The sequence below is a fragment of the Rhinopithecus roxellana genome, chromosome 8 (genome assembly GCF_007565055.1).
Source record: "Rhinopithecus roxellana isolate Shanxi Qingling chromosome 8, ASM756505v1, whole genome shotgun sequence".
Lineage (NCBI taxonomy): Eukaryota > Metazoa > Chordata > Mammalia > Primates > Cercopithecidae > Rhinopithecus > Rhinopithecus roxellana.
The window spans coordinates 51,008,481-51,152,659 of NC_044556.1; the positions used below are offsets into that span (position 1 = coordinate 51,008,481).

At 43.1% G+C, this 144,179-nt stretch overlaps 2 protein-coding genes, 1 long non-coding RNA gene and 4 pseudogenes across 4 annotated transcripts; 4 read left to right on the forward strand and 3 right to left on the reverse strand.

Annotated features, from left to right (window-relative positions):
- Positions 1–8,297: 8,297 nt before the first annotated feature.
- On the forward strand, positions 8,298–38,020 carry ZNF697 (zinc finger protein 697). Its single transcript, XM_010353816.2, has 3 exons — positions 8,298–8,630; positions 31,286–31,548; positions 33,289–38,020. The coding sequence occupies exons 1-3, from the start codon at positions 8,323–8,325 to the stop codon at positions 34,695–34,697; spliced, it is 1,980 nt and encodes a 659-aa protein (XP_010352118.2). The 5' UTR covers positions 8,298–8,322; the 3' UTR covers positions 34,698–38,020.
- A 10,208-nt stretch (positions 38,021–48,228) lies between these two features.
- On the reverse strand, positions 48,229–63,790 carry LOC104654609 (annotated as a pseudogene). Its single transcript, XR_746867.2, has 4 exons — positions 63,631–63,790; positions 56,839–57,059; positions 52,987–53,151; positions 48,229–49,298 (listed from the first exon to the last, which is right to left on the reverse strand). The product of XR_746867.2 is annotated as a 3 beta-hydroxysteroid dehydrogenase/Delta 5-->4-isomerase type 1-like (transcript).
- On the forward strand, positions 50,190–55,474 carry LOC115899022. Its single transcript, XR_004058620.1, has 3 exons — positions 50,190–50,519; positions 52,977–53,170; positions 55,447–55,474. It is a non-coding gene; the product is annotated as an uncharacterized LOC115899022 (long non-coding RNA).
- Positions 63,791–81,503: 17,713 nt separating the features above from the next.
- On the reverse strand, positions 81,504–106,904 carry LOC104654607 (annotated as a pseudogene).
- Positions 90,567–91,151, forward strand: LOC104654606 (annotated as a pseudogene).
- Positions 106,905–110,447: 3,543 nt separating the features above from the next.
- Positions 110,448–111,652, forward strand: LOC104654615 (annotated as a pseudogene).
- A 22,325-nt stretch (positions 111,653–133,977) lies between these two features.
- LOC104654605 (3 beta-hydroxysteroid dehydrogenase/Delta 5-->4-isomerase type 1) lies at positions 133,978–142,009 on the reverse strand. Its single transcript, XM_010353814.2, has 4 exons — positions 141,963–142,009; positions 141,602–141,832; positions 137,562–137,726; positions 133,978–135,199 (listed from the first exon to the last, which is right to left on the reverse strand). Exons 2-4 carry the CDS (start codon positions 141,744–141,746, stop codon positions 134,388–134,390), a joined length of 1,122 nt encoding a protein of 373 aa, XP_010352116.2. The 5' UTR covers positions 141,747–141,832; positions 141,963–142,009; the 3' UTR covers positions 133,978–134,387.
- Positions 142,010–144,179: the final 2,170 nt, after the last annotated feature.

A 144,179-nucleotide genomic window follows, 5' to 3' on the forward strand; every position in this document is an offset into this window, starting at 1 on the left:
TTCACGCTCTCACTCTGAATGTTTCCATTTTTTCTTCTTGTCACATAGACTTAAACTCAGCCTCTGAATCTGACTGCTGAACGATCTTGGGCAAATGCAGCCTCTCAGAGCCCTATTTTCCTTATTTGTGAAATAGAGATTATGTGAATATTAAACAAATTAGATGGCTCCTGGTTTATAATAAATTTCATGTAAATGATCAGACCACCTGCAAATAACAGTTTTGTTTCTTCATTTCTAATCTTTATACATTTAACTGTCTTTTCTTATTGGGATGGAATAGATTTCCAGTGCTAAGTGGAAGAGTAGCAGTGATACTGGGCATCCTTTTCCTGTATTTAATCTGAGAGAGAGAGAGCATCAAAAACTCCATTAAATCAGATACAGATGTGTTTTAAAAACTTCGTGAACGAAATATCTTTCTAGTTTTTGGAGTGTAGAGATGAGTAAAATCTGCACCTTGATCTGTGTTACCTACTTTTCCTGTAATGCACAATTGATTTTCCTTCTCTTCCCAACCTTGAGGGATTAGAGGTTCCAGGCTATGTGAAGCCCAGCAAGGAAACAGTGTCTTGGCTTTTAGCTAGGAGAAACATTTGTAGAAGGCAGGCTGTTTTAGAGCCAGTCTTCAGCCCAGCTAATCTCAGTGATAACATCCCTTCCTCCTCCTTCCACTTCCTTTGGGAAATACTTTCACTTTCCCCTTCCCTAAATTCTCCTCTGGGGAATAAGATATACTTCAAAATCTGAACGTATTAATGAAATATGCACTTTTATACATTACATTTCAATAAAAATTGACTTTGAAAAAGTATATCCAAGAGCAGTAGTCCACAAATGAACAAGGATGTTCCTCACAACTGCTTTAAAAATATTCATTGTCTTCAGCAAATTTCTTATGAGCTCCTACCGTAAAAGCTCAGCTTTTACGAGTTGGACTCTTGAGACAAATGTAGGAAGGATACAGACATAGAGATCCCTACTCCTGTGGAGTTTCCAGCTAGTTTCAAGAGAGAAAACAAACTAGGTAAACAAAATTGAAATCATTTTGAATAGAAGAAAATAAAGGACTGGAAGAAAATAAAGGAGGTTACTTTGGATAGAGTGGCCAGAGAAAATTGCTATAAGGAGGTGACATTTAGGTTTAAGATGAGAAGGAGCTACCCACAGAAAGGCTGGGGCTGGAGGTGGAGTGTTGACTCTAGGTAGAAACGGGGGAGAGGCCCTGATCTGGGTGGGAGTAGAATACAAGTCTTAGGACTTAAGGTGAAGCAGCTAAATGCCACCAGGACACAAAACAAAACATAAGATTGGAAAGCCAAGCTGTATGCTACCTACTAATAAACCAACCAGGCTAAATAATCACTTCAAGGATTGAATTTGTTTGCTTGCTTGTTTTTGATAGAGACCAAGTCTCACTTTGTCACCCAGGTTATAGTGTGGTGGTATGATTAGAGCTCCCTGTAGCCTTAACCTCCTGGCTAAAGCAAATCCTTCTGCCCCAGCCTCCCAAGTAGCTGGGACTACAAGAATGCACTACCATGTCCAGCTAAATTCTTTTTTTTATTATTTTTTGCAGAGATGGGGTCTCACTATGTTGCCTAGGCTGGTCTCAAACTCCTAGGGATCATGGGATCCTCCTACCTTGGCTTCCCAAAGTGCTGGGATTATAGGTATGAGCCACCATGCCCAGCCTTTTTTTTTTTTTTTTTTTTTGAAAGAACCGATACAAGAATGAAAACATGGCTGGATTCTCCTAATAGGCACTGACTGATCCATGTGTCCCCATCATTTATGTCCTAGAAATTGGTCAATCTACCACACATAGTCCTAATTCTCCAGCCTGGATTATGGAGTTAGAGAGTAGGCGGTGGGAACAACAGTGTCTCTACTAAGGAAAAGAACATTTCATTGAAAGCTGTTTTTCATGTGAACCTACCCCTTTTCCCCTGGCTTGTTCTCATATCCCTCTTTCCTGAGTAATCTCACCATGAAAAATTCCAAAAAAACATTAAAATTCTGAGTTTGCTCAGAACTATTTCTGTTGTACTAGGCAAAAATCCAATTCAAATCAGATAAATAAAATGGTGGGGGAGGAGAATTTAATGGTTCCCAGAACTAAAAAGTGCAAGGATAGATTTTGGAATGCTTGGAATGAAGAGCTCAAGTCAATTTCTCTTTTTCTGTGTCTCCCTCTCTCAGCCCTTCCACTCTCTGTATTGACTCACATTCAGTCTATACATTCCAGCATGTTCAACTTAATGGGTTACTTTTTTCAACTAGCAATTCCAACAGAGAAAGAGGGTTTCTTTGATTTTTATCTTCTGGGTCATATCTGTCTCTGACACAATTACTGATCTGTAAGCTATGGGAGGCACTGATTGGCCAGGCCTGGGTTACAGATCCAGCCCCAGAACTGGGCAATGAAGTGGTAGAGGTAGGGAAAGATAGACCCTCTTCCAGACAAGACTAAAGTTGAAGGAGGGGTGGTTCCTCAGAAGGAAAATTAGAGTGCTGTTACAAGAAAGTGGGAAGGAATGCTGAGCCGTCAAAAAACAGTAGCCGCACTCTATAGTCCATCTCTTGGCTTCCCTTCTTCCATACGGTTTTCAAAATGCCCCCGTTTAACAGCATGCAATTATTCTACATATGCATGAAAATGCATTCACCCACTCTCCAAAAGGCAAATTCATTTTCACATGTCTAACTCGTTTCATTTGTCTTGTTTTTTCTTTGTGTCTAGCTCCTAGTCCATGACCTTTAAGTGATTTTCATGCTCTCTTTCTGACATCCTATGACTAAACTACAAATCTGATCACTCCCCACATAGTCAATATAAAACAGTAGAGGGGAAAATGGAGTAACTCCTACAGAAAAGCAAGGAAAGAGTAAATAATCAGTATGGAGACTGTACCATAGGATGTATTACGTTCTGCTAATTAGAAATAGCAAGAATCACCTGCCTCACAGGGAATTGCGTTCTTTGGCCAATTTAGCTACCTTCAGCTTTACTCTCAGAAAGGATTCCTGTTGACTGTTTTCCTCCATGATCACAACTGTAAAGGGAATTGAGGAGGATTCCTTTTCTTGGGACTGAGTTGTTTTAGCCACCCACTGCCTTCTCTTGTATTTCAGAGGTATGAAGTCTTTCTACGCTCTAGACCCTGTCCTGGGAGTTTCTGTCTTTTAAGGAAAAGCCTTAAGAGCTGATTCATTTTAACAGTCTTCAGTTTAACAGCCACCATCTTGGCCTCTGCCTAGGGCAATTTGAAATGACTATCTGCAGGTGAGGAGGACTAATGGCGTGGCCTTTTGATGCAAGGTGGTGTCCTAGTGGATAGCTCTTTTAATTAGGGTGACCTGCTTTAGAGCTGTCATCTAGGTATAATTATTATTATTATTATTATTATTATTATTATTTTTTTTTTTGAGACGGAGTCTTGCTCTGTCACCCGGGCTGGAGTGCAGTGGCCAGATCTCAGCTCACTGCAAGCTCCGCCTCCCAGGTTCACGCCATTCTCCTGCCTCAGCCTCCCGAGTAGCTGGGACTACAGGCGCCCGCCACCTCGCCCGGCTAGTTTTTTGTATTTTTAGTAGAGACGGGGTTTCACTGTGTTAGCCAGGATGGTCTCGATCTCCTGACCTTGTGATCCGCCCGTCTCGGCCTCCCAAAGTGCTGGGATTACAGGCTTGAGCCACCGCGCCCGGCCTAGGTATAATTATTAATAGCACCCATACTTACACTCAGAATTGTCCCATTTTGTTAAGAAATTATATGGTCACCCAATTAAAATGGGGTTAATTCTTCCCTTCCTCTGACAGGAACAGCACAGCAGGAGGAGTTTGATGTAGACTCAGGAGATAGTCTTTCTATTATGAGTTTTTTACCTTATGCCTTTGCTGTCACTGTGCAAGAGGCAGAGGATTTCAGTTTTCCAACATGGCATGGCTCAGTATATCTGACTCTGGACCATTTGAGTTTGCTAGCTACTGGTAGAAAGGGAATCTTTTAATCACACTGTAATTTTTTCCTCTCTGCTACCACATAGACCAGTTTCAACATTAGCATGCCTTTTTCTTTGGAACATTTACAAAAACTATAAGCAGACCAAACTCTCTAAAACCCTGACATTTGTCAATCAAGACCTCTCAAACTCCACCCTGGAAATGTTGGGGTCTGAGACCTCTCACTCAGTTTCTCGACTATCATATCACAAGAATTTCCAGTTCTCTAGCTTGGCAGAGAGGGATCTTTCCTACTTTCACCACTCCTCAACTCAGCCAATCTTACATTTAAGGATCTGCACTACAGCATCCCACTTCCAGCTGTATAGAACTCTTTTGGCTGCAAGAGATAGAACTTAACTCAAAATAGCTTAAACCCAAAAGGGAATGTTTTGGCTCATGTAACTAAAAAGTCTAAGGGTAACTTGGCTTCAGGCATGATCAAACAAGTCATAATTTGCTTATGCATACATCCCTTCCCACACCCCTTTTCTCAGTTTTGCTTCCTTTAATAGCTTATCCCTCATACAACACTGAGTTGGCTAATTGGCGGGTCTTGATCACTACCTGCCAATGAAGTGGAGGTGAAGATGGGCTCTGCCCTTCTCTAAACCACAAGACCGAAGGGTGGAAATGGGGGTATTTCCCAAAGGTGATGTTACCGAAAAAAAGGGAAACGGATGCTTGCTAGGTTAAGAAAAACAACAGAGGTCCATCCATTTTATACTTGAAAGCTTAAAAAATGTAAGCAAATCTGTCCAGGCTCAACTATCTGTTTGACAGATGAGGATGAGAATCATTATTTACTTTGCCTCAAAGTGGTGAAGAAGAAGAAGAAAAGGACAAGGGTAAATTTTTTTTTTTTAGTTTAAAAATGAAATAAAAATCCACAGGCTTGAAAGTTTAGACTTTCCTGAAGTTGCGGTGTGCCTTTCCAACCTATTGTCAACTTGGAAAAGACTTAATCTTCAACAGTGGAGGAAGCCTCTATTCTCTCCTTTCATTTACTTGTCTGTCACCTTCCCCTGAGGGCCTCAAGGGCAGGAGAGAGCATATGACAAGGAGGAAAGAAATGCCATTTCCTTCTGTTCTCAGACTCTATGTATCTTAGCTGGGAATGTGCAGTTTGTTCATTTCAGTCTTAACATTTTCAACACTAAGTTGCAGGAATTAGTTAATTCAACAAGTATTTGTTGAATAAGAATCCCTTATCCGGCCGGGCGCGGTGGCTCAAGCCTGTAATCCCAGCACTTTGGGAGGCCGAGACGGGCGGATCACGAGGTCAGGAGATCGAGACCATCCTGGCTAACACGGTGAAACCCCGTCTCTACTAAAAAAATACAAAAAACTAGCCGGGCGAGGTGGCGGGCGCCTGTAGTCCCAGCTACTCGGGAGGCTGAGGCAGGAGAATGGCGTAAACCCGGGAGGCGGAGCTTGCAGTGAGCTGAGATCCGGCCACTGCACTCCAGCCTGGGCGACAGAGCGAGACTCCGTCTCAAAAAAAAAAAAAAAAAAAAGAATCCCTTATCCTCTCTCCTCTTTGTTACCCTTTGCTTCTCTCCAAGACTTTTCTCATCAGCATTTAAACATCCCCAAGCTCTCTCATCTTAAAAACCAAATGCGTAAAACTCCCACAAACAGAAAAATGTCCTTTGATCCCACTTCCTTCTCAGCTACTACCCCATTCACAACCAAATTTCACACACTACGCGTCTTCTTTACCGTCTGTATTTCCTCCCTCCCAAGCCTGCCTCCGGCCACTCCTGTCCACTCCTGTCACTCACTGGAACAGAAGGCTTATGGAAAGAGCCCCACTTTTAGAGAACACGAACCCCAGTATAAGGCAACGTTATAGCCCTTAAACACCGTGAAGTAATTGTGTGACATCTGTCTTTTCAACTGGAGTGTGGGCTTCTCGGGGGTAAGACATAGCTGGTAGTTACTCAGTAAAATATCTTACTGATGAATGTTACATGTCTACTCAAGGCATGGAGACTAGCATGAATAAGTGTTAAATAAAACTTTGTTGAAGGAACGAAATAACTGGAATTGGAAACAAAAGGAAGGGACAGGTTTGGAACGGGGTGGAATAATGAGGGAAATAATGAAATAATGAAAGTTTAACTATCCTGAGCTTAAGTTAGAAGTGTAGGAGAAGGGGGAGAGTGTGTTGTATTAAAAGCAAGGCAAAAAATAGCTTCAATGGGCAATGTTACATGTTAAGTGCTACAAGCAAGTATATCATGTTTTTCAAATTGAACACTATTAGAGGCTACTTGATTTGCGAAACCAATAATCAATTCTTTGGGGTGGACATGGGGGAATTAGTTTCACTGGAACGTTACCAGGTTGAGAATGTGAAGGAGCAGTAATTTGTACGGTCCAGAAAATGCAAGGATCACAGCACAATTAATTTAGGCGGACAGTCAACAGAGTGGGCATACAACAGGAACTTTTGGGAGATGGACAGTCCTATCTGCATGCTTCTCATTAATTCTACATTTTAATCCAGCCCATCTTATTCCTGTGGTTAAGGATCTCTAGAGAAAGAGAACTCTAGCATTCTACTAGTGGATAAACTTTACTTACATGTAAGCTAAACCCTTTGCCCAAATGTTTTAATCATATGGATTTAAAATGTGAAACGACAAGTGGAGGTGACAGGTAATTATGACTTTATTTTTTGAAACAGAGTCTCAATCTGTCACCCAGGCTGGAGTGCAATCACGGCTCACTGCAGCCTCAAACTTCCAGTCTCAAATGACCCTTTCACTTAAATGACTCAGTAGCTGGGACTACAAGTATGCGCCACCACACCCACATTTCATTTCTATTTTATTATTTTATTTTATTTTATTTTTGGTAGAAACAGGGTCTCACTATGTTGCCCAGGCTGGTCTTGAACTCCTGGGCTCAACTGATCCTCCCACCTCGGCCTCCAAAAGTGCCGTGATTACAGGCATGAGCCACCAAGCCCAGACTTTTCTTTCTTTTCTTTTTTTTTGAGACGGAGTCTCACTTTGTCGCCCAGGCTGGAGTGCAGTGGCATGATCTCAGCTCACTGTAAGCTCTGCCTCCCGGGTTCACGCCATTCTCCTGCCTCAGTCTCCTGAGTAGCTGGGACTACAGGTGCCCGCCACCACGCCCAGCTAATTTTTGAATTTTTTTTTTTTTTTTTTTTTAGTAGAGACGGGGTTTCACCGTGTTAGCCAGTATGGTCTCAATCTCTTGACCTCGTGATCCGCCCGCCTCAGCCTCCCAAAGTGCTGGGATTACAGGCATGAGCCACGGCACCCGGCCTCCCATAGACTTTTCTATCTGATTACTTTTCAAACACATTCTAGAACATCCTAGAACTTGTCCTTTCCTAGTTCAGTTTATTACATTCTGCTCATGCTCCTGGAGAGAATACAGCTTTTACTCATTTAGTCTCTATGTGGTCCTTCCTTGATTTTCTAAGGGTCCTGAGTCTGTGGTCCCAGAAATAGACAAAAACGTGTGCAGGGCATCATAGACTCTTGCTAGGCTACCCCTCTTGTAGCCAATGTCTTCTTCTCCTCACCCTTCCACTTCCCGAAATACACACACTCAATATACAGTGGCCATCACATGTTTTATAGGACCAACTAAGCTGAATCCTAAAGGTTAATGAAAGAAAGATATGTAGAAAGTCCAGCACTTTCTTAATTCAGAAGCACACAGGTTTTCACATGTCTAATATTTATTTTACGTAATTTATTTTCAATTTCAATTTAATTGCTTTTCTTGAAAAGATGTTTGGGACAAGGCCAACAGTGGAGGGAGGAATGTCACCGGGTCGGGATCTGGAAACAATCAGCTCTGTATGGTTTTAAAGATGAAGCTCCAAGATCTTAAGGAACTTGAATTCCTGGTGAGCAATCAAGTTCTTTAATCGGCCCCCAGCAGGATGTCAACGGCTTAAAAGACAAAAAGAAAATCTATTTTAAAAGATAGATTTTATATTTTTTGATTAATTTTAAAAAAGCGAACCCATCACAAACTTCCCGGTGTTTTAAAGAAAGGGCCTCTCCCACCGCAGAGCCCTCCCGCACCATGGGACAGCTCAGTGGCAGCGTCCTCCGGCCGCCCGTAACCGGTGCCGCTAGCTCGGAGTGCTGGGCTGGGATCTCGCGCCCTCCGGGGCAGCCGGCTCCATGAGCGCCGCGGGGCGGGGCGTGGGGCAGGACCTGCCGGCCGCTCCCCTCCCCACGGCGCTTAGGGAAACAGCGAGCGCCTTTCATCCTGTCCCGGAGTCCTAGCCTGGCCGGAGCTACCTCCAGGGCACCCGCTGCTGCGATGGCAGGAAGTCCCCGGGAACTACAAATCGAGGCATGCTGGGAGCATTCTCCCGCTCCTCCCAGGAAATGTCCTTTGTCCAGCCCTACAGGAAGCCCCAGTGAGGAGTCAGCCGGGCAGCCAGCCAGCGAGCCAGCCAGCCAGCCAGCCAGCCAGCCAACCAACCAACCAACCATACAGCGGGCCAGCCAGCGGCCGCTGCAGCCGCCGCCGCCGCCGCCGCCGCACAAGGGCAGACGCGCTGCGGTGCGGGGCTCGGGCCGGGGCGCTCGGTGCCCTAGCTCTTCGCCGCGCCAGCCGCCGCGCAGGTAGGAGCTTGGCTGTGGCTGGGCTCAACCGCCTCTCGGGGATGGGGCTGATCGGGACCAGACTCGACCGCTGCGGGGATGGGGTGTGTGTTCGAGTGCGGTGGCGGAACGGCTGGGCGAAGTTGTGCCTCGTAAAGTGGACCGTTGTCCGCTCCCCTGGGGCGCAGGCCCCCGGGCTTATGGGGTGCTCTCGCGCCCGCAAATCCGGGGCTGAGCTCCCTCAGGGGTATGTGGCGAGGGGCGGGAAGGAGGAGGCTGAGACATGAGGGAGGAGACAGCGATGCAAGAGGGAATAGGACCGTCCCGCCGACCACCGAAGGGGGCATCAGAGACCCTCGGAGAAACCAAGCCCAGGGAGGAGCTTGGAAGGCAAGGAGAAGGTGAAGGGCTTTGTGTGCAGCTGTGGACCTTGACGGACTGCGCTCTCCTTGCCTTGTCTGTCCGTGTCCCCAGCCCCACTGGGGCTAAGGGAGGGTGGGGGGCTCCGAGAAGGGGCAGAAGAGAAGCGGCAGGTCATCTTGGGTACTAGTGAATGAAATGTGTGCCTCCCTTTTCCTCTCTTCTCCATTCTAGCCCACTCAGATGAGCGGCTTTGGGGCTGCCATCAGACCGGGCAAATGACACAATAAGGACGAGTGGGTGGAGAGATGGACAGCAGCTCGCAGCCCAAGAGGGGTCGCCGTCTAGCCCCGGGAGGCATTCCAACCACAAATGTCCATGTCGGCAGGTGGTGGGGTGGTGGGCAAAGCTGGAACCTGCACACCTCACGGGGATGCCGAGGCTCAGGATTGTGCATGGAGACACGGGTGAGGCGCGTGTTGGGAGGAGTGGGTGAGTAAAAGGTTGAGGGGGAGCAGCGACACAGAGGCGCTGAGAGTACCTTATGACCATGCATCGGAAATCGACTACCACTTCCTCTGGGACTTGCCACGGTTTTCCTTTTTCCTAACCGCACCCCCACCGCCCTGCCTCCCCTACAGGAGTGAATCACCCACCCCTTACTACATGAACCCTAGGCTGAATTGAAGTTGGTGATGTATCCCTGTCCTTGTAGCGGGCATGTTTGTCCTTAACCTGTAGGATGACACCAATACTCCGCATCCCCTACTGCCTTACCCTCCTCCCTCAAGACTGAGCGTCTGGTAAATGCGGTCGGATAATGGCTAGCAAGTTAAATGTCTTTGAGGAGCTGCGGTGGATGAGTGGGCAACTTTGAACACAGTCCAAGTGTGACTGTTGTAACTGAACTCAGCATGCCTAAGGGGCCACACTCACTATCTCTCCTTTCTCCCCTTCCCTGAGTTTTTGTTGATGTTCCCAACTGTTTACCTTCTTCTCTCAACAAGCCAACATGTGGATATTATTTAATGTGGAATACATTTGAGGAGCCAAATGGACCTTTAAGAATGCCACTTATGTGGCCAGGCAGGAGTATGCAAGGCTCATGGTTGGAAGAATGATGCTGTAGGGCATGGAGAGAGCCCTGAGCCTGATATAAATGGCTTTCGAGGAGAAACAAAACATTTCTTCCCTGGCTTCTTTAGGAGAGATGAGGCATTTGAACTGAGATAAAGAATGGGATTGAGAAAAAAAAACAAACAAAAAACCCAGCTCTTTAGGATGAGGGCATGAGGATAATGAAGTGAAGGGAAGAGGCTCTGTGAATTCAGATGATTTCTAGTTAGAACATATTGGCTGTGTGTGTGTGTGTGTGTGTGTGTGTGTGTGTGTGAAGTGGGGGTTGTTGTTAAGGGAAAGTTGATGTCAAAAGTTCAGCCATGCCCAACAGAGAATAAGATGGCATCCGATTGAACAAGATCATAAATGTGAAGTCAGGCTGCCCTTTACATTACACAAAGGAACACATAGATGGCCTTTCAGAACTACTGGGATAGAGGGGTAAATGGATGCTAGTCAGACAGAAGAACCAGCTGATGTGGCTGGATTGAAGTGGTAAATGATGACCTCACATCAGAGCATGACTAAGGCTCATGGAGTTGCATCACATTTCCTCTCCCTCCCCCAACAAAAACTCTTTGAATTTCCTCAGAATCTACATTTTTTTTTTTTTTTTTTTTTTTTTTTTTGCCTAATTACTAGTGTCCTGTGAAGGGAAGGAGAAAGGGTAAAGGTTGGTTGCAAGGATGATAAACTAAGGCAAGAAGGAGCTTGTCTGTTATGTAGAAAGAAAAAAATAGCTGCAGTGTCAATTATTTTTGGAGTTATTTTGGAGCTTGAACCTATGTCAGTACCATATGGGCTTTTCTTTGTATCTAAGATCCTAGTTCTTCTTTCTTTTCTTTCACCTGCCCCTTAACAGGTTTCTCAGTACCACACACTATGTAGAGTTAATATAATCAACAAAAGTAACTCCTTACTTTGGGATTTAAAATTCTTCACAATTCAGTGCCTACCTACCTCTGTCTTTCAGTGGACCTGCCCACCCCAATTTACCTCCCCATCCTTGGAGCAAATAACTCCCCAATCCTTGAAGATGCAACAGACATTCTTGTACCTCTGTGACTGCCAGGTTGAACCCCATGCTTGCTGGACATCCCTGCACCTGTCGCTAATTATTTTTGGTACATATCCTGGCCCAGTTGATTAGCTCCCTTATAGAACTCTTGCCAACCTTTGCAGTCAAAATTAATCTTACCCCTTGGTAATTTGTATTATTTCAATGACACCTGCTTTAGAAGTTAATACCTAACAAGTGCTCAAAGGATGTTTGACTTGAAAACACGAATAAATCAAAGAATGAGTGAAAGGATGAAAATATCTGAATTCTCTTGCCTTTCCTTAGAAAAGGGGATGGAGCCTTTCTCATAGACCTGTGAGGATTCATTGCAATTGTGAAAATAAAGTGTCTAGGACATGTCAGACTGAGGCTTTTCCTTTTGCTCCTGGATTGAGAGACCCTAAAAGTACCTATCATAATGTCTAGTACAAGGACACTGACAAAAAGTTTGTTGAATAAGTTCTTTGCCAGCCTACATTTTAAACTCTCAGGCAGAATATGGAGTGGATTAATCCCAAGCAAATAATCAACAATGCTTGTCATTATCCTAGACTGAAGAAGGTAACTGTTTCCATTCAATTATGAAGGTGCAAAGTGCTCATTAGAAAAGCAGCACTACGAAGACTGTCCTGCTATTGGCAAGTAAGCCAGACATTTACCATGTCATTTTTATTTGTATAGCCCAAGCAATGTACCAGGATTAAAATGTAGCATATAGAAATAGAAAACAAATCAGACTTTCAAACTTTCCCCAAAGACACTACAATTTAGTAGTCCCTCAGTTATCTTGAACTGGGCAATTTTTCATGCTTCTTTTTATGTGATTACAATAATAGTTGCCACTTATTGAACATCTGTTTATCAGCTACTAAACTAGGTGATTTACATGTTTATTCTGATGACTTATTTAATCTGATGACTTACATATTGTTAGCCCCATTCTTTTTTTTTTTTTTTTTTTTTTTTTTTTTTTTTTTTTTTTGAGACGGAGTCTCGCTCTGTCGCCCGGGCTGGAGTGCAGTGGCCGGATCTCAGCTCACTGCAAGCTCCGCCTCCCGGGTTCCCGCCATTCTCCTGCCTCAGCCTCCCCAGTAGCTGGGACTACAGGCGCCCGCCACCTCGTCCGGCTAGTTTTTGTATTTTTAGTAGAGACGGGGTTTCACCGTGTTAGCCAGGATGGTCTCGATCTCCTGACCTCGTGATCCGCCCGTCTCGGCCTCCCAAAGTGCTGGGATTACAGGCTTGAGCCACCGCGCCCGGCCGTTAGCCCCATTCTAAAAATGAGGAAACTAGGGCTTGGAGAGAAGGTAAGAAACTTGCCTGGAGTCCCAGATTCTGAACTGAGTGTAGATTGGAATTTAGGTCTCCTGACTGCCAAGCCTGTTCAGAATTTGCTTTCCATGGGAGAAAATGGACAGTTCTTTATTCCTTCTTCTCCTGAAGTCCTTCACTTCCCAGATTTCCTACTAGTAACGTTGTGCTTCTGAAATCATCCTAATGGATCTTATTCTGAGAAGTACTGTTTTTTTCATAGATTTTGTATTTTTATGTCCTCAAACTCTCGTGACCATCAGTTGGAAAGGCCAGGTTCAGAACCCCTAATAAGACCTTTGGGTACAGAACTGTGTGTGTTTGGAATTCTTTTCTTTTTTCTCCCAGCCTGTCTGAATTCCTCTTGCCAGGCCAAGTCTCACTTCTTTTGGGTAGCCTTTTTCAACTACACCAGGCCACCCTCAGCCTCTCCCCTAATCTCTTGCATCGTTTAAAATTCTGCAGTTCAGTGTTTTCTTAATGAAAGTAGACTTGAGTGGGTTCCCACACGTGACAGGGACTTTATGTCCAGAACACGATCTGGCATATGGTAGACTTTCAGAAACTGAGTTAATGATGAATTGGTAATGACTAAAATGCAGAAATGGAGGCATGAAATATTATTTGCATGTTGATAGTTTGCTTATATTGTAGAAGAGGGAGAGAGGATAATTATTTTCTTAGTTAATTTTCACCCTTTTCATGTAACTTCCAAAAGAGGAAAGTACCTTCTGGAAATATGCCAGAGCAAACCACTGTAAGCTGAGTTTTCTTAGCTTGACTAACATGGGCACTGAATGATTTATAGTCTTTAATGATTTTGGGTAATGGGGTGGGGCATTGTTTAGTACCTTTCCCTTTGCTGTCATGCCAAATCTCTCAGATGTCATGCACATCTGAGAAAATCAGAGGGGTTTCACTGGCTGCACTTACTGGGGGAAAAGAAGGCTGGTGAGAGGAAGGAAGATAATTCATTCTGTTTTCATCAGAGCAGCAAGATTTGTGTGGGGCACAGATTTGGCATTCATTTCATCATGTATTGATAAGGGATGGTTAAAAGATCAGTAGCATCTCCTCTTTGGGTGGAAGAGGGTTTCACCTATCACAAGATTGAACCCATTTCTTTAGGTTGACTAAACGTTCTTTTTCTCTGACCTCAAGGGTGCACACAATTTTGAAAGCCCTGGTATAAACACAGCGTGCTGTGGGTTGTTATAAGCACATTAGTCATGTTAAAGGAGAATAGGACAGTTCTTGGGATCACTGATTCTATTCAGCAAGTCATGTTTTGTGCATCCCCAGGCCAGCAACAGTGTTCCAGCAGGTGTGTGGGAGGGTCACATGCGATACTTCAGGTTTCTCCTTCCTGTGGAGGCTAAATTTGCTATGGGTAGTTAAAGGGAAAGGGCCTACTTTTATTCAGAGAGCTACTTCAGATATACATGGTCTTCTGAGAAGTTTATCAGGATCTTACCATAATTATAAAAGAAGAATAAAGTTTCTGGGTTTTATTTGCTAAGAAATGTTTTGCTTTGGCTCATCACCTCAGAGCTATTTCATGTGCTTAGCACATCTTTGATGCTTGATGAAGTTTAGCAGGGCACTATTGGAAGACTTTTCCAGTTGTTGAACTTTTTTGTCCCCCATACCTGGGAACTTTTGTGAATTTCAAAGAATCACTTTATTTTTGTTTTGCTAGTTTTGAAAATAATCCTTCAGGCAGGTACTGACAATGATTTCTGATAATAGAAGGTGGTTTAGAAAGTAGAGGTGGTTTAGAAGGTGGTTTAGAAATAGAAGATAGGATAGAAAGTTCATTAGAATGTAATTTCTACAACAGAGAATCTAGAATAATGGGTAGTACATGGTAAGGGTTTGATAAATATTTGTTGAATGAATGTGTTATGTATTTTTAAAATTTCATTTAAATTTGTTCCTAAAATGATGGCACAAACCATTTTTTACAATGAGGTATGGATAAGGTTGTATGCTTATAAATTATATAAGCTGGGGAAGATATCTTACATATATGTACATTATGTGTGTGTGTATATATATAAAATTTCAAAAATATTTTAGAGCAGTTTTAGGTTCACAGCAAAAATGAGAAAGTAGAGTTCCTGTCTGCCTCCTGCCCTCACACATGTACAGCCTCCCCCACTCTCAGCATCCTGCTCCAGCGTGATACATTTGGTACAACTTATGAACCTATATTGGTAATCATTATCACCCAAAATCCATAATTTACTTCAGGGTTCACTCTTGGTGTATATTCTATGGTTCTGATAAATGTATAATGACAGGTATCTACCATTATAGAGTAGTACAGAATAATTTCACTGTCCTAGACACCTTCTGTCCTTCACTTATTTATCCCTCCCTTCCCCTAACCTTTGGCAACCACTGATCTTTTTACTGTCTCCGTAGTTTGCCTTTTACAGAATGTCATATGGTTGGAATCATACAGTATGTGACCTTTTCATGTTGGCTTCTATCATTCAGTAGTATACGTTTTAAGGTTTCTCCATGTTTTTTCACAGCTTGATAACTCTATGGTGGTGTTGTGTTTTGGATTTTGGCCATTCTAATAAGCGAGTAGTGGCATCTTGTTTTAACTTGAAATTCTCAAATGACATTGATGTTTGTATTAGTTTGTTCTCATGCTCCTATGAAGAAATACCCCAAACAGGGTAATTTATAAGGAAAAAAGGTTTAATTGACTCACAGTTCTGCATGGCTGGGGAGGCCTCGGGAAACTTATAATCATGGCAGAAGGTGAAGCAAACATGTCCTTCTTCACGTGGCAGCAGAAGAGAGAAGTGCTGAGCAAAGGGGGACAAGCTCCTTATAAAACCATCAGATCTTCTGAGAACTCTCACTATCGTGAGAACAGCCTGAGGGCAACCGCCCCCATGATTCAATTACCTCTCACTGGTCCCTTCCATGACACATGGGGATTATGGGAACTACAATTCAAGATGAGATTTGGGTGGGGATACAGCCAAACCATATCAATGTTAAAAATCTTTTCATGTGCCTGTTTGCCATCTGTATATTTTCTTTGGTGAGGTGTCTATTCAGATCTTTTGCCCATTTTTTAATTCGGTTGTTTCTCATTGAGTTTTAAGAGTTCTTTCTATATCTTGGTTAACAGTCTTTTATCATATATATATTTTTTGCAAATATTTTCTCCCCACCTGTGACTCGTTTTCTTGGTTTTTATTTATTTATTTATTTTTTGTATACGAGGTTTCTCCATCGTTTCTTTTTTTGGGGGGGGGGGCGGGGTAGGTGGGTGTGTGTGTGCCAGATTTAATTTAATATAAAACTAGTTTACTCCAGAACTGAGAAACCAAAATGTGGAGTTAACTTGAAGACACACTCCCCTTTTACCACCCCCCCTTATAACAATAAGTGTTAGTTGAATTTAACCAGACTGCAGCCACAGCATACACTAGTCTGGGGGGCAGTTGTCACAGGACATCCTTTGTTTCTGTTTCTCCACTTCCTAATACATGCTTGTGTTTATTGATTGAATTGGTGGTGTGGTGAGTATTCCTGGTCAACACTTCCTATATGGCATGTGATCTTTACTAACTTTCTTAAGGGCCTTCATTTGTTTCCCAGCCAAATTCTGGGCCTTTAGGAAAAGGGTTTTCTAGGCTGATGATTCTATGTAGGTGAGAAGAGAAATCGAGAAATCCATGCCTTTCTTGTTGTAGTAAGATTAAACAAAACAAAACGTGAAACCCTTGAAAACTGCCAGAGAATAAAACTTTAGTCTGAATAGCCACTCTTAATGTTTTTTTTTTTTATTTTTTTTTATTTTTTTTATTTTTTATTTTTTATTTTTTATTATACTTTAAGTTCTAGGGTACATGTGCATAACGTGCAGGTTTGTTACATATGTATACTTATGCCATGTTGGTGTGCTGCACCCATCAACTCGTCAGCACCCATCAATTCATCATTTATATCATGTATAACTCCCCAATGCAACCCCTCCCTCCTCCCCCCTCCCCCCTCCCCATGATAGGCCCCAGTGCGTGATGTTCCCCTTCCCGAGTCCAAGTGATCTCATTGTTCAGTTCCCACCTATGAGTGAGAACATGCGGTGTTTGGTTTTCTCTTCTTGTGATAATGTTAAATGCAAATCTCCTGGGTATTTGAATGTACTCCCTGCCCTGCCTCACCCAGCAACTTCTTTAGTCTCGAAATTACTTTGAAGGTTAAATGTTGGTCTTTCTTCATTCTTCATTTAATTTCTGTGACTGCTAGTCCTAGCTTTCCTTGGGTGGGACAGAAGCAGTTGTCCTGTCATGGGGGGGCAGTCTAGTAGCATTCCCCACAGTGAACATAAACAGCCCCGTGCCATCTCTGTTTGCACAGCTGAATCAAGGGTTAAACTCTTGGAGTGGAGGGAGGACCCACACAGGGCCATTTGATACAAACAAAGCATGCTGGCATTTGGGCCAAGAGATGCAGAATTCTTTTTTGAGAATGGTCTGCCTAACTTTTGAGGTTAATTGCCATTTCCTGTCATGGCTACCTGTTTATCAGGGTAATGAAGCATGCTTGGCTCCTGGTGCTAACAGGTTATTAGATCCAGTTAGGAGAGTTAGGTTGTCTCTATGACTCTACCTTACCTGATGTGATTTTGCCGAATCACTAGATTTCCTAGTCTTTTTAGGTCTTCCTTTTGAGACTGAGGGGAAGAAATAATTACTCCTGATTTTATCCATTTCAAGAACTATTTGAAGGTCCATGGTGTGAGGGAATTATCAAAGTGAATAAAATGTTTGTTCCCATGAGGAACTTACAGTTGGGAGGTGGTAGGAGAAAAAGGAGAGCCAAAAATAAGATATGAATTATTGTGAGTATGATTCTATTTTAAAAACTAATACTAGGCAGAATAAGATAAGAAAAAGTATCTTAAGTCATACAAAGTGAAAAAATAATGATAATTCTATCTGAGCACTTAATATCCCTATAAGGTAGGTTCAGTTGTTCTCTCCATTTTATAGATGAAGAAAACTAAGGCTGAAAGAGGTTGAATAATTTACTTAAGGCTAACAGCTAGACACAGGTCTATGGCTCCAGAATCTCGTTTGGTTTTTGGTTTTTTTGAGACAGGATCTCGCTCTGTCATCCAGGCTGAAGTTCAGTGGTGTGAATACCTTCTGGGCACAAGCAATCCTCCTACCTCAGCCCTCCAAGTAGCTGGGATCACACGTGTATGCCACCAATTCTGGCTAATTTTTTTTTTGTAGAGACGGGGTTTTGCCCTGTCGCCCAGGCTGATCTTGTACTCCGGAGCTTAAGCGATCCACTGGCTACGGCCCCCAAAAGTGCTGGGATTACAGGCGTGAGCCACCCCGCCTGGCAAGAATCTGAACTTTTAACCATTACAGGTGCCGCTCCCTCCAGGAAAGGACAGACTGTAACCCATGCTTTGAGGAGGAAAAGCATCTGAGGAAGGGAAAACCGGGTTCCTTCTGGGGGATTTATAGCAACCCTTTTGGGCTGGGGTTAGGGGACAGAGGTTAAGATGAGGTAAGAGAGCCTTGGGCTACATTGTTAACGACTTGAGTCTGTGCTTATATGACAAAGTCACTTAGGGGTTTCTGAGCAGAATAGTAAAGTGACAATTAGGTTTTAAGATTGATGCAGTACTGACACGTAGGTGCATGTAACTAGTAAAAGTATGTACTGCAGTGATAGTGGCAACTGAAAAAAGAGAAAAGTAAAAAGAACATGGCAACTGATTTGATTGAAAGGGGTGAGGGACAGGTCAAAGTTGAGTCCAGGGTTTTGAGCTTCTGAGTAAGAACAAAGACGGCTTTAACAGAAATGGACACTGCCAGGAGGAGCTGATTTGTAGCAAAGATTCAAGAAAAGAACTAATACTTGTTTTTAAAACTGACTTGGGCCAGATACATTACAAATGGAAATTCATTGAGTCTTTATAGCATCCTTTCAAGGTAGCTTGTTTTCCCCTATTGTGTAGATGATTAAACTAAGACTCAAAGAGGTGAAATAACTGTCCTGGGCACACCATGTGTCAGTGACAGACTTCTACTTGAATCCGTGCTGTTGACTTCTTTGCATGTGATTTTCCTGTTTCTGCTGCCTCCTGTCCCTTATCACATGGGACATGCGGGACAGCACCTCAGGACTGGAAGGGACATTCAGGCTCCTCAGCTGTAATGCTTGGGGCATCACGAGAAATGTGGATCTGGAGTGCAGGTCAGGGGTTGGGTGAGAGATTCAAATTTGTGAGGTCTTTGGATAGAAGAGCTGTATAAAGCTACAGGAAGAGGCAAAACAGTTGAGGGAGAGGGAGAAGAAAATGTAAAAAAACCCTTGAAGGCTGACCTATTTTAGGAGTTAAGAGGAGACGGCGGTCAGCGAAGTATGAGGAGGACTAGGACAGTGCAATACTGTGGGTGCTAAGCAAAGAGAATTTCCAAGGAGAGTGTCTCAGCAAGATTTCCGCAGCCATTTATTGAACTCCTATTAAATGCCAAGCACTTTACAGTGTTGATGGTGAGATCAAAGGAGAAGAGACCACTGAATTTGGAAGGTAGAAATAATATAGCTGATAATTGCTAACTAAATGTTAGCAATTAACATTGTCTGCTGAGGTTGTCCCATCTGGAAGCCCAAGTTCACTGGGAAACTGTGAGAGTGTCGTGGTGACGTTAAGTTTTTAACTGGGGCTCACTAATACTTATTCGTCCTTTTCCCAATAGCCTGTAAGATTTATTTGGCCAAAAAATGGCATTGCAGGAGAAAATATAATATAGGTTGATAATTGGTTTTAGTAATTTAAAAATGATACTGCAGAATGAAGCAGTCTCCCCTTTTAATAAGTTTCATAGTTTGAATAGAAAAATGTCTTCAAAGAGTTTTTTAAACGGTATAACCAGTACTTTTGAGGCTTCATGGTCTTCCCCTCTCCTTTCTCTCTCTTTCCTCTCTCTCTCTGTCTCTCTTTCTCTCTCTCACACATACACACACACAGATGATGATTTTTTTTTTCAAATACTGTACAAAGGACTCCGTATTATTCAGTGTTTACTCTAACATTCCATTAAGTCAATGTTAATTCAAACAACTGCTTTTTTTTCAAGCCAACAAGATGTTCTGTTTTCCTCTAGTAAAAACAGCAGAGAATCCAAAACCTGTTAAGTCAGAGATCATTTCTGAGGATCACATGAAGTTAAGTTTGAAGAACATTTTCTATGTTTTTTCTAGAGAAAAAATAATTGAAACTACAATAGGAAAAAAATTATCAGGAGTCTGGAATAAAACAGGAAAAATGAAGTCAGTGAAATGCTGTCACTAAAGCCAGAGCACTAAACTCATGAATATGACAGAGCGGGTTGGGAGAATCTGGTGCAAGGGAGATTGTACCTAAAAGGAATCCAGTAATCTGAAGGGTGGCCCCATCCTCTACCAACTTGACACCTTTGTGAATTCAAGTTGTGAGATTTGCTCATTATCTGTGGATACATTCTCTACAGCAAAATGTACTTGGAGTGGTGCTTTCCCTGCCACCAGGCACACATCTATATAACTTCCCATATGGGGACTACAAAGCTGTTAAAGCACAGGGTGGAGCTGAGAAACTGTATTTGTAGTAATGGGTCACATTGGATGAACTGAGTCCTTGATCCCATGGTGCAGTTAAATGTGAATTAGGCCTCCTTATGTTGCAGTTTTGTGTAACTCCCAGAATGCCCTTCTTTATCCGGGTATTTGCATGTTATTCTTTGCAGGCAAGATGACTTTGCTAACATTTTGAAGATTTGTTAGGAATGAGTTGTGACTTTGTCCAGATTTTAATTCTTTTTCCTTTGAGAGGAGAAGGATTAACTAACAAAGCATTTTGTGTACTGGCTAGGTTATGGCTTGATTAATGTGATTTTACTCACTGCCCAAGTAAGCAGCTGACAGGAGCCATGAACCTGGGGTCAAGATTATAAATTAGATACATCCAAGAGAGGCAGGGTGTTACAGTCTTGAGGAACAACTTCCCTCCCTCTTAGTGCACCTATCACATAACCTGAGTGACTAGGAAGTGAAAAGCAGGTGAACTAATGATGCTGGGAGACCTAAATTGCAAGTGTGAATTAGCCAAGCACCGTAGGTTATGTTGGATTGAGTAGCAAGGGGGGATTGGAACAAAGGTTAATATGCCAGTGATTTAGGCTCCTGTCTGCCCTTAACTGGTGTGTTCATGGGGAATTTACTTAACCTTTCTTGGTTTCCATTGCCTGACTTATCTGTAAAATAGGGTGTTAGGTGAGGTCACCAAACTGGATCAGGCAGGTTACATTTGCTGGGTCCCTCACCCTCCATATGTGTTTGAAATTTACTGATATTTTTGTCTGCGCTACTGCCTGCTTTTGGACATACTGCCGTTATCTTCTCTTCTCCACCAGCACACCAAAAGATCTTGTGGCATACAGTGGTGAAATTGCTCTTCTCCCCCTTACCCAAAACCACTCTGGATGATTTTTGAATTGTTATGATAAGGAAATATATCATGAGTCCTTTGTAATAGTGGTTTATAACAGGGTTTTTGTTTCTGTTCCATGGATCCTTTCAGAGTCCAAGAAATAGCTTTGGGCCTTCTCATCAGGAGAAAGTGCCTACAGACACATTTCCATAAGGTTGCAGGGAGTTCACGGATTCTGAAGGTTCTCAGACTAAGAACTCGTGCTCAAGAAAAATGCCGTTATTCTATTTGCAAGTTTGTATAGTACTGTTGCTCTCTTTGGGAAATGTTAGGAACTAAAGGTAAGGAACCCAGACTGAACCTGATGAATGACTTAGTAACGTGATGTTCCAGTTATGAATGAGTCCCAGACACACAAGCCTCCTTCTTGAGACAGATGCATCACTTCCTGGAGGAAAGCTGTGTCCTGTGACTGGGTGTGTGCATCCTAGATTTACTGTGCACCATTGGCTGAAACAGAAAATACCTGTGAGCTTTCAGTTCTCATGTAAAGTAGGAGCATAATATCTTCTAGTTGCTCTCTATACTGTGGTATGAAGCAATTTGACTGGCATCCTCAGAGTTTCTCTGACCATTGTCTGAGGACACTATCTAAATTTAAAAGGTCTCAGTTTGAGCTAGTAAAGTAATTCTGTTCCTCTCAGAGTTCATCTCGTGGAGATCATATTTTCATAAATCACTATTGTGTTATCTTCCTTTTCATCTGTACACACTCTTCCATTTTTCATCCCCTTAGAAGGTGATTCCAGGGAGGACCAATTATTGAAGTACTTAACCTACTGGATACTCACATCCTTTCATTACTTTGTCTGTCCTGGGGATAAAGCATTCCCCTCATAGAATTGTCACAACTAGGACTCCTAATCCAGTTTATTCCTTCTTGGTTTGGAGTGTAGAGTTGCTGCATCAATGGTGGAAATAAACAAGTTCTGGTGGGCAGGATCCTTTTTTAGTTGTTTGGAAATATAAAAGTAGATGAAAATGGAAACAGAATCTGATTCTATTTTGAACATAACAGCTATTCCTTTATCTCATTTTAAAAAAGAGCAAAAAGCATCAAATTTAAGTTTCCATTAGTATCTTTGCTCCATTGCCCCTTCTCCCAGTTCCCATGAGCTTTATTCAGTATTAAGCCTCGTAACCACTCTTGTTTCGGCATGATTTATAAAAGCAGGCTACTCCTTTTATGGAAATCACTTATATTTTATTATGTTCTGGCCAGAACTTAAATGAACATAAATAACCCAAAATTTCAGAAAAAAATATAATTATTCATTTTAAAACTTTGTATTAGTAGGTTTTCTAGTAAATATATAAAAATAGATGGAGTAGTATAATAAGCCTACATATACCACCACCCAGCTTCAATGGTGGTCAATATATGACCAATATTGCTTAATCTGTACCCCCGCCCATTCCCCTTTGCCCAGGAATTATGGTGAAGCAAATTCTAGACATACCATTTCACTTGTAAATATTTCATTATATGTCTCTTAAAGATATAAGAACTCTTTGTACACTTAATCTCAGTACCAACACCTGACAAAATGAAGTTTCTTGATATCAAATATCTAATTAATATTCACAGTTCCTCAGTTATCTTATAATTTGTTTCTGTAATTTGTTTGTTTGAGTTGGCATTCAAATAAGGTCAATATATTGGGGTTGGTTGATATTGTTTATGTTTTTTGACCTACAGTTCTCTCTACTTTCCCCTTTCTTTGCCATTTTTGTCACTGTTGCATTGTTATTGAAGAAAGTGGATCATGTGTGTTACATACTTTCCTATGATCTGGTTTTTGCTGATAATCTGTAATTTTTAAGGAAATAAGAGTAACAGGTATGTAATTACTTAAAACATGTTTTTAAGTGTATGCAAAGTTTTACTTCATGCCAAAAACTAGCTGTAGAGGTTAACAGGTAGGCAGGAAAATTCAGGCATCAGGTGACTTCTTTACGTTTTTATTCCTGTTTTTTCTTTTTGGAAGATATCTTGGCAGATTATAAGGAGAGGTGTCACTTACCCACTGCTGAAATGCGCTGGGCTGGAACACGCCAGCCATTCTTCATCAACAACACCAAACAGTTATTTTGGGCAAAGAATTGGAAGAGCAGTTTTTTTTGTTGTTGTTGAATCTACAGTGGGAAGCTGGGGTGATTGAATGTATGCCTCAAGTCCTTTGGCCTCAACACCCCTCTCTCCTTATTTGCTATGATAAGCATTCTCTTGAGGGCTATGCATTACAGTGGAAATATGATCGCAAAATCATCTGGGTTGGAAAAGACTTCCTGAGGTCACCTGGCCCCATCTGGCAACATTAATATGGGATTCCAGCATCAACTTTCCCAGAACAAGGCTGTTTGTTAACAACTCCCATATCTCACATAAATCCCTGGTGCAGTCTTAGCCTGTTTTCTCTTTTGTCCTTCAGTGAAATACATGATTAAATTGCATGTCTTTCTGCTGTAGGAGTGTTACACAACTAGGACCCCAATCCAGACAATACACACATGTGGCTGTGCAGATCTTTAAGATTAATCTTGATTTTTCCCTGCTGTCCTCTAGAGCACATATACCCTGAGACTCTATTTGACTATCTGTATGTAGTAATGGTTTTCATGAAAAACGTTTATATGGGTAAATTTTGAAATATGATGCAATTACTGCAGACTACACTTTTAAGCTACAGTATGTATGACGGTTAATTTTATGTGTCAGTTTGGCTGGGCCACAGAATGCCAAGATTTGTGGTCAAATATTATTTTGGGTGTTTTTGTGAGGATGTTTTTTAGATGAGGATAACATATAAATCAGTGGACTTTGAGTAGATTACCCACCATAATGTGGGTAGGCCTCATCTAATCAGTTGAAAGCCTGAATAGAACAAACAGACTGATATTCAGAGGAATTTTCTGCATCTGCTCTCCTGGGTTTCCAGCCTGTCAGCCCACCCTACAGATTTTGGACTTGCCAGACCTCATAATGGCATGAGCCAGTTCTTTATGATAAATCAATCTCTCTCTCTCTCTCTCTCTCTCTATACACACACACGCACACACGCACACACACATCCTATTGGTTCTCTTTCTCAGGAGGACCCTGATTAATCAGTGTGCAAAAAAAAAAAAAAAAAAAAAAAAAAAAAAAAAAAAAAAAAGACAAGTATATGTCCTCGATTTATCTGGCTCTTTTTTGAAGATGTGTTTTATATTAAAGTGATGCAAAGATCATTGGAGAACACCATCAGCAAAATTGAGAGTCTGGCCACAACTCTTCTAGTAAAACCTGACTTTCAGTCACTTTCCCTTTTTAGCCTTAGTTTCATCTCTGTAAAAGAAGGTTGGACGAAGGAATTTCCAAGGTCTGTGATTTGCTGAAATGCAAACATGGAACATTTGAGCCAGCTGCTGAGAAAGTGTCTAGAGATAATAAGTCTGAGGGCTGCCCAAAGTTTCTCTTACGAAATAAAACAGCTGAGGGTGTAAAACAGTAGTGGTGGTGGAGCACAGGAAATAAAAAACCATGAACAGAAGGATTTCCTGTATATAAGAAAAATATACAGGAAAATGGATCACCGATTTATGTCGCAGAAGATTCTAATCAGTTAAATGTAAAACATGGACAGTAAATGCCAACAGGAAAACCTTTAGCTTTTGTGACTTCTCAGCTGAGGGCAGATAGTCTAACTTTGAGGGCTCTTAGGATCTGTGTCTGCACTGTACTAATTCTTATTTTGTGCAGGAGGAATAGGGTGGTGGTGGAGGATTGGCATTTGTGATAAGCTGAGGCCCTCAGGTCAAACTGAGGGGCCCTAACCCAACCGATGGACAGGAAATGCCTGACCCCAAGGGCATTTGTGCTATTCCTGATCACAGAGATGGGAAGGAGCCTCAGACTAGTGCTGACCCATGGGGATGCAGGTTGATTTCTCTGTTGCCTTCGTTTTAAGCCTTCTTTTTCCAACTTGGGCTTCCTTCTCCAGGTAAAAAAGCAGTAACCACAAGGCAGAAACCATATTATTTTAGCTTCTCTTGTCTGGAGAGTGGGCAACACTTCGGTGCAGTAATCTTTTGGCTGTCCCTGTCTGGAATTAATGTTCACCCTCATGCAGCAGTCTGCCACTTGGGTGGCTGGCATTTTGGGTTGGGCAGTCTGGGTTTGTGCTTGACAAAGTCAGCTGAGGGGAAGTTCGCCTGCCACGTTTGGCTGTGGACACATTCTGCCTAAGGTGCTTACCCCTTGCTCAGTAGACGCATCCCCTGCAAATAAGGCGAGGTGGCTTTCTTTGCCCTTTGGGTTCCTTTTGACCATAAACTTCCCAGTGAGGAGGCAGGACCCTGATGATCATATCCCCTGAGAGGTTAGCTGACTTTTCACCCAGTTGGTGCTGAAGATGGACAAATGATTAACCCCCTGGAATCTCTGGTTAGACCCCAGTTGTGGTCATGAGTTCAGCCTTTTGAAACCGCAGGCTGAAACTGTTTTTCCAGCACTCTACCCAATCGGGTGTCCCCGCCTGGATTCTGCTAGGGAAGCTCTCCCTTGGGAAATAGTGGTGGGCAGGGGGGCGTGGGAATAGGAGGGAGGAAGCCTCCAGCTGCTGCTGGCCGGCCCTGCGTCCCTCTGAGGAGGTAGGGAAAGGACCCTCGAAATGAGTGGGAGACAGGAAACGAGGTGCAGTCTGGAGGCCCGAGTGGGAGCAGCTCCTGGCCCGCCGCCGGCCGGGCTGCTTCCTTCCACTGACATGACAGCCCTGCAGGCCTGGCTCCCCGCCACCTGGCAGCGGCCTCCGCGGCACATGACTCTTCCGCCCTCTGCCCTGGGGGCTGGCGGGGCCCAAGCGGGGGCGGGGAGTGATCTGCTCTGGAACTGGCCGTCCCTGCTGGTCGAGGCTGCCAGGTGCGGCCCGCGCTGCTTCGCTGGGGACTGACCTTCCTCTTCCAGTCCTAACGCGCTGGCCATTTGTCCCTTCTAGGAGCCAGCGGAGGGGAACACCCGCTGCCTCTACCTGAGAGAGACGCCGTCTGGGGTTCAGTTTCTCTGGCCTCGGTGTTCTTTACACGCCAAATGGGTCACCCTGATTTACCTCTCAGTTACTGGAGTCAAAGGAGATGGACCCACTGCAGTGCATTGGAAGGTGCTTAGGTCCGCTCCAAGGCGACACCGCCTCCGCGGCGCCATCCAGGCCAGGGGCCGCGTGACCGCGTGGGGTCGGCGCAGAAGGCTGCTCCAGCGAGGCAGGAGCTGCGCCCCTGCTTTATCTTTTAAAGGCTGGGAGACTTGGTACTATTTTTGGCCTTGGTTTCTATGTAAAATTTAGGAAGGCGGGGGAGATGTGTATACTCCTCTGCCCTAACCTCTTCATAGGAAGTTAGGTTAAATCCACAAAGTGGTGGGGCTCTTGTTCAATAGGGATAGATTTTACAAGTAGCCCCAAAGTGGGGGATTTGGAGAATGTGCCAATGAACTTGGTTTAAATTGTAATTCTGGCTCTGCTACTGGCTTCAGTTACCCTCCCCCATCTTCCCACCTCATTCCCTCCCTTCCTCTTTTTTTTTTTTGAGATGGGGTCTTGCTCTGTTTCTCAGGCTGGAGTGCGGGGGAAGCTGGGGGCAGTCTTAGCTCACTGCAGCCTGGAACTCCTGGGCTCAAGTGATCCTCCTGCCGCAGCTTCCCAAGTAGCTGGGACTAAAGATATGTGACACCACACTCAGCTATTTTGTAAAAAGTTTTTGTAGAGAAGGGACCTTGCTCTATTGCCCAGGCTGGAGACTTTTTCTCTTTTTAGAGATACTTGATCACATTCACCTCTGCTCTGTAGCAGTGTCTTCAAAGTGATCTGATTTTTCTTTCAAGTGGGGTTGATTTTATCTAGAAGGCTCTTGAGCATTTTCCTGGTGATAGGTCTTACTTTTTTGAAATGGAGGTGGGGAAAGGGACATGAAAATATCACAAGTTCTAGAAACCAGGATTTGAGCAGTCTTGTTGAAGTTGCCCAATCCCACCCTGAAGTGATCTGCATCCAAGAAAAAGGTTTTGTGATGGTGGTGGTGGAATGTTTGGGGATTAAGAGTTTGCTGTGTGGATTAACAAGCTGGAGCTGGAAATGTCTAATGAAACTGACAATGATGCCTTCCTGGATCAACTCACCTGTGTGTCATATGACAAGCTTGAAGAGGACTCAGGAACATTCAAACCCAACCTTCTCATGGAACAGAAGCCCGAAGGGGGCAAACGCTTAAAGTCACACAGCACAATGGTTGTGTTGGCCATAAACCAGAATTGTCTCCCTCAGTGATTACAACTAGATGTAGAACTAAGTTTTGTATGCCCACCACGCTATTGCTTTCCCCCCCTTAAACTTCTATTTCTTCTTATTGGGGGAAGGAGGGCTCCCTTACAGATGGTGTAAGTCAGAGTTTACTGAACCAGGCACCCACACCCTATTTAGCTTTAGGCCTATACTCTGTTTACAGTATGGGCAATCAGCAGCTGAAAACTAACTGAATTTGGAATTAAACCTTTCTCCCTCTACCTAGCTCCCTTAAGCAACTAGTCTCTCCCTGGTTCTTGAATCCACGTTGTGAGTTGTTCATTAATAGAACCTTTAGCAGCAAGGCTGGGGGAAGCCGTTTGTACTTGCCAAAGGCCATTCTCCATGAACATAGCTGTGAATAGGTGACCCCCAGTTTAGAATGGGGGTGTGTATAATTTTCTTAAGAAGCTGGTTGAAGTTTCATCATAGTTATAACTACCATTTATTGTGTCTCTAACATGCCAGCAGCTTTTATAAACATTAATTTCTGTGGCTCGAGAAACAACCCTGCAAGGTAGGAGGCAGCATCCTTGTTCTTATGGATGCAGAATCTGAGATTCAGTGAGGCTGAGAAACTTGTACAAGGTAAAGTGGCTGGCAAAGAGCAGAGGATTCAGACCCAGGTCAATCTGGCCACAAAGCGATCACACTGCCCCGCTGCCCATTGGATATCCAGCTCCAGCCTTGCCTAGGAAAACATATTGCTAGTTTTTGAGAGTGAATGGGAAAGGAGCTGGAACAAAATATGCCTGAATATCTGACACTTTATACCATGGTGTCTGGTGTTTTTGAATATTAAGTTTTCTAGACTGAGGTTATCACAACTCCTGCCCTTGTCTTCCTTTTTATTACTTCTAGAGTAATTGTAGTTTTAACATCTTCTATCATGTTAAAAACAAAGTTGGTTATTTTTCTGATTAAAAAATACCTGTTTATGTAGAAAATACAGATGTACAAAGAGGACAAGTCTTCTCAAACTATATACCAGCTTCTGGTTAAGAATGTGTGTACGGGAGCTAGACTTGCAAAAGTATGTATCCCAGCTCTGCAGTTTATAATGTGTATGACTTCGGACTAGTCACTTCTGTGCCCGTTTCCTATCTGTGAAGTTGGAAATATCCTACTTTATTACGTTAACATCAAATGAGTTAATAGCTGCAAAGCCCCCAAAGTGACCGAGATGCTTAGTATTTTAATAAACTTCTGATCTTCCTCTCTGATCTGTGTATATGTGTGTAAGTATACATGTTAGTATGCATATAAGCCAAAATTAAATATTTTTCAAACCAGCTGCTTTTCATATAATTGTATCGTGATCACCTTTCCTAACCTCTAAATAACCTTCTCCATTACCTGACAACTGCCTAAAACCCATGATGTGCTAGTGTGAATGGAACTGAATCCGTGTTACGGGGCATGCAGATTTCCAGATTTGCACTAACATAATGCATTTTTAAACAAATTTTAGTTGTTGTCCTATGAATGGTATCTGGGTGACAGGAACTTCAAGCTCTTTTCAGAGCACACTTAATCCTCCCTCCCCTAGTCTAAATGAAAATAAGGATCAGGAAGTACTCCCTTTGGAGCTCAGAACCTGCCTTAACTCTGAGGCAGCACTGTGAACTCTTCATATGTCAGCCGTAAGTGGGGAACTCACTCTGGCTCTCCCCTTTCCCTGCCTTTAAATCTAGCAAACCATGTTTCCACATTTAATATCTGATATCTCGGTTCCCAATAAATCACAAATCAGAACGTTCTGGTGTTCCATTATTGCTATGTCTGAGGTGCCCCCTAAGAAGCCTGTCCCTAAAAGGGCTTAGAAGTGAAGCCCTGCTCCCTGTTTCCCAGATTGGACTCCTAAATCCTGTCCCTCAGGATGGAGTGCTGCAGTCCCTTTTGTGCCATGCTGGGTACTGTACCTTGCCGTTTTAGTTTTATGAGTTTCTGATGACATGATTATTTAACTTAATTGACACAGAACCCTCCTGCTGGTCTCAGATTAGTAGAAACCATTGATTGGTCCCCTCTTAACTCCCCCTGTCCCCTGCCCCCCACCCTGCCAACGCCTGCAGTTTTTCACTACTAGCAAATCAATAGGTCATGTTTGATGACCCTACTCTTGCCTATCCACTTGCAGGTGTATTATATATGCAGACTCAAGGGATGTACTTGTCCATTGTGTCTGAGCTCCAAAGAGGCAAGATTGATGGGCAGAAGTGATTTGGGGTCAGTAGTCACGGAGTATACCTCTTAAAATGTTTACAGCTTTAATGAGATTTTTCTCCTACTGTCTTAGACAAGAAATCTCCAAATGTTGGAAACTTGGCATTTTAAACAGTATACATTCTAAAGGAATTCAACTGCATTTCAGGACCTGTTGACTGACCTGACTCAGACACAGTCATATCCTAAGACATTAAAGGAAAGGGCTTGATGTTCCCTCTAATTTAGGGAGTATATCATCGTCTCTCAGAAAGAGTCTAATATGGTGATGCATCTGCCAAAATTACAGAGTGGGTGGCACGTCTTTGGGGTATGCTGGAATGGCATCAGGACTTAAGAGGAAAAATGTGTGTATTACATGCTTGTAAAACTCAAAGCATCAGTTACTCTCTGCAATATTTTCCAAAGTGCTTTTTCATTAGTTTCCTTCTAACACTCTCCCTGTGAGAAAGGTTAAGTAGCATTACCCTTCTTCCACTCATGAGGACACTGGAACAATGAGAGGTTAATTGACTTGCTTTGGGCTCTCTACAGTGAGGCTGACCCAGCTGGAATTTCCAACTTCCGCTGCCTGGAACTCCAGCTTACCATTCCAAAGGCTCTGTAGAACCAGGGCCACCTCAGAGAAGGCCTCCGCAGAGGCAGGAAAAGCTCCCAGCCAAGAAAGGGGCATCTTGCTCAGCCATGTTCTTGCTGTTTGGGGACTGCTGAGGCAGAGAGCTAGTCTCTTCAAAGTTATAGTCCAAGATCCTCGACCTAGAAACTGTTTGGCTGCCTGGAGCTAAGCTGTAGGAGTGATGGATGGCAGAAATAACTTATTTTTGGCTCAACTGCTCAGTCTTGGCAGGGGGCCCTTTAAATTTGAAATGTTATCCTGACATCTACAAAAGGCTTAGGAATCTGATGTCATTTTCTCCCTATGATTCACATGTTGGCCTTTTCTGTAGAGGGGTTACCAGTTATCTCTGGTGCATGTTCCTGTTAAGGGTTCTCTGCAATTAGGATACTGTAAAATACGTAATTAGGATGATAGAGATGGCTTCTAATATAGAGGGTCACCTGTACCTCTTATTCCTGACCCCACCAGGCCTACTTGAATCATCTTGGCTCACTCCTCCCTGCAAAGCAGATCCTTACTACAAAGCCAGGTTGGTGGTGCTGTTGGTGACATGGTCTTAGACAAGAAGTTACTATACTTGATGCTTCTGTTATCCTTGTGTCTTGATGTACTTTTTCTCTGGCTTCTTAAATGAGCCAACATACTTGCATGATAACCAAAATACTTGCAAGGTTGCTGTGGGCTGGAGAACAAGCTTAATAAGAGTATGAAAAGCATGGAACTTTGAGGCAGCACAATTGCTTAATCCCCACTCTAGTGCTTATAAGTTATGTAGCCTTGGGCTAGTTAGTGGCCTCTTCTTTTTGAGTTTTGCGTTTTCTCACCTGTACAAATGGGAACAGCTACTTCACTGTTAAACTATAAAACCACACTAATAGACATCCATATCATACCCAGAAGATCAAGATTTGGTCCAGTGAGAGTTGGCATCCAACCTCATAGTGAGGTTGTCACTGTTCTCCTGCCACCCAGTCCACCCTCCTTTGCACTCACTTGTTTATTTTAAAATGTGGAGTGAAGTGGAGGTTTGCCATCTGGGGCTTGGAACTCTATACATTTTATTTGACTTGGAAATTAAGACTAGACGTGGTGAGGGGATGAGACCAGACTGACATGACCTTTCTTTGTGTTTTTCTGGAGCAGGGATTCCTGGTCACCTCCCTTGCCCTTTTCTTCCTGGATGAAACAAGAAGATAATCAGGGCGTCTGTGCACACCAGGACTCGGAAGACAAAGGGATGGGTTCCGATTTTGAGGACTCTGAGGACAGGGAAGGGGACCCAGAAGAAAGAGAAATGGGCTCTAATCCACAGGACACAAACAAGAGAGAAGGCCATCTGGAGCCAGAGATGGGCTCTAACCCACAGGACTCAAGGCACAGGGAAGCAGTGCCTGACACCTGCACAGGTGAGGAGAAAGCTGGGATTTCTATGCAACTTGCCCCATTTACACTTACTTCTAGCTCCTCTAGAATCCTAACCAGGGACAGCATTCTCTGTAAGGGAGTTACCTAGAGAGGACCATTAAGCGGGATTCTGTACTGACTTGCCTTTCTTGTGTTAGCCTGAAGAGATCCTTTTCTTCAGCCCAGTCTGAGGTGAGCTGTGAAGAGGCTCACTCAGTGGCATAGTACTTTACAGTGTAGAGAATGCGGCTATAAATTAACCCCTGGAACAACACTACAGTAGAATTAACCAGGTAGTATTAGAATCCACCTCACAGGGTTTCTGGGAGTTAAATGAGTTGCTGTGTATAGAGTTACTAAGCACAGTACTGTGCAAATAGGAAGTATCCAGATGTTTACAGTTATGTTCTCATCTCCCTTTGCAGATAAGTCAACTCAGTGGTAAGTGACCTGCCTAGGTTCATGTGGCTAATTCCCAAAGTGCCCATGGCCTCTGCTAAATGCCTTACTCTTACTGACCTGAAAGAGAGAACGCTGGGCCTCCACCCACCCCCTTGTTTCCGTCTTTGGGCATTCATTACTGCTCAGTGCATGCTCTGGGGACAGAAATGAGCTAAAATACTTTATGGCTAGGACTGCGAGGTTACATTCCTTCCCCTGTGACACAGTCCCAGACTCCCTGCTGCCCTCCTCCGCAGTGCACACAAGCATGTGAAGGAGGGCACATGTGAGGCCGTTCACATCTCAGCATCTTCCCTCTGCTTGGGGATACGCAGCCAGAGACCAACAGGTGTGTGTCCTGGACCAGCCTCTAACCTGGGCTCACCAGCTCTAGGTTCTGTAATCTCTTTCTCTATTCCCTACTATTATCCTCCTCCCCGACCCATAGTAAAGTCCTGAAGGTGAGTTCAGTTTTTTGGTCCACCATAAGCTGTTTCAGACTGACCAAATGTACTTTAAAAATTAGTCCAGGGGGCCGGGCGCGATGGTTCACGCCTGTAATCCCAGCGCTTTGGAGGCCGGGGTGGGTGGAAAACGAGGTCAGCAGATTGAGGCCAGCCTGACCAACATGGTGAAACCCCATCTCTACTAACAAAAATTAGCCAAGTGTGGTGGCATGAGCCTGTAATCCCAGCTACTCAGGAGGCTGAGGCAGGAGAATCGCTTGAACCCAGGAGGCAGAGGTTGCAGTGAGCCGAGATCGCCCCACTGCACTCCAGCCTGGACGACAGAGCAAGACTCCGTCTCAAAAAGAAAGAAAAAAAGAAAAAATTAGTCCAGGGCCTGGTTAGGCCAGGTGGTCTTTCTCAGGTTGGCAGACTGTTCTTGTCTTTTGAGACTAGAATCTGAAAAGGCATTGGTAGCTCTTGGAGTGAGTAAACCTTTTCTCCTGAGCTCTTAGGGAGTGTCCCACCTGGCACAGACTTGACTATCCTGAACACAGGCAGTCAGGCCTTCAGATGGCTCTGCTAGGCAGTGCCTCGGGTCCAGCTAGTGGGGCCTGGGCCTGAGGCAGCTGCCTGAAGAACTGGTGGGCAGAGGGGTCAATGAGTGCACTTTCCTTTAGGCCTTTCCCTGCAGGATCCAGTTGAGAGAGGCTCCACTCTCAGGGGGCCTTGAAGGGGCAGGGATCCTAAGTGCCTGGGGAAGGGTATCACAGTTTTATTACTGAGGTTTCCTCTGGGCTTACCTTTTGAATGCCAAATATCGTAATCCCCCACTGCCACCTTTTTCTGTTGCAGGGGGGCAGCTGAGTGAGGAAGAAGGCGTTCCTGTCCGTGGGGAAGAGGATGCCCAATCTGGTGTAGCTGACATGGCGATGTTCCCAGGACTGTCTGAGTCTGACAGCATATCCCGGAGCCTCCAGGAGGTGGACGAGAGTGCTGGGAAGAACCGGCAGGAGGAGGAAGAGGAGCAGCCGGCCCCTCCCGTACTTCCCTGGAGGCGACACCTCTCCCTGGGGACTCGGCACCGAGGTGACAAGCCCGCCCACCGCCGCTTCCACCGGCTCCACCACCCCATGGCTATGGACCTCGGGGAGCTGGATAGCCTGGTGGCCAGCATCATGGACGCGCCCACCATCTGCCCCGACTGCGGGGAGAGCTTCAGTCCCGGTGCCGCCTTCCTGCAGCACCAGCGCATTCACCGCCTGGCGGAGGCCGCTGCTGCCGCCAGCCTGGAGCCCTTCGGCCTGGCTGGCGAGTGCGACGCGATGGTGGGCATGATGGGGGTGGGTGTGGCGGGGGGCTTCGGAGCCGGGTCCCCGCTGGCCCGGCCACCGCGCGAAAAGCCCTTCCGCTGCGGGGAGTGCGGCAAGGGCTTCAGCCGCAACACCTACCTGACCAACCACCTGCGCTTGCACACGGGCGAGCGGCCCAACCTGTGCGCCGACTGCGGCAAGAGCTTCAGCTGGCGCGCCGACCTGCTCAAGCACCGGCGCCTGCACACGGGCGAGAAGCCCTACCCGTGCCCCGAGTGTGGCGAGGCCTTCAGCCTCAGCTCGCATCTGCTGAGCCACCGGCGCGCGCACGCTGCTGCCAGCGGCGCGGGGGCGGCAGCGCTGCGGCCCTTCGCCTGCGGGGAGTGCGGCAAGGGCTTCGTGCGCCGTTCGCACCTGGCCAACCACCAGCGCATCCACACGGGCGAGAAGCCCCACGGTTGTGGCGAGTGCGGCAAGCGCTTCAGCTGGCGCTCGGACTTGGTGAAGCACCAGCGCGTGCACACGGGCGAGAAGCCCTACATGTGCTCCGAGTGCGGCGAGACCTTCAGCGTCAGCTCGCACCTCTTCACGCACAAGCGCACGCACTCGGGTGAGCGACCCTACGTGTGCCGCGAGTGCGGGAAGGGCTTCGGGCGTAACTCGCACCTGGTGAACCACCTGCGTGTGCACACCGGCGAGAAGCCCTTCCGCTGCGGCCAGTGCGAGAAGCGCTTCAGCGACTTCTCCACGCTCACCCAGCACCAGCGCACGCACACGGGCGAGAAGCCTTACACGTGCATCGAGTGCGGCAAGAGCTTTATCCAGAGCTCCCACCTGATCCGCCACCGCCGCATCCACACGGGCAACAAGCCGCACAAGTGCGCGGGCTGCGGCAAAGGCTTCCGCTACAAAACGCACCTCGCGCAGCACCAGAAGCTGCACCTGTGCTAGGGTCTGGGTCCAAGGGAGGCTGCCCTCTGGGGAGCCTTTAGGGGGTAGATGTCCTGGGACTGACCCAGGGGAAGGAAATGGGGAAGGGGCGGGAGGGACAATCTGAGAGTGACTGGGGAGCCTTTGGTGTTCGGGGTTTCCTGAAGTGGGAGGAGGGTTGAGTAAGAGTTGTTCTTTCCCGGTGCTATACTTGCCTCCTCTCCATGGAAGAAATGTTCAGGAGATGCGCTTGGGATGATGACTTCCTTAAATACACGCTGTAGGGGGTGAAGAGCTTGGAGGACCAGGCGCTTTGAGGACCTTGAGGAAGGGTAGTTCGTGGGCTGGGGCGGGAACAGGATGGCGGGCAATAGACTAGGGTAGGCCGCGATGGCCTGTAGGAGTCTGCAGGGAGAGGGTGTAAATGAGGGCTATGGGACAAAATAAAACCAAGTATAAGTGATTCTATCTTGGTTCCACCAAGTGGTAAGCCAGAGTTTGCCCGGTCTCCGCACATCACCTGTTGTCTCACAAAAAGTAGGGGAACCTTGTCACACAGGAAAGGATATTTAATGTACTTTTCCTTTCTCTGAGCCACAGTTAGCTGCTATTTTGAAGCATCCAAGGGAAAGTGGGCTGAAAAACGCTGCACTCTCATTTTAAGGGGCAATGTCTGGGGTTTACAAATTCATTTATAACTGGTTCTCAGATGTGGGAAATCCTGATTTTGTTCTGGGTTCTTTGCTACTCCCTTGAAAATAATCTAGCTTCATGCTGGGTCAAGGTGGTTTACCTGGATGACCCCCCTTCCCCGCCCTCGCCCCATCCCAGGTGTGTGCCACACCCAGTATTTCTTTCAGGTCTCAACTGTGGTCTTCTAAGTGCAGGGAAAAGGAACAATCACAGCTATGTGTGACTTTCCTTTTTGCACCTCACCTTGATGTAGGTGTTTCAAGTGAACTTTAGACCATCAACAGTTACCCAGTGACCTGCTAAAAAGTCAACTAGCTCGCAGTTTTGCTGGCCTTTATGTGAGAAATCCAGGAAAGTGTTGACATTGTTGGGATGCAAAACTCCTTGGTCTCATTTGCCTTCGCTTAGCATTTGTTAGTGACTTCCACTAACCCCCACCTCCGTGCATATGAGGGATCTAGTCTAAGTAAGAATGTCTTTTTCCTGCATGTGGAGGCACAGTAGAAATCTCAAGGCTCTACCCAGGAGAGCCCAGTCAGGGAGAGGTGTAAATGCAAAATTGCCAAATAGCACAAACAATGAATGTTTTCTGGTTGTTATATAGATGCCAAAATAGCACTTTGATATTTGCAAAGTGCTTTATGCTTTTTAATAATTGTTAGTTGTTTCTCACATCATTGTGAGTTAGATCAGTATTATGACCCCTGTCTTAGGGAAGGCCTGGGAACAGGAGCGTGCAGGCTGTCCTGAAGAGAGGCTGAGGACAGTTGTGAATAATTGTAGCCTGACCTTTTGCATTCTCCAGCTCAGCTGCTAGAAAGACTTGCCTGTCATGATTTATATAATAAAATAAGGACACTGAAAATTCTTATGCTTGATGAAAAACTTAAGGCTAGCCTAGAAGGGCCAAACATGTCCTTATTGACAAAGCTGGTCTTTGTCGCCTAATTAGGGTATCCTAGCTGTGTTCTATTTCTAGTAGGGGGCTGTAGTTAGATGACTCTTGTGTAGATTTCAGTTACTTATGCTGAAGAGCCCTGCCCCAGGTTAGCCTTTAGAAGTTAGAGTTGTGGAAAGCGGTATTGTTTTCTTCACTAGTGATTGTTACCCTACACATTTCATGGAAGCATCTTCACAAAATATTGGACACAGTTGAAGGGGGGAAAAAAGCTACGAGATTGTTTTTACAGTTTTAGCAAAGTTTCTGTGGATGCTAGTAATTTATACTTGATCAGTTGTATTCTAGTAAAGAACCTCTTTGGGGACTGTAGGAAAGCATGTTTTTGTGGTTATAAAAACACTTAAAAATCCTGATAATTCTGGGCTTGTATAATGCCTGTTGATCTTGCCCTCTGAATCAATTTATTGTTATTCACAAATGCAAATAGGTTTTCAAACTGTAGACAGTTTTGAATGACATTAATTCTCGTTTTCTTTTAGTCAGGAGTAATACAAGCAAAGCAAGTGTCCGTTTTGAATTCTGATTTGTAATCTGAATACTAAGCATATTAGACCCACCTGAAAATAATATAGCCAATTTTTAGGTAATCTTACTGCTTCGTGGGTTTCTTTCCATGTACATCTACCTCTTCCAGCTGTTTTAAGTTCTCTTAAGTCTGTGCCTATGAAATCTCATCCACCTTTTGATTATTCATGGATTGATTATCCGTTTTGTTTTGTTTTTTTTTGTTTGTTTTTTGTTTTTTGTTTGCTGCCACTGCTATGCCTGGTCTCGTCTGCATCAAATATACTACATATCAGCAACTTTAGAGAATGGGTTCAACAGGGAGTGGAGAGTGAAGCTAATGTAAAATAGTTTAGTGGCAGTGGGAATCTTTGGACTTCGTTTACCTCTCTCGTTATTTCTATTACCATGGATAAGAGAGTCAGCTGCTACTTTGATATCCCTTCTATGAGCAAATTCTTAGCAGAAGAAAACAATCCAGCTACCAACACCCGACTCTATTGGTGCATTTAAAATGTGATTCCATTTTTTCTTACAGTTCTTCAGGGAACTTATCTGCATTAAGTGAGGTTAAATGCATTCAGGAGGTTGTTTCTTCTATCTAGTTTTAGAATAATATTTCTTTGGCAAACCCTGTTAACTGCGGTTCACCCTTGAAAACGTTCACCTGAGGACTTTTCCCACCAACTCGTTAATGATGGTGGAAGCAAGTGTATTATTTGTTTCCTGGAGAATTTGGTGAAGAGCAGTCTTCTGCTGCTGCTCTTTACTAAGCAAAACCTGGAGCAGTTTAAATAGGCTAAATGGTTTTGATTAAATCTTGAGCTCCGAGTTGGAAGGAGAAAATGAGAAGTTAACCCCTTGAGCCATGTGGTCTCTTTACAATCAAGAGACTGTACATATGTGAAAAAATGCAAATTAAGGAACGGTGTTCATAGACAATCTAAACTGTGTTTCTGAAGTTTGTGCACATTTTTCTTCACTGTAATGTTATTTTACAGCTGTTTGTTAAAATAGTGAATAATTTAATGATCCTAAAAGTAACAGGTTTTGTGTGAGTGTGCTTGTATATGTGAGAATTGCCTTATTTTCAGGTTGTTTTATTTAATGATGGTTCCTTGGACAGCATTCTGGTGTTCAGCAACCAATATGGAATATTTGTCATTAAATCCATATCAGTCTTTTACCATGTCATTCTTCTTTGACACACATTAAATGCCACTCAGCTCTACCTATGGAAGCTATGTTCCCGTAGAACAAGGGTTGACAAACTACCACATCTGCCCCGCATATTTTTGTACATAAAGTTACGTTAGAATACAGTCATACCCATACCCAGGCACATTTGCATAGTATCTGTGCTACTTCACCCTGAATTTGCTGTGAGTGGGCCTCTGCCCACATTCCGATTAGAAAAACTATACCTGGTCAACCTGGAATTCTTGAGGTTTGATTAGTTTAAGCTACAGATTTTCTTAACCTTGGAGAGCTTTTTGGATTGTTTGCCTTTTAAATGAAGAGAGCGATTAATTGGAGTGAGGCCTAAGTTCCTGTAGTTTTATAGAAACTCCCCAGGTGATTTTAATGGGCAAACAGGGTTGAGAACTCTGTAGGACCAATTAGAGACCCCCCCATTCTTTCTTGGGAATTATAGTAAGTATAATAATACGTAAGGCTCAAATCTTCTCCTCTGCTGGGGAGTATGGAGGCAAAGGGCAATGCAAGGTGCAACATACTTTGTTTGCTCCTGGTGGGCCACCTTTCACACAGCTGCTCCAAATAATGACTATAATAAGTAAGAGCCAGGAAAAGTACCTGTCTTGGCTGTCCATCTGATGACAATGGAATGAGTGTGGAAGGCTGCAGCTAGCCTTCACCGTCTTCGCCACTCAGTCAGCCTTCTTCCGCTTCTCTCAGATCTTCATTCCCCCAACTCAGCTCACTTAATAAAGCAAAACGCCAGGCATGACTCCTTTGCTCAGCTGCCCTTGGCATTCACATAATTTCCGTCCTCTCTGCCCCTGTGGGAGGGGAGGGGCACAGCTGGCCAGTCTCCAGCACGAATTGCCTAGTGATTGCTCCTCTCTCCCTGTCACAGCTGCAAGTACCCCGTAGATTGCAGATTTCTGCTGCTAGACTGTGGTTTCAAGGTCATCTCTGCTAACCCAAAGCACATTCCAATAGGTTTCAATTTCCAGCTGCTCCCTTGAGATCCAGGCCACTGTTCACAATGTTCTCTGCATCCAGCCGGTGCCCTGCCTCATTTCAGCAGTCAGGAATGCTCAGCTTTGGAAGCCGGTGAGGTGGGCGGCAAGGTGTTCCAGATACCACGTTGCCCCATGATTTTAAGAAAGTTGAAAAAGGTGTCAGTGTACGTGCAGTGTTCTAGTTGGCATTCCGACACATATATTTGAAGGATTTCCAACCTGAGTAAAGGAATTGCCAGACGCCAGTTCCTGGAGACCAGGGATTCACTGGAAGCGGTTCCATGCATTCTTTTATTCACTGAAGACACTCCACTGAGATGCTTTTCTGAAAGCATCAGGGGCTGAGGTAGGGAGTGGTTCTACCTGGGTGTTCTTGTTTTGTTTTGTTTTTTTGAGATGGAGTCTCCCTCTGTCGCCCAGGCTGGAGTGCAGTGGCATGATCTCGGCTCACTGCAGGCTTCATCCCTGAGGTTCACGCCATTCTCCTGTCTCAGCCTCCTGAGTAGCTGGGACTACAGGCCCCTGCCACCACGCCCAGCAAATTTTTTGTATTTTTAGTAGAGATGGGGTATCACCGTGTTAGCCAGGATGGTCTCGATCTCCTGACCTTGTGATCCGCCCGCCTTGGCCTCCCAAAGTGCTGGGATTACAGGCGTGAGCCACCGTGCCCAGCCCCGCTTGGGTGTCTGATACCATCTGTGTATGACTGGCCTTCCACAGGCCCCAGGGCTGTGTCTCATTAAGAGCGGAGACCCTGGGAATTTCACCCCTCAGCTGAGTGGGCAAGTGCCGGATATAGTGCTCAGTGCTAGGGAGACAGGCATGAGAGAGGTACAGATGCTTACACATTCCAACACCATTTAAGGGCGAAGGTGAAGGCTGATTTTGTTTCCTGCCAGCCCAACCTGCTTGGGGTGAATGATTTTGCCAACTATAAGTATGAATTTAAGGATTTGGCCTCTGGGGCTGCAGGGGGTGGGAGGTGGACAGGGGGGAATTTCATGTCAAGACTTCACATGTTATGCTACGGCAAGATGGTACATTCAACAAAGGCTCAGCGTTAAGCAGATTCTCTGCCAAGGACTCTGGAACTCTAAGTCAGAGTCCCCACCACTGCTGCAAATCAGGCAGTGTCCACTTTAGCTGGCTTTGTTGGGTGAGGGAAAGGACAGTGTGTGACCTTGAAAAAGCTAGCTCACTTTGTCAAGGGGCTGGAAAAGGATCTGGCTAGACATGTCTCTTGTCAAGGGTAGCATTAGCGATTGTCTGAAATGAGGGTCACCTCAAGGTTTCAGCTGAAGTAGCTCTGCTGATTTCTGTGTTGAAGTTAGTAGATTTGGTAGAAATCACAGACATGACTTCACAGCCTGAGATTCACTGGACTGACACAGCCACTGTTCAGTGCTGCTGCAGCCTAGACCAAGCCCTATAGGTATTCTTGATCTTGCTCTCATCTGTGCATGGAAAGATGCAGGTGTAAGGTGTGGGAAAATCAAACAAAATAACAAGCATGAAGGCTCTTGTAAGATTCAGGGACTTGGGTGAATGTTAGGAAGCAAGGTAGTTACAAGGTGTTCATGCTCAGTGCTGCAGAGAAGGGGCTGCTGAGGGGCGTCCTAAACTCTTGTATCATAGCTCCTGGGATCCCAGAAGGAGGACAGAGGCAGTTGCTGTGCACATGGACTGAATCTTCTGGGATTTCCAGCTCCTGGGGCAGGGTGATAAGGGAGTGACAAGGCGTGGCCTCCCTTTCCTGAGAACACGAAGAAAGAAGTAACTAGTTCTGCATCTCCTTTGAGGGTGTGCTGTGAGTGGAGTGTGCAGGGCAGAGCTTTGGCACGAACTGGCAGTGGTGTTGAGCAAGACATGACTTTTCTGGGCTTCTGTTTCCTCTTCACTAGGCACTGTCTTTATTGGCCCTGCCCATTTTAATTTCTAGTGATTGTCAAAGAATTTTAAAACCTACTTGGAAACATCCATAGCTTAATGCCAAAATAAAAGGACATATTTAAGTCAGCATTAAGTTCTGCAATTTAGTGGTCATCAGATATCAGGGAGGGAGGGAATCGGTTCCTACTTGGCCCCACTTCTTGATCCTTTACAACCCTAGGAGAGGTATGATGCCCCTTTCCCAGTGAGGTGCCAGGTGCCACTAGAGCCAGGGAAAGGCTGGGAAACCACTTTCTCAAATAACTTTGGCTTCACACAAACAAATAAGCACATGGAGGCTTGTGTTATTATGAAGTTTAGCTGCGGAAGTGGGCAGGTGCCAGAGGATGCAAATCATCTTACACTTTCACAGTCCAGTGTCACTGGCAACAGACCTTAGAAACGAGCCATAACCTTCATTTTGCAGGAAAGGAAACAGACCCAGGAAGGTGAAGAGATTTGCTTCACTTCAATGGCAAAATTGAAATGAGAACGCAGGATTTTCACTCTTCACTCTTATTTGCAAAAATATTCTGCTTCTAAAACAAAAGAATACTTGCTTGTTTTTTGCCCTCCTGACCCCTTTGCTTAGTTCCTCTCACCCCCAGCTACTTTTATTTCTATGCCACGAAGCCTCTGCCTGTCTTAAGGTATGCAGCACCCACGTCCACAAGCTGACGTTCAGATGGGAGGTTGGGCTGTATGGACCAGACAAATGGATTAGACAGCTGACTTCTGGTTAAACCTGCCCTCTGCCCTCTTTCTAAATGTGTCTCATCCCAGGTCCTCCCCGCCCTTTATAAATATGTTGGTAGGGCAACCTCCTAGTTCTATGCCTTCACCCCCGCTTTTCATCTGAAAGGTAGCAAATCTTAGGTCACCATTACAGACAGTGGCCTAGGTGAACATTGGGAAAGTCATCTCACTTCCCAGGCCTCACTTTCCTCATTGGTAAAATGAAAGAAGGAAAGGAGTCCACAGTTAAAGCTGGAATAAAGGTCCCTAGATCCTTCTTTAACTTCAATTTAATAAAAATTGTAGAGATGAAGTCTTGTCCGGCATTGAATTCCTGCATTCGAGTGATCTTCCCCTTCAGCCTCCCAGTGGCTGGGAATACAGGTGTGCCACGTCATGCCTGATGAAGCTTTCTTTGTTCGAAAATCTGAACTCCGCAAAGATGTTGAGGTGCCCTGTAGGAACCAGGGAGCTTTTTTCATTTACCCACGATAGGTCAGCAATAGGTATTTTGCCTGCTGCTGAAAGAAGTTCTCATATTCAGTATTCACTGCATATTTTACAGGGATCAGTGCAAAATGAAATGTGGGGTCCCATGGCAGCGCCTTAAGCCAAGCACACGTCCTGGGTGACCTCACCAGCCGTGTGCCTAGAGAGCTACTCTGCTCAGAGCTACACCAGGGATTTGACAGACTCCAGCTGGTGCGAGAGGGAGTTAGGGCCAGGCTCATGAGAAGGGTATTCCTACTTCAGTGGCCAGGGTTCATGCTAAGATGACAATAGGCCCAGAGCCCATCTCACGCCCACCCCTCTGTCACCAGTACCTGTTTTGGAAGAAGGGCTGACTTCATTAGTGCTGGTTCTTCCATTTCTTGAGGAAAGATTGTGCTGTTCAATAGGGAGCTTCATGTTTCCAGAACAGATTACTGACTGTTTTGGAGTCTGCAACTGACCCCAGTGCCCCCTGCCTTTGGGGACAGAGTGGCCAAGCCACTTTCTTTTCATCCAGCCTTCCCCCTCCACTTCATAATGAACCTCTTTCATGCCTCAGATCGCCGACTCCATTCCCTGCTCATTCCCATTGGGTGGGATCCTGGGCCAAGATAAAGGAAAAGAACTCCCCTCCAATTTCCACCAGAGTCCCCCGATGTCTTAAGAAGCACATGAAGACGGAGAGGTTGCATGGTCCTCACTTGAGTCAACTAAGAGTGGGAGATTCTCTTCTGAATTCAATTTTCAAAAGCAGATTTTCCTTTTTTTGTAGTATAAAAATGCTCTAGGCATTGCACAATTTCAGGTTTTGGACCTAATTCCCAGTCCCTTTATAACCTTGGCAGCTGGGCTTCGCCTTCATCAGCCTTTCCCTTTCCCTGCTCACGGGCCTCTCACAACCCCACTCACTTTTCATATCACACAAATGAGTTCATTCTCAGCACCATACCCACTGTGTGGCTTTTCTCTTTCCCAGCTCTCACCATGATGCTCCAGCTTCTTCAGTTTCATCGACACCTTGAAATTCATCTTTGAATTATTTCTTGCTTTTTCATTCAAAGCATTCTGCTGCCCGACTCCCCATCACCTCCTCTCTCCATCCTAACAGTTGAGTTTACTTGTGTTTCATCCTTCCATCCATCAGCCCATGTGTCTGTTTTGTGGCAGTCACTGGGGACAGAGAGATGACATGTGAGTTACTGTCCTCAGGACATGTCAGTGTAGGGGTGAGGAACAGGACATATAAATGAAAAATTAGTGGCAGGGCAACTAGATATGCACAAAGCATGGAGGGTGTAAAAAGAGGTGCTTTGGATGGTGAATAAGGAGCTGGGAAGGATGCACTGGCAGGAGAGCTGGGGACCCTCTAAGCAGAAGGAATGCCATGCACTGGCCTGGGTTGATATAAAAGCATGCTGCATGCAGGAAGCCCTGAGTTTGGAAAATTGTTGAGGCACAAAGTAGGAGAATCTGGTGATAGGGCAGGGATTGATGAGAATTAGTCTGGAGTGTTAGGCAGTGCCCAGGTCTTCAGAGGCCCTCTATGTTATGCTGAGGCGCTCAGGCTCACCCTGACAGTCCTGACAGTCCTGGGGCTCTCCCTAGTGGTTACTTTTAGAAAGGGCATGACATGGTGAGACTAGTTTGGAGAGCACTCTGGCAACACTGCTGAGGATAGGTTTCATGGGTGACTCTCCAAGACAGGGAGGCCTGTGGGGAGTAAAAGTCAGAATGATGTTACCAGGGAGGAAGAGGACACATGCAAGAGGTGTTGTGGAGGTAAAGTTGGTAGAGCTGAATGATAGGTGGAAGGAGTTCGGGGCTGCCATCCAGGTGTCCGGCTTGAAAATGTGCATGCATGGGAATTCTGTGCCCACACCCAGTGCTGTCTAAACTAGCAGCCATTCTGCCTCAGGTCTTCCTCAGTTGCCCCTGTCTTCCGTTTTGTTACCAACACATAAATCAGGCCTTCATTTCTTACCTAGATTTTTGAAATATCCTGTTTATTTCTTTCAGTTCCTCCTACAAAATGCTGCCAAGGTAATCTTCCAGGGACAGCTGAACAATTCCCATTCATAGTGAATGATGTCCCAGCTTTTTGCATCACCATCAATATTCATTGCTAAAGGAGACATTCTTTTCCCGTGGAGTCCAATTTTTGAGAGAACATGAGGCATGTTGTATGTGTGAAGTAATTGAATGTCAAGTTGTCTTTTTTTTTTTTTTTTGAGACAGTCTCACTCTGTCACCCAGGCTGGAGTATATTAGCGCAATCTTGGCTCACTGCAACCTCTGCCTCCTGGATTCAAGCACTTCTCCTGCCTCTGCCTCCCAAGTAGCTGGGATTATAGGCGCCAACGCCTTGCCTGGCTAATTTTTTTGCATTTTTAGTAGAGAGGGGCTTTTGCCATGTTGGCCAGGCTGGTCTCGAACTCCTGACCTCAGGTGATTCACCTGCCTCAGCCTCCCAAATTGCTGGGATTACAGGCGTGAGCCACTGTGTCTGGCCCAAGTCTTCCTTAATGGGGACCCAGAACTCTTACTCTGAGGTCAGTGAGGGAAGCAGGCAGGGCATCTCCAGGGGTGGCCCTGGGTGATCCTGTGTGTGCCCAGCATGTCTTTCTAGGTGTATCTTCCATTTCTCCCTTGGCGTAGTGCTGTCTGGTCTGGTCTCATTGTTCCCTATAAGTGACCCCTTTCCCATCCTGGGTCTTTGCAGACTCCATTGTCTCTATCTGGAATACTTTTCCTTGCATTCCTGTCTGTAGAAATCCTACCCATCTTCTGATATTTAGCCCAAATGCAAGGACCCCATGAATCCCCTTTGGGAATGGATCTCCCGAAAGCATTTTCCTTTCTTATGGCACTCTTCACATTTACTGTGCACAGCACCTAACATGTCTCCTATTTTATCTCCCACACTGGACCACTAGACTGGGAGCAGAAGTGGAAAATCAGAGGCCTTAAATCCTGGGGCCAGCCTGTGAATGTGATTTCTTAGTTTGCTTATTTTTCCCCCACCAAATTTAATTTATTAAAAAATTATAACCTATGTTAACCATACAGGAAAGCAGAGAATATGATATAATAATGTATATTTGGGACTTATCACCAAGAATGAACAGATTTGCTGCTGACACCTCGCCACCACGTTTTAAGATATAAATTATTGCAGATACACTTTGAACACTAGCCCACACATCCCTCTCCCGAAGCAGATCTTCACACTGCTGTTCCAAATTTAGAGTTAGTCACTAATATTTAGAAATCACAGGATTTCACATCATAAGAGTTGGCCTCCAGCCACTTTCCTGCCAGTTCTCACCAGTCCATCACAGGTTCTGGGGCCCATCCCGGCCCTTCGACCCTGCCTATCCAATCTGTGGCTTGGTCTGGCACCCGAGCTCTCTCATCTGCCCTCTGTACATGCTTCCCAGGAGGCGAGGGGACTCCTCATGCCCCCTGTCCTCTGCACCACTGCTTGGGCTATGCCCACTGTCTGGACCGAGGAATTCAAGGCCTCATTCAAGACCCACTGGCTCCTGTGGCTTTTCCCAGTGAATTCGGCTCAGCTCCATTCTCAGTACTCATATACACGTAGCCCTTAAGCCGGTGGCTGAGTACTGGCCCGTGCTTTCATTCAATCCTGTGTTAGGTACCCTGCGAAGTCACCTTGGTGGAGAAAAAGGACTTGAAAATCCCAGCAAGGTCAGGCTTTCTTGTTCTTCCCTCCTAGCCTTTGCTGCCTCCGTGTGGTGCATCACGTGAAGTGCAGCGAGGCTTGGTGCAGGAGCTCTGCCTGCTTGGCACCCTCAGGTGTAAGAAGGGATGGCATATTTTGTTGGCCACAACACTCCGAGGCCTTTGTGCTTGTTCAGTTGAGACTGTTGACTCATCCGGCCCCCTCGTCTCTTTCTTCGAACTCCCCTCACTGCCCGTTGGAGCTCTGTCCTTTTCCTTCCTTTCCCTGTGAAAATTGCCCTGGCGGTTTCATAAGTGTAGGGTTTCACTAGACTGAAAAACCAGGGGAAGGGCTCTTGTCCCTGATTCTACCACCCTCCGTTGATTCCCATGGTGCTTGACATTAACATATGGATCGTGAGCACACCTTACAAGAGCTGGAGAGATGCTGGCTCTTGCATTTTGTGCACGGCTGGGGAAGGAGGGATGTTGCCTTTTTCACCTTACCCAACTGCCTAGGGCCACTCCCCCCGATGCTAGTGCTGATTATCTGTTCCTTGGGGTTTTGAAAGTGGTGGAAACCTGTTGATCTGGGCCAGAATATGGTTCCCTTTTCTCTTCAGAATGAACACTGAAACTAACTCCATTATGGTAATCAAATTCAACTGATTAATGATCTGTTAATTTCCTGTGTAAGAAAGAAGCCATTTTGATGTTGGGTGTGACTCTCATCATTGCTGTGATACACCCAGGTCCAGAGGGAGACAGCTTCTGTCCCCACACTCTGGACCCACAGCAACCTCCACACCTGCTTCAGTTCAGCTCTGTCCCTGATGCCCCTGACAGTGTTTTCACTGATTGGTTAATTACTATGTCATCACTGAAGTCACCAAACTTGTCTTTATTGGCCTCCTCTCTTCAGGGGAATTGAGAAGAATGAGAGAGCCAGTGATTAAAGAGGAGATGGAGGGAAGAAAGAGGCTAAGGATATGGAAGAATAAAGGGAGAAAGGATATGATTTAAAGAAGAGAAGGAGAAAGAAGAGAGAGAGGCAGTTAAATCTCGGCATGTGGGATAGTAGACTTCTAATTTTGGGCTGAGTAGAAGGTATATTTTGGGGGAAGTTCACACTTGTTTTCTTTACTTGCCCAGGAACCCATGGTGTGGCTCATTGTGTGATTTGAAAGGGTGAAATGCAGGGTTATGTATGATCAGAATGGTCAACACACGTATAGCCAGGAGTGTTCTAGAGACCTTCTACAAAATTGGCACTGAATCTGATAGAGGCTGGATGCATTTTTTGTTTCTCTCAGCCCTGCTCAGGTCCATTAGGAAAGGCATGCAAACTCTTTCAGATGCCCCTTAGGGATTCTCCTGGGTTCTAGAGAATCCCCTGCATGTGGACTGGGCAAGAAAGAGGTAACCCAAAAAAGCTGGGGCTCTCCCAAGTATCACCACCCCATGCTCCAGTGCTCTGCTGTACCACCAACAAGATGAGTTCAGGCTGTCTGATTCCGTGGAAAGATAAGGACTTTCAAGGCCAAGTCCCTGGTAGAAGGCCTAGCCATTAATCAGTTAGTGTGACTGTGAACAAGTTTCCTCACCAGTAAAATGGGAATAGTCACCCCCACCTGATAGGTTTCTGATGAGTATTCAGTGAGGGAATATATGTCATATGTAGGTCATGTTGTACATGCCTGAAACATAGTAGAACTCATTCAGTCTTCACTGCCCTTCCTGACCCTCCCGCTACTCTGCCCACCCCGCATCCCCAACTTCATGCTACTCTCCTAGGTAAAAGATGGTGATACCTGGAAATGAAAAGGAACGAGGAAAGTATATATTAACAAAAACCATGCCTCTCTCCAGGTTAGGCATTAAAACATTTATTGCTCTTTACATTGAACCGTGTGAAGAAATAGGAGATTTAAAAGAAAAGAAATGAAATCCTTTCTCATTTAAGAGGAAAATTGGAGCTCTAGTAGTTAAAAGCGACCCTCAAGTTAAAAGAGACCACAAGCTGGGCGCAGTGGCTCACACAGTGGATCACACCTGTAATCCCAGCACTTTGGGAGGCCGAAGAGGGCAGATCACGAGCTCAGGAGATTGAGACCATCCTGGCTAACACGGTGAAACCCCGTTTCTACTAAAAATACAAAAAATCAGCCGGGTGTTGTGGTAGTGGGCACCTGTAGTCCCAGCTACTCGGGATGCTGAGGCTGGAGAATGGCGTGAACCCAGGAGGCGGAGCTTGCAGTGAGCTGAGATCGCACCATTGCACTCCAGCCTGGGAGACAGAGCAAGACTCCGTCTCAAAAAAAAAAAAAAAAAAAAAAAGGACCACAATTTTTCAGAATCAGTCACTGAGGTTTGGAAAAAGCAAATCACATTGTCTTTCCTCTGGTATATGATTAGGACAGAAAGCTGCTAGTTGGGCCAGGGACTGGGCAGGTTTTGATGACATGAGGAAGACAATAAGTTGGGCATTGTGTGAAAGGGAGGAGGCAGGACCTGGGCTTGTGCCCTTGTCACCTTCTGTACGAAGCCAGGAGGGTGGAGCTTGATGACATCTCCTAACAATACCCACATGCACATCTCTGTCATCCTTAAATCACTGAGTCTTGGACTTCAGGGTCTCCTTGTGCTGGTCCACAAAGGAACCAACCCACTCCACGGTTTTCTGATTGGCTTCCTACCAGCTGTAGAGTGGCTCATAGGCCAGATCTCGCTGAGCCTTCTTGTAAGCGAAGGTGAACACGCTATTTGACAATGTCACTATGTGGCAGTTGAAGGGCAGTCCATAGGTGTAAATGGGTCTGAGAAGGAAGCTCACTATTTCCAGCAGGAAGCCAATCCAGTACATCAGGGATAAAGGAAGGCTCCATCTGGAATCAAGGCGGAGGCCGAACTCTTTGCTCAGGGTGTAATTACGGTTATCATAGCTTTGGTGAGGCGTGTCATCTGAGATATAGTAGAACTGTCCTTGGACACTTGGGGCCTTCCTGGGGTCCTGCAGGGCCCTCAAGGCCAGAATGTGGGCCCAGGCCACGTTGCCAACATAGACTGGGTTGACTCTGGGGAACTTGCTGAAACTTGACAGGATCCTATTGTTGTTTAGCGCCTCATCTATACCAGCAGAAAGGATTGGGCTTCCTTCCCCACAGATAAACATTGGTCTTAAGGCACAAGTGTACCAGGTGCCACCATTTTTCAGAGTCCACCCATTGGCCACCAGCACAGCCTTCTCGGCAAGCTTTTTGCTATATGGATATGGAGCAGATCATGTGTTTTCCAGAGGCTCTTCATGGCCATTCTGGATGATTTCCTTGTAGGAGTTGGGCCTGACTACGTCTAGGGTACTGGTGTAGATGAATATTGGCACAGTAGCTTGGACACAGGCCTCCAACAGAAGCTGGGTACCTACCAACGAAAAGCATGCTGTCAGTGTCAGGAAATACAACTAAGGGGCCCCAACCACATGCATGTATCTCCACTCCCTAGTGCAGTGGTTATAACAGACTCGGGGTCCTTTCTTCTGTGATTCTGACTGAGACTGGGCCATGCTACAGCCATAGGAAAAACACTAAAATGAAAAGAAACTGACATATGGGTTCTGGAGAGCAAGAATTTCTAGACTTTTGGGTGTATGGATGTGTGTGTGTGTGTGTGTGTGTGTGTGTACTTTAATTTTGGCAAAGGACCTAGGGTTATCACTTTATATTTTGCAAAGTAAGGATGTTGAAAATTATAATGTGACATCAATACCATTAAAGGCAGGTTATTGAAAAACTAAAAAATCAGGAAGATATACTCTGAGAATATGGACAGTCCCAGTCCTTAGGCAGAAAAGGGCAGTGGAAGAAATTATGTCACACACATACCCATACACAGTTGTATATAAGCAATATACACTCTTAAATATACATGCAATTTCTGGTATTTTTCTCATTTTGAGTGGACTGATAAAACTTAGTCACAAGGACCATTCCTGGAGTCATTGAGCAAAGAATGGCTTGTGGGGAGATGCTGGAAACTCACACTCTTTTCCTGATTGTGTGTTCGCTGGGAAAGCTGCTTCCAATTCTGGCTGTGACTCTGTTTACCTGATTATGTAAAGTCGGGGTGATAAACCTTCCCTTAAACCCTGCCCTGGTGTTTCCTGTGGAGCCTGGTGGAGGACTGGGGAGAGGAGTGTGCCCTCTGCTGGTAACACCTGCACTGGGAGGACCTGGTAGCATCCCCTGAGCTGTGTGGAAGTGAAGCTCATGGAGGTGCTCAGAGTGCCTTCCCTTGAAGAAGGAAGGAATTTCGTAGGTAAGGATTATTATTTTTTCTTCTTTTTTTTTTGTCCCAGTTTGAAGTTTCTGTGGAATTTGAGTTTCTGGAGAGACAGCCTCATGTTTTCAACAATTAATCTGGTGGTAGAGAAAATGTGGAAGTAGTTTACCTTCAAGAGGGAAATGACCAACATTGTGAAATGTTTTCTAAGCCTTGGAGTGATAATGGTTTAGGAAACAGATGCCTCTAACACTTCCTCTGTCATTTCGCATTTCTTGTTGTTGGGAGCTGTGGAGAGTTAAGAATTCAAATGAAAAACTGGTTACTCTTAACACCCTCCTTGCACTGTAGAGGTACTTAAAGGTATGCGTAAGTAGAAACTGGAAAGATTTTTTATTGAGATGGTGCTGGATACCCAAAAGCAATTAGCTGCTTTAGAAAAGGTGTCGGAATAGACTGAATGTGGAGGGCCAGGCCCGCGGTTGGGTGCTGTGGTGCTGAAGAGACTAGGCTCTGGGAAACAGATGGTGAGACTGCATGACAAGATTCCTTAAGGAAATGTGTCTGGATTTAAAGTGGTTTGGAAAGCTGCAATTCAGGAAGACCATCAAGACTTTAAGGGATAAGGATTGAATGAAGGTGCACTTTGGACACCTGGCTGGGAATGGCTCTGTAAGAGCAGGCCCTGTGGTGAGCTGAAGAGATTGTGTATTCTGGACACCTGGAAACCCTTTTTGTTAAGAAAATATTGTGAGAAAGCATGTGCTGGATAATTCTGTCCTGACAGACCACTGTGAACCAGCTTTGCTAGTTCTCTTGAGAAAACTTCTTTGAGGTGGGCAGCAGGGCTCTGAATGTTCTTGATATGGGAGTGCTGGGAGGGGAAGAGCGTGGTCCCTTTAAATGATATGGGAGTGGGGAAGGGAAGTGCTGGGTGAAGGAGGGTGTAGTCCCTGGCTAGGGCTCCACTCCCAGGGACGTAGATGAGGACAAGCATTTTCTGCCCAAATGTTGCATTTCCCACGACCACCCTGGCCTGTCATGCCCCCATTCTGTGCCTATAAAAACCCCCAAGACCCTAGCAGGACACACACAAGCTGCCAGACAATGAGAGGAGCCGATTGGCAGAAGAAGACAGAAGGGGCTGGATGTCAGAAGGGGCACATCAACGGACGAACACATCAGCAGAGGAACACATGGGCAACTGGACGTTGGGAGGAACACACTGCCCAGCAGAGTGATGTGGAGTTTTCCTGGGATAGTCGGAGAAGAGTTGGGCAGTTGAGCTGCCAACTCCATGGGCAAACCTTCCCCTTCTGGCATCCCCCAGCTGCTGAGAGCTACCTCCACTCAACAAAACCTGGCACTCATTCTCCCAGCCCAGGTGTGATCCAATTCCTCTGGTAACCAAAGCAACAACCCGAGATACAGAAAGCCCTCTGAATTTCCGACAAGGTAGAGGGTCTAATTTAGCTGGTTAAAACAAGCCACCAGGCCGGGCGCGGTGGCTCAAGCCTGTAATCCCAGCACTTTGGGAGGCCGAGACGGGCGGATCACGAGGTCAGGAGATCGAGACCATCCTGGCTAACATGGTGAAACCCCGTCTCTACTAAAAAATACAAAAAACTAGCCGGGCGAGGTGGCGGGCGCCTGTAGTCCCAGCTACTCGGGAGGCTGAGGCAGGAGAATGGCGTAAACCCAGGAGGCGGAGCTTGCAGTGAGCTGAGATCTGGCCACTGCACTCCAGTCCGGGCGACAGAGTGAGACTCCGCCTCAAAAAAAATAAAATAAAATAAAATAAAATAAAATAAAATAAAATAAAATAAAACAAGCCACCTATAGATGTCAAAACTAAACGAGCAGGCCGGGCGCGGTGGCTCAAGCCTGTAATCCCAGCACTTTGGGAGGCCGAGACGGGCGGATCACGAGGTCAGGAGATCGAGACCATCCTGGCTAACATGGTGAAACCCCGTCTCTACTAAAAATACAAAAAACTAGCCGGGCGAGGTGGCGGGCGCCTGTAGTCCCAGCTACTCGGGAGGCTGAGGCAGGAGAATGGCGTAAACCCGGGAGGCGGAGCTTGCAGTGAGCTGAGATCTGGCCACTGCACTCCAGTCCGGGCGACAGAGCGAGACTCCGCCTCAAAAAAAAAAAAAAAAAAAAAAAAAAAAAAAAAAACTAAACGAGCAAAACTAAAAGAGCACATGTAACACACACCTACTGGGGTTTCAGGAGCTGTAAACATTCACCCCTGACACTGCCATGGTGTCGGAGTCCCACAGCCTGCCTCTCTGTATGCTCCTGTAGAGGTTTGAGCAGTGAGGCACTGAAGAAGCAAGCCACACCCCCATTGCATGCCTGCTGAGGGGGACGAGGGGATTTTTCCCATTTCATTATCATCAGCCTACACACAAAGTTTAAAATGATGACTATGGTGGCACCTGGAAGGTTTGATGCTGTCCCAGAGGCAAAGAGTGGCTGGATATCAAGAATCTGAAGTCAGAGTTTAGTCGACTTTTGACTGGAGCCGTAATAGAAAAAGTGTCCACAGCCTTTGGAGTCACACAGGAGTGAGTTTAAAGTCTAACTCTCCTACTTACTTACTTACCTGGGGGACCCTGCACAAGTTACTTGCCATCTCTAGCACTGGTTTCCTCATGTAAAAAGCTGAAGATAGCAGCTTTGAACTCCCCCAGTTGGTAGTGATTAGCAAAGACACTTGGCCCAGAGCACAGCAGGTGTTCAGTGGAGGGACTTCTTTTCCTTTCTTGTCCTTCTTTGTGATCCTTAATCCCCTACCTTGCTTCATCTCCTCCCCAGGCTACTGTACCTTTCACATTGATGTTCATGACAGACTCTCTGTGAGTGACACCGATGACGTCTATGACAGAGGTGGTGTGGATGATGACCAAGATGTCCTGGCAGGCTCTCTTCAGGCATGACTCATCCAGAATGTCTCCTTCCAGCACTGTCAGCTTGGTCTTGTTCTGGAGCTCTGTGTGAACACGGGTCAGGTGATTGGAACATTTCTGAAACTGGCTTGGAAGTTTCTTGATAAAGATGATGTTACAGAGGTGTTCGGGGATGGTTAGAGTCATGGTGTTGGGGTGGAGGGTGTACATTCCATGGAAGGAACAAGTAAACAAAGACACAGAAGTCAGAATGTGTAGCAATTTATTGGGAAAGAGCAAACATCTGTTTCTACCCCATCTCATTTCAGCAAAGTAATCTGAGCAATGAGCTGTCAGGTGTACCTGGAATATAAGCATTTCTAGAGTCATGGGAAACTCACTAAAATATTGAAAGAGAGTAGGGTGATTGTGGAGAGTTGGGTGTAAGAGGGAAAATTCGAATTTAATTCTGCAGGTGATGCGGGATCATGATTTTGGGTCTCCAGCACCACGTCAAAGAAAATCCCTTATTTATATTTGGAATAAGTAGAGAACTAGGCAGAGCATGGTGGCTCACATCTGTAATTCTAGCACTTTGGGAGGCTGAGGTGGGCTGACTGCTTGCACCCAGGAGGTCAGGACCAGCCTGGACAGCCTCATGAAACCTCATCTCTACTAAAAATACAAAAATTAGCCGGGCATAGTGGTGCCTGCCTATAGTCCCAGATGCTCAGGAGGCTGAGGAAGGAGGATGGATGGAGCCCAGGAGGTAAAGGTGGCAGTGAGCAGAGATCATTCCTCTGCACTCAGCCTTGGTGGCACAGCCAAAGCCTGTTAAAAAAAAAAGTGAGAGAGACAGAGAAACAGAAGCAGAATTATGATGTAGGAAGTCAACCTTGGCTTGAGGATATAAAATGGACTGATATAGGGGATATGAGAAAGTAAGGTAATTAAGAGATTAATCAGATTATCTGTGCCAAAGTTTCGATGAGGTCTGGAAGCAGGGTCCAGCAGTGGAAGCAGAGGAGGGCAGATACAACAGGTTTGAATTTCAGATCTTACCTTAAAGGTCCTGATACCTACTGGATCTGGGTTGAGAGAAAAAGAAGACAAAATCACCCCTATGGTTTCCTGCCTGGGCAATCGGGAGGAGAGTGGAGCCATTACTAGGGAACTGCAGATGGGCTTAAATGAGGAATTTCCATGAAAAACTCATCAGACTTGAAAAGAAGATAGCAATGCTGAAAGTTAGCGACCAATGAACTAATATTCCAGCTGTCTAGCCGAGGGCAGTGGTTACAATTTTAATGTCTTCAGGATCCTCTGAAATCCCCAAGACATGATGCTGACAGTAAAGTTGTCACCTGGAATTAGCCCACGCCATGAACACTGTGGTACATGGAGCTTGGATAAATACTCTACACTTGTTTGTTCTTTATAATCTGCATATGACTCACAGCTTGCTTATTTCCTTTTACAGCAATGTCATGAGATAGGTTTTCTGAGTCCCACTTTATTGATGAGGAAACTGAGGTTCAGAGAGGTTAAGGGACAGATCAAAGGTCACATTTCTAGTGGAGACTCAAACTTGCCCACCCCACCTCCAAGCCTCGTACCCTGTACACCAGGTACAGGACTGGCTGTTTACAATAAACTTTTCTGAGAAAGTTCAACTGAAATTGGCAACAAAGGCCAAAGAACAGTGAGAGTAAAATTCAGAGTGAAAAATTCAATACCGGAGCAATTCCATCCAGGGTTTCAGATAGGACCATTTACTCTCCTGATGCCTCTGTCATGTTTTGTCTACTCCCAGCCCCTTCCTATTGCCAGGCAACTCCAAGAAGGCCATGGTATGGGGGAGGCAGGGAAGAGGCTGCTGGGGAGGACGTGGGTGACAGACTGAGAGTGGAATTTTCTCTGGTTCTATTTCCACCTCTGCACTTCCTGCTCCCTTCCTCTGCTTCCCCTTTGCTGCCAACTTCAGACAGACTGGCTCAAAGGAATTGCCTTTTCAAAGTTGAAGAAGTCTAAAGCCAAGAGAAAAGGCTCTTCCTCAGTGAGTTCACAGGGATCTAGAAACTAGGAATGGGGACTTTGTAGTGGAGCCATAGTTCGCTCCTTCCTCAAGCTGCTAGACTAACTCTGTTTAAGAGTGCAGATGCTGCACTAGACTCTCTGGGTTCAAATCCAGGTTTGCCATATTCTAACTCTGGGACTTCCAGTGAGTTAGTTAACCTCTCTGTGTCTGTCTCCTAATCTGTAAGAAAGGAGGATAATAATATTAACAATCTCATAGGGTTGCTATGAGTAACAAATGAGTCAGCACATGCAAAACATGTAGCACAGTACCTGGCACAGAAAGAACACTGAAAGGATTCTCTGTTTTTATCTTCATACAGGCCACTGTGCATCCATTATATCCCCTGCATTTTCACCATAAGGAACAATTCCTCTAGGCTGAGTATTGCTTTTTTCTGGTATTATGTGTTAGATTGTAAATATTGGTGACACCTAAGGATTACAAACATTTAATCTTGGTCTTGTGTTAATATTTGTTTATGAAAGACACCATTAAAACAGAGGGTGGAGGAAATCGGAAGAGGTCTGAGAAGAGCGAAAGAGGAACAGAGTATTGGGTGTGGTCCCTGAATGATGTCAAGTGGGGGCTTCTCTGAGGGCAGGTCATGAGTCTCTACACTGCCAGAGCCCACGTGAAGACACACAGTCCACCCAATATCCTGGGTTGGGGAGGAGGACAGGGAATTGGGCACCCAGGGAGGCAAAGGGAGAGACTGAAGACCCACTTTGCCAAGCATCAGCTCTGGAGTCAAGTGACGAAGCCTCTGGAGGAAGCTCTGGTCTGAGCTGTGCTACACATTAATTAGATGGTCTTGGCAAGTTGCTTTATGTTTCAGGACCTTGATGGTTCATTGTTCAGTTGGATACAACCCCTTTTATACCCCTCATGGGGTTATTTGCACAAGGATCTGCTACACCAAATTCTGCAATTTCTTGATGATTGAGCAACAGAGACAAATAGTTAAAAAATAAAGCCATATATGAAAAATTGAAATGAGGTATATCTGGCCTCATACTGCCTCTTACCGTCTCTGCTCTGTGCTGTGCACTTGTGCACGAGCTCTCTCTCTCACTGATGTTCTCTCTCTCTTATCCTCTCTCTCTCTCTCTCTCACTCTTTCTCATGCATTCTCTGTCTTTCTCATTCTCTCTCTCTGATTTTCTCTCTCCCTCATTTTCTCTCTCTGTTTCGCTTTCTGGCACACACACACACACTTACACACTCGCCTATACCTTCGCTTATTTTTATTTTGCCTTCACTAAAGATGCCAAGGATGCTACAAAACAAAACAAAGCTCAGGGCGGTCTAGAGAGGCAGAAACCCACTGGTGAGGTCTCCAAGTCAACGGCATCCTTTGTGAATGTTGCAAAGCAATTGCCAAGACAAAAAGCTTCAGAACATAAAAAAGTTGTAAACAAGAAAAATAACTGATGTGGGATTTTCTAGATGAGAAGAAAATGGGCCTGGTGTCCAAAGTGGCTATGTCTCAAGTTCTGGGTCAGGGCCAGAATCCAGTCTCTGGACACCCCATCCAGTATCTTTCACACTATGCCATTTTATACTGTTTGATATTCTTTTTATGATGACTGTGGATGTGGGATTGGCTTAGATTTGACTATAACTTTCTATAACTTGCTAGAAAAGGTCCACCTCCCCACACCCATGCAGGGCTTAAAATGGAGCCACACACCCACGAATCAAGTTTGCTTACCAGAAAATTCCTCCCTCAGCTCTGGTCTGAAGGCCTTGTCCAAGGCCCTGATCTCCTTCAGCTCCTTCTCCTCCACCAACAGGCAGGCGATCCTCTGACCCAGAAACCTTCCTGCTCCTGTCACAAGGCAGCTCCAGCCCATCATGGCCAATCCAAAGTAGCAGACAACACACTCCAGGAAACAGAAGATGCTGGGGAGCAGTTCTGATTCTAGGGTGACCCTGGAGAGGGTTAAAAAAGAGGTCAAATGGTTATACACTCACACAGAGGCTTTATTTTCCTCCACCCCATTTTTTTGCAAAAATTCCATGTCTTCACCATTTCCAGGAGTAGCTGAAAGAAAATAAAGAAACTCTGTTAGATTGTTAAAAAGCTGGACAGAAGAGTCAGGGTGCCGGTCACTTCATCCCCTAAGGCAGCCCTGGAGCTTTATGCTCTGTGGCTCCTGGCTTTCCCCTTATCACTTTGAACTCCTGCCACACACTCATTGCTCCTGTCTCTTCCAGCATCCCTTTTCTCAGAAGAAAAGTGAGCTTTAATATATATCTCTAATTCTTCCCAGCAACAGGACGAGAAGTCCAATTCTAAGGCTACAGTGTGGTAAAGAGTCTTAGGTTTAGCCTTAACAGGACACTGGTCAGTTGATACCAGTTGTCTGGGATCCGCAATCTGTGATCTTAAACTAGACTGAGAGAAATCTCCAAGTGTAATGTGAACTTTGCCTTTGTGCAGTAAATATGTTTGGAGGGAAATCCACATGAGCTCATTCTCTCCTCTCTCAGAGTGTCATTTGAAATCCTGCTGCAGTCTTGCAAAGTTTAGAAATTTGTAGTGGTGACAGCTCCAATTACTAAGTTTTATGGAGGTGACTTTCTTTCCTACTCAATATATCCAAAACCTCAGTTGCCATTTTATCCCGGAGAACTCTGGGTTCCTAGATGAAGAACATCATTGAAGGAAGGCTATCTAGTGATAGTCACTTAATTATATGGCCTGTACTGTTACTGTTGGTTACTACGGCATGAACGAAGTGGGGAGAATGCAGAAATGAAGACAAAGACAAAGGGATATGTTTTAAAACAAGGGGTCAGGGGGCTCCTTGTTTCTAGTGAGCAAGGGCAACTCTGAGCTTCTACAGCCCTTCGTATTTATTAGGTAGAAAGGGCAGGTAGGGAGAGGTAATGGTTGGTCAGCTGCTTGATTTATCACAGGTACTCATAATTGCTTTCTCTCATAATTGCTGCTTTCAACAGGCTTCAGATGTTCCTATAGATAATCACAAGGAACACTGCCCTGGGGGTGTGACTGCCCTCAGCACCCCTTCTGTCGGCAGACATAGTTTGTCAGTTTTCCAACATCCTGCTTTCATGAGAACAGTTTTCTGTTTACTCAAATAGCCTCCAGTGGTATACTGAGTTGGTCATGACCCTCATTCTTTTTGGCCTGTAACATCTCCCCTTTTTGTTTTTGCATTAATTGAATAAAGGTAATTGCAGGTTGTGCAGCTCTCAATTGCCATTTGGTGGTCCAGCTGATATTGCAGACTGTGAACAAAAAAACAGAAACATAGTAACATTAATCCAAGAGTTATAAAAAAGACACTGAGGTGCTGTTTGAAGTAGTTCCGAGGGTTAAGGCCTTCTAAACATTGTTAGAATTCTGCTCAGGCTTTTAAAGAGGGCTGAAAGGCTTGAGTCTGCTTATTCAAGTTAAGGATTTTACTTTGTGAATCATTAAATCGAAAGTAACATTGGATGTGAAAGCTCCCTGTAAATGGGCCTTTACAAGATCCCATGGATATTCACTTTTGTTATATTCCAAATTGGTCACACAAATATGAGTGTGGTTAAAATGACAATGCAATTCCTGCTGCAACTGCAAATTTTCTACTTGTTCTCCTAGCTACAGAATAATAGTCTTTAACATTGCCACCTCTGTTTGTATCTCGGTGTTAATTTTATTTTGAAGCATCCATGCCTGGTTGGCTGTGCAAGTCCAGTTTTCTACATATTGAGTTGTTTGAATGGAGCTGTGCATTGATACTGAGGACACCACAACAGAGGTTATTAATGTAACTAAGGAGACTATAGCAAAAATTATCATGCCTAAGGCTCTATGAGCACCACGAGTAAGCTGAGTTAAAAAGAGTTTTATGAGATGTAATGTGGGGGTGGCCACCCAAGGCTCAGACAAATTTACAGGAACCTATAATCCGGGAATGTGACCTAGAATTATTAGGGTGGATATACTGTGTGATTGTACTGTGCTATGATTAAGGCAATGATACAGTTGACAGGAATCACAAGTCAACTGGGCATTGTTCATCTGGAATTGGTCCTTTTTTGCTGCTAGAAAAACATAAGGATTAAAAACACAAATTGTAAATTGAGTGGTAATATTTTCTTTTTTTTTTTTTTTTTTTTTTTTTTTGAGGCGGAGTCTCGCTCTGTCGCCCAGGCTGGAGTGCAGTGGCCGGATTTCAGCTCACTGCAAGCTCCGCCTCCCGGGTTCCCGCCATTCTCCTGCCTCAGCCTCCCGAGTAGCTGGGACTACAGGCGCCCACCACGGCGCCCGGCTAGTTTTTGTATTTTTTTAGTAGAGACGGGGTTTCACCGTGTCAGCCAGGATGGTCTCAATCTCCTGACCTCGTGATCCGCCCGTCTCGGCCTCCCAAAGTGCTGGGATTACAGGCTTGAGCCACCACGCCCGGCCGAGTGGTAATATTTTCTACAAGGGTAACATTAGACCTGCATTTAGTACTGTTACTATTATTGAATAGTGTTCTCACCCAAACGCTGCCATTCATAAATGGGACTGCTGCTTTCCATATCAGCTCCTGAATTGGACCTCTCTTTCCTTGATAATGCCATTGAGGCAAAGGTGGGCTAAAGCCTTCGTGGTGCCAAGCAATTTGCACAGGAGATTGGGATTGAATCCCAAGATGGTGTAGTGAAGAGATGTTAAAGTTCACCACCAGTGCCAGCGAAGTTCTTGCCATGAGGTCTGATGCTCATCTCTCCCAACAAAATGACCACAGGGACCCCAGTCAATAATGTCTCCCATTAGCGTGGACTGTTTTCTAGCTAGGGGGCCAAGACACTGGGTCCAAGGAGGGGTATTAGAATTATCAAAGGGAGCCCATTCTGTAAAATTAATACAATTTGGGCAATTGGGCCAGGAGTGATTAGTAGCTACACCAGTAATATTCATAGAGCTAAGGCCTGATAGGTGCATATATTTTCCATGGTAACTCAACCATGCCTGGGACTGAATTGTAAGGCAACTGTGATTGAGCGATGTATCCTGGGTGATGCATAAAGGAAGTCCCTCCAAAGGAGCCATATAATTGATACCATTGTTCTGATAATCTAATTGCTCTATGTCAGGGGGAATTAGGGATCCTGGTGCCCATGTTTCTTGATCATGATATATCTCAGGAGGAGTGTCACTCCAGAGTACAGGCCATTCTACCGGGGGGTGGGGGGTGGTGGTGGAAACATATGCACAATATGCCTTCACCTCTACACAGGGAAAACATACTGCATAGGGTATTACAATTAGCATGGTCTTAAACATGGAGTCAGGAGTTTTTGCCTGACCCTGATGCTCCAGCAGTTTCCCAGCTTCCTATGTGGTTTTATTGATCTGTCCCCATGTTATGGGGGTTGATGTCTGTGTGACTCTGGTTGGCCCTTGCTCTGTCTTTGCATTCAGATTCAACTGGCTCATGGCTCATCCTGGGGGAACCAGGCCCAAATTTGGGATCCATGGGTCCCTCCAGTCTCCCATTCCATGATCGCACACATCTTGAGGGCACCCACACGGTTTGTCCATCTCCTGTAAAAACACAAGCATACCCTCATCCTCACATCAGTAAATGTACTGGGTCTTGCCATTGTCCTTTTTCCTGGGATTTCCATAATACCTTTGGTAAACTTTCTTTTTTCCCTGTAATATTTGCCAGTGTTGTTCTGCTGGACTCTCATTATCTGTACCAGGAGTCAAAAAATTTAAAGTAAATAAGGCTAAATGTAATTTGTTTGAGGTGGTAGCTGGTCTCCTACTACCCCTTTTTGTCTTTTCAAATACATTGTGATGTTTGATGTGCCCACTCTATAATGCCTTGTCCTTGGGGATTGTAAGGAATTCCTGTTTTATGAGTGATTGCCCATAACTGTAAAAAATTTTGAAAAGCATGACTAACACAATCAGGTCCATTGTCAGCTTTTATTTGTTTAAGCACCCCCATATGGGCAAATGACGATAAACAATGTCATTGGACATGGTCAGCTGTTTCCCCTGTTTGACATGTGGCATGTAGCATATGAGAGTAAGTATCTATAGTCACATGAACATAGCTAAGTTTGCCAAAGGCTGCTACATGTGTAACATCATCTGCCAGATTTCATTTGAAGCTAAGTCTCGTAGGCTACATCCTTCTATAGGTGTATCACCAGGGACATGCTGACAAGTGGGGCAGGCTTGCACAATAGCTTGAGCCTGGGTGTGAGGTGGATGAAACATATGAGTAAGGGCAGAAGTGTTTTGATGCAGTAATGCATGAGAAGCTTGAGCTTGCTGAAATACAGAACCAATCAGTTTACCTGCTCTGTCATTACCTAAACATAGTGCCCAGGAAGTTGTGTGTGGGAACAAATATGAGAAATATGAAAAAGAGCAGCACGAGAGTGAATAGCTTGCTGAAGTCTTTGAAACAAGTTAAACAGCTCTGGGTCTAGGGTCCTTTTAATAGTGGCAGCCTTAATGCGACTGGCTACATTTACAGCATAGGCTGAATCACAGACAATAGGAGTTGAAGCAGTGAGCTATAAAACCTGAATAACTGCTATTAATTCTGAGCATTGAGCTGAAACTCCAGGGGTTTTTATTGTTTGAGTACACTTAGGTCCATAAATAGCTGCAGGACCTTTGGAAGAGCCATCAGTAAAATAAGTCTGGCTTCTTGGAATAGGCTTGTGATGAGTAATTACAGGGAGGATAAAAAGATGAAGTTTATAAAATTGCAAAACTTTGTCTGATGAGTAGTGGTTGTCTATTATTCCCACAAAATCTGCAAGAGCTACTTGCCATGCAGTCAACATTTCCCATGCTGCAACCTGTTGTTGGGAATCTAAGGGAACAATAATTTTGTCTGGATCATATCCAGCAAGCATTTTTGATCTATGCCTACCAATTGTTATATGTTGAGTAATTAAAGAAAAAGTTGTAAAGATTTTACTCTCTGATTGGATAAAAAGAGCCACTCTATTCCCATTACGGACTTGTCTATTAACCAGCCCAAAAGTCCTGTTGGAGAATGGGGGGTAGGAAGAATTAACAGAAGCAAAGGCTTTTGCACCTGTAGCCAGGAGGCATGTCTCTACTGAAGAATTTGTTTTACAAACTGTAATTCAGCTTCTGCCTCCTTGGCATTTTTTTAGATTTGTCCACCACTAAATTGGCCATTGGTTGAGCCATCATTATAGAGCGATGAAGCTCAGTTCCCACATCTTGACAAGCTTTGAGAAAATTTCCCAAATTTTTTGTACATCTCACAGGTGCCAGTGCACGTTTACATTCCATGTTTGCATTCTCAAAAGCTAGAGTTAAGGTTAGGGTTTCTGCAGTGGTGGTATGAGGAATCTGACAAGTCACTGCCTCTTGTAATCTTACAAGAAAATGTGCATAGGGCTCCTGTGATCCTTGCATGATATGTAAAAAAGATTGTACTGGGACTCCTTCCTCTGGAATTGTGGCCCAGGCATGTTTAGCAGCCAAGGCACACTGTTTATAAGCAGCGTCTGGGAGTGCCATTTGATGTTCTAGGTCTGAATAAGGGCCATTACCCTACAGCATATCCTCTGTAATGTTTCCATGTCCAGCAGCACAGTTCTGTCCAGCCTGGTCTGCACACAGTTCTTGCCAATTTGAATTCCATGCCAGGTATGCACCAGCAGACAAACAAGTGCAAGCCAAATGCTTTACATCAAATGGTGGAAGGTTTATAGCGCCAAATATAGATTCTAGCAATCCTAAAGTAAATGGGCTTTGTACTCCATTATTAACTGCACTAGCTTTCAATTCCTTCAGCAACTTAAACTCTAGTGGGGTGTGTTCATGAGTAAACTGCTGTGGATTATTTGGATCGGGCCTTACAGAAATGGGAAAAGTGCAAGGTCCTAAGGGCTCTCCAGCAATAGTAGCAGAGCATAAATTTCTTTGTATTGGGGTCTCTATTTCAGCTACTGAAGGAGGCAGTACAGATGTTTCTTCTACTGGAGGGGGTGATATAGGCCAATTTTTATCCTCCTCCTGTTTTTTATTTTCAGTTGGTGCTGTGGGTGGGAGACAAAATATTCTTTCAAACTTTTAGACTCAGAACATGACTCCTGCTGTCTACCAGAATAAGAAAGAGATAATGGCAGGAGGACAGTACGGACTAAACTCCAGAAGGATCAACTTTAAGACCTTCTTGATGAGCCTGTTTTAATCCTTCTTCTGCTCTGTCCCAATTTTCCGCATCAAGAGTGCCTGTCTCTGGAAACCATGAGTTATGCGTAATAACCTCCTGCAGCATCTTAGTGTTTGAGAACTAACCTGAGCACCAGATTGTTTAAGTAAAACTTTAAGCAAATGCACATAATGTTGCTCCTGAATAGAAAAATTCTGCCTCATGTTACCCTGATTCAGAAAACATCCCACTACCAGTACCTTTTTAGGGCACTGACCTTATATCCCAGAACCTATTTAGGGCACTGACCTTATATCCCAGTACCTCTTTAAGGCACTGACCTTCTATCTGCCAGCAGACTCTTCCTGGGGGTTCTCATTCATCTTGTCAGTTTCACTTTCTCTGCTCCAGCACACCTTCTTTACTCATGCCCCTGTCCCATGTGCCACTTGTCATTGTCAGTTACTATGGGGTGAATGAGGGGGGACGAATGCAGAAATGAAGACAAAGACAAAAGGATATCTTTTAAAACAAGGGGTCAGGGGGCTCCTTGCTTCTAGTGAGCAAAGGCAGCCCTGAGCTTCCACAGCCCTTTTTATTTATTAGGTAGAAAGAACAGGGAGGGAGAGGTAATGGCTGGTCAGCTGCTTGATTTATCCCAGATACACATAATTGCTTTCTTTGTACAATAGGCTTCAGATGTTTCTACAGATAATCACAAGGAACACTGCACTGGGAGCGTGATTGCCCTCAGCACCTCTTCTGGCGGCAGATGTAGTTTGTCAGTTTTCCAACATCCTACTTTCATGAGAACAGTTTTCTGTTTGCTCATATAGCCTCCAGTGGTGTATGGAGTTGGACACAACCCTCATTCTTCTTGGCCTGTAACACTGTACCAGAAGAGTGGGGATTTGTGGTTGTATGCCCGAATGACTGTTATCACAGATGTTTGAACTTTTCCCATATTTTTGGGTACAAAACAGTTCTCAGCAAATTTCTGAACTGAAGATGCTGTGAATGCTCCTTGAGCATATGCCTGAGAACTGCCCAAATTTCACCACCATGAGCTCTCCAAGACACTTTCCTCTACCTAAAAAAAGAGGTATAATTTATATTCATTAAAATGCCCAGATCTCAAGTGTTCAGTTTGATGAACCCTGACAGTTATATATGTCCATGTAAGTAGCACCCCCAAAAATGTATAGGTCATTTTCTTCACTGCAGAAAGTTCTTTTCTGCCTGTTCTTAGCTAATTCCCTGCCCTACCCCAATCTTCCTGGTAAGCAACTGCTTTCTAATTTTTATTCCCACAGAATTCTCATTTTATTCCTATATGTTCTTATTTATTCTTCTAAGATCTCTGTGGTTCTGGATATATATTTAAATATAAAATCATTCTGAACTGAATTTTTGTGCATGGAGTACAGAAGAATTGACCATTGATTGTCTCTATTGTTTGTTCATTTTTCTATTTCATGATTTTCTTTATTTTTGTTATTGGCTTATATTTATTAACTTTGGGGTTGTTTTACTCTTTTTTTTCAGGGTTCTTATTACAAAAGCATAGATAATTGACTTTAGTTCTTTGCTCATTTCCACTACAGGAATTTAAAGTTGTAAATTTCTCTCTAAGCACTATGTCAGCTGTGTCCAACATTTTGATGCATTGGGTTATCATCATTCAGTTACTGATGTTTTGAATTTTTTCTTGTGAGTTTGTCTTTGACCCAAGTAACCCATACCAACAGAGTATGTTGCTTGTTTTCTAAAATTGGGAATTTTCTAGATATCTTATTGTTTTGAATTTCTAATTAAATACTATTGTAGCCATAGCATATACCCTGTATGATTTTGATCCTTGGATATATATTGAGACTTGTTTTATAGTGCAGCACAACATGGTCTGTGTTGGTGAACATCCCATAAACACTTGAAAAGAATACTTTCTGCAGTTGTTGGAAGTAATATTCTGTACATGATTTGCTTTGAAACCTGATTCTCAGTCTTGCCCTCCTCCCATGTTGTAGACATTCAACTGCTGCTTGGGACCTGACTACCAATGCTTCAAACCCACTTGCCTAGAAAAGGTTGGCCCTGTGCGGCAAGATGTAGCAGCTTGTTCTCTGATAGCTACAGGCCATAGGTCTTGCCAAGACTTGTGGAGTGCTGTCTGAAACCACCCAGGGGCATCACACAACTTTGTCTTCTGTAGCACATGCTAGAGTGCACCTTACACATCCCCATCGCCTTAAGGATGGGGCTGCACATTCCCTTAGCTGTTGAGTGTTCTGGAGGCTGACAGATTTCAGCCAGTGTCTCTTGGAGTCTCTGAGTGGAACCAATAAATAAAAGCCCTAAAAAAACTGAGAAATTAAACAAAGGGCAAGACTGATGGGGGCCACAGTACTAAATTTCTTTTCTTTTTAAACAGCTTTACTGAGGTATAATTGACGTAACATTCACTTATTTTAAGTGTGCAGTTAAATTATTTGCAGTACAGTTTTAGACTTGTGTGACCATCACCATGATCCTGTTTTGCAACATTTTTATTATTTCTAAGAAATCCCTCATGCTCATCAATCACCACCACTTTTTCTCAGTCCTCAGCTCCAGGCAATCCCTAATTGACTTACTGACTCTACAGATTTGCCTTTTCTGGAGACAATAGAAATGGAATCATGTAATGTGTGGTCTTTTGTATCTGTCTTATTTCATTAAGCCTAATTTACTTTTATAGTTCATGTATGTGGCAGCACATATCAATATTTAATTCCTTTTATGTGCCAGATCCTATTAAATTGTATGGATAGCTCCCATTAGTTTATTCATTTATCAGTTGATAGATATTTGATGTGTTTCCACTTTATGGACTATTGTGGATAAAGCTGCTATGAATATTCACATTCACGTGTTGTGTGGGCATAGGTTTTTTTTCTTCTGGGTAGATAGCTAGGAGTGAAAGTGCTAGGACATATGGTAAATGTATCTTCAACATTTTAAGATACTGTCAAACTGGTTTCCAACATGGTTGCATGTCCATCAACAATGCATGAATATTTCAATTTTTCCAGATCATTGTTATTTCACTCCCTCCAGGTGTTACTGTCCTTTTTTATTATAGCATTCCAGTGGGTAGGAAGTGGTGTCACACTGTATGTAGTTTTGATCCACATTTTCCTGCTCACTGATGATGGTGACCATCTTTTCATGTACTTTATTGGCCATTCCTACATCTTTTTGATGAAATGGTTATATAAATATTTTGCCTATTTAAAAATTGGATTATTTATCTTTTCGTTGCTTAGTTGTAAGTGTATCTCATATTCTGAACATGAGTCCTTTATCAAATATATGATTTGAAATGATTTTTCTCAGTCTATGGTTTATCTTTCCATTTTCTTATTGGTGGTTTTTAAATGCCAACATTTTTAGTTTTGATCCTGTTTCATTTTTCAACTATTATTTGGCCAGGAGAAGTTGGGATTTTGCCAATTCAAGACATGAATATGTTAATCTATGTTTTCTTCTAAGAGGTGTATAGTTTAGCCCTTAAATTTAGGCCTGTAATTTATTTTGAGGGAATTTTTGCCTATGTGTGAATTAATGGCCTAAATTCATATGGCCAATTGATTTTGACAATAGTTAATTCAATAGGGAAAAAGATTGTCTTTTAAACAAGTGACACTGAGACAACTGAACTGTCCACATGCTCAGGGAATGTCAGCCTGCTATGTCAAGTGATGCCCATCCGAGTCACCACATCTGTTGGCATCAGAGTGTGTGAAGAATTTCTCAATATGATAACTATGGATTAAATAATATGCTGTAGCTCTCTGCTTCTTCCGTTCAACAGACAGCACATCTTCTTGTGCAGCACCAGCCACATCCCTGAGACGCTATGGTAAAGGTGAAGGCCAGAGTCAATGGATTTGGCCCTATTGGGTACCTGGTCACCAGGGGTACTTGTAACTCTGGTAAAGTGGATATTGTCACCATCAATGACCCCTTCATTGGGCTCAGCTACATGGTCTACATGTTCCAGTATGATTCCACCTATGACAAATTCCATGGCATCATCGAGGCTGAGAACAGGAAGCTTTTAATAAATGGAAATCCCACCAGCATCTTCCAAGAGCTAGATCCCACCAAAATCAAATAGGGCAGTGCTGGCCCTAAGTACATCATAGAGTACACTGGCATCTTCACTACCATGGAGAAGGCTGTGGCTCACCTGTAGTGGAGAGCTATAAGGGTCATTATCTCTAACCTCTTTGCTGACACCCCCATGTTTGCGATGGGCATGAACCATAAGAAATATGACAACAGCCTCATGATCATCATCTATGCTTCTTGATGGTGTTAAAACATGCTTCCCACCAAATGCTTAGCAACTCTGACCAAGATCATCCATGACAACTTTGATATGGTGGAAGGACTCAGTACCACAGTCAATGTATCATTGCCACCCAGAAGACTGCCAATGACCCTTCTGTGAAAATGTGGCATGAAAACTGCAGGGCTCAAAGGAACATCATCCTTGCATCTCCTGGCACTGTCAAGGCTGTGAGCAAGTATATCAATAAGCTGTATGGGAAGCTCAGTGGCATGGCACTCCATGTACCCACTTCCCACATGTTGGTCATGGACCTGACCTGCTATCTGGAAAAACCTGCCAAATATGATAACATCAAGAAGATGGTGAAGCAGGTATCAGAGGGTCCCCATAAAGGCATCCATTGCTACACTGAGAACCAGGTTGTCTCCTCCAGCTTAATCATTGATACCCACTCTTCTACATTGGATCCTGGGACTGGCATTGCCCTCAATGACCATTTCTTAAGCTCATTTTCTGATATGAAAATGAATTTGGTTATAGCAACAGGGTGGTGAACCTCATGGCTCACATGGCCTCCAAGGAGTAAGACCTCTGGATCACCAGCCCCAGCGAGAACATGAGAGGAAAAGAGAGGTCCTCAGCTGCTGGGGAGTCCCTGCCACGCTCAGTCCCCCACCACGCTGAGGATCTCCCCTCCTCACAGTTTCCATGCACACCCCCTGAAGAGGGAGGGGCCTAGGGAACCCCACTTTGTCATGTACTATTAATAAAGTCCCTTATCTGTGCTCAGAAAAAAATATGCAGTATTAGGAAAGCTCACAAAGATTACTGATCAGAAAAAGAATAGACAGCATGATTTCTCCATCCTCCTATTTAATGCTGATGCATAAATGGTCAGGAAATGCTGGTCTCACAATGGGAGTCTGCATTCCAGTGTGGGAACATTAATTTCACTTGTTAAAATTTTTTGTCATGTAAGCACAAGGACGTAGCTTTATCAATGGAGGAGCACACAGGCTTTTGGTGTGAAACAGTCTAGATTTAGGCACCAGCTGTTCACAAGATCATCTGGAAAAATCAACTACCCGGCGCCTGAAGTCCTTGGGGCTCATGCAAAGGACTTCCCTTTTCTTAGGGGAGAAAGCCACCCATTCTACAGGGAGCTATAGTAGGCACAGCCCCTCATGATGGGAAAAGGAAAATTCCTCTCCTTGGCCAGCTTATTAAACTCCTGGGTTACTTTAGGATAATTACACCCCTTGTGCTTGAGTTTTAGAGAGGTCAATTTGGACATGAGTAGCATAGAATAAGTTTTAAAGGCACAGGAGTAGTTTAAATAAGCTAGGGTAAGAATATTCATGGATAACAGGGAAAGTTTCTGGACTGAATCCTGGAATACACATATCAACATTTGGAAACTGAACAGAGAAGGAGGGGCCAGATAAATATGCTGAGTAGGAGTTGGTGGCAGGAAGGAGAAAAATTAGGAGGAGATGGCCTTGTAAAAGTCAGGTGAAGAAAGTGTTTCAAGAAGAGTTTGGTCCACTATGTCGGATGCTGCTGACGCATCAAATGCAATAGTAAAATAATTGATTATCGGTTTTGGCAAAATTGTAAGTGATTTGTAAGAGAAATTTACACAAATAGTTGGGTTGAAAGTTCAACTGGAAAGTCCAACACACAATTCATTTGTGTGTTGAGGAAGAGAAGAAAAATGTGGAGAGAGTGACCCTTAAAAACAACACCTGTTCAAGAAATTGTACCATGAAGAGCTCAGTAAAAAAGGTGTTACAGCCAGTGGAGTGAAGAGTTTGTTTCTGTTGTGCTTTTTTTTTTTTTTTTTTTTTTTTTTTTTTTTTTTTTTGAGACAGAGTCTGCTCTGTTGCCCAGGCTGGAGTGCAGTGGGGCGATCTCGGCTCACTGCAAGCTCCGCATCCCAGGTTCACCTCGCCCGGCTAATTTTTTCTATTTTTAGTAGTTACGGGATTTCACCGTGTTAGCCAGGATGGTCTCGATCTCCTGACCTCATGACCCACCCACCTCGGCCTCCCAAAGTGCTGGGATTACAGGCATGAGCCACTGCGCCCGGCCTGTTTTGTTGTCTTAAACTGTACTACTCCTTTATTGATCCTTAGCACCTTGTACAGAGCAATGTTCAAACATTGTTGAGTGACAAAATAAAGTGTCTATATCTCATACATCTTTTTATTACCATAAAAATGTGCACATCTGACACATCATAGGAACTTAATACATGTTTATTGAATAAAGAAGTGGAAGGATGAGTGAACAATCGAGACTCTAGAATGTCTTAGTGCTTTTGAAACTTAGTGCTTATGGACTAATACATAGAAGGAAATAGAAGAGAACAATGACCACAAAAAAGAAAATACTGGAAAGTTTCCCATACTAATGAGAGGCTGGAATCATTGCCCAGGCCAAAGCTGTTTGCCAAGGAGATGCAACTTTCTTCCCATCTATAGCACAGATGTGAGTAGGATCCCAGGTATCTGAAATGTACTTGAAGAGCCAGTTTCCAGAAGTAAGGAACAATGGGCCATCCCCTCCACCATACAGGGAGAACTAGGGCCAGAGTTTTTGGGTTATATGAGCTCAACTTGGCTGTCTTTCCAGGCAAGATCTTCAAAGTGAGAAAGGAGAAGGCTTTAGCAAAATCTCTTTTTTTATTTCTTAGTGAATCCTCTGTTTGTCAATTATTTTTTGGGGGAGGTCAGATAGATGTCACTCAACCATTTCCTCTGGAGTCTGACAATGATGGTATGGTAGCCAGCCTCTAAGGTGAGTCCAGTGATCTCTGCTTCCTGGTATTCATTCCCTTGTGTGTGGGCTGAACCTAGTAACTTGCTTTTAATCAGTATAATTGGACAAAAATGATGGAATGTTACTTCAATGATTAGGTTAGAAATGATTGTGACTTCCATCTTGTTTTACACTTCCTCTTTCTCATTGGGCTGGATGAAACAAGCTGCCGTGCTAGACAGGACAATATAATAATGAACTGAGGGCAGATAACAGTCAAAGGGGAATTGAGGTTCCCAGTTCAATAAGCTTCGAGGAAGTGAATTTTCCAACACCTATGTAAGTGAGCTTGAAAGTAGATATTTCCCCAGTTGAGTCTTCAGATGAAACTGGAACTTTGTGCCAATCAAGTCAAGAGTTCTTGGAACTCCAACGTTTAAGAAGAAAAAGGGTAGACTGACATACTTTTAACAAGCTGCTTTCTTTTCCTGGGGATTTCTCTTGCATTACAAAGAACATTATCCCTTCATTAAACTCAGTTTGAAAACTACGAGTGGTTTAGCAAATATTAGATTCACCGAAGTTACTAAGTGTTGGTGAAGATGTGGGGAGACAGGTGTGTTATTCATGGAAGTGTAAGTTAACACAAACGTCTGGTGAGTATCTGACAAAATATTTTAAACTTTCACACAGTTGACCCAGCAAGTTCACCCAGATACTTATTTTAAGGAATAATCAGTTGAGATTAGACCAAGAGGTCATATGGGACATCTCCTTGCACATAGAAAGCTCTACATATGAGATCTAACATGTTAATTGAGTCCTTTACTATGTATCAGGTGCTTTACATATATTATCTCATTTAGTTTTTAAAATGGACTTTATTTTCTATGATAGTTTTAACAGCTAGGAGGAGAGAAACAGTGTGATGTGATGCATGAAGCAGAGACTATTTGGGAGAGGATGGTCGGGGATATCTCTTCTCACTAGGGCAGTGACAGTTCAGCTGAGATCTACGTATCAACAGAGAGCCAACCATGAGCAGATGAGGAACATCATTTTATATAAAGGCAGTGATAAATGTGAAGATCCAGAGGCAAGAAAGTCTTGCGTGTTTACAGAATTGCAGGGAGGCCAATCGGGCTGGGACACTGTGAGTAAAAGGAAGTGTAATGAGGACACGAGCTGGAAGGATGAGCAGATCATGCAGTGTCCGGGAGAGCTGGAGATCAGTTTAGAGTCTGTCATAAATGGAATGGGAAACCCCAGAAAGGTTTCATGTAGGTGAGACATAGGATTTGAGTTTACTTAAAACATCTCTCAGGCTGTTGTATGGAGAACAGAATGTGGCAAGCAGCAAGAGAGATCATGGGAAAAGCCAGTGCTCCTGGTGTTCATTTAGAGAGAGATTTTTTTTTTTTCCTCTAACATTCTTTTGTTTTTTGTTTTTTGGAGACAGGGTCTTGCTCTGTCACCCAGAGCACTGGTGTGCAGTGGCGCAATCCTCAACTTCCTAGACCAAGAGATTCTCCCACCTCAGTCTCAGGAGTGTCTAGGATGACAGGTATGCACCACCGTGCCTGGCTAGGCATTTAACAAATTTTTAATTCTGTAGAGATGGGGTCTCCCTATGTTGCCCAGGGTGGTCTTGAAATCTTAGGCTCAAGTGATCCTCCTGCCTCGGCCTCCCAGAGTGCTGGAATTATAGACATGAGACTTTGTGCCCAGCTATCTCTAACTTTGACGTGTGTGAGCCTCTGCCCACATTCCAATTAAAGAAACTGTACCTGATTGCGTGGAATTCTTGAGGTTTGATTAGTTTAAGCTACAGATTTTCTTAACCTTGGAGAGCTTTTCTGTTTGTCTTTTAAATGTAGAGAGCAATTAGTTGAAGTGAGGCCTAAGTACCTGTAATTTTGTAGAAACTCCCTGGGTGATTTTAATGGGCAAAGAGGGTGAGAACTCTGTAGGACCAATTAGGGACCCCCTTTCTTTCTTCGGGATTACAGTAAGTATAACATACAAGGCTCAAATTCTCTCCTTCCCTAGAATTATGGAGGCAAAGGGCAGTGCAAGGGGCATCAGGCTTTGTCTGCTTCTGGTAGGCCCACCTTTCACACAACTGCTCCAAATAGTGAAGACAATACCATAAGTAAGAGCCAGGAAAAGTGCCTGTCTTGGCTGTCCATCAGATGACAATGGAATAGGTGCGGAAGGCTGCTGCTGGCCTTCACCGTCTTCACCACTCACAGTCTGCCTTCTTCCCTTTCTCTCAGATCTTCATTCCCCCAACTCAGCTCACTTAACAAATAAAACCCCAGGCATGACTTGTTTTCTCAGCTGCCCTTGGCAATCACATAATTTCCATCCTCTCTGCCCCTGGTGGGAGGGGAGGAGCACACCTGGCCAGTCTCCAGCATGAATTGCCTGGTGATTGCTCCACTGTCTTCCTATCACAGCTGCAAGTACCTTATAGATTGCAGTTTTCTGCTGCCAGACTGTGGTTTTAAGGTCATGTTCACTAACCCAAAGCACATTCCAATGGGTTTCAATTTCCAGCTGCTCCTGTGAGATCCAGGCCACTTTTCTCAGTGCTGTCTGCATCCAGCCAGTGCCCTGCCTCATTCTAGCAGCCAGGAATGTTCAGCTTTGGAAGCCAGTGAGGTGGGTGGCAAGTTGTTCCATATACCACGTTTCCCTCTGTTTAAGAAGTTTGAAAAAGGTATAAGTGTGTATGTGGTGTTCAAGCTGGCATTCCCACACATATATTTGAAGTATGTTCATCACAAGTAAAAGAATTGACAGACTCCTGTTCCTGGAGACCATGGATGCACTGGAGGCAGTTCCATGCATTCTTTTTATTCACTGAAGACACTCCACTGAGATGCTTTTCTGAAAGCATCAAGGGCTGAAGTAGGGAGTGGTTCTGCCTGGGTGTTCTGATGCCATCTGTGAAGGGCTGGCCTTCCCCAGCCCCAAGGCTGTGACTCATTAAGAGCAGAGACCCTGGGAAGTTCACCCCTCAGCTGCGTGGGCATGTTCCAGGCATAGTGCTCAGTGCTAGAGAGACAGATGTGAGAGAGCTAGAGATGCTTACACATTCCAACATCATTTAAGGGCGAAGGTGAAGGCTGATTTTGTTTCCTGCCTGCCCAATCTCCTTGGGGTGAATTATTTTGCCAACTGTAAGTATGACTTTAAGGATTTGTCCCCTGGGGCTGCAGGGGGTGGGAGGTGGACAGAGGGGAACTTCATGTCAAGGCTTCACATGTTATGCTAGGGCACGAAGGTGCATTCAGCAAAGGCTCAGTGTTAAGCAGATTCTCTGCCAAGGACTTTGCAACTATAAGTCAGGGTCCCCACCACTGCTGCAAATCAGGCAATGTCCACTTTAGCTGGCTTTGTTGGGTGAGGGAAGGAACAATGTGTAATCTTGGAAAAGCTAATTCACTTTGTCAAGGGGCTGGAAAAGGATCTGGCTAGACATGTCTCTTGTCAAGGGTAGCGTTAGCGAATGTCTGAAATGAGGGTTACCTCAAGGTTTCAGGTGAAGTAGCTCTGCTGATTTCTGTGTTGAAGTTAGTAGATTTGGTGGAAATCACAGACATGACTTCACAGCCTGAGATTCACTGGACTGACACAGCCACTGTTCAGTGCTGCTGCAGCCTAGACCAAGCCCTATAGGTATTCTTGATCTTGTCCTCATCTGTGTAGTGGAAAGATGCAGGTGTAAGGTGTGGGGAAATCAAACAAAATGACAAACATGAAGGCTCTTGTAAAATTCAGGGGTTTGTGTGAATGTTAGGAGGTAAGGTGGTTACCAGGTGGTTGTGCCCAGTGCTGCAGAGAAGGGGCTGCTGAGGGGCGTCCTAAAGTCTTGTGTCCCAGCTCCTAGGAGCCTAGGAGGAGGAGAGGAAGTTGCAGTGCATGTGGCCTGTGTCCTCTGGGATTTCCAGCTCCTGGGGCAGGGTGATGAGGGAGTCACAAGGCATGGCCTCCCTTTCCTGAGAACAGGAAGAAAGAAGGAACTAGTTCTGCTTCTCCTTTGAGGGTGTGCTGTGCGTGGAGTTTGCAGGACAGAGCTTTGGCATGAACTGGCAGTGGTCTTGAGCAACGCATGACTTTTCTGGGTTTCTGTTTCCTCTTCAGTAGGTACTGTCTCTGTTGGCTCTGCACCCTTTTATGTCTAGTGATTGTCTAAGAGTTTTGAAACCCACTTGTGAAACATCCGTAGATTAACATAAAGACAAAAGGCCTTATTTAAGTCATCACTAAGTTCTGCAATTCAGTGGTCATCAGATATCAGGGAGGGAGGGAATCGGCCACACTTCTTGGCCCCACTTCTTGATCCTTTACAACCCTAGGAGAGGTATGATGCCCCTTTCCCAGTGAGGTGCCAGGTGCCACTAGAGCCAGGGAAAGGCTGGGAAACCACTTTCTCAAACAGCTTCAGCTTCACACAAACAAGTAAGCACGTAAAGTCTTGTGTTATTATGAAGTTTAGCTGCGGAAGTGGGCAGGTGCCAGAGGATGCAAATCATCTTACACTTTTACAGCCCAGTGTCACTGGCAACAGACCTTAGAAACGAGCCATAACCTTCATTTTGCGGGAAAGGAAACAGACCCAGGCAGGTGAAGAGATTTGCTTCACTTCGATGGCAAAATTGAAACGAGAACTCGAGATGTGCACCCCTCACTCTCATTTGTAGAAATACTCTGTTTCTAAAATGAAAGAATACTTGCTTGTTTTTGCCCTTGTCTCCCCTTTTCCTTAGTCCCTCTCACTGCCAGCCACTTTTATTTCTGTACCATGAAGCACCTGCTTGTCTCCATTCATACAGCACCCACGTTCCTCAAGCTGTTGTTCCTACAGGAGGTTGGGCTGTATGGGCCAGACAAATGGCTGACAGCTGACTTCTGGTTAAACCTGCCCTCTGCCCTCATTTCAAATGTCTCCCATCCCGTTTTTTTTTTTTATCCCTTTATAAATATGTTGGTAGGGCAACCTCCTAGTTCTATGCCTTCACCCACCTTTTCACCTTAAAAGTAGCAAATCCTAGGTCACCATTACAGACAGTGGTCAAGGTGAATGTCGGGAAAGTCATCTCACTTCCCAGGCCTCAGTTTTCTCATTAGTAAAATGAAAGAAGGAAAGGAGCTCACAGTTAAAAGCTGGAGTAAAGATCTCTAGATCCTTCTTTAACTTCAATTTATTAAAAATTTTAGAGATGAGGTCTTGTCTGGCCTTAAACTCCTGGATTCAAGTGATCCTCCTGCCTCAGTCTCCTAGTAGCTGGGACTACAGGTGTGTCCCACCATGGCTGATGGAGCCTTCTTTAGCTCTAACATCCCAACTCCACAAAGACATTGATCTGCCCTGGAGGAACCAGGGAGCCTTTTCCATTTATCCGCCATAGGTCAGGCAATAGGTATTTTGCAACAAAAATATGGGGTCCCATGGCAGCCCCTTAAGCCAAGCACAGGGCCTGTGTATTGGCACAGGCCATGTGCCCATAGAACTGCCCTGCTCAGAGCTACACCAGGGACTAGAGAGACTCCAGCTGATGTAGGAAGGAGTTAGGGCCGGGCTCATGAGAAGGGTATTCCTACCTCAGTGGCCAGGGCTCATGCTAGGATGACAGTAGTCCCACAGCCCACCTCATGCCCACTCCTCTGTCGCCAGTATCTTTTTAGGAAGAAGGACTGACTTCGCTAGTGCTGGTTCTTCCATTTCTTGAAGAAAGATTGCGCAGTTCAATAGGGAGCTTCAGGTTTCCAGAACAGATTACTGACTGTTTTGGAGTCTGCAACTGACCCCACTGCCCCATGCTTTTGGGGACAGAGTGGCCAAGCCACTTTCTTCTGTTCATCTAGCCTTCCCTCTTCACTTCCTCATAATGAACCTCCTTCATGCCTCAGATCACCGACTCCACTCCCGGCTCATTAGCCTTGGGTGGCATCTTGGGCCATGATAAAAAAACAAAACAAAACAAAAACAAAACATAAAAACCCAAAAAACTCCCTCCAAATTGCCACCAGAGTCTCTTGATGTCTCAAGAAGAACATGTAGCCGGAGATGTTGAGTGATCCTCACCTGAGTTGCCTAAGAGTGGGAGATTCTCTTCTGAATTTAATTTTTAAAACAGATTTTCTTTGTTTTATAGTATAAATATGTTCTGGGCCTTGCACCATTTCAGGTTTTGGATCTAATTCCCAGTCCCTTTATAACCTTGGCAGCTGGCTTCGCTTTCATCAGCCTTTCCCTTTCTCTGCTGGTAGGCCTCTTACAACCACATTCATTCTTCATATCACACAAATAAGTTCATTCTCAGCCCCATACCCTCCATGCGTCTTCTGTTTCTCCTGGATCTCTTTATGATGGTCTAGCTTCTTCAGGTTCATGGACACTTTGAAAAGTCGTCTGTGAATTCTTTCTAACTATGTCATTCAAAGCATTCGACTCCCTGACTCTCTATCCCCTCCTCTCTCCATTGTAACAGTTGAGTTTGCTTGTGTTTCATCCTTCCATCCATCCATCCATCCATCCATCCATCCATCCCTCCATCCATCCATCCATCCCTCCATCAGCCCATGTGTCTATTTTGTGTCAGTCACTGGGGACAAAGAGATGACATGGTGAGTTACTGTCCTCAGGACATGGCAGTGTAGGGCTGCGAAATAGGATATATAAATGAAAAATTAGTGAGAGTGCAACTCGATATGCACAAGACACAGAGGCTGTAAAATGAGACGTATTGGATAGTAAATAAGGAGCTGGGAAGGATGTGCTGGCAGGAGAGCTGGGCACCCTTTAAGCAGAAGGAAAACCATGCACCGGCCTGGGTGGATGTAAAAGCATGCTGCATTCCGGAAGCACTGAGTTTGGAAAATTGTTGAGGCACGAAGTAGGAGAATCTGGGGATAGGGCAGGGATTGGTGAGAATTAGTCTGGAGTGTCAGGCAGGGTCCAGGGTTTCAGAGGCCCTCTGTGTTATGCTAAGGCGCTCAGGCTCATCCTGACAGTCCTGGGGCTCCCTCAGTGGTTGGTTTTAAGGAAGGGAGTGACATGGTGAGACTAGTTTGGAGAGCACTCTGGCAACACTGCTGAGGATAGGTTTCATGGGTGACTCTCCAAGACAAGGAGGCCTGCGGGGAGTAAAAGTCAGAATGATGTTACCAGGGAGGAAGAGGATACATGGAAGAGGTGTTGTGGAGGTAAAGTTGGTAGAGCTGAATGATAGGTGGAAGGAGTCCGGGGCTGCCATCCAGGTGTCCGGCTTGAAAATGTGGGTGCACGGGAATTCTGTGCCCACACCCAGTGCTGTCTAAACTAGCAGCCATTCTGCCTCAGGCCTTCCTCAGTTGCCCCTGTCTTCTGTTTTGTTACCAACACATAAATCAGGCCTTCATTTCTTACCTAGATTTTTGAAATATCCTGTTCATTTCTTTCAGTCCCTCCTACAAAATGCTGCCAAGGTAATCTTCCAGGGACAGCTGAACAATTCCCATTGCATAGTGAATGATGTCCCAGCTTTTTGCATCACCATCAATATTCATTGCTATAGGAGACTTTCTTTTCCCTTAGAGTCCAATTTTTGAGAGAACATGAGGCATGCTGTATGTGTGAACTAATTGAATGTCAAGTCGTCTTTAGGAGGGATGGGGCACGGAATTCCTACTCTGAGGGCAAGGAAGGAATCAGGCAGGGTATCTCCAGGGGTGACTCCAGGTGATCCTGCCTGTGCCCATCATTTTTTTCCAGGTGTATCTTCCACTTCTTCCCTGGCCTTGGGCTTTCTGGTCTGGTCTCATTGTTGCCCAAAATTGACCCCTTCCTCACTTGGTTCTTTGCAGACTGCATTGCCTCCTCCTGGAATACTTTCACTTACATTCCTGTCTGTTGAAATCCTACCCATCTTTTGCTATCCAGCCGAAATGCAAGGACCCCATGAATCCCCTGTGGGAATGGATCCTTCAGAAGCACTTTCCTTTCTATGGCACTCTACACATTTACTGTGCACAGCACCCAATATATCTCGTATTTTATCTTCCCCACTGGACCACTAGATTGGGAGCAGAAATGGAAAATCGGAGGTCTTAATCCTGGGTCCTGGGTCCAGCCTGTGAATGTGTTTTGTTAGTTTGCATGATTTTTTCCCCACCAAATTTAATTTATTAAAAAATTATTATCTATGTTAAATATACAGAAAAACTGACAATATGATATAATAATGTATATTTGGTACTTATCACCAAGAATGAACAGATTTGCTGCTGACACCTCACCACCTATGTTTTAAGAAATAAAATATTACACATACATTTTGAATACTAGCCCACGCATTCCTCTCTTGGAGCAGGTCTTTGAGCTGTTTCTTAAAATTTAGAGTTAGTCGCTGATATTTAGAAATCAAGAGATTTCACATAAGAGTTGGCCTCTGGCTGCCAGTTCTCAGCAGGCCATCACAGGTTCCCAGCCCCATTCTGGCCCTCAGATCCTGGCTGTCAGGTGGTGAAAACCTGAGTCTGGCACCTGAGTTCCTCATCTGCCCTCCATACACACTTCCTAGCAGGCGGGTGGTCCTCCTCATGCCCCTCGTCTTTCTCTGCACCACTGCCCAGGCTGTGCCCATTGCCTGGACCGAGGAATTCAAGGCCTCATTCAAGCCCCACTGGTTCCTGTGGCTTTTCCCAGTGACTTCAGCTCAGCTCCATTCTCTGTACTCATATACACCTAGCCATTAAGCTGGTGACTGAGCAATTGCCTGTGTTTTCATTCATTCCTTTGCCAGGTACCCTGCAGAGCCACCTAGGTGGAGGAAAGGGAGGCAAAAATCCCCACTGGGTCAGGCTTCCTTGCTTTTCCCTCCGAGACTTGCTGCCCCCGTGTGGTGCATCGCGTGAGGTACAGCGAGGCTTGCTTGGTGCAGGAGATCTGCCTGCCTGGCACCCTCAGTTGTAAGAAGGGATGGTGCATTTTGTTGGCGGCAACACTCCGAGTCCTTCGTTCTTTTCCAGTTGAGACTGCTGGCCCATCCAATTTCTTCCTTTCTTTCTGTGATCACCCCTCACTGCCCATTGGAGGTATAACCTTTCCTATCACTTCTCTTTGAACATTGCCCTCATTTGTCAATAAGAGTGGGGTTTCACTCAGCTGAAAAACCAGGGGGAAAGGCTCTTGTTCCAGATTCCGCCACCCTCCTATCCTTCCCATGCTATTTGTCATAAACATATGGATGGTGGGCATGCCTTACAAGAGCAGGACAGGTGCTGGCTCTTGCATTTTGTTCAGTGGATGGGGCAGGAGGGATGTTCCATTTTTCACTCTACCCCACTGGCCTAGTGCAATTCCACCCTGATGCTGGTGCTGGTCATCTGTCCCTTGGTGTTTTGAGGTGGCAGAAGCCTTTTCATCTGGGCCAGAATGTTTTCCCTTTTTCCGTTCAGAATGAACTTTGAAACTGTCTCCGTTGTGGTAATCAAATTCAACTGATTACCCATTCGTAAATTTTCTGTGTAAGAAAGAAGCCATCTTGATGTTGAGTGTGACCCTCGTCGTGGCTGAGATATACCCAGGTCTAGAGGGAGACAGCTTCCCTTCCCACGCTCTGGTCCCACAGCAACCTCTTCACCCACTTCAGTTAAACTCTGTCCCTAATCCCCCTGAAAGTGTTTTTTCGACTGTTGCTTCTTTGGTTAGTTAATGACTATGTCATCACTGAAGTCCCCAAACTTGTCTTTGTTGGCCTCCCCTCCTCAGGGAAATTGAGAGGAATGTGGGGACCAGTGATAAAAGGGGAGATGTAGGGAAGGGGAAGCTAAGGAGATGGAAGAATAAAGGAAAAAAGGATGTGATTTAATGGAAAGATGGATAAAAAAGGAGGGAGAGCCAGTTAAATCTGGGGATGTGGGATAGTAGATTTCTACTTTTTGAGCTGAGTAGGAGATAAATTTTCTGGGAAGCTCACCCTCGTTCTCTTTATTTGCCCAGGAACCCATGGTATGGCTTCATTGTGTGATTTGAAACGGTGAAATGCAGCAGGGTTATGAATAACCAGAATGACTGGCGCACACACACAGCCAGGTGTGTTCTACAGACCTTCAAGGAAATTGGCACTGAAGCTGCTGGAGGCTAAATGCATTTTTGCTTTTCTCTCCCCTGCTCAGGTCTTTGGTAAGGCATGCAAACCTTTTCAGGTGCCCCTCAGGGATTCTCTTGGGTTCTAGGGAGTCCCCTGCATGGAATAGGGCAAGAAGGAGGTAACCCAAGGGAGTTGGGGCTCTCTCAAGGAACGGCACCCCATGCTCCAGTGCTCTGCTGTGCCACTGACAAGACAAATTCAGGCTGAGTGTTTCAGTGGAAAGATAAGGACTTTCAATGCTGACTCCCTAGTAGCAGGTCTAGTCACTAATCACTTAGTGTGACCATGAACAAGTTTCCTCCCGATGAAATGGAAATAGTCACCTCACGTCAGAGGTTTCTGATGAGTATTAAGTGAGGTAATATATGTCATATGTAGGTCAGGTTGTAGATCCCTGAAACATACTAGTGCTTATTCAGCCTTCATCCACCCTTCCTGACCCTCCCACTACTCTGCCCACCCCTAAATCCTGGTTTCATGGTACTCTTCTAAATTGGAGATGGTGACATCTGGAAATGAAAGGGAAAGGAGGAAAGTATGTATTAACAGAAGCCATGCCTCCCTCCAGGTTGAGCATTAAAAAGCATTTATTGCTCTTTTCATTGAACTGTGTGAAGAAATGGGAGATTAAAAAAAAAAAGAAATGCTTTCTCATTTAAGAGGGGAAATGGAGCTCCGGTAGTCAAAAGAGACCCTCAAGTTAAAAAGAGACCCCAAATTGTTCAGAATTAGCCACTGATATTCGGTAACGGCAAATCACATTGTCTGTCCTTTGGTATATGGTTAGCACAGAAAGCTTCCTGTTGGGCGAGTGACTCCACAGGCTTTGATGACATGAGGAAGACAATAAGTTGGCCATTGGGTGAAAGGGAGGAGGCAGGACCTGGGCTTGTGCCCTTGTCACCTTCTGTATGAAGCCAGGAGCTTGATGACATCTCCTAACAACACCCACATGCACATCTCTGTCATCCTTAAATCACCGAGTCTTGGACTTCAGGGTCTCCTTGTGCCGGTCCACAAGGGAACCAACCCACTCCACGGTTTTCTGCTTGGCTTCCTCCCAGCTGTAGAGCGGCTCATACGCCAGATCTCGCTGAGCCTTCTTGCAAGAGAAGGTGAACACGCTATTTGGCAATGTCACTGTGTAGCGATTGAAGGGGAGTCGACAGGTATAAATTGGCCTGAGCAGGAAGCTCACTATTTCCAGCAGGAAGCCAATCCAGCCTATCAGGGCTAAAGGAAGGCTCCATCTGGAATCAAGGCAGAGGCGTCTCTCTTTGCTCAGGGCGTAACTAAGGTTATCATAGCTTTGGTGAGGCGTGTCATCTGAGATGTAGTGGAACTGACCTTGGATGCTTGGGGCCTTCTTGGGGTCCTGCCCACAAGACCAGAATGTGGGCCCAGGCCACCTTGCCAACATAGACTGTGTTGACTGTGGATAACTTGCTGACACTTGACAGGATCCCACTGTAATGGGGCCTCATTTGTAGTGGCAGAAAGGATTGGGCTTCCTTCCTCATAGATATACATAGGTCTTAAGGCACAAATGTACAAGATACCACTATTTTTCAGTGTTCACCCATTAGCTGCCAGTACAGCCTCCTCAGCAAGCTTTTTGCTCTATGTGCATGGAGCAGACCATATGTTTTCCAAAGGCTCTTATTTGTGGCCATTCTGGATGATCTCATTGTAGGAGTCGGGCCTGGCTACCTCTATGATGCTGGTGTGGATGAAGCCTGGCATACTAGCTTGGACACAGGTTCCCAACAGAAGTTGGGTACCTGCCCACGAAGAGTATGCTGTCAGTATCAGGAAATATCCCCATGGGGCCGCAGCCACGTGCACAGATCCATGTGCCCCATTCTCCACTCCCAAGTGCAGTGGTTGTAACACACTCAGGTTACCACCGAGTGTTGTATTCTTCTGTGGCTCTGACTGAGATTGGGGCCATGCTACAGCCATAGGAAAAACATAAAAATAAAAAGAAATGAACATTTGGGCTCTAGAGAGGAAGAATTTCTAGACTTTTGGGTTTTGTGGACGTGTGTGTGTGTGTGTGTGTGTGTGTATGTGTATACTTTAATTTTGGAGAAGAACCTAGAGTTATCACTTTATATTTTGACAAGTAAGAATATTGCAAAATTATGATTTTTTCATTGATACCATTAAAGACAGAGTATTTAAAACTAAAAAATCAGGAAACTATACTCTGAGAATATGGACAGTCCCAGTCCTTAGGCACAAAAGGGCAGTGGAAGAATTCACATCACACACACACATTCACAGTTGTATATAAGCAATACACACTCAAATATATACATGCAATTGCTGGTATTTTTCTCATTTTGTTGAAGACTAATAAAACTTTTTCTCATTTTGTTGAAGACTAATAAAACTTTGACTAGTAAAACTAAATCCCTAGAGTCACTGAGTAAATAGTGGGTTTGGGGAGATTCTGGATACCTACACACTTTTCCTGATTGTGTGTTCTCCAGGCAAGCTGCTTCCAATTCTGGTTGTGACTCCGTTTACCCAGTTATGTAAAGGGGGGGTGATGGTGATAAACCTTCCTTCTACTTAGTATTCCAAACCGTGCACTGGCGTTTCCTGTGGAGCCTGGTGGAGGACGGGGAGGGAGTGTGCCCTCTGCTGGTAACACCTGCATGGGGAGGACCTTGCTCCCCTGAGCTGTGTGAAAGCAAAGCTCATGGAGGTATCCAGAGCGTCTTCCCTTGAAGAAGGAAGAAAAATCCTGGGCAAAGGATCATTTTTATTTGCTTATTTTTGTACTCTTGGCTCCTTTTACAGTCTCTGTGCAATTTGAGTTTCTGGAGAGACAGTCTCATCTTTTCAAAAATTAATCTAGTGGCAGAGAAAATATGGAGTTAGTTTATCTTCAAGTGGTAAATGACCAACATTGTGAAGTATTCTCTAAGCCTGCGAGTGATAATGGTTTTAGGAAACAGATGCCTCTAACACTTCCCCTGTCATTTCACATCCCCTGTTGTTGGGAGCTGTGGAGAGTAAGAGTTAAAATGAAAAACTAGTTTTCTTAGCACACTCCTTGCACTGTAGGGGGACTTACAAGTTATGGGTAAGTAGAAACTGAAAAGTTTTTTTTTTTTTTTTTTTTTTTTTGAGATGGTGCTGGAGACTCAAAAGCAATTAGTTGCATTAGGAAAGGCATCAGAGTAGACTGAATGTGGAGGGCCAGGCCAGCAGTGGGGTGCTATGGTCCTGAAGAGACTGGGCTCTGGGAATCAGAGGGTGAGACTACATGACAATATATCTTAAGCCAATGTGTCTGTAGGTTTAAAGTAGATTGGAAAGCCACAATTTGCAAAAACCACCCAATATTTAAGGAATGTGATGAAGCCAATAATTCAGGACTTATTCCTTCTTGTGTTGTAATTTTTGCCCTGGCACCAGAATATGTAATAGCTTCCAGGAGTTCCAGCTATAAGCTTGGAATTGTCTGTGTGATTGCAATCACATGGTGACAACACTCAGAATCTAAATTGGACTTCTGTTGTATTCTCACCACTCAATTTGTCTTTTAGCAGTTTATTGGGTACATTTTAGAGTCTTTCATTTTGTGTGGAATTAGATCCTCCCCTTGAAATGCTGTAATTAACATCCCTTAAAAAAAAATTGAATAAAATATTGAAACCTAAAAAAAAAAAGAAAAGATACATTTTTCTCACCACTATATGGCACATACTCTAAAACTAACCACATAATTGGACATAAAATAATCCTCTGCAAATGCAAAAGAACAAAAATCAAACCAAACACACTCTCAGTCCATGGCACAATAAAAAATAGAAGTCAAGACTAAGAAAATCGCTCAAAACCATGAAATTGCATGGAAATTAAACAACATATTCCTGAATGACTTTTGGGTAAATATGAAATTACATAGAAATTAAACAACACATTCCTGAAAGACTTATGGGAAAATAATGAAATTAAGGCAGAAATCAAGAAGTTCTTTGAAACTAATGAAAATAAAGATACAACATACCAGAATCTCTGCGACACAGGTAAGGCAGTGTTAAAAGGGAAATTCATAGTACTGAATGCCCATATCAAAAAGTTGTAAGGTTCTCAAATTAACAACCTGACATCACAACTGAAAAACTGAAAGAATTAGAGATGCAAGAAAAAATCAACCCCAAAGCTAGCAGAAAACAAGAAATAACCAAAATGAGAGGGGCTAAACTGAAGGAAATGGAGGCATGAAAAACCATTTAAAAGATCAATGAATCCAGAAGTTGGTTTTTTGGAAAAAAAAAAAAGATAAATAAATAGTCCACTAGCTAGACTAATAAAGAAGAAAAGAGAGAAGATCCAAATAAACACAACTAGAAATGACAAACAAAATGTTACCATTGACCCCACAGAAATAAAAATAATAATCAGAAACTACTATGAACACCACTATGCACACAAACTAGAAAACCTAGAATAGATGATTAAATTCCTGGACATATACACCCTCCCAAGACTGAACCAGGAAGAAATTGATTCCCTGAACAGACTGATAATCAGCTCCAAAAATGAGTCAGTAATATATAGCCTACCAACAAGAAAAAGCCAAGGACCTGATGGATTCATAGCTGAATTCTACCAGATGTATAAAGAAGAGCTGTTACCATTCCTACAGAAATTATTCCAAAAAATTAAGGAGAAGGGACTCCTCCCCAACTCATTCTATGAGGCCAGCATCATCCTGATACCAAAACCTGGTGGAAACACAACAAAAAAAAGAAAACGTCAGGCCAATATCCTTAATGAACATCAATGCAGAAATCCTCAACAAAATACTTGCAAATGAATCCAGCATCAAAAAGCTAACCCACCACAATCAAGTAGGCAAATGAATCCACATCAAAAAGCTAATCCACCACAATCAAGTAGGCTTCATCCCCAGGATTCAAGGTTGATTCAACATATGCAAATCAATAAATGTAATTCATCACATAAACAGAACTAGAGATAAAAGCACATGATTATCTCAACAGATGCAGAAAAGACTTTTGATAAAATTCAAAACCCCTTCATGTTAGAAACTCTCAATAAACTAGGTATTAAAGAAACATACTTCAAGATAATAAGAGCCATCTATGACAAAACCACAGCCAACGTTATACCAAATGGGCAAAGGCTGGAAGCATTCCCCTTGAAAATTGGCACAAAACAAGGATGCCTTCTCTCACCACTCCTATTCAACATAGTATCGGAAGTCTTGGCCAGAGAAACCAGGCAAGAGAAAGAAATAAAAAGAGGAAGAAATAAAAATAGGAAGAGAAGAAGACAAACTATCTCTATTTGCAGACGATGTGATCTTATATCTAGAAAACCCACATAGTCTTGGCCCAGAAGCTCCTTCAGCTGATAAACAACTTCAGCAAAGTTTCAGGATACAAAATTAAAACACAAAAATCACTAGCATTCCTGTACATCAACAACAGCCAAGCCAAGAGCCACATCAGAAAGGTTGTCCCATTCATAACTGCCACAAAAAGAATAAAATACCTAGAAATACAGCTAACCAGGGAGGTGAAAGATCTCCACAATGAAAATTACAAAAACTGCTCGGAGAAATCAGAGAAGACACAAAAAATGGAAAAAAAATCTCATGCTCATGGATGGGATCATTAAAATGGCCATACTGCCTAAAGCAATTTACAGATTCAACGCTATTCCTATCAACCGACCAATGACATTCTTTATAGAACAAAAAAACAACTATTTTAAAATGTGTAAAGAACCAAAGAAGAGCCTGAATAGCCAAGGCAATCCTAAGCAAAAAGAACAAAACTGGAGGCATTAAATTGCCTGATATCAAACTATACTATTACTACAGTAATCAAAACAGCATGGTACTGATACAAAACAGGCACATATACCGATGGTACAGTAGAGAGCCCAGAAATAAGGCCACACACCTGATCATCTGATCTCCAACAAACCTGACAAAAACAAGCAATGAGGAAAACACTCCCTAATTCAATTAATGGTGCTGGGATAACTGGCTAGCCACATGCAGAAGATTGCTGCTTGACCCCTTCCTTATACCATATACAAAAATCTACTCAAGGTAGATTCAAGATTTAAATGTCAAATGCCAAACTATCAAAACTCTGGAAGACAACCTAGTCCATACCATCCTGGGCAGGGGAAAGCACAAGTATTTCATTACAAAGACACCAGAGGAACAACAAAAGGAAAAATTCACAAGTGAGATCTAGTTAAACGTAAGAGGGTCCGCACAGCAAAAGAAACTATCAACAAAGTATACAACCTACAGAATGGGAGAAAATATTAGGAAACTATGCATCTGACAAAGGTCTAATATCCAGCGTCTATAAGGAACTTAAACAGATTTACAAGAAAAAAACAACCCCATTAAAAAAATTCAAGGGGGCCATGCTTTCTGAGGCCAAACTAATAAATAATTTAGTGAGTGAATTGAGAGACGGGATGGTCTTCCTTGAGATCCAAATTTGATTTCACAAATATTTCAAAACAGGAAGCAAAAATATAAGAAACCATGAGGAAAAGATAAGGGACTTGGAGGATAAATCAAGAATAACAAAGTGTCACAAGCAGTAAAAGGTATTAATGGAGAGAAGACAATAATTAAACCAAGAATAGTAGATTATTCCTTGAACTGTAATAAAAGGCTCACTGTTTCAGGTTAAACCATGCTGTCTCAACAGAGATGAAAAAGGGGTGATATTGTCCCTAATGGGGCAAATATTGATTCTTGGGGGAGTGAATAAAAATCTCACTCTCTTTATGTACAAAGCACAAATACAGTACATAAACAAATATACAATATACCTGTGCTATTAAAATTGTATGAGACGGCGATTAGGAAAAAGTGTCTAAAAAGGCTCCATAAGTGGGGATTGATGAAAAAATGGAGAAATACTGGACTAGAGTGAAGAGAAATAAGAAACATTGAGGCATCTGCTGGTAAAAATTTTGAACACTAAGGAGAAAGAGAAAAATTTTACAAACATCCAATTAAAAAGAGCATCTTATCTACAGAAGAAGAATGATGCTGGAATTAGACTTTTTATCTCTCGCGCTGGAACAGACAGTGGCATGACAGTTAAGGACTACTGAGAGAAGGGCCTACAGCCCAGCAATCCTGTACCCAGCCATGATGTGGCCCCTGTGTCAGGGTGAAGGAAAGATACGCAGCAATTCAGACAGTTTATCTCCTGTGTTCCCCACAGAGAAACCTACTTGAGAGAAGACTTTCCAAACATTATAACTTATGTGAACCTGAACAATTCGTGGAAATGGGAAGAAAAGAACACAAACCTCTGGGGTTCACCACTAGACTTTGTGATTCACTGGTTTGGGGTCTACATTTTCATTTTTTACAAGTTCCCAATTAATGCTAATGCTGCTAGTCTAAGAACACACTTTGAGAAACTTTAAGGTGTTTCCTAATTTGTTTGTGTGTTGGTTTGTGTGTTTTGAGACGGAGTTTGGCTCTTGCCCAGGCTGGAGTGCAATGGCATGATGTCTGCTCACTGCAACCTCCGCCTCCCGGGTTCAAGCAATTCTCCTGCCTCAGTCTCTGGAGTAGCCGGAATTACAGGCACCCGCCACCATGCCCGGCACATTTTTTTTGTATTTCTTTAGTAGAGACAGGGTTTCACCATGTTGGCCAGGCTGTTCTCGAACTCTGGACCTCAGGTGATCCCCTTGTCTCAGCCTCCAAAAGTGCTGGGATTACAGGCGTGAGCCACCAAACCCAAAACGATGACTTCAAGTGAAATGATGTATAATAAAATTAATTTTATCATAGGCTAATTGATATGAACAAGAGTCACAAAAACATCACCAAATTTCTAAATAAAGATTCAGCACACTTAGAATATGAAACTTAGAAACAAATGTGAGCTGTACATACAATTAAGAAAGCCTAATAAAACCTAGTAAGATTATTATTCACCTAATTTTTGGTGAATCAGTGGGTGATGGCGGTTGCAGTTGTGGTAACTTAAACCAAGGAATAAATGTTTGCAAAGAAAAAATTGTAAGGAGCACCTCCTACTACTACACAATTAAAAAATCAATAATGACAGACACTGCAGGCTGGCTGATCTATTTTGTACTCTCATCGTTATTGTCTTGCATTTGTATGATTACTGCATGTTTTATGAATTTTTATTTTTCAATAATTTGTATTCATTCACTCATTTTCCAACCTGATGATTCCAGTTCAGGGTGGCAGGTGGCTGGAACTTATCTTGGCACCTCTAGGTGTGAGGCAGGACCCAGTGTTGGACAGGACCCCATCCGGGGCACAGCGCACACCCTCACACTGGGACCATAGAGATGTCAGTTCATCTAATTTGCACATCTCTGGGATGTGGGAGGAAACAAGAGTATCCAGAGAAAACCCACACAGACATGGGGAGAATATGCAAACCCCACGCAGACATTGGCCTGCCAGAAGTCAATTTTTTAAATTAATATTATAATAAAATGATATTATTCGAGGCTGAGCACAGTGGCTCATGCCTGTAATCCCAGCACTTTGGGAGGCTGAAGCGGGTGGGTCACTTGAGCCCAGGAATTTGAGACCAGCCTGGGTAACATGGTGAAACCCCATCCTCTACAAAAAAAAAAAAAAAAAAAAAAGCCAGACATGGTGGTAGTTTCCAGCTACTCTGGAGGCTGAAGTAGGAGGACTGATTGAGCCCAGGAGTTTGAGGCTGCAATGAGCCATGACGGCACCACTGCACTCCAGCCAGGTTGACAGAGCAAAACTGTGTCTCAAAAAATGAAAAAAAAAAAAAAAAAAAGATGTTATTTGAGAACCTGCTGTATTTGCAATGTAAGAATCACCGTAAGAGGGACGTAGAAAAATACAGTATGTTGCTTCAAAGATAGATTTTGTCCCTGCACCAGGGACAAAAGTGATGTCTCTGATCTGATTTATACTGAAATGAATGTGAGCTATGCATACATTTAAGAAAGATTAATAAAAACAAGTAAAATTAGGCCGGGTGAGGTGAGGGTGAACTCACCTATAAATCAGTCCTGACTGGGTGGGGACACCTGTGTGGAGAGTTACTGAATTAGGAATTTAATCATTTTGATTGTATTTGTGAGTAGCAGTCCATTACCATAATCTAATCAATTCAAAAGTGACATGATTATCTTATTTTTTGAAACCCCATTCATAATTTTAAAATCTCTTTTATTTTCTTAATAAATTATATAACTACTAAAAAAATTCTAAACATTGCATTTAAGTGTAGAAAAGCTCAAACACAGCTGTACTTGGAGGCAGAGGATTGCATCAATTTCTGCATTCCCTGAAGAATCATTATGAGTTCAATAATATCAAATGCAGAAAAATGTGGTGTTCAATAACTCTTAAAATAGCATAAGCAGATATGTTGTTCAGAATGGGATTCTTTTTGTATTGGTGAAAAAAATTTGTGAGTTTCTGGACAAAGCTATATACGGTGGTCCTATGATTTATGCAACTGCACTTCTTGAACATTATGAAAATTAAAACAAGCAACAATACTTGTAATTCATCATTAAATAGGGTGCGGCCTTGGAAATTGTCAGCGTGTTTATCATCCAATTTCATGTCTGAAGGTCCCTGGAGAGTCCTATGACATGCTTGCAGGAAGCTTAATTGTCTTGACCATTGTGAATAGCAGCCCCCATTCACTAGTACAACCAACAGAGCAAACTCCAGATTTTAAATGAATCCAGACTGGGTGGTGCCACCTTTGTTGAGAGTTACTGCTTGAGGTAATTTAATCATCTTAATGGTTCTTGTGATGAGTTAGGAGTCCATTATCACAACCTAATCAATCCACAAGTCATGAAGTCTCCACCCACTAATTAAGGTGACTCAATATAAACCTGCCTCCTGTGCCTCCACATTAGCTCATTTGGAAGACCTGGGTATAGGTGGTCGTCTCCTTGGCTCAGAGTCCGTGCTGCAGCTGAGGCGGCTGTGTCTCTCTGGTTCCCAGTGGCCGCCATCATGCTCTCCTCCTCACTCAGGGTGGCTGTGGTGTGTGTGAGCAACATCAGCAGGAGCATGGAGGCCCACGGCATCCTCAGGAGAAAAGGGCTGAGTGTCCGGTCTTTCGGAACTGAATCTCATGTGAGGCTACCAGGGCCAAGACCCGGTCGTCCTGTAGTTTATGATTTTGCAACAACATATAAGGAGATGTACAATGACCTCCTCAGGAAAGATAGAGAATGTTACACCCACAACGGAATCTCACACATCTTGGGAAGAAATGAGAGAATCAAGCCCGGTCCAGAAAGATTTCAGGAGTGCACTGATTTGTTTGATGTCATCTTCACCTGAGAGGAGAGTGTCTATGACACAGTGGTGGAAGATCTGTGTTCCAGAGAACAGCAGACCTTGCAGCCTGTGCATGTGATCAACATGGACATCAAAGATACCCTGGAAGATGCCACCCTGGGAGCTTTCCTCATCTATGAGCTTTGCCAGTGCCTGCAGCAGTCAGACGACATGGAAGACAGTCTGGAGGAGCTGCTGTTGCAAATGGAGGAGAAGGCAGGAAGAAGCTTTCTTCACACCGTCTGCTTCTACTGAAGATCTGGGCTGGCGTTGTCCCCTTCCTCAGTAAGAACTTAGGCATGGACTTTAGTCCAGATTTATTGTGAGAAGCATCTGCAAAGACCTTCCACTGAGTGCTGTTTGTATTACTTTTGTACATATCATCTGGAAAGGGACGATTACCAAGGAAATATTTTATGGGTAATGAGAAGGACTAACAGTTTTAAAAGCACTGAAACATGCTTGGCATTGTTCTAGGTGCATTACATAGAATAACGAATTTAGTGCTTGTATCATTCTACAAGGACGCTATCCCACCATGACTGCATTTTCTAGATGAGCAAACAGAGTTGATAATGGACCACTGGAAAAATGATTTGTTTAAGGGTACTCAGCAGATAAATAACATTGTATAGATAAGCACCTTTTAAATGAACTTTCTTTTCACAATGTGAGTGCTATTTTTTTAAATTTTTAAATTTTTTAAGTTAGTTGAGACCAGTGGAGTGTGGTATATTAACTTAAATGTTGTTCTTCTTTAATAAGAGTATAATATTACATGTTTAAAGAGAAATGTTTTTACCTATAGATCATATATTTTTTTACTAGTGCTCACTTTAATAGATAAAATCCAAGTTGGATAATGAACTACATATTATTGTAAAATTTGGAATTATCTACTCAAGTAATAGTTCATCAAATTTAATGAAATAAAAAATTTAAATAAAAAGTATATTCTTATTTCTGTTTGGGGGATGGATTTCAAACCACTAAGTGACATGCTTTTGTTTAAACCTTATGAATTACACTGAAAAAAAAAAGGGGACCTTTCAGAGTGAAAATTTTATTAAGTTTAAAATGTTCATTGCTTTGAGCATTGAGAACATCAGGTGATAAACCTAATGATGTTTTCAAGGAGAAACAAGTGAAACACTTCATAATCCTTGGTAGTGGCACTAAACCATGTTCATTAATAGGAGAAACATAGATCCAAAGTAGTTGTTCATAGTTGAATTAATTTACATGTTATCTATTGAACTAGACTTATATGGCAACCTAAAATAATAGCAGAGATTAGCTCTTAAAAGACAATGAGTTTATTTGAATGAAGAATTGGAATCAGGAATGCACCGGGTATAACAAGTCACAGGTGTATCCTGAGAGGTTGGGATAAGGGGAAACTTTTAAAGGGAAAAAGAAGTCCACAGAAGCTGCTTGGAAATGAATGTACTGGTCACAGCAGCTGATTGCAGGAGTTGGCATTAGCTTATTGGTGCAGACAGCCATTGTTAGGCATGTGTTCTTGCGAGAACATTTTATCTGGAATGCTGCAGTCTTGAAGAAAATGCAGTTATAGAAATACGTGTGTCCATGCAGAATGAGCAAAGTGTGTAAGACCTGCTGATGGTGTAAAGCATGTAGGATGTGCCATAATCTCTTGTGGGTTTTAGGGAGTCCTTGTGATAGTTCTTATCTCAAATATACAAGCATAGGCTCCCCTCCTTCATGACCTTCCAGCTCCACTTCATCAGCCTTCTCCACTGTGAATTCAGCCTTTTTCACGTTTTCCATGCTGGACTCTTCAGAAAAAGTCCCTATGTGCTGCCCACATTTAAGGAGTGTGAACTTGTGCTCTACTTCCTTGTGGGTGGATTATCCGTGTAAATTATATGGACTTACTCCACACAGATGTGTCTATTCTCCCCCTCATGAATGTATGTATTCAGTTATTGTTTCATAGCAGTATGGAATCCTGGATATTTATTTTTCTATGTGGGGTTACAGTTTGATCCTTCTTTGTTTTGTTGCTCAAACTGTTGCTGTTTTGGCCATCGCAAGCGCTTTCAGTTGCCTCCTGGGCCCTTTCACGTGCCCCATTGTGGTGTTTGTTTTGTTTTACTTCATTTTTCGTGGAAAGGAAACTCACTCTGGCATTATGAGATGCCCCAGGTTCGTCTTATATATTTCCAGCCTCAGTCCCAGAATCAACAATTTCTCCAAATCATCCTGTTTGTATTACTGGAGGACGATGAGAGTAATCAAAATCGGGTGTGCTTGATGCTACTAAGGTACCAGCATTTTCTGTCCTGCATCCTTTGGCTACATTTAATTTTTTTCTGCTTGTCTTAATTTTCAGTTTGATTGTGAGGCATCTACATATAACTTTCTTTGTTTTTAAGCCTCCTTGAAGTTCCATGAGCTTTTTGAATCTGTAATTTTTCAGCTTTTTACCTAATTTGAATAATTTCACAATTATTGCCTCAAAAACAAAAATCAGTCCCGTTCTTTCTCTCACCTCATTTTGAGACCCAAACTACAGATCCGTTAGACCTTTTGATATTGTTCCTCCAGTACCTGAAGATCTCTTTCTTTTCTTTTTTGTTCTTTTTTTCTCACTTCTTCAGTTGGATAATTCTGCTGATAGACCTTATGGTTAATTTTTAGAAGTAGGATTACTGTGGTCAAAGAGAAGTATAGGCCAGAAACAGTGGCTCACGCCTGTAATCCCAGCACCTTGAGAGGCTGAGGCAGGAGAGTCGCCTTGAGGCCAGGAATTCAAGACCAGCCTGAGCAACATAGTGAAACCCTATCTCTACAAAAACATAAAAAATAGAAATTAGCTAAGTGTGGTGGCACATACCTGAGTCCTAGCTACTTATAAGAGACTACTTGGAAGACAGAGTAAATGTGTTTTTAAATTTATTAAATATTCAAGATTCCCTCCATAGAGGTTGTAACATTTTTCATCACCACTGGCAAACATGCCTTTTCCCTCACAAACTTGCCAGCAGGGTATAGTGTCAAGCTTTTGAACATTTGTCAATCTGACAGTTTGTCAGGTACATTTGTGCATCTGTAAAAATAGCTTCCAGCCATTCTCTCTGCTGAACACATGTGCCATTCCCCTATCACGATGTGCAGTCTCTTACCTATCCCCTTTTATCCAGGGACATTGCCTTACAACTTGCTTCAACCAACAGACTGAGCTTGAAGTATTACATACTCTGCTTCATGGATTCGACTTGTGTAAAACCACAAACAAGCCACATGGTGATTACATAATCCAGGTCAGACCTTGGGGTAGATTGGACATGGGACCAGGAGCAGTGGCTCACACCAGTAACCCAAAATACAAAAATTAACCTAGTGTGGTGCCATGCACCTGTACTCCCAGCTACTAGGGAGGCTGAGGCAGGAGAATTGCTTGAACCTGATAGGCGGAGGTTGCAGTGAGCCAAGATGGCACCACTGCACTCCAGCCTGGGCAACAGAGCTAGACTCAGTTTCAAAACAGAAGAAGAAGAAGAAGGAGGAGGAAAGATTGGACATGGGAAGTGAGGAGGGAGAGGAAGTAAAGGAGAGGAAATAAAACAATTACAAATAAAGCTGTTAACATACTTATAATGTTAAGTTTTTTTCATGAAATATAAAGTATTTCCCTCATTTTTTGAGTGTTTTATTAGTTTTCTTATGGTAATTTTAAAACGGAAGAAAAAACACACATACACAAAAACAGAAAACCAAACAAAATAAAGGAGTTGGTTAAGAAAATGTTATAAGGCATACATCAGGTAATCAAAAAATAGAAATTTGTCAGACACACCTAAAGCAATGTTCATTTGACCGGTCCTTATCACAATATCCTTCTTTCTGGCATAACTCACTTTTATAGTTAAGATTTATCTTCAAATCTTCCTAAAATTTGTATCCAAATGTCAGTTTTCGTCTTCAATAACCATGTGAACACCCATTTGCCTCTTTCTCTGGCTACTTCCTCAAGAAACCATTGTATTTTCAATACAGCAAATCTAAATCTGAATTTCCCACTCTACATAGTAGATAGTCAGATATAGGAGGTCACCATTACAACTTCCAATCAGAGCTCCCCTCCCTCTACCCAGTAAGCCAACACTAGAGGTGTTCAACAACCTAGAAAGTCTTCTCACCATATCTGCCCAACACATAATCATGCCCCATACTTCCCACACCCTGATTTTTAGTGATAATATTAGCTCTCACCTCTCATGCTTCCTCACACCCAACTACTGCCACAGTTCTTAGCAATTCTAGCATCCACACAGATTATCCACCCAACACCCTCAACACTCTCACTTCTTCTCCAATTGCACTTGTCTACACCCCACCAGAGACACTCATGACCATAGTCATGAAGAACTTCACCACCAGATCAAAATCTGAAACAGTCATGCCCCAACTATAAGACCACATCTTGCCATTCACTTTTGCTTCTTTATTTTAACTATAAGGGCTGTTTGACCATGCATTGTGCCACAACCCATGGATTCCACCCTTTCTGGTTCAAAGTCAGGTTTCATGGTTTATCACTATAATTACACCTTTTCAAACTCCCTCAGCATTTCTGCACCTTGCTTTTCTGTCACATTTGCATTGTCCATGTCCAAACAGAGAGAAAAGAGAAACTCAACCACCTTGTCATGTTTTTCCAAATGGATTGGCTGGAAAAAGTAATATCTATGGGACAGTCTCACCTTTATCTTCAGAAGAGCTCTCAACACTATTACAAAAACCTACACTCAAGTTTGTATTCCCATATTTTGAAACAATTATCTATACCAAATATCCTCACCCCTATCCCCAGTCATGATTCTGACTGTCCACTGACAGCTGATGGCCTTATCTTAAGCCACATTGACAGAATAGAGAGAAACTATCAGTGAGGATACACCTCACTGCCCTACCACCAAAACTTTCACTTACATATTTGGACCCAGCCACCCTGAAAGTCAGAAATCTGAGAGTAATTCAAAAGTCCTCCTTTTCTCATCAAGAAGTCCGCTCATTCAGCTCTAACATCCCTCTCCCATGTGTCCATTCCTCTGCCTTTTCACAAACACTTCTTTCCTCCAAGCTTCCAACCTCTCCTCCACGAACTACTGTACCAGCTGGGTTCCCCACTTCCAGTCTTGCCTCTTGCTACCTACACTCCAAGAGGAAAAAGAATATTTTCTTAAAACTTTGATGTGAAAGTTGTTACTACCAAGATGAAGTCCACTATCGTCAGATCCAGGTGAAGTGGAGCTGGAGGGTCATGAAGGGGGGGGAGCCCATGCTCGTATATCTGAGATAAGAACTATCACAAGGACTCCCTAAAACCCGCAAGAGATTATGGCACATCCTACATGCTTTACGCCATCAGCAGGTCTTACACACTTTGCTCATTCTGCATGGACACACGTATTTCTGTAACTGTATTATATTCAAGACTACAGCATTGCAGATAAAATGTTCTCTCAAGAACACATGCCTAGCAATGGCTGTCTCCACCAATAAGCCAATGCCAACTCCTGCATCAGCTTCTGTGACCAATAAACTTTGTTTTAAAGTAGCTTCTGTGTACTTCATTTTGCCTTTAAACGTTTCCCCCTACCCCAACCTCTCAGATGTACCTACGACTTGCTATACCTGGTGCATTCCTGTTTGCAATCCTTCGTTTAAATAAACTCGTTGTCTTTTGAGAGCTAATCTCTGCTGTTATTTTAGGTTGCCATAATAAGTCTAATTCAGTAGATAACATGTAAATTAATTCAACTATGAACAACTACTTTTGATCTATGTTTCTTCTATTAATGAACATGGTTTAGTGCCACTACCAAGGATTATGAAGTGTTTCACTTGTTTCTCCTTGAAAACATCATTAGGTTAATCACCTGATGTTCTCAATGCTCAAATCAATGAACATTTTAAATTTAATACAATCTGAATCTCTCAATATGAAAGATTGCTTATTTCAGTGTAATTTATAAACCTTAAACAGAAACATGTGGCTTAGTGGTGTGAAATCCATCCCATCCCCCAAACATAAATAAGAATACACTTTTTATTAACATTTTTTATTTTATTTTATTTGGTGACCTATTATTTGAGTAGATAATTCCAAATTTTACAACAATCTGTGGTTTATTATCCAACTTGGGTTTTACCTATTAAAGAGAGTATTAGTAAAATAGATATAATCTATATGTTAAAACTTTGTCTCAAATATGCAATATCATATTCTCATTAAAGAAAAATGTTTAAGTTAATATACTTCATTGGTCTCAACATAAATTTTTTAAATTTATATATATGTAATATATAACACACATATATATACACACACATACATACACACACACACCATTCAAAAAGAGAAAAGGGAATTTATTTAAAAGGCAATTTAAAATGGCCATAATTCTGCCATCATACAGATCAGTCAGTGTTTAAAATGATGGTAGTAGCACAGTGGACAGTCTTTGATCATTATGTAGAATATGCCTATGCATCAGGAAAGAGATTAGAATATTTAATAATGTATGTACAGCTGGTGGTTAGTTTGTTTAAATCCAAATTTAATTACCTTATTGGATATTTGATTTTTGGTTATTTAATCACAGTCATCTTTAACAGCTACATTGATTGGTGTTCTATCTCCTGTAATCCCGATGGCTTTTTCTTGCCTACCATTTCACAGAGGTTCAGACAGCGGTAGTAGTTCCCTAGGAGAGTTTATTGATGGAACAGCTTCTGCAAGATTTTAAAAGTTTCGTTCTTTTATAGACTGATTTTAAAAAAGCAAATGATTAATAAAAGAAAATATACATTTGTTGGTAACTGATTTTAATTATTTTTTAAAACCTGGACCTTTCTGGAAGGGCAGCATATGAAAACATCAGTCTCGAGGAGGGGGACAACAATACTACCTCACTACTCCACCTGCAATGACTGGTTGTTCAAACACAGTGGACTGTGTAGCTATATGTTTTATAATTCATAAAGATAGCCTCAATTATCAAGAAATACTTTTGATATTTTATTTTCCCTCAGAATATCTAGAGTGCTAAATTTTTAACTACCTTTTTGTTGAGTCAAACTGTGGGATTCTGATTTGTATTAAAATTGTAAGCTCCACACTGCTATACTATCATCCTGGAAGGGTGCTGTATGACTGAGGAAGAGTGAGAGAGAGAACGAGAGAGTGTGTGTGTGTGTGAGAGAGAGATGCTAACCTTGTAGCATATGAAGAATGTCTGTACCCTGGTATGATAGTTATGTAATCAGTATATTTGGTTTCTAGATCACTGTGCTTCTTTCTTTTCAATCTCTAATTAAAGATGCTTAAATTTGGTTTGTTAATTCGATTTTAGAAATTATAATTTTAGTTTATATTAATTTCATTTATATCTTACTGAAGAAATCTTTCCAGTTGGGAGGAAGTTCTAATATTCACATGTTCTAAGACTTTGTTTATTGTAAAAGAGTTAAATTTGGAGCTATGTAAAGCCTTGTTTTCTCTGTGTGGTTCAGCTACTTTCCATTTGGTATTACACACTCAAATTTACATTTATCTATTAAAATTGCCATTTTATTAAACCTTTTTATGCACAGTAGATTCAACTTGTGTCTGAAAATGTCTCCTGTGCTTTTTTGATTTTGCTGACTTTAAAAGGATTAATCTGGACAGACATTATGAAAAGGAAAGGTTGCGTTTAACATCTTTTTTGAACGTTGTAGGACAAAACATAGCTGATTAACCTTGAAGTGACTGTTGTACCATGTTTGTGCACATGCTTCAGAATCTTATGGAAGAGAATGTTCCTACTTGCAGTACATCAAAGGAATGGGTGATGGACCGTACTATTCATGTTTTGAAACATAAATGTTCACTTTAAAGCAATTGCCTTAACAGAGAAAAACCTGAACTTTCATTGGATTTTTGCTAATTTTCCTCATTTTGAATTATGTGCACTACCACAACTACATCAGTTTGATACAGTATTGAAAAATTATCAGTTATATTTTGCTGCTTGTGATCTATTTGTAGATTAGGATTAAAATGGACTTAATCCATTTTTAAGGCTGTGTGAATTTTTCTAAACAAGAACCATTTGCAATATGGATTTTCATAGAGATCAAACAAATTATAACTTATCATTAGGAGTCTCAAGCACATGTTCATATAGTCCAGGTAAAAACACACTAATGAGTATTTGGTAAACCACAGTAGGCTTTTACCATTAGCATAATTTTGTGTTGTACAATTAAGTTACAATTATATCTCTAATTTTGGATAATATTCTAATATTCATTGGTTAACAATAAAGTCATGAAAGCTAAAAAATAAAAAGTAAAAAAATAAAAAATTAAAAAAAACCCCTTATGTCCAGAACTTACAGGCTAGCTGGATTGTTTTTAACAAGATCAAAGTAATCAAAGCAAAAAATATGTAAGACTGATGAGCAAGGTCTGTTTTCTAGGACAGTCTATTTTCTCTAACATACCTTTTTAGTAAGTGTAGTTTACTACTACAAATGTACATGCAAGCTGTGAATCCTGAGATGAAGTGTTACATTTCGCAACAATTATTTTGAAATTTAGTGAAATATTTCAGAAAACTTCTTGGAGAAAAAATTAATATAGGAATAAATTTTATGCTAACAAGAATGAGAATATGCATATATCTAATATAAATAGGGTCTTTGCCCCACCTCAGGAATGTTGTAGTCATTGTTACAATTTTTTTATTTTTTTTATTTTTTTTTATTATACTTTAAGTTCTAGGGTACATGTGCATAACGTGCAGGTTTGTTACATATGTATACTTATGCCATGTTGGTGTGCTGCACCCATCAACTCGTCAGCACCCATCAATTCATCATTTATATCTTGTATAACTCCCCAATGCAAGCCCTCCCTCCTCCCCCCTCCCCCCTCCCCATGATAGGCCCCAGTGCGTGATGTTCCCCTTCCCGAGTCCAAGTGATCTCATTGTTCAGTTCCCACCTATGAGTGAGAACATGCGGTGTTTGGTTTTCTGTTCTTGTGATAGTTTGCTAAGAATGATGGTTTCCAGCTGCATCCATTGTTACAATTTTTAAATTAATCTGTAACTTCCTTGTTGTCACAACAAAGGATAATGTTAACCCAGAAGATTGCATTTCAAAGCTGCTTATGTCGACTGCTCCTTTTTAGGTTTTTCATTATCTTATTTTGTATGCTGTTTTCTTTTTTGTTTGTTTTTTGTTTTGAGACAGAGTCTCACTCTGTCACCTAGGCTGGAGTGCAGTGTCACAATCTTGGCTCACTGAAACCTCTGCTTCCTGGGTTCAAGCGATTCTCCTGCCTCAGCCTCTCGAGAAGCTGGGATTACAGGCGCCTGCCACTTTGCCTGTCTAATTTCTGTATTTTTAGTAGAGACAGGGTTTCATTATGTTGCCCAGGCTGATCTTGAACTCCTGGTCTCAGGTGATCCACCCACCTCGGCCTCCCAAAGTGCTGAGATTACAGGTGTAAGCCAGCATGCCCGGCCGCATACTGTGTTTTCAACTAAAGTTTTAACCAAGGATGTATTAAAGTGTTTGGGACTTATACATTTTGCAGCATCTGGTTGGTACTTTGATAGGGGGAAGCTCAAGAGGAATGAAAATGGGGGATGGTATGTGTCTGTCTCCCTCCGTGGCCCCTCAAATGAGTGTGAGCCCCTCAGACACTGGGAAAGACTGCACATGCAGCAGGTGCCTGTGCTTTGGTGAGGTGCTGACCGTCACGGCCATGGCCCTGGAACAAGAGAGGCCAGCAGTAGAGTTCTACCTGAGAGCCTGTTCTGAACAGTCCCTCTGCTCCTTCAAGGTGTTCTCATAAATATTCCTTTGAAGGTAAAGCTCTGTTACTGCCCCCCTTCTGGGGCTGGAGGACTGCTTGAAGACAGGTCATCCCATGGATCATCATGGGAGCTGCAGAGGTTATAGGGAGAGGCACAAGCAGAAGGTGAACATGAGCACCCTATTTCTGCTCTGCTTAGCTGGAGATGGCCTATGTTTGTCTTTATCTCTCTTTGCAACCTACATCTTTCATCTCTAAATCTGATGATCTTCACAGTCAGTTTAGAGAAAGCCACTGCAATATGGAAAGAGCCCTGAGCTGAAATTTGTACTATCCGGGTGGCCTTACAAGGAATTAGGTGGCGGGGGGAACGGGGTGGTCCTTTGACCGCAAGATATGGACACCGTTTCTAAGAAGTGATGTTTATTGAACCAAATAGGAACAGTGCCTTCCATAGCTCTCATTTCACTCTCTCAACTTTGCAATGATACCTTAGTTCTAGTATCACCATTTTGTAGAACTAGAGATTGAGGCTTACCAAGGTGAGTTAAATTACCCCCAAATCATGGGGGCAAAGCCAGGACTTCATCCCCAGTCTGTGTTGAAAGCTCGTTTGGTTATCTCTGGTCAGATTGTCACCTTTTGAATACTCCATTCTTTCCAGCAGGAAAAGGTTCAACATCACCAGGAGTAGGTTATCTCTTGTGGAGAGAAATGTGATTTTTCGTTATAACTCAAACATATCCTACTTCTGAAAGGTGTTTAAAGCAATAGCCAAAAATAATAGAATGTATAGGACAAAAAAGTAAAATACAAATCTGGTACCACATACGGGAAGGCTGGAATCACAGAAATAATTGTTCTGTAACAGAAAAGTTGTCTTCTATGATTATACATAATATTGAACTCGGAGCTACCAGGTATCCATGACAACATTAAGAAAATAAAATAAATCTAAAAATGTTGCTTCTCAGGAGAAAGAGTTTTTTTTTTTTTTTTTTTTCTTGGATGGAGTTTCGCTCTTTTTGCCCTGGCTGGAGTGCAATGGTGCGATCTCAGCTCACTGCAAGCTCCACCTCCCGGGATCAAGCAGTTCTCCTGCCTCAGCCTCCCAAGTAGCTGGGACTACAGGCGCCCACCACCATGCCAGGCTAATTTTTTGTATTTTTAGTAGAGATGGGGTTTCACCGTGTCAGCCAGGCTGGTCTCAAACACCTGACCTCAAGTGATCTGCCCACCTCGGCCTCCGAAAGTGCTGGGATTATAGCGTGAGCCACAGCGCCAGGCCCGAATGCTTATTTTTTTAAACCAGTGGTACAGGGGTATACAGAATAGAGCGTGAAAGGCCCACTTCTTCCTCCTCCATCACTCTCACTCCCCTTCGCAATGGAGTCCACTTCTACCCACAGTTGAAAGAGCTTCCACAGCCTTTGGAGTCACACAGGAGTGAGTTTAAAGTCTAACTCTCCAACTGACTTACTTACCTGGGGAACCTGGAACAAGTTACTTGTCATCTCTCAGTCCTAGTTTTATCATCTAAAAAACTAAAGTTAGCAGTCTTGAACTCCCTAGTTGGTAGTGATCAGCAAAGGCACTTGGCCCAGAGTACAGCAGGTGTTCAATGGAGAAACTTCTCTTTCCATCCTGTCCTTCTTTCTGATTCTCATTTTCCCACATTGCTCCATCTCCTCCCCAGGATACTATACCTTTCACATTGACTTTCATGATAGACTCTCTGTGAGTGACACAGAATTCATCAGTGATAGAGGTGGTGTAGATGATGACCAAGAAGTCCTGGCAGGCTCTTTTAAGGCATGACTCATCCAGAACGTCTCCTTCCAGCACTGTCAGCTTGGTCTTGTTCTGGAGCTTCGTATCAACATGGGTCAGGTCATTGCAAGGATTTCTGGATCTGGCTAGGAAGTTTTCTGATAAAGGTGATGTTTCATAGGTGTTCAAGGATGGTTAGAGTGGGGGTGTTAGAGTGGAGGGTGTACATTCCATAAAAGGAACAAGTAAACAAAGGCACAGAAATCAGCATGCATAGCGATTGATTGGGAAAGAGCAAATATTTGTTTGTACCTCACCTCATTCCAGGAAACTAATCTGAACAGTGCGTTGTCAAGTGTGCTTGGAATATAAGCATTGCTAGAGCCATGGGAAGCTCACTGTATTTCTTAAGGGGAGTAAGGTGATTATAGAGAGTTGGGTATAAGAGGAAAATATTTTAATTTAATTCTATATGTAACCAGGAATAATGATTTTGGGTCTCTGGCATCATACTAAATAACACCTATTAATTATATGTAAAAGAAGTAGCAAAACAGACTGGCCACGGTGGCTCACCCCTGTAATTCCAGCCAGCACTTTGGGAGGCTGAGGCGGGTGGATCGCTTGAGCACAGGAAGTTGAGACCAGTCTGGACAACGTGGTGAAACCCTGTCTCTACTAAAAGTACAAAAATTACCCGGGCTATAGTGCCTATAGTCTCAGCTACTTGGAAGGCTGAGGCAGGAGGATGGATGGAGCCCAGGAGGTGAAGGTGGCAGTGAGCCAAGATTATGTCTCTGCACTCCAGCCTGCTGGATAGCAGAGCAAAACACTGTTTCAAGGAAAAAAAAAAAAAAAAAACAACATAAAAGAGAAACAGAAGCAGAGTTGTGATGCAGGAAGTTAACCTTGGCTTGAGGATATAAAATGGACTGGTATAGGGGATATGAGAAATCCAGGTGATCAAGAGATTAATCAGAATGTCTGTGCCAAGGTTTAGATGAGGGCTGGAGGCAGGGTCCAGCAGTGGAAGCAGAGGAGGGGAGAGATACACCAGATTGGAATTTCAGACCTTACCTTGAAGGTCCTGGTACCTACTGGAGCTGGGCTGAGAGGAAAAGGGGAAGATAAAATCACCCCCACAGTTTCCTGCTTGGACAACTGGAAGGAGAGTAGAGCCATGACTCAGGAATTACAGATAAAATGATAAAATGATGAATTATGAATGAATGAATGAATTTCATTGATATGATGAATTTTGTTGAAAACTCTTATCAAATAGCATCAAAAGCAGACAGAGATGCTGACAATGAGTTAGCCACCGATGAACTAACATCTCAGCTGTCTAGCCAGGGTTAGTGGTTACAACATCAATGTTTTCAGGCTCCTCTGAAATCCACAGGTAGTGATGCTGCCAGTAAGGTTGTCACCTGGAATTAGCCCACAAAATGAGCACCGTGCTACATGGAGCTCAGATAAATACTCTACTCTCATTTGTGCTTTATAATCTGCATGCGACTCACGGCTTGCTTCTTTCCTTTTATCTCTGTCTGATGAGGTAGCTATTCTGAGTCCCACTTTATTGGTGAAGAAACTGAGGCTGAGAGAGGTTAAGGAGAGACCTAAGATCAGGCTTCTAGTGAAGGCTCAAATCTGCCCATCCCACCTGTCATTTTTGTACCCTGTACACCAGGTGCAGGACTGGCTGTTTAGAATCCACTTTTCTGAGAAAGAGTAAGAATAAGCCAGTTTAACTGAAACTGGCAACAAAGGCTAAAGAACAGTGATAGTAAAATTCAGAGTGAAAAATTCAAGGCTGGAGAAATTCCTTCCTGGGGTACAAGTAGGACCATTTGCTCTCCTGATGCCTCTGCCATGTTTTGTCTATTTCCAGACCCTTCCCTTTGTCAGGCAACTCTAAGAAGGCCCTGAAGTGGGGGAGGTAGGAAAGAGGCTGCTGGGGAGGAGGTGGCTAACAGCCTGAGAGTGGAATTTTCTCTGTTTTTTTTCCATCTCTGCCCTTCCTACTCCCTTCCTCTGCTTCTTTGCTGCCAACTTCAGAAAGACTGGCTCAAAGGAATTGCTATGTCAAAGCAGAAGAACTCCAAAGCAGAGAGAAAAGGACTCTTCCCCAATGAGTTTGCAGGGATCTAGAAGGACCAGGAAAGGGGACTTTGTTGATGAAGCCATAGCTTCCTCCTTCTCCAACGCACTTGGAGACTTGTGGACTTGGCAAGTGTTTTATGTAGACTAAATGCAGTTGCTTTTATGACATGACTTGAGCTAGAGGGAGGTCTAGAGAAGCTGCTAGACAACTACAGCTTAAGAGCACAGAAGCTGCACTAGACTGTCTGGGTTCAAATCCAGCTTTGCCATAATCTAACTGAGGCACCTTGGACAAGTTGATTAACCTCTCTGTCTCGTCATCTGTAAGAAATAAGGCTAATAATATTACCAATCTCATAAGGTTGTTATGAGCAGTAAATGAGTCAGCATATGCAAAACCTTTAGCACAGTGCCTGGCACAGAAAGAACACTGAAATGATTCTCTGTATTATCTTCATACAGACCCCTGCCCATCCATTATGCCCCCTGCATTTTCACTATAGGGGAACTGTTCCTCTAGTCTGAGCATTGCTTTTTTCCTGATATCAGATGCTAGATTGCAAATATTGCTGAGACACAAGGATTACAAACATTTAATATTGGTTGTGCATTAATATTTGTTTATCAAATACACCATTAAAACAGAGTGGAGGAAATGGGACATTTGCAGAGGTCAGAGAAGAGTGAAAGAAGAGTAGATTGTTGGGTGTGGTCCCGGAGTGTGGTCAATGGGGGGCTTCTCTGTGCACAGGGCAGGACCCTCTGGGCAGCCAGAGCCCACATGTAGACACACAGTCCCCTCAATCCTTTGGGTTGGGGAAGATGACAGGGAATTGGTTTGGGACACACATGGAGGCAAAGGAAGAGACTGAAGATCCACTTTGCCAAGTATCAGCTCCAGGGCCAAGTGATGAAGCCTCTGGATGAAGCTCTCGTCTGAGCTGTGTTAAGCAGATGTTCTTGGCAAGTCACGCTATGTTTCTGCACCTGATGGGTTCTTAGTTCAGTTGTATGTTACCCCACTTCTTTTTCTTTTCTTTCTTTTTCTTTTCTTTTTCTTTTCTTTTTTTTTTTTTTTTTTTGAGATAGAGTCACGCTCTGTCACCCAGGCTGGAGTGCAGTGGCATGATCTTGGCTTACTGCTACCTCCACATCCCGGGTTCGAGTGATTCTCCTGCCTCAGCTTCCTGAGTAGCTGAGATTACAGGGGCACGCCACCACACCCGGCTAATTTTTGTATTTTTAGTAGAGACAAGGTTTCACCATGTTGGCCAAGCTGGTCTCAAACATCTGGCCTCGTGATCTGCCCGCCTTGGCCTCCCAAAGTGCTGGGATTACGGGCATGAGCCACCGCGTCTGGCCTGTGACCCCTCTTCTAACTCCCTCTTGGGTCTATTTGCACAAGAAGTTGCTCCTTCAAATTCTGCTGTCAATTTATTTTGGTGATAACAGAGACAAATGGTTTTTTAAAAAGCCATATATGTGAAATCTAAATGAGGCATGTCTGGCCTCATACTGCGTCTTACTCTGTCTCTGCTCTGTGCTGTGCACTTGTGTGCACTCTCTCTCACTGATGCTGTCTCTCTCTCACTCTGTCTTCTCATTCTCTGTGATTCTCCCCCTCATTTGTCTCTCTCTGTCACACACACGCACACACATACTTACACACTCATCTTTCTTTTTCCCATTTCCTTTTATTTTGCCTTCACTAAAGATGCTAAGGATGCTACAAAACAAAACAAAGCCTGCGGAAGTCTAGACAGAGAGGGACTCACTGGTGAGGTCTCCAGGTAAATGGTGGTTCTTGTGAATGTTGCACAGCAATTGGCAAGACAAAATGCTTCAGAACAAATGAGTTGTAGACAAGAAAGAGAACTGATGATGAGAAGAAAAAAATGCGTGGAGGCTGAGGCGGCTGCCTCTCAAGTTCTGGGTCAGGGCCAGAATCCAGTCTCCGGACATCACATCCAGTATCTTTCCCACTATGCCATTTTATACTATTTAATATTTCTTTTTTGATTACTGTGGATGTGAGATTGGCTTTGATTTGACTACAACGTTCCATAACTTGCTAGACAAGGTCCACCTCCCAACATGCATGGAGGGTTTAAGATGGAGCCACTCACCCATGACCCAAGTTTACTTACTGGAAAATTCCTCCCTCAGCTCTGGTCTGAAGGCTTTGTCCAACACCCTGATCTCCTTCAGCTCCTTCTCCTCCACCAAGAGGCGGACGATCCTCTGACCCAGAAACCCTCCTGCTCCTGTCGCAAGGCAGCTCCAGCCCATCATGGCCAATCCAAAGTAGCAGGAAACCCTCGCCAGGAAACAAGATGCTGGAGAGCAGATATGATTAGGGTGATCCAGGAGGGGACTAAGAAGGGTGGTCAAATGCTTATGTATTCACACAGATCCCTTATTTTCTTCCACCCTCTGTTTTGCAAAAATTCCATGTCCCCACCACTGCCAGTGGTAGTTGAAAAAAAAAATGCAAAAGCTCTAGCCGTTTGTTAGATTGTTAAAAGGTGGACAGAGTAATCAGGGTGCTGGGCACCTCATCCCCTGTGGCAGGTCTGAAGCTTTATGCACTGTGGCTTCTGGCCCAGGTCGTATCAGTTTGTACTCTGGCCACATACTCATTGCTCTCTCCTCCTGCAGGATCCCTTATCTCAAAAGAATACTGACCTTTAGGCTATATCTAGTTCTTCCCAGGAACAGTAGGAGAAATCCAATCTTAACGCTACAGTGTGATAAAGAGTCTTGGATTTAGTCTTAACAAGACACTGGCCAGTTGATACCAGCTGTCTGGGATCTGCAACCTGTGATCTTAATCTAGACTGGGAGAAATCTCCCAGTGAAATGTGAATTTTGTTCTTGTGCAATAAATACATCTGGAGGGAAATCTACGTTAGCCCATTATCTCCTCTGTCAGAGTATCATTTGAAATGTTACTGCCATCTTGCAAAATTTAGAAATTTGCAATGGTGACAGCGCCAATCACTAAGCTTCATGGAGATGACTTTCTTTCAAACTCAGTATATCCAAAACTTCAGTTGCCATTTTCCCCTGGAGAGCTCTGGGTTCCTAGATGAAGAACATCATTGAAGGAAAGCTCTCTAGTGATAACCACTTAATGATATGGCCTGTACCACAAAAGTAGGGATTTTTAGTTGTATGCCACAATGACTTTTATCATAGATGTTTGAACTTATCCCATATTTTTGCCTGCAAAACAATTCTCAGCAAATTCCTGAACTGAAGATGCTGTAAGTGCTTTTGAAGCCTATGCCCCAGAACTGCCCAAATATCTCCATCATAAGCTCTCCAAGACACTTTCTTCTATTTTAAAAAATTGAGAGGTAATTTATATGCATTACAATGCCCAGATCTCAAGTGTTCAGTGTCAGTGAACCTTGACAGTCATATATGCCCATTTAAGTACCACCCAAAGGAAGATACAGATCATTTCCTTCACTCCAGAAAGATTTTCTGCCTGCTCTCTGTTATCTTTCTGCTCTTCCCCGAATCTACCTCATAGGTTTTGTGCATGGAGTACAGAAAAATTGACCATTGATTGTCTCTATTGTTTGTTCATTTTTCTATTTCATGATTTTCATTATTTTTTCATTGACTTACATTTATTAACTTTGGGTTTATTTTACTCTTTTTTTCAGGATTCTTATGATAAAATCATAGATAATTAACTTTACTCCTTTGCTAATTTCCACTATAGACATTTAAAGTTGCAAGTTTCTCTGTAAACACTATGTTAGCTGTATCCAACCTTTTAATGCTGGGTTCTCATCATTCAGTTAATGATGTTTAAAATATTTCCTTGTGATTTCATCTTTGACCCAAGTGTTCATCAGAAGCATGTTGCTTGTTTTCTGAAGTTGTGGATTTTCTAGATATCTTATTGTTCTGCCTTTATAATTAAATACTATTGTGGCCAGAGCATATACTCTGTATGATTTTGATCTTTGGATATATACTGAGGCTTGTTTTATGGTGTGGCAATATGGTCTATGTTGGTGAACATAGCATAAACATTTAACAAGAATGCTTTCTGCAATTGTTGGAAGTAATACTCCAGAAATGATTTGGTTTGAAACCCCACTCTGGGTCTTTACCTCATCCCATGTTGTAGACATTCACGTTCTACTTGGGATCTGACTATCAATGCTTCAAACGCACTTGGCCCTGTGACCCAGGATGCAGCAGCTTGTTCTCTGAAGCTATCAGAACTAGCTTCAGGCCCTGGGTCTTGCTGAGATGTGTGGAGCACTACCTGAAACCACTCAGGTGCATCACTTGCCTGTACCTGCTATAGCAGATGCTGGAATACACCTTAACAATCCCCATCACCTTCAGGAGAGGGTCACTCATTCCCTCAGCTGTTGAGAGTTCTGGAGGCTGGTAGATTTCAGCCAGTGTCTCTTGGAGTCTCTGAGTGGAACTGATAAGTGTAAGCACTAAAGGAAACAAGAAATAAAACAAAAAGCAAGACTGATTAGGGGCCAGTAAGGCCACACTGCTAGCATTCTTTTGTTTTCAAACAGCTTTACTGAGGTGTAATTGACATATCATAACATTCACCTGTTTTAAGTGTACAGTTCAATTATGTTTAGTAAAATTTTAGACTTGTGTGACCATCATCACAATCTTGTTTTGGAACATTTCTATAATTCCTAAGAAATCCTTCATGCTCATCAATACCACCCCTTATTCCCACTCTCCAACTCCAGGCAACACCTAATTGACTTACTGACTCTACAGATTTGTCTTTTCTGGATGTCATAAAAATGGAATCATACAACATGTGTTTTTTTGTATATCTGTCTTCTTTCACTTAGCTTAATATGCTTTTGTGGTTCGTCTATGTTGTAGCATGTATCAATATTTAATTTTTTAGGTGCTAAATTCTATCAAATTGTATGGATCACTCCCATTTGTTTATTCTTCCATCAGTTGATAGATATTTGATGTGTTTCCACTCTATGGACTATTATGGATAAAGCTGCTGTGAATATTCACATTCATGTGTTGTGTGGACATAGGTTTTTTCCTTTGGGGTAGACAGCTAGGAGTGAAAGTGCTAGGTCATATGGTAAATGTATCTTCAACATTTTAAGAAACTGCCAAACTGGTTTCCAGCATGGCTGCATGTCCCATCAACAATGCATGAGTATTTCAATTTTTCTACATCATTGTTATTTCACTTCCTCAATTGTTAGTATCCTTCATTTTTATTATAGCATTCTAGTAGGTAAGAAGTGGTGTCTCGTTGTAGTTTTGATTTGCAATTCAGTGATGCTGACCATCTTTTCATGTGCTTTATTAGCTATTCCAGTACCTTTTTGGTGCAGTGGTTATTCAAATATTTTGCCCAGTTTAAAATTGGTTTGTTTGTCTTTTTGCTATTTAATTGTCAGTGTATTTTATATTTTGGATTCAAATCTTTTAGCAAATGTATGCATGATTCGAAATTTTTTTTCTCAGTCTCTGGGTTATGTTTCCATTATCTTATTGATGTCTTTAAAAATGTAAACATTTTTAGTTTTGATCATGACTCATATTTCAACTTTTTTCTTCTACCAGGAAACATTGGGATTTTGCCTAACTCAAGTTTCTGAGTATGTTAATCTATGTTTTCTCCTAAGAGGTATATAGTTTGGCCTTTAAATTTAGGCGTATAATCCATTTTGAGGAAATTATTGCTTATGTGTTAGTTAATGGCCAAAATCATAGGACCAATTGATTTTCACAAAAGTAAATTCAATGGGGCAAAATGATAGTCTTTTAAACAAGTAACACTGAGACAACTGAATTGTCCACATGCTCAGGGAAGGTCAGCATGCTATGTCAAGTGATGCCCATCTGACTCAACACCTATTGGGATCAGGGTTCACAAAGAATTTCTCAATATGATAATTATGGGTTAAATGATTATGGGTTAAATAATAAGCTGTAGCTCTCTGCTTCTCGCATTCGACAGACAGCAACATTTTCTTGTGCAGTGCCAGCTGCATCCCTGAGACACCACAGTGAAGGTGAAGCCTGGAGTCAATGGGTTTGGCTGTATTGGGTGCCTGGTCTCCAGGGCTGCTTTTAACTCTGTTAAAGTGGATACCGTTGCCATCAATGACCCCTTCATTGACCTAAACTACGTGGGCTACATGTTCCAGTATGATTCCACCCATGGCAATTTCTATGGCACCATCAAGGCTGAAAACGGGAAGCTTGTCATGAATACAAATTTCACTACCATCTTCCAAAAGCTAGATCCCACCAAAATCAAATAGGCTGGTGCTGGCCTTGAGTACATCATAGAGTCCACCGGCATCTTCATCACCATAGAGAAGGCTGTGGTTCACTTGTAGGAGGGATCCAAAAGGGTCATTATCTCTGCCCATCTGCTGCCCCCCCCTTATCTGTGATGTGCATGAACCATGAGAAGTATGACAATAGCCTCAAGATCATCAGCAATGCCACCTGTACCACTAACTGCTTAGCACCCCTGGCCAAGGTCATCCATGACAACTTTGGTGTCGTGGAAGGACTTATGGCCACGGTCCACATCATCACTGCCACCCAGAAGACTGTGGATAGCCCCTCCGGGAAACTATGCCATGACAGTCGCGGGACTCTGCAGAATGTCATCCCTGCATCTCCTGGCACTGTCAAGGCTATAGGAAATGTCATCCCTGAGCTGAACAGGAGGCTTACTGGCATGGCCTTTCGTGTCCCCACTGCCAACATGTTGGTTGTGGACCTGACCTGCCATATGTAAATCCTGCCACATATGATGACATCAAGAAAGTGTTGAAGCAGCATCGGAGGGCCCCTTCAAGGGCATCCTGGGCTACACTGAGAGCCAGGTTGTCTCCTCTGACTTTAACTGCGACACCCACTCCTCCATCTTCGATCCTGGTATTGCCCTCAATGACCACTTTCTCCAGCTTATTTTCTGGTATGACAGTGAATTTGGCTATAGCAAAAGGGTGGTCAACCTCATTACCCACATGGCCTTCAAAGAGTAAGATCCCTGGACCACCAGCCCCAGCAAGAGCATGAGAGGAAAACAGAGGCCCTCAGCTGCTGGGGAGTCCCTGCCACACTCAGTCCCACACCACAATGAGAATCTCCCTTCCTCACAGTTTCCATGCAGACCCTCTGAAGAGGGAGAGGCCTAGGGAGCCCCACCTTGCTGCGTACCATCAATACATTCTTCTATGTTCAGCCAAAAAAAAAAAAATGCTATATTAGGAAAACTCACAAAGATTACTAATCAGCAAAAGAATAGATGGCATGATTTCCCCATCCTCCTATCTTACACTGATGCATAATGGTCAGGAAATAACTGGGCTCACAATGTGAGTCTGCATTTCAGTGTAGGAAGACTAGTTTCCCTTACTATAATTTTTTATCATGTTAGCACAAGGACACAGCTTTATCAATGAAGGAACACACAGTCTTCTGGTGTGAAACAGTCTAGATTTAGATGCCAGCTGTTCACAACATTATCTGGGAAAATCAACTGCCCAGAACCTAGAGTTTTGGGGGCTCATGCAAAGGGTTTTCCTTTTCTTAGGGAAGAAAACCACCCATTCTACAGAGAGCTATACTAGGTAGAGTGCCTCACACTGGGAAAAAGAAAATCCCTCTTCTTGGCCAGCTTATTAAACTTCTGGGTTACTCTAGAATAATTATACCTCTTGTGTGATAGTCTCAGAGAGGTCAACTTGGACATGAGTAGCATAAAATAATTTTTAAAATCCCAGGACTAGATGAAATAAGCTAGTGTAAGAATATTCAGGGATAAAAGGAAAAGTTTCTAGACTGAATCCTGGAATAGACATATCAACATTTAGGGGTTGAACAGAGGAGGAGGGGCCAGCTAAAGATACTGAGTATGAGTTGGTGGCAGGTAGAAGGAAAATTAGGAGGAGATGGCATTGTAAAAGTCAAGTGAAGAAAGTATTTCAAGAATGTGGTCCACTATGGTGGATGCTGCTGATGCATGAATGCAATAGGAAGAGAATTGATCATTGGTTTTGGCAACATTGTAAGTAATTTGGCAAGAGCAATTTCCACACATTGAAAGTTCAACTGCACAGTCCAACCCACGTTTCTTCTGTGTGTTGAGGAATAGAAGAAATATGTGAAGAGAGTGACTATTAAAAACAACATTTGTTCAAGAAGTTGTGCCATGAAGATCTCAGTAAAAAAGTGTTACAGCCAGTGGAGTCAAGAGTTTGTTTTTGTTGTGTTGTCTTAAACTGCACTACTCCTTTACTGATCCTTAGCACCTTGTACAGAGTAGATGTTCAAATATTGTTGAGTGTTTGACTAAATAAACTATGTCTCTTACATCTTTTTATTACCATAGGAATTTGTACATCTGACATAATAGGAACTTAATACATGTTTATTGAACAAAGGAATGGAAGGATGAGTGAACAATCAAGGACTCTAGAATGTCTTAGTGCTTTTGAAAGTTAGTGCTTATGGACTAATACATAAAAGGATATAGAAGAGAACAGTGACCACAAAAATGAAAAAAGTGAGTTCCCCATACTAATGAGAGCCTGGGACTTTTGCCCAGGCCAAAGATGTTTGCCAAGGAGAAGCAATTTTCTTCCCATTCAGAGAATGGATATGAGTAGGTTCCCAGGTATTTGAAGTATACTTGAAGAGCCAGTTGTTAGATGTAAGAAAAAATGGGCAATTCTCCCCACCATTCAGGGAGAGCTGGGACCTGAGCTTTTGGTTTATATGAGCTCAACTTTGCTGTCTTTCCCAGAAGGACTTCGAAGTGAGGAAAGCACAGGCTTTGGAAAAATCTGATTTCCATCTTCTACTTATTACTCTGTCTGCCAATTATCTTGGGCAGGGGGAGGTCACATAGATGGCATTCAACCAGGTGGTCTAGGTGTTGACAATGATGGTATAGTAGCCAGACTCTAAGGTGACTCCAGTGATCTCTACCTCCTGGTATTCATTCCCTTGTATGTGGGCTGAAACTAGTGACTTGTTTTAGCCAGTATAATAGGAAAAAAGTGATGAAATGTTACTTCCATGATTACATTAGAAAGTATTGTGACTTCCATCTTGCCTTTACACTTCCATTTTCTCATTGGCTTTGATGAAGCAAGCTGCCATGCTGGAGAGGAAAATATAGCAAGGAACTGAAGGCATCCAGCAGTCAAGGCGGAACTGAGGTTTTCAGTTTAATACCCTGCAAGGAACTGAATCTCCCAACAACTCTGCAAGGGAGCTTGAAATTAGATCTTTCCCCAGTTGAGTTTTCAGATGAAATCAAACTTTATGGTGATGCAAGAGCTCTTGAAATTCTAGTGTTTAAGAAAAAAAAAAAAGTAGATTGTCATACTTCCAGTGAGGTGTCTTTTTCTGTGGGGATTTCTCTTGCATTACAAAGAACATGAACCCTTCATTGAATCCAGTATGAAAGCCACAAGTAGTTTAGCAAATATTAAAATAACCCAAGTTACTAAGTGTTAGTGAAGATGTGGGGAAACAGCCGTGTTATTTTTGGAAGTGTAAGTTGATGCAAATTTCTAGTGAGTATCTGACAAACTATTGTAAACTTTCAGACACTTGACACAGCAAGTCCACTCTAGAACTTTTATTTTAAAGACTAATCAGTTAAGATCAGACAAAGAGGTCATATGGGACTTCTTGCACATAGAAAGCTCTACATGTGAGCTCTAATAATATATTAATTGAGCCCTTTACTGTATATCAGGTGCTTTACATATATTATCTCATTTAAGTTTCAAAATGGGCCTTATTTTCTGTAATAGTTTTAACTTCACAACAAGATTAAGGGAAACAGCAGAGTTCTCGTATACTCCCACACCCAAACATACATAGCCTCCCCCACTATCAACACCCTCCACCAGAATGGTACATTTCTTACAATGAATTGACCTGCATTGACACATCTTTATCACTCAAAGTCCAAAGTTTACTCTTGGTCTTCTACATTCCCAGAGTTTTGACAAATGTATAATGGCATATCAGCACCATTTTAGTATCATCTGCCCTAAAATCCTCTGTCCTCTACCTATTCATTCCTCTGTGCACTCTGACCCTGACAGTCATTGATCTTTTTACTGTCTCCAAGGTTTTGCCTTTTCTAGAATGTCATATAGGTGGAATCACACTGTATGTAGCCCATTCACTTGGCTTCTTGCATTTAGTTTCCTCCATGTCTTTTTATGGCTTGATAGCTTTTTTCTTCTTTAGCACCGAACAATATATCATTGTCTGGATGTACCACAGTTTGTTTATGCACTCACTTCCCGAAAGACAATTTGACTTCTTCCAAGTTTTGATAATCATGTATAAAACTCCTATAAAGATCTAACCAGCCAGGCATGATGGCTCACGCCTGTAATCCCAGCACTTTGGGAGGCCAAGGTGGGCGTATCATCTGAGGTTGGGAGTTCAAGACCAGCCTGACCAAAATGGAGAAACCCCGTGTCTAATAAAAATACAAAATTAGCCAGGCATGGTGGTGCATGTCTGTAATCCCAGCTACTTGGGAGGCTGAGGCAGGAGAGTCACTTGAACCCTGGAGGCAAAGGTTTCAGTGAGCCAAGATCATGTCATTGCACTCCAGCCTGGGCAATAAGAGTGAAACTCCATCAAAACAAAAACAAAAACAAACAAACAAACAAAAAAAAAAATTTTAAAAACTCCATCTAAAAAAATAATGAAGAAAATAAAGAAGATCTAACTTAAAAGTAGGTTTTAAGAAATAAGTTTCCAATTTATTTGTGTAAATTCAATGAAGCACAATTGCTGGGTCATATGGTAAGAATATGTTTAGTTTTGTAAGAAACTGTCAAACTGCCTTACAAAGTGTCTGTACCATTTTGCATCCCCACCAGCAATGGATGAGCATTCTTGATGCTCCACATTCTTGCTAGCATTTGGTGTTGTCAGTGTTGTGGATTTTCGCCATTCTAATGGGTGTGCAGTGTTATCTCATTTTCATTTTAGTTTGCAATTCTCTAAAGACGTATGATGTTGAATATCTTTTTACATGCATTTTTGCATTCTATACATCTTCTTTGGCAAGGTGTCTGTTCAGGTCTTTTGCCTATCTTTGTATCAGATTGCATTCCAAATGTAAGAATGTCTAGGAGTCAAGAGATTCCTTTTGAGATTTTTCTATGCACCTCTTCAGTTTACTGTGGACATTCATTTTTCCCTGTTTCTGAGCAATGGAGAAAACTATTTTGGCATTATCTTAATATTCTTGCCAGTTCCCTTAGAATTTTGAATCTTGCCTTCTGAGTAAAAATACAACTTTAAAAATTACACACATGTGTGTCCAGGAGCACAGTTATCACCAGGTGGATGTATTCAAAGAGAGTTTCTACTACATTCTCTTACAAAGTAAGCTAACGTCATTGTCTGTATACCACATTGCTTTAATACCATATGCTCATGTGATTTGTTTCAATCTTACCACAAATCAATCTCTGTTGACTCCCACAAGTTCTCAGTGGGTGATTTCAGGGTTGAAGGGATGACCTTAAGCAGGCCATTATGCCTGCTTTGAAGTCCCTGTAATAAGAAACTTTGGGAAATTTTGCAACATGATTACTAGCTAGCATGAAAGCATGAAAAAAAAAATTGATTTACGAGACTGTGATTGGGTGTTTGGAGAGGTGGATGTTATCCTACTAATGTTTTCTCTGATTTCAAGTCTTATCTTCAAGGTTTTACTTATTTATATATTTAGCCACAAAGAACACTTTAGTACTGAGATGTTTTTACCTTTTTCTGATGTGAGGAGAATCATGAGACCATGGTTATGAATTGAACACAGATAAAAAGACAGTGAGAAAAGTTGTATGTGAGAAAGAGTTCTATGATCTAGATGTGAACTTCCAAAGAGTAAATGTCTAGAAAGGGCACCAAGTCCCACTGTCTGTGAGGCAGATTGCTGATGGAGGACAAGGGTATGAGGGCTGGGGAACAGGCCAGAGGAGAGCAAAATCTGCCTAGGTTTGGTCATATGCTGTAGGATGTGGCTGGTGGGAGAGCTCTCTAATGAGTCTGCCCAATGTCTGAGGTCATGTTCTTGGGGACCCCTGAGTAAGAGAAGATTTCTTAGACTTAAGTCTCTGCCATTTGTTTAGCTCTGTAGTACTTTATTGAGAAAGCCTCCATCTATCTACTAAAGCTATCCAATATGAGCAAAATAAACGTATCTCCTTTCTTATTTACTCTTGAAGAACTGAATTAGTCAATTTTAATTTGTTTCTAGAGCTCTTGAATCCCTTATCTGAAAACTCTCTTTCTGCCACTTTTCTTGGAGGTCAGTGCATTGCACAGAATAAATGTTAGTCAATGGGCCATACAATCCTGTGATATCCTAGGTGTTGACAGTGAATATTTTATGCTTTGCTTCTCTCCTGTGTTTTTTCTTGTCTCTGGCCTTGGTTCTGAGACTTGAAGTAAAAAATATTCCCAAAGTCCCTCGCAGCAGTGAATGAGTTAGGCTATACCAAGATTACCTTTGTCCCATATTCCTTCTTAATCTTGTGAAATCGTATGGTCTGAATGTATCTCTTCCAGATTCATGGGTTGAATTTTAATTGCCAGTGTGATTGGATTTAAAGCTGGTTCCTTTAGGAAGTGATTAACATATGATGACAGGGTCCTCATGAATGGGATTGTGACCTTGTAAGAGGGCTTGAAAAAACTAGGTGGCTCCTTCCATTCTTCCACCATGTGAGGACACAGTGTCCATCTCTTGCAGGGAATGCAGCAACAAGATGCTGTCTTGGAAGGAGATGCTGGGCTCTCACCAGACATGGAATGTAACAGAACCTTCATTATTGATTTCCCAGCCTCTCGAACACAAGAAATAAGTTTCAATTGTTTGTAAGTTACCCGATCTCATATATTTTGTTATACTAGCACAAACAGCCTAAATCATGAAGATTCCATTTTTTTCCCAAGTCACATGTTGCCACATAAATCAGGGTATTTGAAGTCATCTTCAAGGCCCATGATCATCTAGGCATCCTGTCCCACAATGGCACTGTTACTGCTGCATCAGCCAGACAGTCACCCATAGTCATGTTCTTTCTTAGTATGTCTCTGAACTTTCAGCACAAACACTCCATCTTTGCTGCCAGATTAAAGATCCCCCATTCCGTGTCCTGAAATTATCAGTCTACTAAAGTGGCAGCCAATTTGAGATGCGAATAAAACGTGAAGGCCTAACAGTGGAATCATGGTCAATTTCCCTTTTCTTTTTATCAGCCCATTTACAGTGACATCTAATTTAGACTTCTGAGCTTCTTTTAAATGACCACAATTCTCCAAAGTATTCACTCTTCTTCCAAGTATTCTAATGACACCGGCTGTTTTTCCTTTTCCTCTCATTTTCCTCTGCTGCACTGTTCAATAGGTAGAGAGTATAGGGATCTGGCAAGATGGCCAAATAAGAACAGCTCCAATGTGCATCTCCCAGTGAGACCAATGCAGAAGGTGGGTGATTTCTGCATTTCCAACTGAGGTACCCGGTTCGTCTCATTGGGACTGATTAGACAGTGGGCACAGCCCACGGAGGGTAAGCAGAAGCAGGGTGGGGTGTCGCCTCACCCAGGGAGCAAAAGGGGTCAGGAAACTACCTCCCCTAGCCAAGGGAAGCCATGAGGGACTGTGCTATCTGGCCAAGATACCATGCTTTTCCCCCAGAATTTGCAACCTGGAGACCAGGATATTCCCTTTGGTGCCTATACCACCAGGGCACTGGGTTTCATGCACAAAACTGGGTGGTCATTTGGGCAGACATCGAGCTAGCTGCAGTAGTTATTTTTTGTACCCCAGTGGTGCCTGGAACACCAGCAAGACAGAACCATTTACTCCCTTGAAAGGGGCTGAAGCCAGGGAGCCAAGTGGTCTTGCTCAGTGCGCCCCACCACCATGGAGCCCAGCAAGCTAAGAACCACTAGCTTAACATTCCCACTGCCAGCACAGCATTCTGAAGTCAACCAAGGAAGCTGGAGCCTAGTGGAGGGAGGGGCGTCTGCCATCACTGAGGCTTGTGTAGGCGATTTTCCTTCACAGTGTAAACAAAGCCACTGGGAAGTTCGGACGGGGTGGAACCCACCACAGCACAGCAAAGCTACTATAGCCAGACTACCTCTCTAGATTCCTCCTCTCTTGGCAAGGCATCTCTGAGAGAAAGGCAGCAGCCCTAGTCAGAAGGTCATAAATAAAACTCCCATCTCCCAGGGACAGAGCATTGGGGGAAGTGGTGGTTGTGGGCGCAGCTTCAGCAGAATTAGACATTCCTGCTTGTCAGCTCTGAAGAGAGCAGTGGATCTCCCAGCACAGCGCTTGAGCTTTGCTAAGGGACACACTGCCTCCTCAAGTGGGTCCCTGACCCCCATGCCTCCTGACTGGGAGACACGTCCCAGCATGGGTCAACAGGCAGCTCATACGGGAGAGCTCTGACTGGCATCTGGCAGGTGCCCCTCTGGGATGAAGCTTCCAGAGGAAGGAGAAGGCAGCAATCTTTACTCTTCTGTAGCCTCCGCTGGTGATACCCAGGCAAACAGGGTTTGGAGTAGACCTCCAGCAAACTCCAGCAGACCTGCAAAAGAGAGGCCTGACTGTTAGAAGAAAAACTAACAAACAGAAAGCAGTAACATCAACATCATCAAAAAGGACACCCACACAAAAACCCCATGTGAAGGTCATCAGCATTAAAGATCAAAGGTAGATAAATCCATGAAGATGAGGTAAAACCAGTGCAAAAATGCTGAAAATTCCCAAAATCAGAATGCCTCTTCTCCTCCAAAGGATCACAACTCCTCACCAGCAAGGGAACAAAACAGGACGGAGAATGAGTTTGACAAATTGACAGAAGTAGGCTTCAGAAGGTGGGTAATAACAAACTCCTCTGAACCAAAGTAGTGTGTTCTTTTTTTAATTATTATTATACTTTAAGTTCTAGGGTACATGTGCACAACGTGCAGGTTTGGTACATATGTATACATGTGCCATGCTGGTGTGCTGCACCCATTAACTCGTCATTTGCATTAGGGATATCTCCTAATGCTATCCCTCCCCCCACCCCCTACCCCATGACAGGCCCCGGTGTGTGGTGTTCCCCACCCTGTGTCCAAGTGTTCTCATTGTTCAATTCCCACCTATGAGTGAGAACATGCAGTGTTTGGTTTTCTGTCCTTGTGATAGTTTGCTCAGAATGATGGTTTCCAACTTCATCCAAGTCCCTACAAAGGACATGAACTCATCCATTTTTATGGCTGCATAGTATTCCATGGTGTATATGTGCCACATTTTCTTAATCCAGTCTATCATTGATGGAAATTTGGGTTGCCTCCAAGTCTTTGCTATTGTGAATAGCTCCGCAATAAACATACATATGCATGGGTCTTTATAACAGCATGATTTATAATCCTTTGGGTATATACCTAGTAATGGGATGACTGGGTCAAATGGTATTTCTAGTTCTAGATCCTTGAGGAATCAGCACACTGTCTTCCACAATGGTTGAACTAGTTTACAGTCTCACCAACAGTGTAGAAGTGTTGCTTTTTCTCCACATTCTCTTCAGCACCTTATGTTTCCTGACTGTTTAATGATTGCCATTCTGACTGGTGTGAGATGGTATCTCATTGTGGTTTTGATTTGCTTTCTCTGATGGCCAGTGATGATGAGCATTTTTTCATGTGTCTGTTGGCTGCGTAAATGTCTTCTTTTGAGAAGTGTCTGTTCATATCCTTTGCCCACTTTTTGATGGGGTTGTTTGATTTTTTTCTTGTAAATTTGTTTAAGTTCTTTGTAGATTCTGGATATTAGCCCTTTGTCAGATAGGTGGATTGCAAAAATTTTCTCCCATTTTGTAGGTTGCCTGTTCACTCTGATGATAGTTTCTTTTGCTGTGCAGAAGCTCTTTAGTTTAATTAGATCCCATTTCTCAATTTTGGCTTTTGTTGCCATTGCTTTTGGTGTTTTAGACATGAAGTCCTTATGGTATCATGTGTCCTGAATGGTATTGCCTAGGTTTACTTCTAGGATTTTTATGGTTTCACGTCTGACATTTAAGTCTTTAATCCATCTTGAATTAATTTTTGTATAAGGTGTAAGGAAGGGATCGAGTTTCAGTTTTCTACATATGGCTAGCCAGTTTTCCAGCAACATTTATTAAATAGGGAATCCTTTCCCATTAATTGTTTTTATCAGGTTTGTCATAGATCAGATGGTTGTAGATGTGTGATGTTATTTCTGAGGCCTCTCTTCTGTTCCGTTGGTCTGTATCTCTGTTTTGGTATCAGTACCATGCTGTTTTGGTTACTGTAGCCTTGTAGTATAGTTGGAAGTCAGGTAGTGTGATGCCTCCAGCTTTGTTCTTTTGGCTTAGGATTGTCTTGGCAATGCGGGCTCTTTTTTGGTTCCATATGAACTTTAAAATAGTTTTTTCCAATTTTGTGAAGAATGTCATTGGTAGCTTGATGGGGATGGCATTGAATCTATAAATTATCTTGGGTAGTATGGCCATTTTCACGATATTGATTCTTCTATCCATGAGCATGGAATGTTCTTCCATTTGTTTGTGTCCTCTTTTATTTTGCCGAGCAGTGGTTTGTAGTTCTCCTTGAAGAGGTCCTTCACATCCCTTGTAAGTTGGATTCCTAGGTATTTTATTCTCTTTGAAGCAATTATGAATGGGAGTTCACTCATAATTTGGCTCTCTATTTGTCTGTTATTGGTGTATAGGAAGGCTTGTGATTTTTGCACATTGATTTTGTATCCTGAGACTTTGCTGAAGTTGCTTATCAGCCTAAGGAGATTTGGGGCTGAGATGATGGGGTTTTCTAAATATACAGTCATGTCATCTGCAAACAGGGACAACTTGACTTCCTCTTTTCCTAATTGAATACCCTTTATTTCCTTCTCCTGCCTGATTGCCCTGGCCAGAACTTCCAACACTATGTTGAATAGGAGTGGGGAGAGAGGGCATCCCTGTCTTGTGCCAGTTTTCAAAGGGAATACTTCCAATTTTTGCCTATTCAGTATGATATTGGCTGTGGGTTTGTCATAAACAGCTCTTATTTTGAGATATGTCCCATCAATAGCTAGTTTTTGAAAGTTTTTAGCATGAAGCGTTGTTGAATTTTGTCAAAGGCCTTTTCTACGTCTATTGTGATAATCATGTGGTTTTTGTTTTTGGTTCTGTTTATGTAATGAATTACATTTATTAATTTGCGTATGTTGAACCAGCCTTGCATCCCAGGGATGAAGCCCACTTGATCATGGTGGATAAGCTTTTTCATATGCTGCTGGATTCAGTTTGCCAGTATTTTATTGAGGATTTTCACATCGATGTTCATCAGGGATATTGGTCTGAAATCCTCTTTTTTTGTTGTATCTCTGCCAGGCTTTGGTATCAGGATGATGTTGGCCTCATAAAATGAGTTAGGGAGGATTCCCTATTTTTCTATTGATTGGAATAGTTTCAGAAGGAATGGTACCAGCTCCTCTTTTTAACTCTGGTAGAATTCAGCTGTGAATCCGTCTGGTCCTGGACTGTTTTTGGTTGGTAGCCTTTTAATTATTGCCTCAATTTCAGAGCCTGTTATTGGTCTATTCAGGGATTCAACTTCTTCCTGGTTTAGTCTTGGGAGGGTGTATGTGTCCAGGTATTTATCCATTTCTTCTAGATTTTCTAGTTTATTTGTGTAGAGGTGTTTATAGTATTCTCTGATGGTAGTTTGTATTGCTGTGGGATTGGTGGTGATATCCCCTTTATCATTTTTTAATGCATCTATTCGATTCTTCTCTCTTTTCTTCTTTATTAGTCTTGCTAGCTCTCTATCAATTTTGTTGATCTTTTCAAAAAACCAGCTCCTGGATTCATTGATTTTTTGAAGGCTTTTTTGTGTCTCTATCTCCTTCAGTTCTGCTCTGATCTTAGTTATTTCTTACCTTCTGCTAGCTTTTGAATGTGTTTGCTCTTGCTTCTCTAGTTCTTTTAATTGTGATGTTAGGGTGTCAATTTTAGATCTTTCCTGCTTTCTCTTGTTGATGCAGTTTCTTCCTAGCATCGATGGTCTTTACATTTTGGCATGTTTTTGCAGTGTCTGGTACCATTTGCTCCTTTCCGTGCTTAGTGCTTCCTTCAGGAGTTCTTGTAAGGCAGGTCTGGTGGTGACAAAATCTCTCAGCATTTGCTTGTCTGTACAGGATTTTATTTCTCCTTCACTTATGAAGCTTAGTTTGACTGGACACGAAATTCTGGGTTGAAAATTACTTTCTTTAAGATGTTGAATATTGGCCCCCACTCTCTTCTGGCTTGTAGAGCTTCTGATGAGAGATCTGCTGTTAGTCTGATGGGCTTCCCTTTGTGTGTAACCTGACCTTTCTCTCTGGCTGCCCTTAACATTTTTTCCTTCACTTCTACTTTGGTGAATCTGACAATTATGTGTCTTGGAGTTGCTCTTCTTGAGGGATATCTTTGTGGCATTCTCTGTATTTCCTGAATTTGAATGTTGGCCTGTCTTGCTAGGTTGGGGAAGTTCTCCTGGATAATATCCTGAAGAGTGTTTTCCGACTTGGTTCCATTCTCCCCGTCACTTTCAGGTACACCAATCAGATGTAGATTTGGTCTTTTCACATACTCCCATATATCTTGGAGATTTTGTTCATTTCTTTTTACTCTTTTTTTCTCTATACTTCTCTTCTCACTTCATTTCATTCATTTGTCTTCAATCACTGATACCCTTTCTTCCAGTTGATCGAATTGGCTACTGAAGCTTGTGCATGCGTCACGTAGTTCTCGTGCCATGGTTTTCAGCTCCATCGGGTCATTTAAGGTCTTCTCTAGGATGTTTATTCTAGTTAGCCATTCATCCAATCTTTTTTCAAGGTTTTTAGCTTCCTTGCGATGGGTTCGAATATCTTCCTTTAGCTCGGAGCAGTTTGTTATTACTGATCTTCTTAAGCCTTCTTCTCTCAACTTGTCAAAGTCATTCTCCATCCAGCTTTGTTCCATTGCTGGCGAGGAGCTGCATTCCTTTGGAGGAGAAGAGGCACTCTGATTTTTAGAATTTTCAGCTTTTCTCCTCTAGTTTCTCCCCATCTTTGTGTTTTTATCTACATTTGGTCTTTGATGATGGTGACATACAGATGGGGTTTTGGTGTGGATGCCCTTTCTGTTTGTTAGTTTTCCTTCTAACAGTCAGGACCCTTAGCTGCAGGTCTGTTGGAGTTTGCTGGAGGTCCACTCCAGACCTGTTTGCCCGGGTATCACCAGCAGAGGCTGTAGAACCACAAATATTGCAGAATGGCAAATGTTGCTGCCTTATCATTCTCTGTAAGCAATATCTCAGAGGGGCACCAGGCTGTATGAGGTGTTAGTTGGCCCCTACTGGGAGATGCCTCCCAGTTAGGCTACTCAGGGGCAGGGACCCACTTGAAGAGGCAGTCTGTCCATTCTCAGATCTCAAACTCTGTCCTGGGAGAACCACTACTCTCTTCAAAGCTGTCTGACAGGGACTTTTAAGTCTGAAGAAGTTTCTGCTGCCTTTTGTTTAGCTATGCCCTGCCACCAGAGGTGGAGTCTACAGAGGCAGACAGGCTTCCTTGAGCTGTGGTGGGCTCCACCCAGTCTGAGCTTCCTGGCCGCTTTGTTTACCTACTCAAGCCTCAGCAATGGTGGACAACCCTCCCCCAGCCTTGCTGCTGCCTTGCAGTTCGATCTCAGACTGCTGAGCTAGCAGTGAGCAAGGCTCTGTGGGTGTGGGACCCTCTAAACCAGGTGCAGGATATAATCTCCTGGTGTGCTGTTCGCTAAGACCATTGGAAAAGCGTAGTATTAGGGTGGGAGTGACCCGATTTTCCAGGTGCCATCTGTCACAGCCTCCCTTGGCTAGGAAAGGGAATTCCCTGACTCCTTGCACTTCCCAGGTGAGGTGATGCCTCGCCCTGCTTCGGCTCACAGTCTGTGGGCTGCACCCACTGTCTGACAAGCCCCAGTGAGATGAACCCAGTACCTCAGTTGGAAATGCAGAAATCAGCCATCTTCTGCATCGTTCACACTGGGAACTGTAGACTGGAGCTATTATTCAGCCATATTGGGACCACACTAAAGGAGCATGTTCTAACCCAAAGCAAGGAAGCTAAGAACCTTGATAAAAGGTTACAGAAACTGCTAACTAGAACAACCAGTTTAGAGAAGAACATAAATGACCTGATGGCACTGAAAAACACAGCATGAGAATTTTGTGAAGCATACAAAAGTATCAAGAGCCGAATGGATCAAGCAGAAGGAAGGATATAGAGACTGAAGATCAACTTAATGAAATAAAGCATGAAAACAAGATTAGAGAAAAAAGAATGAAAAGGAATGAACAAAGCCTCCAAGAAATATGGGACTATGTGAAAAGACCAAACCTACGATTGATTGGTGTACTTGAAAGTGATGGGGAGAATGGAACCAAGTTGGAATGCACACTTCGGTTTATTATCCAGGAGAACTTCCCCAATCTAGCAAGACAGGCCAGCATTCAAATTTAGGAAATACAGAAAACGCAACTAAGATGCTCCTCGAGAAGAGCAACCCCAAGACACATAATCATCAGATTCACCAAGGTTGAAATGAAGGGAAAAATGTTAAGGGCAGCCAGAGAGAAAGGTCAGGTTACCCACAAAGGGAAGCCCATCAGACTAACAGCAGATGTCTCATCAGAAACCCTACAAGCCAGAAGAGAGTGGGGGCCAATATTCAACATTCTTAAAGAAAAGAATTTTCAACCCAGAATTTCATGTCTAGTCAAACTAAGCTTCATAAGTGAAGGAGAAATAAAATCCTTTACAAGCAAGCAAATGCTGAGGGATTTTGTCACCACAAGGCTTGCCTTACAAGAACTCCTGAAGGAAGCACTAAAAATGGAAAGAAAAAACCAGCACCTGCCACTGCAAAAAGGTACCAAAATATGAAGAACAATGACACTATGAAGAAACTGCATCAACTAATGTGCAAAATAACCAACTAGCATCATGATAACAGGATAAAATTCACACATGACAATATTAACCTTAAATGTAAATAGGCTAAATGTCCCAATTAAAAGACACAGACTGGCAAATTGGATAAAGATTCAAGACCCACTGGGGTGCTGTATTCACGAGATCCATCTTATGTGCAAAGACACATATAGGCTCAAAATAAAGGCATGGAGGAATATTTACCAAGCAAATGGAAGGCGCGCGCGCGCGCACACACACACACACACACACACAAAGATGGGGGGGCATGGGGGTGCAATCCTAGTCCCTCATAAAACAGACTTTAAACCAACAAAGATAAAAACAACAACAACAAAGAAGGGCATTACATAATGGTAAAGGGATCAATGCAACAAGAAGACCTAACTATCCTAAATATATATATACCCAATACAGAAGTGCCCAGATTCATAAGGCAAGTTCTTAGAGGCCTACAAAGAGATTTAGACTCCCACGGAATAATAGTGGGAGATGTTAACACCCCACTGTCAATATTAGACAGATCAACAAGACAGAAAATTAATAAGGATATTCAAGACTCGGACTCAGCTCTGGACCAAGTGGACCTAATAGACATCTACAGAACTCTCCACTCTGAATCAACAGAATATACATTCTTCTCAGCACCACATAGCACTTATTCTAAAATTGACCACATAATTGGAACCAAAACACTCCTCAGCAAATGCAAAGATCAGAACAGAACTGAAGGATACAGAGACATGAAATGCCCTTCAAAAAATAAATAAACCCAGGAACTTGTTTTTTGAAAAGATTAACAAAATAGATAGACTTCTAGCCAGACAAATAAAAAAGAAAAGAGATAAGAATCAAATAGACACAATAAAAAAATGATAATGGGGACCACTGATCCCACAGGAATACAAACTACCATCAGAGAATACTCTAAACACCTCTGTGCAAATAAACTAGAAAATCTAGAAGAAATGAATAAATTCCTGGACACATACACCCTCCCAAGACTAAACCAGGAAAAAGTCCGATTCCTGAATAAGACAATAACAAGTTCTGAAAGTGAGGCAGTAATTAATAGCCTACTAACCAAAAAAAGCCCAGGACCTGACAGATTGACAGCCAAATTCTACTGAAGGTACAAAGAGGAGCTGGTACCATTCCTTTTGAAACTATTCCAAACAACAGAAAAAGAGGGGCTTCTCTGTAACTAGTTTTCTGAGGCGAGCATCATCCTGATATGAAAACCTGGTAGAGATACAACAACAAAAAAGAAAATTTCAGACCAAAATCTCTGATGAACATCAATGCAAAAATCATCGATAAAATACTGGCAAACTGAATCCAGCAGCACATCCAAAAGCTTATCCACCACGATCAAGTTGGCTTCATCCCTGGGATGCAAGGGTGGTTCATCATACACAAATCAATAAATGTAATTCATCGCATAGACAGAACCAATGACAAAAAACACATGATTATCTCAATAGATACAGAAAAGGCCTTTGATAAAATTCAACATCTCTTCATGTTAAAAACACTTAATAAACTAGGTATTGATGGAACATGTCTCAAAGTAATAGGAGAAATTTATGACAAACCCACAGCCAATATCATACTGAACGGAAAGAAGCTGGAAGTATTCCCTTTGAAAAGTGGCAAAAGATGAGGATGCCTTCTCTTACCACTCACATTCAACACAGTATTGGAAGTTCTGGCCAGGGCAAGCAGGCAAGAGAAAGGAATAAAGGGCATTCAGATTGGAAGAGAGGAAGTCAAATTCTCTCTGTTTGTAGATGACATAATTGTATATTTAGAAAACCCCATCATCTCAGTCCAAAAACTCCTTAAGCTGATAAGCAACTTCAGCAAAGTGTCAGGATACAAAATCAATGTGCAAAAATCACGAGCATTTCTACACATTAATAATAGGCAAGCAGAGAGCCAAATCATGAGTGAACTCCCATTCACAATTGCTACAAAGAGAATAAAATATCTAAGAATACAACTTACAAGGGATGTGAAGGACCTGTTCAAGGAGAACTACAAACCACTGCTTAAAGAAATAAGAGAGGGCAAAAACAAATGGAAAAACATTCTACGCTCATGGATAGAAAGAATCAATATCGTGAAAATGGTGATACTACCCAAAGTAATTTATAGATTCAATGCTATTCCCATCAGGCTACCATTGACTTTCTTCAAAGAATTATAAAAAACTACTTTAAATTTTATATGGAACCAACAAATAACCCATATAGCGAAGACAATCCTAAGCAAAAAGAACAAAGCTGGGGGCATCACACTATCTGACTTCAAACTATACTACAAGGCTACAGTAAGCAAAACAGCATGCTACTGGTACCAAAAGAGGTATATAGACCAGTGGAACACAACAGAGGCCTCAGAAATAGCAGCATATGTCTACATCCATCTGATCTTTGACAAACCTGACAAAAACAAGCAGTGGGGAAAGGATTCCCTATTTAATAAATGGTGTTGGGAAAACAGGTCAACCATATACAGAAAACTGAAACTGGACACCTTCCTTATACCTCATACAAAAATTAACTCAAGATGGATTAAAGACTTAAATGTAAGACCTAAAACAATAAAAACCATAGAAGAAAACCTAGGCAGTACTAATCAGGACATAGGCATGGGCAAAGATTTCATGACTACAACACCAAAAGCAACTGTGACAAAAGCCAAAATTGACAAATGGGATCTAATTAAACTAAAGAGCTTCTGCACAGCAAAAGAAACTAGCATCAGAGTGAACAGGCAACCTATAGAATGGAATAAAATTTTTGCAGTCTATCCATCTGACAAAGAGCTAATATCCAGAATCTACAAGAAACTTAAAAAAAATTTACAAGAAAAAAATAAATGACCCAATCAAACAGTGGGCAAAGGAGATGAACAGACACTTCTCAAAAGAAGATATTTATGTGGTCAATAAACATGAATTTATGTGGCCAATAAACAAGAAAAAAATGCTGATCTGGCCGGGCGCCGTAGCTCAAGCCTGTAATCCCAGCACTTTGGGAGGCCGAGATGGGCGGATCACGAGGTCAGGAGATCCAGACCATGCTGGCTAACACGGTGAAACCCCGTGTCTACTAAAAAAATACAAAAAAACTATCCGGGCGAGGTGGCGGGCGCCTGTAGTCCCAGTTACTCGGGAAGCTGAGGCAGGAGAATGGGGTAAACCCGGGAGGAGGAGCTTGCAGTGAGCCGAGATCGCGCCACTGTACTCCAACCTGGGTGACAGAGCGAGACTCCGTCTCAAAAAAAAAAAACAAAAACAACAACAAAAAATGCTGATCATTGCTGGTCATTAGAGAAATGCAAATCAAAATCACAATGAAGCACCATCTCATTCCAGCTAGAATGGTGATCATTAAAAAGTCAGGAAACAGCAGATGCTGGAGAGGATGTGGAGAAATAGGAATGCTTTTACGCTGTTGGTGGGAGTGTAAATTAGTTCAATCATTGTAGAAGACAGTGTGGTGATTCCTCAAGGATCTAGAACAATAAATACCATTTGATGCAGCAATCCCATTACTGGGTATATACCCAAAGGATTATAAATCATTCTACTATAAAGACCCATGCATATGTATGTTTACTGAGGCACTACTTACAACAGCAAAGACTTGGAACCAACCCAAATGCCCATCAATGATAGCCTGGATAAAGAAAATGTGGCACATATATACCATGGAATACTATGCAGCCATAAAAAAGAATGAGTTCATGTACTTTGCAGGGACATGGATGAAGCTGAAAACCATCATTCTCAGCAAACTAACACAGGAACAGAAAACCAAACACCTCATGTTCTCACTCATAAGTGGGAGTTGAATAATGAGAACACATGGACCCAGGGAGGGGAACATCGTGCACCAGGGCCTGTCGGGGGATGGGGGCAAGGGGAGGGATAGCATTAGGAGAAATACCTAATGTAGATGACAGGTTGATGGGTGCAGCAAACCACGACGGCATGTGTATACATACCTGTGTAACAAACCTGCACATTCTGCACATGTATTCCATAACTTCAAGTATAATAAAAAAATAAAATAACATAAAAAATAGATAGAGAGTATAATTTTTGTTGGGGAATATTTTATAAGTGTTGTTCTTCTGTCCAGAGTGCAACGTTTCATAGTTATCTCCTAGCGATATAAAGGATTTGAAAAAAATTATAATCCACTGGCTGTTTCAGTCATTACTGATCTGCTCTTTTAAGATCTTTTGTTCTGAGAGGAATCAAAGGAGCTGCTTTGAGTCAGACACTTTATGAAAAACAATTTTTTAAGTGACTGCTGATTTGAAAGTTTGATGTTCACTTTCCTGAATTCTGTGTTCTGAATCACAGTCATGTGAAAGCAGAGCTGTACAATGGTAGTTTATTTTTCCTTTACAAATATGTGGGTGGTATATGTCCTGTACATATACTTGTGTTAAACATAGGCCTTAAAAGTTACTACCAGAGCAACTGCTTGTGGGACTGCTTTCTCTTTTGGTGTTTTCCATGCGAATGTTTACTTGACCCAGCTCTTGGCTCTGTAGGTTAATCTGGGCAAAAGTGGACCTGCACTATGGCATGGGTTCATGCAGGAAAGTGTCCAGTCAAGGAATGATAGAAGACTTTTCAGGTCTGTTGGCTTAGGTAGTGAACCATTCTGCTGGGTCCCATCCTAACTCACTGTTTTCCTCCTCTGACTGCTATAATTCTCCAGATGTGCTGATGTATTTGATCCAGCTTTGCCTTCGTGGATTAATTTATTTAATAAATATTTATGGGGCTCTCTATGACATTGTACATGATTCTAGGTTCTTGGGAATGTAGCAGGGAGCAAGACTGTCTGAGGTCTCCATGCAGGTACAGATAAACAATAAAATAGACAACAGGTAAGTTAGTTGCAGGTTGTGGTAACAGCCAGGAGGGGAGAAACAGTGTGATGTGATGAGTGAAGCAGAGCCTATTCGGAAGAGGATGGACAGGGACGTCTCACTTCATCAGGGCCATGACAGTTCAGCTGAGATCTACATGTCAACAGAGAGCCAACCATGAGAAGATGAGGAACAGCATTTTATGTAAAGGGAATGATAAATGTGAAGATCCAAAGGCAAGAAAGATTTGCTTGTTTATGGAATAGAAGGAAGGCCAATCTGGCTGAGGCATCATGAGTAAAAGGGAGAGTGATGAGGACACGAGCTGGAAGGATGAGCAGATCATGCAGTGTCCGGGAGAGCTGGAGATCAGTTTAGGGTCTATAGTAAATGGAATGGGAAGCCCCAGAAATGTTTTATATAGGTGGGACATAGGATTTGAATTTACTTAGAAACATCTCTCAGGCTGTTGTATGGAGAACAGAGTGTGGCAAGTAGCAAAAGATCATGGGGAATCCGGTGCTGACATTATTCATTCAGACATTCTTTTTCTCCTCTAACCATTTTTTCTTCTTTATTGTTTTCTTATTTTCTGACAGGGTCTTTCTCTGTCACCCAGAGTACTGGAGTGAGGTGGCATGATCCTCAACTTCCCAGGCCAAGTGATTCTACTACCTCAGCCTTGGGAGTGGCTGGGACCACAGGTGCACACCACCAAGCCCTGACTGGCTTTTAATACATTTTTAATTTTGTAAAGATGGAGTCTCCCTGTGTTGCCCAGGGTGATCTTGAAATCCTAGGGTCAAGTGATCCTTCTGCCTTGGCCTCCCAGAATTCTGGGATTATAGACATGAGCCTTAGTGCCCAGCTATCTCTAACTTTGCTGTTAATGCTTGTTCCCCTGTCTCCCTGTCACAATCTCAAGTGCCACGCAGATTGCAGTTTTCTGCTGCCAGACTGCATTGTCAAGGTCATCTCTACTAACCCAAAGCACATTCCAATTTCCAATGGATTTCAATTTCCATCTGCTCCCCTGAGATCCAGGCCACAGTTCTCAGTGCTCTCTATACCCAGCTGGTGCCCTGCCTCATTCCAGGGCCGGGAGTGCTCAGCTTTGGAAGTCAATGAGGTGAGCAGCAAGTTGTTCCATATCCCATGTTTCCCTCTGTTTAAGAAGTTTGAAAAAGGTATCATTGTACATGCTGCGTTCAAGCTGGCATTCCCGTACATCTATTTGAAGAACGTTCAACACGAGTAAAAGGATTGACAGAGTTCAGTTCCTGGAGACCAGGGATTCATTGAAAATAGTTCCATGCATTCTTTTTATTCACTGAAGACAGTCCACTGAGATGCCTTTCTGGACCTACTATAGCTGAAGTAGGGAGTGGTTCTGCCTGGGTGTTCTGATACCATCTGTGAATGGCTGGCCTTCCCTGGGAACCAAGGCTGTGTCTCATTAGGAGCAGAGCCCCTGGGAAGTTCACCTCTCAGCTGAGTGGGCAAGTGCCAGGCATAGTGCTCAGTGCTAGGGAGACAGGCATGAGAGAGGTAGAGATGCTTACACATTCCAACACCATTTAAGCGTGAAGGTGAAGGCTGATTTTGTTCTCTGCCTGCCCAACCTGCTTGTGGTGAATTATTTTGCCAGCTGTAAGTATGACTTTAGGAATTTTGGGCCGGGGGCTGCAGGGGGTGGGAGGTGGATAGGGGAAATGTCTTCATATCAAGGTGTCACATGTTATGCTAGGGCAAGATGGTACATTCAGCAAAAGCTCAGGCTGTGCTGGCTGGTGCTTTCATTCATTCCTTTGCCAGCTACCTTGCAGAGCCACCCAGGTGGAGAAAAGGGACCCAAGAGGGCCCTTTTCCGAGATTCCACCACCCTCCTTTCCTTCCACTGCTATTTTGCATTAACATATAGATGGTGTGCATGCGTTTCAAGAGCTGGACAGATGCTGGCTCTTGCATTTTGTGCAGCACTGGGGAAGGATGGGTGTTCCATTTTCCATATTACCCCACTGCCTGGGGCCACTCCCCCTGATGCTGGTGCTGATTATCTGACTCTTGGCATGTTAATGGTGGTAGAAACCTGTTCTTCTGGACCAGAATGTGTTTACCTTTTCCCTTCAGAATGAGTACTGAAACTATCTCTTTGCAGTAATCAAATTCAACTGATTAATATTCTGTAAATTTCGTGTGTGAGAAAGAAGCCATCTTGAAGTTGGATATGACTCTCATCATGACTGTGATACACCCAGGTCCAGAGGGAGACAATTTTCCTCTCCCCATACTCTGGACCCAGAGCAACCTCCTCACCCGCTTCAGTTCAGCTCTGTCACTGATGCCCTGACAGTGGTTTTGTTTTTGTTTTTGTTTTGACTGTTGCTCCTTTGGTTGGTTAATGACTATGTCATCATCGAAGTCCTCAAGCTTGTCTTGACTGGTCTCCTCTCCTCAGGGAAATTGAAAAGAATGAGAGAGTCAATGATTTAAGGGGATTTGGAGGGAAGGAAAGAGGCTAAGGAGATGAAAGAATAAAGGAGGAAAGGATGTGATCTCAAGACAGAAGGAGAAAGAAGAGAGAGGCAGTTAAATCTGGGGATATGGGACAGTAGACTTCTACTTCTTGGGCTGAATAGAAAGCACATTTTGGGGGGATTTTTAAATTGTTCCCTTTACTTGCCCAGGAACACATGGTGTGGCTTCACTGTGTGATTTGAAAGGGTGAAATGCAGGGTTATGTATGATCAGAATGACTAACACACATATAGCCAGGTGTGTTCTTGAGAGCTTCAAGGAAATCGGCACTGAAGGTGAAGGCTGTAGGCATTTTTGCTTCACTCACCCCTGCTCAGGGCCTTTTGGTAAGACATTCAAACCCTTCCAGATGCTCCCCAGGGATTCTCCTGGGTTCCAGAGAGTCTCCTGCATGGGATTGGGCAAGAAGGAGGTAACCCAAGGGAGATGGGTCTCTTCCAAGTATTGGTACCCCATACTCCAGTGCTCCGCTGTACCACTGACAAGACCAGTTCAGGCAGCGTGATTCTGTGGAAAGTTAAGTACTTTCAAGGCCAACTCCCTGGTAGCAGACATAGCCGCTAATCAGTCAGTGTGACTGTGAACAAGTTTCCTCAGTGGTAAAATGGGATTAGTCACCCCCACCAGATAGGTTTCTGATGAGTATTAAATGAGGTAATATATGTCATATGTAGGTCATGTTGTACATGCCTGAAAGTTAGTAGAGCTTATTCAGTCTTCATCTGCCCTTTCTGGCCCTCCTACTACTCTGCCCTCTCCCCAGCCCAGGTTTTATTCTACTCTTCTAAATTGGAGATGGCAACACCTGAAAAAGAAGGAGAAAGGAGGAAAGTATGTATTAACATAACTCACACCTCCCTCCATGTTAAACATTCAAACATTTATTGATCTTTTTATCAAATTATGTGAAGGAATGGAAGATTAAAAAGAAAGGAAATCATTTCTCATTTAAGAGGGGAAATGGAGCTATGGTAGTCAAAAGAGACAGTCAAGTTAAAAGAGATCCCAAATTGTTCAGAATCAGCTACTGAGATTTGGTAACAGCAAATCACATGGTCTTTCCTCTGGTATATGATTAAGACAGAAAGCTTTCTGTTGGGCGAGTGACTCCACAGGTTTTGATGACATGAGGAAGACAATAAGTTGGCCACTGGGTGAAAGGGAGGAGGCAGGACCTGGGCTTGTGCTCTTGTCACCTTCTGTATGAAGCCAGGAGGGTGGAGCTTGATGACATCTCCTAACAATACCCACATGCACATCCCTGTCATCTTTAAATCACTGAGTCTTGGACTTCAGGGTGTCCTTGTGCCGGTCCACAAGGGAACCAACCCACTCCACGGTTTTCTGCTTGGCTTCCTCCCAGCTGTAGAGCGGCTCATACGCCAGATCTCGCTGAGCCTTCTTGTAAGAGAAGGTGAACACGCTATTTGACAATGTCACCATGTGGCGGTTAAAGGGTGGTTGATAGGTGTAAATTGGCCTGAGAAGGAAGCTCACTATTTCCAGCAGGAAGCCAATCCAGTACATCAGGGATAAAGGAAGGCTCCATCTGGAATCAAGGCGGAGGCCGAACTCTTTGCTCAGGGTGTAATTAAGGTTATCATAGCTTTGGTGAGGCGTGTCGTCTGAGATATAGTAGAACTGTCCTCGGACACTTGGGGCCTTCTTGGGGTCCCGCAGGGCCCTCAAGGCCAGAATGTGAGCCCAGGCCACGTTGCCAACATAGACTGGGTTGACAGTGGAGAACTTGCCAACACTTGACAGGATCCCATTGTTGTTCAGGGCTTCATTTATACCAGCAGAAAGGAATTGGCTTCCTTCCCCATAGATATACATGGGTCTTAAGGCACAAGTGTACAAGGTACCACCGTTTTTCAGAGTCCATCCATCAGCTGCCAGCACTGCCTTCTCAGCAAGCTTTTTGCTGTATGGGTATGGAGCAGACCATGTGTTTTCCAGAGGCTCTTCTTCGTGGCCGTTCTGGATGATTTCCTTGTACGAGTTGGGTCCGGCTACCTCTATGCTACTGGTATAGATGAAGACTGGCACACTAGCTTGGACACAGGCCTCTAACAGGAGCTGCGTACCTGCCCACAAAGAGCATACTGTCAGTGTCAGTATATATCCCTAAGAGGGGCCAACCACAAGCACAGATCCATTTGGCACTCCCCACTGCCAAATATAGTGGTTGTAACAGACCAAGGGTACCTTCTTCTGTGTCTCTGACTGAGAGCGCGTCATCCTACAGCCATAGGAAAAACACCGAAATGAAGAGGAACTGACATGTGGGTTCTGGAGATAAGAATTTCTAGACTTTTGGGTTTCATGGACGTGTGTGTGTGTACTTTAACTTTGCAAAGGGACCTAGGGTTATCACTTTTTATTTTGCCAAGTAAAGGTATTAAAAAATTATAATTTGTAATCGGTAACATTGAAGTCAGATCATTTGAAATCTGAAAAATCGGGAGGCTATACTCTGCCAATATGGACAGTTCTAGTCCTTAGGCAAAAATGGGCAGTTGAAGAATTCACATCACACACACACACGTACACCATTGTATATGGGCAATATAAACTCTTCAATATATATGAAATTGCTGGTACTTTTCTCATGTCACTGGGCTCTAATAAAACTTTGTCACAAGGACCATGCTGGAGTCATTGAGCAAACAGTGGGTTGTGGGGAGCTGCTGGAAACACATACTCTTTTCCTGATTGTGTGCTCCCTGGGAAAGCTGCTTCCCAATTCTGGCTGTGACTCTGTTCACCCAGTTATGTAAAGTGGAGGTGATAAACCTTCCTTTAAACCCTGCCCTGGCGTTTCCTGTGGAGCCTGGTGGAGGACTGGGGAGAGGAGTGTGTCCTCTGCTGGTAACACCTGCACTGGAAGGAGCTTGCAACCTTCCCTGAGCTGTGTAGAAGCAGAGCAGGTATCCATAGTGCCTTCCCTTGAAGAAGGAAGGGGTTTCCTAGGCAAAGGATCATTTTTATTTACAAATTCTTGTATTCTTAGCCATTTTAATGTCTCTGTGCAATTTGAGTTTCTGAAGAGACAGCCTCATGTTTTCAAAAATTAATCTTGTGGCAGAGAAAATTTGCAGTTAGTTTACTTTCAAGGGGGAAATGACCAACATTTTGAAGTATTTTCTAAGTCTGGGAGTGGTAATGGTTCTAGCAAACAGATGCCTCTAACACTTCCCCTGTCATTTCATATCCCTTCCTTTTGGGAGCTGTTAAGGGTAGTAATTAACATAAAAAACTGGTTACTCTCAGCACCCTCCTTGCACAGTAGGGGTACCTAGAGGTACGGGTAAGTAGAAACTGGAAGTTGTTTTTGTTTTCTCTCTTTCCTTCTTTCTTTCTTTCTTTCTTTCTTTCTTTCTTTCTTTCTTTCTTTCTTTCTTTCTTTCTTTCTTTCTTTCTTTCTTTCTTTCTTTCTTCTTTCTTTCTTTCTTTCTTTCTTTCTTTCTTTCTTTCGTTGTTGTCTTCCTTCCTTCTTCCTTCCTTCCTTCCTTCCTTCCGTCTTCTCTTTCCTTCCTTCTTCTTTCTTTCTTTCGGTGCTGGAGACTCAAAAGCTATTGGTTGCTTTGGAAAAAGAGTCAGAGTAGACTGAATATGGAGGGCCAGATTAGAGTTTGGGGTGCTATGGTGCTGAAGAGACTGGACTCTGGAGATCAGAGGGTGAGACTTTATGAGAAGATTCCTTAAGGAAATGTGTCTGAATTTAAGGTAGTTGGAAAGCCATACTTTGAAAGGAAACCCCAAGCATTTAAGAGCTGAGGATTAAATGAGGGTGCACTTTGGGTACCTGGCTGGTAATGGCTCTGGAATAGTAGGCCCTGTGGTGAGCTGAAGAGATTATATTCTTGATACTGGAAAAATCTTATTGTTAAAAAATTTTGTGGGAAGGCATGTGCTGGATAATTCTGTCCTGACAGACCTCTGTGAACCAGCTTTGCTAGTTCTCTTGAGAGGATTTCTTTTTTGAAGTGGGCAGGAGGGCTCTGAATGTTCTCATCAGCCTACACACAAGGTTCAAAATGGTGACTACAGTTGCACCTGCAAGGTCTGATTCTGGCTCGGGAGGCAAGGGGTGGCTGACTATCGAGAGTCTGAAGTCAGAGATTAGTTGACTTTTGATTGGAACCACAGTAGAAAGAGCTTCCACAGCCTTTGGAGTCACATAGGGGTGAGTTTAAAGTGTAGCTCTCCTACTTGCTTACTTGCCTGGGAGACCTTGGACAAGTTACTTGCCATCTCTCAGTCCTAGTTTTATAATCTAAAAAACTAAAGTTAGCAGTCTTTAACTCCCTAGTTGGTAGTGATCAACAAAGGCACTTGGCCCAGAGCACAGCAGGTGTTCAGTGGAGAAACTTCTCTTTCCTTCCTGCCCTTCTTTGTGATCCTTAATTCCCCACCTTGCTTCATCTCCTCCCCAGCCTACCATACCTTTCACATTGACATTCATGATGGACTCTCTGTGAATGACACCGGAGACATCAATGATACAGGCAGTGTGGATGACAACTGAGATGTCCTGGCAGGCTCTCTTCAGGAATGGCTCATCCAGAATGTCTCCTTCCAGCACTGTCAGCTTGGTCTTGTTCTGGAGCTCTGTGTGAACACAGGTCAGGTCATTGGAATGATTTCTGGATCCGGTTGAGAAGTTTTCTGATAAAGGTGATGTTACACAGGTGTTCAAGGATGGTTAGAGCGGGGTGTTAGAGTGGAGGGTGTACATTCTCTGGAAGGAACAAGTAAAAAAGGCACAGATCAGCATATGTATCAACTTATTTGGAAAGAGCAAACATCTGTTTCTCGCCCATCTCATTTTAGAAAAGTAATCTGAGCAATGAGCTGTCAGGTATGCCTGGAATATAAGCATTTCTAGAGTCATGGGAAGCTCATCAAATTTTCTAAGGAGAATAGGGTGATTGTAGAGAGTATGAGGGAAAATTTGAAGTTAATTCTGTAAGTAATGAGAAATCATGTATGGAATCATAATTTTGGGACTTCAGCACCATGTTAAAGAAAACCCCCTATTTATATTTGGAATAAGATAATAAAAAGGCCAAGTCCCATGGCTCATGCCTGTTATCCCAACACTGTGGGAGGCTGTAATGGATGGATCACTGGAGTGCAGGAGGTTGAGACCAGCCTGGACAACAGGGGGAAACCCCATCTCTATTAAAATACGTGAAATAACTGGGCATGGTGGCGTGTGCCTGTAGTCCCAGCTACTCTGCAGGCTGAGGTGGGAGGATAAATGGAGGCTGGGGTCTCTGGCTTCTGGTAGTGAGCCACGATCACAGCTCTGTACTCTAGCCTGGGTGGTAGAGCAAGACCTTGTCTCAAAAAAAAAAAAAAAAGAAAGAAATAAAAAGAAAAAACCCCAAACCAACCAAGCAACAAACAAAAAAAAAACACAAACAAGAAAAAGAAACAGCAGCAGGGTTGTGGTGTAGGAAGTTAATCTTGGCTTGAGGATATAAAATGGACTGGTATAGGGCATATGAGAAAGCCAGGTGATGAAGAGATTAATCAGAATGTCTGTGCCAAAGTTTAGGTGAGAACTGGAAGCAGTGGAAGCAGAGGAGGGGAGAGATACACCAGGTTTGAATTTCAGACCTTACCTTGAAGGTCCTGGTACCTATTGGAGCTGGGCTGAGAGGAAAAGGAGAATATAAAATCACACCTACAATTTTCTGCTTGGGCAACTGGGAGGAGAGTGGAGCCATTACTCAGGAATTGTGGGTGGGCTTCAATGATGAAATTCCCTGAAAACTCTTATCAGATATCATCAAAAGCAGGTAGCAATGCTGAAAATGAGTTAACTACCAATGAACTAACGTCACAGCTGTCTAGCCAGAGGCAGTGGTTACAACATCATTGTCTTCAGGTTCCTCTGAAATCCACAGGAAGTGATGCTGCCAGTAGGGTTATCACCTGGAATTAGCTCCTAAAATGAACACCATTTTACATGGAGCTCAGATAAATACTCTACACTTGTTTGTGCTTTATAATCTGTATGCAACTTACAGAAGTTTTATTTCTTTTTACTGCTATCTCATGAGTTAGGTATTCTGAGTCCCACTTTATCAGTGAGGAAACTGAGTCTCAGAGAGGTTAAGGGACAGATCTGTGGTCACATTTCTAGTGAAGGCTTAAACATGCCCACCCTGCCTCCAAGCTTGTACCCTCTACACCAGGTGCAGGACTGGCTGTTTAATATCAACTTTTCTATTGTTTAATATCATTCTTTTCCAAAGAATTAGCCAGTTTAACTGAAATTGGCAACAAAGAGCAAAGACCAGTGAGAGCAAAATTCAGAGTGAAAAATTCAAAGCTGGAGAAATTCCTTCCTGGGGTACAAGCAAGACTACTTCCTCTCCTGATGCCTCTGCCATGTTTTGTCTACTCCCAACCTCTTCCCACTGTCAGGCAACTCCAAGAAGGTCCTAGAGTGGGGGAGTCAGGGAAGAGGCTGCTGGTGGCGATGTGGGTAACAACCTGAGAGTGAGATGTTCTCTGGTTCTATTTCCACCTCTGCCCTTCCTGCTGCCTTCCTCTGCTTCTTCTTTGCTGCCACTTCAAACAGACTGGCTCAAAGGAGTGTCAAAGTGGAAGAAGACCAAAGCTGAGAGAAAAGGACTCTTCCCTAGTGAGATGCCCAGGGATCTAGGAAGGGGGGACTTTGTTGGTGAAGTCCTAGAGGGACTAGGAAAGGGGACTTTGTTGATGAAGTCATGGCTCTCTTCTTCTCCAAGGCACTGTAGACTTGGCAAGTGGTTTATGTAGACTAAATGGAGTCGCTTTTATGGTTTAAGCTGGGCTAGAGGAAGGCCCAGAGAAGCTGTAAGACAAACTACTGCTTAAGAGCACAGATGCTGCACTAGTCTGTCTGAGTTCAAATCCAGATTTGCCTTATTCTAACTGTAGGACCTTCGACAAGTTAACTAACCTCTCTGTTTCTATCTCCTCATCTGTAAAAAAGGAGGATAATATCACCGATCTCATGGGGTTGTTATGAAGAGCAAATGAGTAGGCAAACCTTTGGCCAAGTGCCTGGCACAAAAAGAACACTGAAAGGATTCTCTGCTTTTATCTTCATACAGACGCCTGCCTATCTATTATATGCCCTGCATTTTTGCCCTAGGGGAACAATACCACTAGGCTGAGCACTGCTTTTTTCTGGCTTCAGATGTTAAATTGTAAATATTGCTGAGACACAAGGATTACAAGCATTTAATATTGGTAATGTGTTAATATTTGTTTATCAAAGACACCATTAAAACAGAGGGTGGAAGAAATCAAACATTTCAAGAGGTCAGAGAAGATCAAAAGCAGAGTGCTGGGTGTGGTTCCTGAGTGCTGTCAAGTGAGGGCTTCTCTGTGGGCAGGGCAGGACCCTCTGAGCAGCCAGAACCCCCATGTAGACACACAGTCCCCCAAATCCCCTGGGTTGGGGAGGAAGACAGGGAATCATTTTGGGACACACCAAGGGGCAAAGAGAGAGACTGAAGATCCACTTTGCCAAGCATCAGTTCTGGGACCAAGTGATATAGCCTATGGATAAAGCTCTGTGGTTTATGCTTTATGATATGCTCTGTGATGAACGCATTATGGTTCTGGACCTTGATGCGTTCATTGTCCAGTTGGATGTGACCCCTTTTCTACCTGCCTCGTGGGGCCATTTGTACAAGGAGTTGCCACAGCAAATTCTGCAATCAATTTGTTTTTGATGATGAGCAACAGAGGTAAATTTTTTTTTTTAAAGCCATATATGTGAAATCTAAATGAGGCATATCTGGCCTTATACCGCTTTTTACTCTGTCTCTGCTCTGTGCTTTTCACTGTGCACACACACTCTCTCTCACTGATGCTCTCTCTCTCTCACTATATATTTCTCATTATTTTTCTGTCTTTCTTATTGTCTCTCTCTTTGACTTTCTCTTTTTGTTTTCCTCTCTCTCTGTCACACACACACACCCTTATACACTCATCTTTACCTCCACTTCCTTTTATTTTTCCCTCACTAAAGATACTAAGGAAGCTACAAAACAAAACACAGTCTGGCACGGTCTAGAGAGACAATGACCCACTGGTGAGGTCTCCAGTGTAATGTTGTCATTTGTGAATGTTGTACGGCAATTGCCACGACAAAATCTTCAGAACGTAAAAGAGTTGCGGACAAGAATAAGAACTGGTGTGGGATTTTCTAGATGAGAAGAAAAGAGGCCTGGAGGCTGAGGCGGCTGCCTCTCAAGTTCTGGGTCAGGGACAGAATCCAGTCTCTGGAAATCCCATCCAGTATCTTTCACACTATGCCATTGTATACTATTTAATATTTATTTTTTGATGACTTTGGATGTGAGGTTGGCTTAGATTTGGCTTCAAATTTCAATAACTTGCTAGACAAGGTCCACCTCCCCCCACATGCATACAGGGTTTAAGATGGAGCCACATACCCATGACCCAAGTTTACTTACTGGAAAATTCCTCCCTCAGTTCTGGTCTGAAGGCCTTGTCCAAGACTCTGATCTCCTTCAGCTCCTTCTCCTCCACCAAGAGGCGGACGATCCTCTGACCCAGAAACCCTCCTGCTCCTGTCACAAGGCAGCTCCAGCCCGTCATGGCCAATCCAAAGTAGCAGGAATCACTCGCCAGGAAACAGAAGATGATGGGGAGCAGATCTGATTCTAGGGTGATCCTGGCGAGGACTAAAAAGAGATGTCAAATGGTTACACACTCACACAGATGCCTTATTTTCCTCTACCCCATTTTTTTTGCAAACATTCTGTGTCCTTACCACTGCCAAGAGTAGCTGAAAGAAAATGAAAAAGCTCTAACCATTAGTTAGATTATTAAAAGCTGGACAGAAGAGTAGAAGTACTTGTCCCCTCATCCCCTGCGGCAGGGTTGAAGCTTTATGCACTGTGGCTTCTGGCCCAGCTCTTATCACTTTGATCTCTGGCCACATACTTATTGCTCTCTCCTCCTGCAGGATCCCTTATCTCAGAAAAATAGTGACCTTTGGGTTATATCTCTAATGCTTTCCAGGAAGAGGAAGAGAAGTCCCATCCTAATGCTGCAGTGTGGCAAAGAGTCTTCGGTTTAGCCTTCACAGGACACTAGTCAGTTGATACCAGCTGTCTGGGATCCACAATTTGTGAACTTAAACTAGACCAGGAGAAATCTCCAAGTGCAATTTGAATTGTGCCCTTGTTCAGTAAATCCATCTGGAGGGAAATCCATGTTAGCCCATTATCTCCTTTCTCAGACTATCATTTAAAATGTTGCTGCTGTCTTGCAAAGTTTAGAAATTTGCCATTGTGGCAGCTCCAATCACTGAGTTTTATGTGAGGTGACCTTCTTTCCTACCCAATATATCCAAAACCTCAATTTTCATTTTCTCCTGGAGAGCTCTGGGTTCCTAGAGGAAGAACATCATTTAAGGGAAGCTATCTGGTGATAACCACTTAATGATATGGCCTGTATCACAAGAGTGGGGATTTGTGGTTTTATGTCCCAATGACTCTTATCATAGATGTTTGAACTTATCCTATATTTTTGGCTGCAAAACCATTCTCAGCAAATTCCTGAACTGAATATGCTGTGAATGCTTCTGAAACCTATGCCCCAGAACTGCCCAAGTATCACTGCCGTAAGTTTCCCAAGACACTTTTCTCTACTTAAAAAAATTTAAATATAATTTATATGCATTAAAATGCCCAGGTCTTAAGTGTTCAGTTCAGTGGACCTTGACAGTTATATATGCCCATGTAAGTAGCACCCCAAAAAAGATATGGACCATTTCTTTCACTCCAGAAAGTTGTTTTCTGCCTGTTCCCTGTTAATTCCCTGCCCTTCCCCCAGTCTACCTCATGGGCAACTACTTTCTGATTTTTATTCCCACAGTTCTCATTTTATTTTATATTTCCCGAATTTTTTCTTCTAAGATCTCTGTGGTTCTAGATATACATTTAAATACAAAATTTTGTTGAAATGAAGTTTTGTGCAGGGAGTAAAGAAAAAGTGACCATTGATGGTCTCTATTGTTTATTTTTCTATTTCATGATGTTCTTTATTTTTATTATTGGCTTACATTTATTAATTTTGTTTTTTTTTTTCACTCTTGTTTTTCAGATTCTGTTTTTGTTTGTTTGTTTTGCTTTGTTTGTTTTGTTTTGAGACAGAGTCTTGCTCTGTCACCCAGGCTGAAGTGCAATGGCACCATCTCAGCTCACTGCAACCTCTGCCTCCTGGGTTCAAGCAATTCTCCTGCCTCCGTCTCCCGAGTACCTGGGATTACAGGTGCCCACCACTGCACCTGGCTAATTTTTGTATTTTCAGTAGAGATGGGGTTTCACCATGTTGACCAGGCTGGTATCAAACTCCTGACCTCATGATCTGCCCGCCTCAGCCTCCCAAAGTGCTGGGATTACAGGCGTGAGCCACCGCACCCAGCCCCATTTTTCAGGATTCTGATAATAACAGCATAGAAAATTGTTTTTCTTTACTCCTTTCCTATTTCCCCTATAGGCATTAAAAGTTGTAAATTTCTCTTCAAGCACTATGTTAGCTGTATCCAACATTTTGATGTATTGGGTTATCATTATTCAGGTAATAATATTTAAAATGTTTTCTTGTGATTTCTTCTCTGACCCAAGTGTTATTCAGAAGCATGTTGCTTATTTTCTAAAATTGGGGATTTTCTAGATATCTCATTATTATGGATTTCCAATTAAATACTACTATGGCCAGAGCATACACTGTGTATGGTTTTGATTCTTGGATATTTACTGAGACTTGTTTTATGGTCCAGCATATGGTCTACATTGGTGAACATGCCGTAAGTACTTGAAAAGAACGTTTTCTGCAGTTGTTGAAAGTAATACTCTACAAATGATTTAGTTTGACACCCCACTCTGGGTCTTGCCCTCCTCCCATGTTGTAGACATTCATCTTCTACTTTAGACCTGACGACCAATGCTTCAAAACCACTTGCCTAGGAAAGGTTGGCCTTGTGCTGCAAGATGTAGCAGCTTGTTCTCTGAAGTTATCAGA

Coding starts and splice junctions, on each gene's coding strand:
- ZNF697 (XM_010353816.2), top strand. CDS start 8,323: ATGGCAGGAAGTCCCCGGGAACTACAAATCGAGGCATGCTGGGAGCAT. Junction 8,631..31,285: donor CCGCGCCAGCCGCCGCGCAG/GTAGGAGCTTGG, acceptor TTTCTGGAGCAG/GGATTCCTGGTCACCTCCCT. Junction 31,549..33,288: donor AGTGCCTGACACCTGCACAG/GTGAGGAGAAAG, acceptor TTTCTGTTGCAG/GGGGGCAGCTGAGTGAGGAA.
- LOC104654605 (XM_010353814.2), bottom strand. CDS start 141,746: ATGACGGGCTGGAGCTGCCTTGTGACAGGAGCAGGAGGGTTTCTGGGT. Junction 137,727..141,601: donor ACTGAGGGAGGAATTTTCCA/GTAAGTAAACTT, acceptor GTGTTCACACAG/AGCTCCAGAACAAGACCAAG. Junction 135,200..137,561: donor CATGAATGTCAATGTGAAAG/GTATGGTAGGCT, acceptor CTTTGTGGGCAG/GTACGCAGCTCCTGTTAGAG.